Below are 144,179 nucleotides of genomic sequence, written 5' to 3' on the forward strand. Positions count from 1 at the left end.
GTGAGTTATAGAAAAACACACACAAAATAGATGCTCATTTCTCGCTCTGATTCAAGAAGTCTGGAGGCGGTCTGTCCAGAGTGGAACAGCACGCCGTGGTGTCAGGGGGCCACACTCAGCCACCAGTGGTTCCATTCCCAAGGCTTCCTCTTGATCTTAGGTGGCTGGAACATTCATATTCCAGCCAATGGGAAGGAAGAGAGGGAGACCATGTTCTCTCCTTTCATGGAGGTTTCCTGGAAGCAGCACCAACCATTTCCATTTCCATTCCACTAGTCAGAGCTTAATCACAAGGCCGGTCCAGGCTATAACAGGCTGGGAAATGTAGGTGCTATTCCAGGCAGCCACGTGCCTCCCAGGGTGACCAACTGTCCTGGTTTTCCCAGAAGTAAGGCCTTTCATAACACAGAGGATTTCAGTGCTAAACAGTTGCTTGTCACAGAATTATTACTGTGGAAGGAAAGAAGAGTGGATACTGGCCATCTCTGCCACCATCACCTGGGGCTCTTTTGTTGCAATGGACAGGAAATCAGACCTAAAATAGCTTAAGCTAAAAATACATACGTAATAATTTGTTGCTGATGTATATAAAACTGAGACCAAAATAAAGCCATTAGAATAAGGTCTCTCAGAGCTGCCTTTCCCTGCCTCTGGGTTGCTTCATTCTCAAACAGGCTGACCCAAGGGTGACAAAGGGCAGCTGGCACACTGGAACCCCAACCTCACACTTAGAAATCGTCAGAAAAGAAGAGCCTTTTCTTTTCTAACAACCAGAACCAAATCGAAGAGCCTGACCCTCCCTCCCTCACCTGAATTTGATCACATGCTTATCCCTGAGCCCATCACTGTCCCCAAGGCCAGGCTGAGGTCACCCACCACCCTTGGAGCAGGTGGGTCCATCCCACCCGAACTATTAGACTTGAAAGGAGGGGAAAAAAGGTTGCATTTTAGAAACTGTGGGTACCAGTAGGAGGTGTGCAGGAGGTAGCCGATCGATGTTTCACTCTCACACCCATGTTTCTCTCCCTCCCCCCCACTCCCTGTTTCTTCTGTCTCTAAATAATCAATTTAAAAAACTTAAAAAAAAAGAAACTGTGGGTACTATTGTCCAGAAAAAGGTGACTGGAAGCTGCTCAGTAGCAAAAACACAAATGTCCTCTACAGGTGGTATCTGTATGGTCCCTAATCCCTTTACCATGGCTACAGTGTCTGAAATACAGTTCAGTTCACTGCCTAAACCCTAGAGGAATATTCAACACACGCACAGGAAGTCTGGATGTTGCACAGTTCCAAGCAGCACCTCCTGCCTGGCTTTCCTCCCTCATTCCCCTCCCATCCGGTCTTCATGGTCTTTACTAATCTTCTACCTTTATTCCCACTCAGTTTTAACGAGTTTTTCTATGAGGATACAGAAGATCGGCACTTCAGATTCTTGAAGTCCCTCAGAGACAGTTATCCAAAAGGCCAACACACCCTAGTCTAGTTGACCTGGCCACATTTTATAATTTAACACTAGTGATATGATGCAGTCTCTGTTGCTTTTCTCAGTCTTACCAAAATATATCTCACACATATATCTATGAATATATATATGGTATATCTTCTATGTGTCTGTATGTATGTTAATGTAACATATGTATTTGACTTTTTCCTAATTCAAATTTTGGAGGGGAAAAATACATTCTGGTCCATAGAGCATGATTTATAGCTCACATAGTAAGTCAGAGTGCTTCTAGCAGGCTCAGCCAGTCTTGTCTGGGTAAACTGAGGGCAGCTAATGAGCATCCAGCCCTCATAGAAGAACTCTTTCAAATTTTCTGAACACCAAACCTTCCCCAACTCCTTAGAAAACCCTTTGTTCAGGCCATAAGTGCGCTATCATCTTCATGCCTCTATAATCTCTGTAATAAGCACTGACCTTCGTGACAAAATGGTACAAGCAGGGAGTTTACTCAGGAAAACCAAGAGAACAGTGCTTGAAACTTAACTTATGTTTACTCAGAATTAGTCGACAAATTTTTTATTTTATTTTATTTTTATTTTTAATATATCTTTATTGATTTCAGAGAGAGGAAAGGAGAGGGAGAGAGAGACAGAAACATCAATGATGAGAGAGTCATTGATCGAGCCCACAACCTGGGCATGTGCCCTGACCGGGAATCGAACCCTAATCGCCTGGATCCCAGGTGGACCCTCAACCGCTGAGCCACGCCCGGCAGGGCAATAGACAAATTTTTTAACAAAACTGAGGTCCTGGTAGTGCGTTGTAACACTGGCTCCAAAAGTAACATAAAATTTCATGGACTGTTTTCACTTAAAAAAAAAGTAAGCTTTGTGGTATTTTAACTTGTTCTATTCCCATTTTCCTCTCTCCAGCTCTGCAGTAGCCTTAACAATCAACAGCCTCATAACCATGTTAGCTGTGAAAACCAGCAGACTCCCAGCCACTGGAGAGGGCAGAATGGATTTAGAGCTCTCCAAAGCCCCATCCTAAACAACTTGTCTTTAGGGGCCTGAAGACAAAGTCCCCTATGTACAGACCAACTGCCTTTAAAGCATATTTACAGAAATTACATTTAGCTTGCAGAGCCTGTAACGACACTGGATTATATGAAAAATCCTGTTCCATACTACAAACAAAGCAGGACACTGAAGTGCTGAGAAAGATTTTGTTCAGCAGCTACGGACAGTAGGGGAAAGAGCTGAGCTCCTTTCCAATTTGTACGGAGGTTGCTGGCTGTTTTAGTGGAAGGAAGGAGTAGGGATGAGTGAGTGCGGCTCAAGTAGAGTCAGGGGAGTGGCACTGCAAAGGGTTGGGTAAAAATGGTTGCTAGCCGGCAATGAACTGAGTTAGGATTTTACCATCCCACTGAAACTGGGAGACAGTGGCCCCATCCTCTCTGATAAACTACACTTCAAAGGACTAGCTTTCAGGGCCTGTAGAAAGACACACCTGAGTAGTAGAAGATGCGTGAACATCTCAAAGGGTGGAAGGAAGGATTAGAAATTGTAGGCGAATGCTCTAAGAAACGGAGATCGGGGCCTAAGACCAGGTGTTGACTAGAACAGATTAATTCTTCTGACTGTCCTGGTTTTTCCCCGACAGGAACTGAAGAAGGGGCTGGGTCATCCCAGGGACTTGCCTTGGGGCAGGGGTTGGGTCTCATGAGTTCTCTGCAGTTCTCATCAGCACAAGTCACTGTGTGCAAAACTGACATTCATTTTACAGGATAACTTTAGTAAGTAATTTCCTAGTGCTTAAGTGACACTGTTTTCATAAGATATGTTCATTTTCTCACTACACAATTTTATGGTTTTTGCCATACACAAAAAAGATATCAGAACACAGGAGTAACCTACCGGGCCTTTCCTCCTCATGCGGTACTAAAAGCTGTAAAATTCCGTGACCCCCTTTCCTCTCAGCAGTTTCCTGACTGCATTCCAGGGAACAGCACTCAGTGCTTTCAGGGTGGCTGTGCTCCAGAACCAGCCAGCAGGGCAGCCAGCCCTGCGCCTTCCTGTCCTAACCCAGGAGTGTTTGCTCAGGCGCCCAGCGGCGGGCAGGGCGCGCCGAGCCAGGCGGGAGCCTGCGGCGGGGGCGCTGGACGGCGCGGGTTTCCATCGCAGGCCGCTGGCTCGTGTCCCTCAGCGTTACCAGCCGGGAGATAAGATGTTATCTTGATCGTTTTGTTTGCTGACTTAAGAGTTTTATTTCCCTGCAGGTGGCCAGCCGCCCTCATTCATCTAAGAAGCAGGTCCGGGATGATTACTGCTGTTATACCATGCCCGGCAACTGAAGGAAACATCAGTGTGGGGTGGGAAACTGCATCTACTCTTCTGGGGCACTCCCCTGGAGGCCCAGTGAGACTGGAGGGGGAGGGGGGTGGTGCTTCATATTTTACAAAAAAAAAAAAGAAAAACACATTTTCTATATAAAATATATATGTATATATATTTTGCGGTAAGAACAGTTAACATATGGCCTACACGAACACATTTTAACTGTACAATACACTATTGTTAACTATGGGCACAGCGTTGCACAGCAGATCCCTGGAACTTACTTATCTGGAACCGAAACTTTATACCTGTTGAAACCAATTCCTCACTTTCCCCTCCCCAAGCTCCTGGTAACCACCATTCTACTCCGTTTCTATAAGTCTGACTATTTTAGATACTCCTATAAGTGGAATCATGTGGTATTTGTCCTTCTGTGACTGGTTTATTTCACTTGGCATAATACCCTCAAGGTTCATTCGCGGTGCAGCATGTGACAGGATTTCCTTCTTTTCTAAGGTATGATTATACCACAGGTTCTTTATCCATCACCTGTGGACGGACATTCAGGCTGCCTCTACAGCTTGGCTGTTGGGAATAGTGCTACATGAACATGTGAGCGGAAATATCTCTGAGATCCCAAAATGCATGTTTTGAACTCACACAAAAACTATGTGATTGTGTTTTTAAAAGTTAATTAAAAGTTGTACAATACTTTAAACAATGAGAGAAAATATCCAAAGTCCTGCCCTCATCATATATTTATTCCTCAATGACTGAGTAGTCCTTTTCAGTTTTTAGTCTTATGTAAAAATATATAACACACAGCTGTGGTCACTATATAACACAATTTAAGTTTTGCCCTTTATAATTATCCTAAAATTTCCATACATGCTTACATTTTTACTTTTTTAGCAGGGGCATCATAACCTTTAAAGATCTATTTAGTAACTCAATCAGCCTGGGTTGTCTTTTATATCTATCCTGAGATATAAGGGTCTATTACTGTTTAAAAAAAATTTATAGCAAATTGTCCTAACCCAAATTTAGGGACTAGTTCACCTTTTTCTACAGATTATGAAGACCATCTTTGTCATGTATTATTCTGAGTTCTGCCTCCCAACTCCACCATCTGGTAGTGTTTAATGTGTTAAAATCAGAGCTGCACCACATTTGAGTGTACATGTTACTACTTTGTTAGAGTTGATAGAATAGTTGAAATATAATTTCAAAACATAGTATCTGTGGGACCCTGAAGTATTCTGCAGAGTCCTGAAGGTCAGATGGTTTGCTGAGCCTGGGTTGGAAAGCTCTTGGTTAGAATCGGATGCTGGACTTTGACTTGAAGCCTATGAGGATTTCTTGAAAAGTTTTAGGAAAGCATATGAGAAGACCAGATCTGGCCCTGGCTGGGTAGCTCAGTTGGTTTGAACATGGTCTGGATGCACCAAGGCTGTGGGTTCAATCCCTAGTCAGGGTACATACAAGAATCAACCAACGAATGCATAAATAAGTAGAACAACAAATCGATGTTTCTCTTTCTCCCCCCCCCTTCCTTTCTCTAAAATGAATAAATAAAAAATAAATCTAAAAAGGAAGACCAGATCTGTACTTGAAACGATAATTTAAAAAGTGGTTAGCTTTGAGGGAGAAAGGAAGTTGATTGAAGGAGCAACTGCAATAATCTTGATGAAAGAAACTGAAACTGAAGGCCTGCATTAGGGCAGAATGAGCGAAGCTGGGGCGTTGGGGCCAGATTCAAAGATATCTCAAAAAGAGGAAGGAGTCAAGGTAAAAGCAGTCTTTAACACCATGTAGGGCAGGTTTTGAAACCTGTCTGATGTCTTTCAGTTTATAAAAATATAGAAAGCATCTCAGAAATAGATGTGTTCACAAGGTATAATCTTTAAAAATTTTTTTCAGTTACAGTTGACATTCAATATTATGTTAGTTTCAGGTGTACAGCACAGTGGTTGAACATTAATATAACTTACAAAGTGATCCCCCGGATAAGTCTAGTGCCCACCTGGCACCACACATAGCTATTACAATACTGTTGAGTATATTCCCCATGCTGTGCTTTACATCCCATGACTATTTTGCAACTGCCAATTTGAACTTCTTAATCCCTTCACCTTTTTCACCCAGCCTCCAACCCCCATTCCATCTGGCAACCATCAGTTTGGTCTCTGTATCTATGAATCTGTTTCTGTTTGGACTGGATAAAGAAGATGTACATATATGCCACAGAGTATTACTCGGACATAAAATAAAAATGAAATCTTATCATTTGCAATAACATGCATGGACCTAGAGAATATTACGCCAAGTGAAATAAGTCAGTCAGAGAAAGACAAATACCATATGATTTCATTTATATGTATGTCGAATCTAAAAAGCAAAATAAATGAACACACAAGGTATAATCTTTGAACACCTGAGTAGTCCACATGGACAGTGAACCAGACGTGAACCTCACCACTTGCCAACCTGCAGCTCTCCTGAAGGGCTCCGCCGCAGGAGGCCACACAGCTAGGGAACCGCAGAGCTCAGATTTGAACCAGCAGCCTCGCTCCAGAGCCCAGGTACTTGTCTATTTTGCTGTTAACATTTGGTGCTGAGGTTGGATGAATTCAGCCTGTGAAAGTCAAGAGACAAATATGGTTTGGAATATAAAGGGGATGGGCGGAAAAGAGGAAACTAGAAGGGAGGATCCCCTTCTATGCCAAGTGAAGAGCATGGACTTGAGATCTTACAGGCAGTGGAGAAAACCACTGAGGGTTTTAAGCAGAAGTAACATGACCAGACTTGAATGCATACAAGACCATTATGGTGTGTTTGCTCCTTTAAGTTTCCTTACACCCTTAACACAACTTTTATTTTCATTCCAGGAGTTGAGCCTTCTCCAACTATCTCATGCATTTATTTTACTTTTTTTCTCAGAAAACTACATTTAAAATTCATTTTTATCCACTGAACAAATATTAAGAACACATTCACATTAGTTCATATAAGGCACTGCTTCAAAGAATCTATGAAAATAACAAGCTTACAAAATGGGTATATTAGGGGATGGTGATTTTCATTATAAAACAATACTTAAATTTACAGATACATGTAAAATGTAAATTTTTTGTCTTTCAAATCCACGAGAGAAAAATTATTTGCCTGAAGAAATTTCTTTCCCATATATTAAAGGAACATTATATGAGCGGAAGCATTCATACTTTTTTTTATGACCTAGTTAAAAACTCCTATTACTAGTTAAACCAGTCCAATGACAATTGAGAAACAAATCTTCAAATATCCTCCATAGCACCCTGGAGGAATACTCCAGACACTGTGAAGGCAGGAAGTCCTGTTTGGTTTTTTTTTTAATGTTCTATTTTTCAATAATGAGAGATGATGTTAATGCATCATATTTTAGGAGAATTTAAATAAATATCCTGCAAGTAGAGAATGACAATTTACAGTCTTACTAACTCTGACACATTATCTGTATTCATCTGACAGAAAGATATATATTTATATACATATAAATTTATGTACATATAAATATATATTATATATAGCATAATACATGTTATATATAAAATCATAAAAAAAAATAAACATTCCTCATTGTCTGCCTGGAAACACCTTTTGCTTAAAAGTTCTGAATTCAATTCTCCCAATTTTTAAAAATGTGGAAGTTAAGTTCTAAAAGATTACACAAAGAAGCCTTGGCCAGTGTGGCTCAGCATGGACTGAAGGGTCACAGTTTCAATTCCTGGACAAGGGGTCAGTCAAGGGCACATACCTGGGTTGCAGGTTTCATCCCCCACATTGGTGTTTGGGTAAGAATTAAAGAAAAAAATCACACAAAGAAAACTTTCCAGAATATGATATACTTGCCACAAATTACCCTTCAGAGCAAGGCGGAACTCTTCTCACCAGTTCAGAAAGTTTCAGGTATTTCTAAACAGCAGGTTTTCACACAGATTAAAATTGAACTGGCTTTCTGGAACCACAGGGAGATCTGTGAAGAAGAACTTTTAATTTTTCAAGTTGAAGACACTCATATTTTACTCAAAAAGTACAAAATGAACTCAGAAAGTCATAAAAAAAAAAAATAGTACAGCATGTTTTGACCATAAAAAGGCTGATCTTTTTCATGAGATTCAGAGTCACACAGAGTCCAGACTGCAAATGTGTCTTTTCCTCAGCTGGGAGCAGCCAAGGAGAGTAGGTCATATGACCACTGCAGACAGAGTTGCCAGTGCTATTTTCCACCCCGTGTGCCCTCTGGAAGGGCAAACCTGGAGGAGCAGCCCCAGCTGTGCATGCTAGCTTTGTCACATTCTGTCCCGCACCACGGCTATTACATGCCGTATCAGGTCTTGTGATGGGGCATTTGTTTGAATACCTGAATTTCCCCTCCATCCAGCTTCTTAAAATGTGTTGAAAACATGGGATATTACTAAATTAATTGCTCTCATGTAACTGGATAGTCTAACTTGGTATTCTGCTCCCTTAAATTATAATATTCATGGGGGGGGAGTTGAGAGTTAAAAGAATACCATGAAACGCTGCTTTTATGGACACTTTAAGTTGCACTGTGATTGGTCATGGCCTTGGTTTACTTGCTAAGGTCTCATTTAATTATCCTTGTCTGTTTTGCTTTGGTTCAAAACTAACAGCCATATCCCCAAGGCTTGGTCGGCCCTTAAATAAAACGTGTCTTGAGTTTGAACTTGGTCTTATTCTAAGCGCATCAATGGGCCTGAAGAAATCAGCCGAGGCTCATGTCCTCAGGAGTTGGTCAAAGGCCTGGAGAGAATGTGCGCGCCCTGCGAATCCACCACTGAAACCCAAATAAACTCAGGCCAATGCCTCCCACTTGTGCTGCGAGTACTTACAACGGGGCCAGGCGCTTTGCCTGCAGTGCTGTAGGTAAACCTAATGCCAGCCCTGAGTGTAATAATCCTAACTCGGTTTAGGGAAGTTATGAAACTAAGGTCAAAGGAATCCACCCGCGTGTGTCTGCATCTGCTGAGTGGTGCCTGGGGTTCCCGGGACTCCAGGATGCAAGCTGCTGACACGTGCAGACTTGGAAGATGGGGAAGAAGGGGAGGTGCGCTGAGGCCAGATCCCAGGGGCGCGGCCCTAGTGCCCCCCGCTTGACCGGGGACGGTCTGGGCCAGCTGCCCGGTCACACCGCGCAGCAGGTGGCTCCTGACAGGTTCCCAGAGCAAACGCACCCCAAAGACGGGTGTGGGGAGAGGTGGCTGGGAATGGAAGACGGGGGAAGGGGCCAGGCCGGGAGGGGAGCGCAGCCCGGCACGGACTTGGAGAAGCCACAGGAGACAGTGCTGAGCCGCCCGAGTGAGTGCCGGGCGCAGACGCACCCCTGACCTTGGGGAAGGCGGACACCACGCCCCTCGGGGCGACACCCCCGACCGAGGGACTAGGGCGGCGGGCGCTCGCCAGCGAAGCCGCGGGGCCGGAAAGGAGCGAGGGGGCCCCTCCCCGCCGCGGGGGGCGAGGCGCGGAGCGGGAGCCGCGGGGACGTCACAAGACGCGGCCGAGCCTCCTTCCCGCCCTCCTCCCCGCCTCCCCGCCTCCCCTCCTCCCGGGACGCGGCGGGGCCCGCCAGCCTCGCCGACTCTGCCTCCCGCCGGCCCAACATGGCACCGCTCGGGCTCCTCCGCTGCTGGCCGCGGCTCTGCGCCGCCGCGCGCGGCTCCTGCGGCCCCGGGCGCAAGGTAAAGCGCGCGCGAGGGCGCGTCCCCAGCGCCGCCGCCTTCGCTCCTCCGCGGGCCGGGCTGGCATCGTGGCGCCGTCCCCGGGGCGCCGAGATGCGCCGCCGCCTCCCTGGCCTCGCCGCCCCGACCGGCGCCGCGGGGGCTCGGGGTGCATCCGCTCCCCGCGGGGGCGAGACGAGGCCCAGGAGCGCGAGAGGCTGGAAGGGGCGGGCCGGCGGCGGGCGCGCATCTCCGCGCCGCCGGGTGGGGCTCCGCGGCCCGGACGGCGTGGGGCCCGGAGGGCAGGTCGGCGCCCTGCGCTGCGGGACTCGGGGCCCACCACCCGGGGCCGGCCTGCCACGGCTCCGCTCGGCTCGGCTCCCCCTCCGAGGGGCCGGGTGCCGGGCGCGGCGGGGGCGCAGCGCCGAACCCCTCTCTCCTCCCCCCACGGCCCGCGCTCGGGGAGCGGGACCCGGATTGGCGCTCCCGCGGGGCGCGTGCGCTGCGGAGCGGAGACGGCAGAAGTCGGTCGCGGGCCCGCGTGGCTCCCTCGCGCTCTCCGGCCGCGGGCGGCCCTTCCCCGGCGCGCAGAGGGGTCCGGCTTAGAGCGTCTCCGTCTCCAAAGCCCCGTGGCGTCCTCGCCCCGCCGTGGCCGCCGCCTCTCCGCCGAGGGGCGCCCCGGGGCGCTCTCGGCGCGGTTGCTGGTGGACGCGTGTTTTTGCGCCGAGCTGTGTCCCCGCCTGGAAACCCCTCGCTCAGGTGGCCCGTCTGTCCCGAGCCCTCCGAGGCGAGAACTGGGCCGGCGCGCGCTGGCTCCAGGGGGGCGGCTGACCTGCGCTGCCTTGGAACCGCGGGCGCCTTTCTCGGAGGGCAGGAGGAAAGTGAGGCTTCTCCTCCGTAGCTCCCCGAGTAGCAGGTCTGAGCTCGGGGGCGCGCCTTGCGCACGGAGCGTACCCACGGAGGACCCCTGGCCCGCCCCGTGGCTCTTCAGTTTTTCCCGGGTCCGGTATCTGAGAACAGTAATTGCAGAGGGCCCCTTAATTAGGTGCTGGGGGATGATTTAGAACTGGAACGTTTTACTCCTAAATGCTGCATTTTGATCATTGCAGACAGCTTGGGATGGTGGAGGCATTACTGAAAGGGAGCTTGACCTTCATTAATGCAAACCACTATAGGGAGATACCCTTGGGCCAAGGTCAGTAACATTCCCTCTTTTGGCAGTTAACTTATTTACCTAAGTGTAATTTACTCTTTTCTCACCTTTACCTATATTATGAAACCGTTCTCAAGCCCAGGAAATCTCCTCTTAGATGGCCAAACTACAAATTATGGGTTTTGCTCTATGTCATTGAAAGGTCCTATCAAGATTCAAACTCCCACCTTGGGGATTGATTTGTCATACTTTATATCTTGTTTTCCAGGGGGCACTTAGTGTAGTGCCCTTACTGCTTAAATCTTTGCCTCCTCCTTCAGTTAAATTGTTAACGCCTGCGTACTTGTTCAACTTCCAGTGTATACATCATCTTAACTAGATGCGAGTTTCTTTTTGGCAAGGACCATGTTATATGACTCATTCCCCATCTCTCTCAACATTGCACACCACCCTGCCTAGGCTAGATAGCAACACATGTTTGCTACATTGATGAGAGAACCCTGTGACCAAACTTAAGTAGCAACCTTGAGAATTTTTCTGCTAAACGTAAGCAACAGGTAAAACGAGATAGTGCTTTTTTTTTTTTTTTTTTAATGATAGGCAAGTCTCTCAAACTTTAACGTGCATCAGAATTACCTGGAGGCTTTATCAAATAGTCCACCCCCAGAGTTTCTGATTTAGTTGGTTCTGGATGGGGCCCCATAGTTTGCATTAAGTTCTCAGGTGATGTCAAGGCCGCTGGTCTGAGGTCTGCACTTTCAGAACCACTGGCAGGAACTCAGACTGGAATAGACTATTTGACAGTATCTTCCTTCCTCCGTTTTTGTTTCAAGGGGAACATTTAGTACTATTTTCTATTCATTATAGAAAGTTTATTACTGGAAAAAAAAAGTCACCATTAACACTTTAGCTGCCTCTCTTCCTTGCAACCCTCTTTTCCCAGACCTTTCTCCAACCACAGACTCCTGAGCTGCAGTCCTTCTAGTGTAGCTTACTGATCGACTCCACCTGGAGGTCACTCAGCACTTCAAGCTCTTTCTGACTCCAAAGGAACCAATCCTAACGGCGCTTTTCCTCCCTCGTTTTGTTTTGTTTTTTCTTTTCTTAATGGTTAACAGACCAGTATCCCTCCAGTGTGTAAGCTTGAAAACATTCTCTCCTCTCCTTTCTCTACCTCCAGTTGATCACTCGTGTCACCTGTAGTAATTTGTTAATTATTTAGTGACTACTAGCCTTGCTAGTTTGTAAGTTTCATCTGAGCATGGACTACGCTTGTATGTTGTTGTGTTTTTTAACACGATCCCCAGTATTCACTATATTTGATACAAAATAGATATTTCTGAACAAGGGGAATGGATGAATGACGCAGTGTGTCCGCTGCCACTTCCTGATAGAGGTTTTCCTGTGAGCCGTGACATATTTCAGAAGCTTCGATTTGCTGTCCCTTCCTCGTTGAGGGATAAAGTTGACACTCTTGAATGTCTTTAAGATCTTGTGTTGCCTGCCTCAGTCTCCCTCTCCCGCCGGGTCTCCCTAGCCTCTCTCCATGGGACCTGATCTCCCATGTCTCTAAATGCACAGAGACTTTCACCTCTTGGCACCTTTATTCACGCAGCGGCCTCTTCCTGGGTTCCCATCTTCGTTAATGATTTAGCCCCCGGAGAGCCCCTCAAGCTTTCTGATGCACCAGGCTGAAAGCATCACTGGTCTGTGCTCCTTTGGAGTGGCGTGCTTTGCACCTGCGTTGGAATAGTGCATGGATGTCCCCTGGAAAGCAAAGTATGCCACTGCTAGGGAGACTTGCCTGGTGTCAGTGACTTCCTGTGAGCGCCTTGTGATTTATTCATTCCTAAGTGCGTAATTGGTAATGTTTAGTTTAAGATGAACATTTCGCCTTGGGTACACTGGTTCCATGCTGGACAGCTGAGGGGAAGGAGGGTTTGCCACCCCAAATATGCCTGTTTGGGATATTGATTATTTTAAGCAGGTGATTTCCAAGAAAGGACTCAGGAACAACCTTTCACCTTCCCCTTAACTGCCTGAAAGACTTTAGATAGAGGACCTGCTCCAGGAAGGGAGATATCAACTATAATGTGCGTTAGCGTGTGATAGATGGGACCTGCCCAGGCCTGTTTGGTCAAATCCCTCTGTGGGTCTCAAGGTTTAAAGATGGCCCAGCAAACATTTATTTACCAAACACCTGCTTTTCCATCTCCATGTGAACTGCCTTCCTGCCCTTTAAAGTTCCAAACCACAACCCCCCATCTCTTTAGGTCAAGGTAGCATGTAAACCTCAACTCCCCATTTTTTCCTTGGGTCCCATATTCTAGGGAAACCCCCAAATGTACATGATAAATTTGGTCATTTTCTCCTATCATTCTGTCTCGTGAATTTTTAAAAATATGTTTTTATTGATTTTTTTTAGAGAAGGAAGAGGGAGAGAGAGAAACATTGATGAGAGAGAAACATCATCGATCGACTGCTTTCTGCACGCCCCCTACTGGGGATTGAGCCTGCAACCCAGGCATGTGCTTTGACGGAATCAAACCCGCGACCTCTTGGCTCCTGGGTGGACGCTCAACCACTGAGCCACACCGGCTGGGCAGTCTCATGTCAATTTGATTATTAGACCAGTTAGAAGAACATAAAAGGGTAGAAGGGAAATTACTTTTCCTCCCTTACATAGTTAAAGCATGTCAACACTCATCAGCACCTCCTCCTGGCACTAACCATATTTGTCCTTGCAGGTCTGTGAGTGTGTGTACCCACCGAGTGGCACTGCCTGTTCCTCCTAACAGGGCTCTCCTTACCTCTCTCCAGGTGGCCTCTCCTCCCCACGTCTGTTCATCAGACTTTGATACTGAAGTGGGCGGTATCACTCTTCCTCTGTCCTGACTTACTTAACTGTAAGGTGACAAGGTCAATACCAGCTGGGTGTACAGTTCCATATCATTAAGATAAAATTTATTTTAAAGTGAAAAAGCAGTATCCTTTTTTGGATTTTCCCTGAAAGATCTTCAAAATGAAGTACATTTTCATTAAGTTCTGGAGTATTGAATGGCAGGAAGAAGAGAAATTTAGGTGTAAGAAATGATGGTAGAAGTGGTTTAGAGAGGAAGGAGATTCTGGTTTGGGAAGTCATGTGATGAAATTTAGGCTCAACAGTGGAACCAAACCTCAAAGGTCAAGTGCAGGAATTTGAAGTAGCGGGCAAAGGGTGTCTAAAGACAAAGTTTAACTTATGGAGAGAATTTTAGAAGGAGAAATGGATTCAGTAGAAGAAATTTAGCACTGTAAGAATTTTGATGATTTCTTACACTTCAGTACTGAGTCGTCACTATTTTGCCCCTCCAATAGTAGTAATAGCAGAAACAGTGGTAATAATACAATAGAAGTTTGCCGAAGGTAGGAGAGTGGAAAACCAAAATGAAATACATTACATGAATGTAAAGGAAGACCTCAGAGGGAAAGTAAGTTATTTCAGAATAAATAGATGTTGAAGCCGAACAGCTCATTACTCTTCATTCTTTCAGGTAACTTCTGCAAACTTGGAGGTTATTTGTTTACTTAGCAGATGGTACTCGGGTCTTTTCATCTCATCATTTTAGTATTTAAAGTATATTAGAAAGTAGAGGTCAATTTGAGAGCAGCTTAGAGCTAAGGGGAAAGGTGGATAGATATTATTAGAGACACCCTCCCCACCTCCCTGCCTAATCTTAGAAGGTGTTGGCAGAACATGTCCCTTGACTCCGGAGGCAGGGAGTGTGGCCCTTTATGCCACACCATTGATTTCTCAATCAACAGATATCAAATGTCAACACATGGATGATAAATGTCAACAAATATGGTCAACTGAATGTATGAAAAGTGAGGAAACCAAATGTGAGTGCCTGTAAATCCCTCATTGTCCTGAGCTCTTCTCGAATTCCCTGGAAACATGAGTCACTTTTATTGCTTTTAAACATCTGATAATCTGGGTAAATGTGGAACTCTCAGGTCTTTCTGAGGTACTTCCTGGGGGCGGGGGGGGGGCAGCTCCTCGGTGATTTCTGACTGTAATGAAGACACTGGTCATCTTCTGGAAGAAGGGGATGGAATCCCTGGCCAGTCTGTGCTGCCGGCTTTGCTTGTCCTCCTAAATCTCAAGAGCTCTCTGGGTCTATACAAGGAATGAGTTTTCTTCTGACTTCCTCTCTATAGGACTCATGTTTCTCAGTCTGTGGATAAATAGTTCAGGACGACATCACCCCCCGTAGACGAATTCTTTCATTTCCTTCCTTCCCTCCTGTTAAGGCCCTGGCTCTTCCCCCTTTGCTGGGGATTGACGGCAGACTTCTTCATGAGAAAGTAGGACACTCATACAGATTGGTTGTGTATAAATAATGCAATAGAACTAGAAGAAGATCAGAGAGGCACGTGAAGGCCCACACCTGGGACCTGGTCTTGCCTTAGGAGTGTTGGGTGAATGGCAAGATCTTCCTAAGCTTCAGAAACCCGGCCTGTAAAATGCATTGCTTGGATTAGGTATCGGTGTGCTTTTCTCTTGTTTCTAGGAGATTCCTCAACTCCATTTTGTGCTCTGTTGACCTGTTTATTGAGGCTCCAAACTTTTAATTTCCGAGATTAAAAATATATTTGTGTGTATGTGTGTGTTTAAAACAGAATTAAAAATTCCTTGCTACTTGAAGGTAAGGAGCCTTTCCTTTCTATCTCTGCCGCCACTTCCCCGTGTTTGGGCAGCCTGCCAGGTCTACCTCCTTCCTTTCCTGACCTTGACCACGGGTGAAACGTAAAGGGACAAAAGTCACCTGTGTGACCTCTGCCTCTGCAAATCTCATTTGACTTTCAGTATAGTTCTCCTACATAGGCTTTTGTACTAATAGAGACTTTCTGAACAGAGTTGTTAGAGGAAGAAGGGAATGATTGAAATGCTCTTATGCTGTTACCTCGACCCCATCAGGATGTCTGTCTGGGAGGCCGATTGGCAGAGGACTTGTTAAGGTGGCAGTGTCTCCGCAGTCAGGTGTCATTCTCTCTACTCCCTTTTGTTAGGTTGAATATTTGACAAGAATAAAGGAGTGATTTTAAATATAATCTAAAAAGAGATATTGACTATGAGGGATTGCTTGCAACGTATCGACTTTCTGATTTTTTTCTGTCCATACTGTGGATGACATATAAAGGCCATAGCAGTTTAAAACTGAATGTGATCCTCTCTCCCGAATCATTAAAAACATATTTAAAAAAGAGAAACTGAAAGTTCACGAGGTAACTGTAATTCTAGCCATGCCTCCATCACAGGTAACAATTTGCTACTTTTCCACAGCATCTGTGAATGCCAAGCCCCACAGGGGGGTAGTTATTTTGTGTGCTGTTCTTTACTTGTTCCTTTAGGGGGCATTCTGTTGCCCAATGTTATTGGATCAGGGTAGTATTGGCCATGCTGTACTTAATTTCCCTGAGAGCAGAAATCATGTCTTAATACTTACTAGACTGCAATAAATAACACAGCAGATGGCATGTAGTAGGTTCTCAGTATTTGCTGACTGAATGCAAGGTTAGGTTACTATAAGAAATTGATGCTTGATGATGCCATTATTGGGAATTTGAGTGCTAGCCTAGTGGCCATCTACTTTTGGGTGGCCACAGATATCACAGAATTGTTCCTTATATAATAGAAAACATAGATCACGAAGGGATTCTGGTGATAATCCAGATAGAGTATGTTCATTCCACTCTTAAGATGAACTACTTACAGCCCCACTCTTTCAGAGAAGACATGGTGAAATTGTCCTTGTACATATAAAAATTGAATAAATTGCTATACATGTGAAGACATATTTCCAAATGATTATTCACTTATAAATGTTTTTCAATGTTTTAGGGCCGTGTTTGCTACTTTTCAACCAGCACGCCTCGCCATACCAAGTTTTACACAGATCCAGTGGAAGCTGTAAAAGATATCCCTGACGGGGCGAAGATCCTGGTTGGCGGTGAGTAATGTGTTGTTTTCCTTTCCACGGTAACAATAGCCTTATGTTTTTTAGCAAAGCAGGGAAAGCACAGTGGCAAAGTTATGTAGATTAGAAGTACCAGTTATTGTATTACTTAGCTATTATTTGTTCTTTATTTTACTAATTACATACTATGTTATCTATTATTTTATTAGTGTCTTCTTCCTGAAAGTTTAGCAAGGTTTAGGACTTTATGTTTTTACTTTTTCATTCCTTTTGTGTTTTATTTATTTAATTTATTTATTTTGAAAAGCTAAAACTTCAAATGGTGATGTCTTACCAGTAGCTTTAAAAAGATCCCTAGATTTTGGGGAATTCCATTTCCCTTAAAACATTTGCATCGATCCCATTCCCCCCACATCTGGCCACTCCCTTTGTCCTGTCCCATTTTATGGCCAAGAGAGCAATAAGCATCGAACTGCAGTTGAGCCTCCCGTGGTCTGTTGCTGCTTTTGTTTGGAATGTCTTTTAGAACCACTGTCCCACACTCATTCAGCCTGCTGCCTGATTCTTATAAATTTCTTTGGGTTTCTAGGCCTTGGCCACAGGAATCTAGGCTTATTTTTAGGGCTTGCCTCCCTCCCTCCCCCCCCCTCCCTCCCTCCCCTTTCCCTGATCAGTAATTCAGTGTCCATTTAAAACCCAATACTATTTGAGGAAGTGTGGAAAATGTAGAGAAAAGAAAGTCAGTGGCCTAGGCTTCCAATTCTGCAAAATAAGTGAGATGTAGAAACAAACATGCCTGACAAAGTGACTGTGTAAGGGTAGGTTATAAAGTGGGACGGTGATCGATACGCAGTTAGGTGCAGGAAGAACGGTGCGTAGCTGTATCCGCACAACTCGCTTGGCTTTATCCTCATGAATCAGGGACTGGACAGTGACGTCCGGTGCTGTGTGTTGGGGCCAAACCTTTGGATACGGCCTTATGTCCGTTTATTGAGCTGCTGAGGTACACCTGTGCATTTTGCTTAGCAGGGCTAATAATGATCTTCCACATTTTCTTTTCTGTTAAAAGAGAATAGCACACATTGCCTGCAGCTGCATTGCTCTCTTCATCAACCCATCTTTTCGGCTTCTTCCAGGCTTCGGGCTGTGTGGCATTCCCGAGAATCTCATCGGGGCCTTACTGAAGACGGGAGTCAAGGGGCTCACCGCGGTCAGCAACAACGCAGGGTGCGTGCGATTGTGAGGCAGCCGCTTCGAAAGGGGTGGCGCTTCCCCGTAATATTGAAACGGGGTCTATCAGTGAAATGAAGACTTTCCCCCTTCACGTGAGCAGTACCTCCCACATCAAAAGATAACGTTTAACAAGCTCAGGAGTGGTGGTTCCAGTTATGCAAATACTTTTGGTACCTACTTCATAATCATCAGTAAAGGAGACTTGCATAATTTTATGTCTTAACCTGATGTGCTTTTGCTTTAATTTCAAATATATTATTAAAGTTGAAACATACATACTTTAAATTGAAACCTGCATTTAAAAATTTAGAGATGTTCCTTTACGTTGTATGTTATTATAGATCATTATTTATAAAGAAAGGTGGGCATCAAGTTGAAATCTGTTTTAAGTCCTTTCTTTCTGTTAAGCCTTTACTCTAGATGATAGGTAAGGAACAGCATTAATCGTTAAAGAGGTCGCTGTTCTTGGTAGAAGAAGAATACGCAGCCGGCACTTAAGACAGTAGAAGCGCATCAAACGGTCAATAATAAGCAGTAACACTTTAATAATGAATGACATGTGCATTAAGATATGTTTAGTGATAAAGGAAAAACCTATTTTTATACAAAATGACAAATCATCAGCTCTCTGTCAGGGATGAAAGACGAAAGATCTGAAAACATTTTTTTAAGTTAGCTGAATTGGCTCTTTAGCCTATTATCATAAATGTGACTTAGAATAAATAGCACAGGTCGTTCAGGATAAAAACGGATCCTACACGCATGCTCGTTTTTCCTTGGCTGAGTTTATTTTTGTCACTATTTTCATCCGGAAGGTTCTCCCACCTCTTCTCTGTGTATCCACATTGTCTCCATTTCTCAGAATTCGACTCAAGCTACGTATCTTCAGAGAAGCCCTATCCAAGTATAGGACTTCTCTTGCCCCTTTCTGAGTTTCTTCGGAGAGTTTTAGCCTTTCCACGCGTCCCGAGTTGTATTTATTCTGTCTGACACCCCTTGCAGGCCGCTCCTGTTACAGTGGTTTTCTGTCCCCTACTTGTGCTCATGAGCCTGTGAGTCTCAGAGTCACTGAAGTTAGAGCTGGGCAGGACTGTAGAGATCAACTGTTCCAGTTCCCTCATTCAACAGAGGAAACTCATCTGTAAATAGAGAAGTAGCTTATTCACGGTCACTTGGTATTTCCTAAACACTTCCAGTGCCCTTTGAGCTGACTTTGTATTTATTAAACATACTTTTGGTAGTCAGGACTTTGTTGGGTTTTCCACATGGCTCAGTGCCTACAGGTGGTGTAATAGGTAGATCCGTGATGCAAAGCAGATACTGATCACCTGCTTGATTGAACAGGGAAGGCACGTTGCAGGCGCTCAGGGGCAGTCGATTCTCTTAATTAGGGAGTCTAGATCCTATACGTCTGCAGCAGTGAGGGCTTTGTTTGGACCATTTGAGTCGGATAAATGAGGAAAACTCAGCATTGCTTCGTCAGAGAACTAATGACATGGTTTGAGTGGTTGGGTATCTGGAGAAAACTTGGGATATTAGGAGTAATGATTATTTTCCTCCTTAGAAAACGCTCTTTCTATGAAAGTTCTGCCTGAATTGGAAGCTTCACAAAGCTCAGGCTCCTGATTGTTTCGTTTTGTTTGTTTGTTTTTAAATGATTGGGAAGACCTGTTGCCCTGAGGTACCACTTACCTGGGCGTGGAGTAGTGCCTGTTAGTCTAGAGAACATAAACCTTCCCTTAGGATCACTCAGATGGATCAGTACTTTGATGGGGATTGATTAGGAAAGTAGGAATGCACCTTTCATTGATTTTTTGGAAGACTTCAGCATGTGAATTCCAAGCCTGTGTGAACCAAAAGTTTCACAGCACACTACAGATCAACCAGTGAAATCACAGAGCCAAGGAAAGAAAGGGTGTGCTATAGCAGTCATGCTCTTCCTTCCTAGGACAGGTTTGTTTTTGGTTACCATTCTTGTGGGTACAAAGACCAGCGCTCCTTCCCTTTGCTTCCCCTTTGTTGAGGCAGCTGAGTCTCTGGAGGGCTCTGCTGGGCTCAGTGGGGAGATCTAGGCCATCTTCGCTGATTGTAAGCATCCCCCAAGATTTGGTGGTTTTGTCTGGGAGGGGCAACCACGTCCTGGGGCATGCACTTGAACTTGTCTGCTCAGTTTATAGAGGATTTCCCGGTTCCCATATAACTATGTCATAAATTAACCATATATCTGAATACAGCACTGTCTTGTCTTTTAATACTCTTGATATTATCAGAGTGAATATAAATTGCGTAATGAGATTTAAGTATGTCTAAAATGAGAGTGAACAAGAAATTCAGTTTGGTACATGGTTGCAACTTTATTCTTTTTTAAAATTTTTATTGATTTTAGAGAGAGAGAGAGAGAAACATCGATTTGTTGTTCTACTTATTCGTTGGTTGCTTCTTGTATGTGCCCTGACCGGGGATTGAACCCACAATCTGCACATATCAGGACAACACTCTAAGCAACTGAACTATGCAGCCCGGGTGCAACTTTATTCTTATTAGAGTTTCACTTTGATAAGAATAAGAATAGCCAGTTAGTGAGATTTCAGAAAACGAAAATCGGTTTCATAAATATTTGCAGAACATCGATATCTTCCATGAAATAGGTTTTGCTTTATATTAATGTATCTCTTTACTTGATTCTTGGATTTAGACTTCTTTAACCACTAAGATGTTTGGAACCTGAGTTTGTTGTGCGCAGGAAAAGGTGAACCCTCTCGTTAGTTGTCCTGTTGGTTACTAACGGCAGGCAAGGGTCGCTCTGAAAGGCCGTCATACTGCAAAGCTGCAAAATGCCTTAACATGTTTCTCTAGGAACATTAGTGTGTTCCTCATTTGCAGAAGATCATAAGTGCCTCTCTTCTCTTACACTGTGAGTAAGCGCCTTGCCTTTTTCATTTTTGTATGACCAGGGTAGTAGCCTGGGTAGTAGGCTCGGCTGGGCATCTTGGTTACCATGCCAGGTCCTAGTCCAGAAACAAAATAAAGAAAAAAGAAAAAAAAACAACAAACTAAACCAAAGAGCAAATACACTTGGTTTGCAGGGCCAAGATCAACAAATACAGAGCGGTCATCTCCAAACAGCACCAAGTTCAAGTGAGTTTGGGCTGAAAAGCCAAACAGAGACCCAAGAAAAAGTGATTAGAAAAATTCCTAGGTCGATATTCTGGTTTATGGTATGAAGTTGTGTGCTTAGAGGGAGTGTCAGGTATTTAATGCAACAGAAAGCAAATGGACTCTATCCACCTTCGTGGGTTATTTTATTGATAGGGTGTAATTTAAACAGGGCTCCAGAGGATAGCAGTGGTGCTCTCATATTGGGTAATTGAAGAAAGTTTACCAAAGGGACTGTTTTTTTTTTGTTTAAAATATTTTTTATTGATTTTAGAGAGAGGAAGGGGGAGAGAGAGATAGAAACATCGATGATGAGAGAGCCATTGATCAGCTGCCTCCTGCGTACACCTTTCTGGGGAATGAGCCCGAAGCCCAGGCATGTGCCCTGACTGGGAATTGAACCATGATCTACTGGATCCTAGGTTGATGCTCAACTGCTGAGCCACGCCGGCCGGGCAAAGGGACTGTTTGAAAGGAATGGTCAGGACTCGGACAGCAATATGAGGACTGACACAGCCTGGAGACTGGCAGAGGCTCAGCAGCCCAGGACCTGGTGGAAGGAGGGGAGGAGCGGTTAGGACCTGGACAAAACTCTAGAGAGAGGGCTCTCCTCTGCGCAGCAGCTTAGCCTGGGAGCAAGCCAGGGATACAAATCCTTATTCTCCTCTCACCCCAATCCTCCTGATGGTGCCTCCGTTGGCTGGACCCCATCAGAAGTGGCTGACCCCAGCCTGAAGCCAGGGGGCGAGGGGCCCAGGATTCAGTCCTGCAGGTTAGCTAGTCCAGGCTCAGGGCAGGCTGAATGGATGCAGGGGCTGGGGGTGGGGGGTGGGGAATAGAAAATATCTGGCATAAGGACTTGATGGTTCTCATTTTCATTAGAGAGGAGCCAGTGAGGAGGGGAAGTGAAACCGAGCAATACATTCACTCGACACGTGTTCAGCAGATGTTTGTCTAGTGTCCTCTGTGTATTGTATATGCCGCCAGGTGCTTGGGGTCAACAGTGAACAAACCAGGAGGAATTCTGTGCCTCTGTGGACCTTATGTGCAATGGGAGGCTTTGGTATAAGATGGGGTGATCAAGGCGGGACTCAGGGAGGGGCCGCTGACCAGAGACTCGAGGGAGTGAGGGGGTGAGCCATGCAGCTACCTGGCGAGGAGTTTGGAGCCACAGAAAGGCCAGCGTGCAGGACCCCAGGCAGGGTGCCTGGGCGTTTGAGTGGCTGTAAGGAGGCCGGCAGAGGTGGAGCACAAAGGAAATGGGGGCAGTTGAGGTCAGAGACATGACCAGGCATCCCATCCCAAGGGGCCTCGCGGGCCGCCCCAGAGACCTTTGCTTCTATCCTGAGTAAGTGAGTACCATTGCAGGGTTTGAGCAGAGCGTGACAGGGCCGGACATTTTATTTTATACCTACATTTTGGCTGTCATTTGGTGAATAAATCATAGGGGCCAGGAGTAGAAGCTGAGGTTACTGCAGCATCCAGTTAAGCGATGGTGTAGGTCACAGAGGAGAGAGAGCCTGGCCGGGCGTGGCTCAGCGGTTGAGCATCGACCTAGGATCCTGGCGATCGGGGTTCGATTCCCGGTCAGGGCACATGCCTGGGTTGTGGGCTCAATCAATGACTCTCTCATCATTGATGTTTCTATCTCTCTCTCCCTCTCCTTTCCCCTCTCTGAAATCAATAAAGATATATTAAAAAGCAAACAAAAACAAAACAAAAAACAGAAGAGAGAGAGAGAAAGGCTTAGAGTCAGGATGTCCCGATAGTATGTGAAAGTCAAAGATCACCCCCTTAGTTTTATACTGAAGATCTCTAAGGATGGGGCTGCTGCCATCAGGTGAGATGGAGTAGGCTGCGGGTGGAGCTGAATTTAAGGAAACAGTTTAGTCTCGAGAACTGAAGGCCTACTTAGGTGTTAATTAGCAGTAGGTTAAAAAACCAACCAAACACAGGCCTTATACGTATGAGAGCAGGGTAAGAACTGATTTTCCGGGGGACACCGAGACCCTCAGTGTTTGGAGCCCTCTAGTGGACGAGTGTATTATTAATCAGGGAATCCTCCCTGTGGCAGAAGTCCACTTGCAAATACTTGCTATTTAGGCTCTAGTTTTCTTCTGAAAGAAGTGGTAAGTCGTGTGGCTGTGTTTTGTACCCACAGGGGTGGGTGGGAGTGCTGCCAGGTTCGGAATTGGAAGCTAGGACTATGAAACAAGCTCAGAAGAAGGCTGGCGGTTACCTGTCCCCGGGATTACTTTGACGTACTCGGGTGTCAGGACTGCCTGGGGGGCGGGGGGGTCCCGGGCTTGGAAGTGATACAGGCTGAGAACCAGGAAGGGGCAGCTGAGTGGGACCAGCCGCTTGCGTGCGTGAGGATCGGAGTGGAGTGAAGGTGGGAGAAAAGGTCAGGAGGAACGTCTGGCTTGTTCGGGTACCTACTCCCTCCTTTCTGGTCAGACGAAGCGATGTCACTGTGATCATCAGACTTACACCCTCCCACTGTTTCCCACTCCAGGGCCAGAGTTCTGGGGTGGGCCTTCCTCTTCGCCAGGATGGCCAATGAGTCTTACGAATGGTTTTCCCCAAATATCACTTGGCTTGTCCCCTCCTTCCCCTTCCCATTGCTGCTGTTAGTTTGGACCCTTGTCGTTGCTGCTTAGGACTGTTTGAAGACTCCTAACCCATCCCCCTGCCTTTCCTCTCCACGTCTCCGGTGAATTATATGCCCCATTATTTTCTGCTTAAAACTATTCGCAGGGCCTCCCACACCCTTCAGGACGAGTCCTCGTTCCTTGCTGTGGCTTCAGGGTGGGCACAGCCCAGCCTGCCTGCGCCCTCCCCGCCCTTCCTGGCACGCTCAGCACGGGCCTCCCGATCCCATCAGCCAGCCTATACGGTTTCCAGCCTGCCCGTCTGCCTCTTTCCCTCGTCACCCCCGCACCTCTGCTCTGCTCTCAAGACCGGTTTTCCCCCTCCAAGGCAGTTGGTGTCACCCTCTGGTCGACTTTTTCTGCCCCTTTCTCCTGAATGTTGGGTTCTCATGCAGACCACTCTCAGCACATCTCTCCCTCTGTTGCAGTCATAGGTTTGCCTGTTTTTTCCTTGATAATCTCATTTATTCTCTACCTAGGATATAGGGAAAGTGCTCCTATTTATTCATAATTGGGTCCATGTTTTGAGAGTCTGCTGTTCTGTCTTTTAAATATGAGAATGCTCCTGATCCTGTTCTTGGACAGAAAGAATTTCTCCACCCAAGCCTTCCTTCGGGGCCAGTGTAGGTTAGGGACGGTGGCATTGCCACTGCATTTATGTATGTCCCTGAAGCGCAGGGCAAGGACCAGCCCATCTCTCTGCCAGTCGTCTGACCCAGGATCCGTTTGGAGCAGCGGAAAGAACCAAAGGGGGTGGGGGTCGAATTGTAGGATTGACGTGGGTTTGAGTACTGGCTGTGTCACTGCCCAAGATCTTGGGGAAAAAAATCACTTGGGAAAAAAAATCACTTAAATGTTTTGAGCTTCAGTTTCCTCAACTGTAAAATAAGAGAATGGCCACCTTGAAGGGCTCTTTAGGGGGTGGGGGACTGGGACAGAATGTGGGTTAAATGCCCAGTAGATAGGATTCCTTTAAATTAATACCATTTTGTGTTTTTGAATGTAAGTGAATTAGTGTTCTGTCAGATGTCCCTTTGGTTGTAAGCTGTGTGCCTTTTCCATCTAGGGTTGACAACTTTGGCTTGGGCCTTCTACTTCAAACCAAGCAGATAAAACGCATGATCGCCTCGTACGTGGGAGAAAATGCCGAATTTGAGCGACAGTACTTGTCTGGGGAATTAGAAGTAGAGCTGACACCACAGGTAAGAAAATTCTCTGCTTTTCTTCGGCAATACAAACTTATTTTAAAATGTATCTTTTTCTCCTTAGAAATGTCTTTGTGCGAGACAGGTGAGGCAGAGACAGTGCTGTTTTGTAGGTCGTACCAGCTGATTGCCGGAGTCTAATATTTTCTGTTGCTTTGCAACAGCAAAAGGAGGTATATTTTTAATAAAAACCTCTAGTCTACAGGATACATTTCAAAGTTTGGCGCCATAATATAAATTATGCCGGAAGCACGCAAAAGGATTTGCTGAAATGTTTGAGGGTTATCCTAAAAGTCAGCTCATGACTCATAGGATTAGTAATTTGTGTGGAATCCGTCTTGCTGAGACTTATCAGGAGAGAGCAGGCCTGAGAGGGTGAAGCTGACTGCATCAGAGTAAGTGCTGGGATCAGAGGTTTTCGGGGAAATGTTACCAGGAGAGAGCAGGCCTGAGAGGGTGAAGCTGACTGCATCAGAGTAAGTGCTGGGATCAGAGGTTTTCGGGGAAATGTCATCACAAAGCAAGCAATTTTTTGTTCTTTTGTTTATTTTTATTTGTTTGTTTGTTGTTTGTTTTGGGTTCCCTTCTAATCCTGCCCTGGCCGCTGTGGCTCAGGTGGTTGATATCATCTGGTGCACCGAGAGGTCACCGGTTGGATTCCCCGTCAGGGCTTGTGCCCGGGTTGTGGGCTCATCTCCAGTCGGGAGCATGCAGGAGGCAGCCGATCGATGTTTCTCCCTCTCATTAATGTTTCTCTCTCTCTCTCCCTTTCCCTAAAATCAATGAAAACATATTTTTAAAAAAAGAACACTAATCCTGTTTGATCAGGGCCCTACTGTTATGACCTCATTTAACCTTAATGACGTCCATGAAGGCCTTCTCTCCAATTTACAGTCACTCATTGGGGTTAGGACTTCCCTATATGAATTCAGGGGGACATCATTCAGTGCGCGGCATACGCTTTTCCTCTTCACATTGTAGCTTTCGGTACCTTGTCCTTTGTTTTTGGAGCTGCTGAAAATTAACCTTGTGTATCTTTGGCATTCCTCCTTATTTTGTCAGAGGGCATCTTAAGGGAGAGGGACTTCCTTAGTGTTTCTTTTATATTCTCTCTTTAAGCTGAAAGAAGTCAGGGTCTCCCTCCCCATTTCAGGGGCATGTAAATAAACCTGGGTTCTGGAAACTTGTTCTGTGGCCTGAGAGTCAGGAGGGAGCGTTGAAGCATCAGGGATCAGGACCCCCTTTGGGGCTGGAGGTGGGGCCTTGGTGGTACCTGCAGAAGTCCTGTCTGCAGAAACGTTCTGTTTTCAGGCCCTCGCCCAATGGGACACAGAGAAGGAGTGAAGTATTCAGGGTGGGTAGACATAAAAGACACTTTACACCAGGGCTGGAATTATGGTTGTTTGAGGATCGAATTTTTGTGAATGTTGTTAACTTAAAATACTCAGAACGCTGAGTAGAGTCACCTCTGTTCATTGGAAAGCGTAGAAAAGTGTTTATCTGTAAGGTTTTCAGTTAATCCACAAGGCCCTCCTTCCCCGGAATACCCCACGTGTTTGAATGAGTCAGTGTGTGAAATGCTAATCATTAGTCTGTTCTTTGAGTTTAAGCCCCAGTTAAAGTAGAAAATTGTTTTCATTTTGGGACAATATTAACACCCTGCCATTAATACCTAACCTAATTCTTACTACTGATTAGCCACTTAGCTACCCAGCGTGACCATGATGTTGCTGGACCGTAACCACAGCTTTTAGCGGTGGGGAGGGTGCCAAGGAATGTTCTGGGCCACAGTTTATTGCCCTCAGGGCAGCTGGAGGTGGGAGAGAGCTGGGAAATCAGGTTTGACATCACTGGTACCTAGGAGGGGGGTGACAGTGATCAATGGAAGAGACAAGGAAACTTTGCCTAGAGCTGTTTCTACTCTGAAACAAAATTTGAAGTACTCTGGGCTTTTAAAAACCAATTTACCTATATGTTGTACTTTGGATTTTCCCCTTAGATAGATAATATTGTAGGTAAAATACTTATGAGAATGGTTTAGAATAAATTCTAAATATGTTTGAATGTTATACATTATTATTCTGTTATAATCACTTATTGTGACTAATGATAACATTCAGTCCATGTAGCACATAGTAAAACACAACATTTAATTTCATGTTTTTTAATGTATGTAGTTGAAGTTACATGCTTCAGATTTGAAAACTCATTTAAAAATAGTACAAATAGCCCGACTGGGCGTGGCTCAGTGGCTGAGCATTGACCTAGGATCCAGGAGATCGGGGTTCGATTCCCGGTCAGGGCCTGTGCTTGTGGGCTTGTCCCCAGTAGGGGGCGTGCAGGAGGCAGCCGATCAGTGACTCTCTCTCATCATTGATGTTTCAACTCTCTTTCCCTCTCCCTTCCTCTCTCTGAAATCAATATATATATACACATATATATATAAAAAATAGTACTAATAGACTGATGTTGAACATGTTGTTAAGAAGCCAGCAGGAGACATGGAAGTTGAAAGTGTGATTATGTGTATGAGCAGTTACATGTTGTGGATTAAGAATAGAGAGGTTGCCCTGGCTGGTGTGGCTCAGTAGGTTGGGCATCGACCTGTGCACCGAAAGGTCACCAGTTCGATTCCCAGTCAAGGCACATGCCCAGTCCTGGGTTGGAGTGCATACAGGAGGCAACCCACTGATGTTTCTCTCTCTCCCTCCCCCTTCCTCTCTCTCTAAAAATCAATAATTAAAAAAAATTTAAAAAATGAAAAAAAATGGAATAGAGAAGTTGTTGTCCAGAGAGGCAGGGATTGTTTTAAATTAATCTCCTGGCACATATTGTTAGGGAAATACACCAGTTTACCATGCGAGGTCCCACTTGGAACAGTAAACCTCTAGAGAACAGGCACGTGTCTGTGAGCGCTCTGTGTCCACGTGCACAGGTGTGCATACTGACCTGTGGTGTGTTGTTTGCTCACCTGTAGGGCACACTTGCAGAGAGGATTCGTGCAGGCGGTGCTGGAGTTCCTGCCTTTTACACCAGCACAGGATACGGGACCCTGGTGCAAGAAGGAGGGGCACCAATCAAGTACAACAAGGATGGCAGTGTCGCCATTGCCAGTAAGCCAAGGGAGGTAAGGAGCCCTGCCATCCATCCAGGTGCCACTGACCCCCCTGTCAGCACAGGGTCTGGTGGCTCGTTGGGGAAATAAGTATAAAGCCACCCTGTGAGAGAACAGATCCTGTCATTCCTTAGTGTGAATATGTTAGGTGTGATTTCCAGCTGAAACGGAGCACCTGCTAGTAATTCGAATCACATAGAGAAACCAGAATAGGTAAATGAGAAGAAACTGTAACCTGCATTAGACGTGTGAGTTTAGATTCATTATCTGAACTAATGTTAGGGGTAGATTTTTACAAATGTGGGAGCCTATGTAATTGCTGTTTATGCTTATGTGGAAAATAGAGTAGCTGTCTGATAAACTTGATATTAATTCTTCATGCTCAGGCCTCTTCTGTGATTGAAGGAGGCGAACAAGCCAAGGAAATCTCAAGTTTGTTTACAATCTTAAAAAATATATAATTATATAGTGGAATGAATGGGGAGTTCATGTTAGTGCCTTCATTTTGTACATTGGCCACACTTGAGCTTTAAACTGGATTATTTTGTTTTGTCTAAAGTGCTGGGCCTTGATGCTGGTAATTCAGTCACATGTTAGAAAAGAATAGAACTCTAGATACTTGAGGCGACTCAGACTCGAGCATCACTTTTAAGGTTACGCAGGCCAATGTTTCATGACTGTTTTTAGAATCTCTCCCTTCTCCCTGCCCACATGGCTCAAGAAAGTTAGCACAGACTACAGAAATGCTCAGTGTATCTCCAGGGAAGTGAAAACTTAGAATCAAGGGATGATCCCTTCTCACCTTCCTGCTTGTGGAGGTGTGAGCTACGCATCCCCTTTCTGAGGGAAGATGCAAGGTCATCAGATGTGTGGCCTGCTGTCCAGTGTCGTCTCTGAGCAGTTCTTTCACCTGGAGCTTTCCCTGTCTGCTCAAGGTGACCTGTGTTGACTCAGCTTTTATTAACATTTTTAATATTCTATCTTGCTCCTTTCTTTCCTGCCTAATTAAGTTTTAAAAGTTCTTGACAAAGTAAAAGGCAGGCACCTAATTGTTAAAATGGATCTTAGTGGTATAGATAAAGACGCCCAGGAAAATTGGATTAGCGCACTGGGAGTTCGCTAACATTAACTCACCCTGCGAGGGCAAGGATACACCGGACTCTGTCCTGAATATCTGGGTTCATTTCTGCCTGGAGTCAGGTGCCTGAATCTAGTAGTGTTGTAATTTTGTTTGGATCTCCTAGGAATAGGACAGATAATTTCTTGAAACAACTGTTAGCTCTTTATTTCCCTTGCTTATTGCAGGAAGCAGAAGTGAGTGAAATCCTTAATTCAGTGACATTTACTGAGGTCCTCTTCTTTCCCAGGAACTGGTCTAAGTACAGTGGAAAAGGGGGGCCTAGACCAAGTCCCCCTGCAGTGGAGGAACTGACAGGGGGTTGAATAGACAAGCACACGTGTCAATTCTGAATATGCTGGGAAGTAAAATCAAGTAGGGGGTGATCAGTGGCCAGGGAGGTGGTGCTTTGGGTTGGGTCAGGGAAGTCCTTGCCGTGGAGTGACATTTGGTAGAGACCTGAATAAAATGGGAGAATGAACTAGGCAAAGATCATAGGGTTGTGCCCTCGTCAGAAGGAAGGAGTAGGACAGGGTTCTGAGGCAGGCTTGCCCTGTGTGTGGAACAGCAGGGCGGTGAGCGCGGAACAGAGTATGTGAGGCAGAGAGCAGTAAGATTGGAGGTTGAAGAGAGGCAGGAGCCAGATCACGTGAGTTTGGATTTTACTTATTGTGGTGAGCGGCCAACAGAAAGTTGGTGGGAGTGATGTGATCTGAGTTACATTTGGCAAGTTGTAGCTGTAGGGAGGTGAGTTTTTTTTGCAGGGGCCAAGAGCAGCAGCAGTGAAAGAGATTAGAGGCCGTTGTGTATTAATCCAGGTGGGAATGTAAAGTGGTACCAGTGGGATTTGTGAGAAGTGGTTGGAGTTGGGATATATATTGATAGCAAAGCCGACAGGATTCACTGATGGGTTGATGGTGGGTGTAAGAAAAGAGGGGAATCAAGTATGCTGCTTATTGAGATGGGCCGAGCATGGGGGTAAGTGAAGAGCTGTCAGGGACCCATCAGTCTCCAAGAGAAGGTGCTCAGGGGGCTCCAGCCTGGGGAGGGTTTAGAGCTGGGATGGAAACCCAGAGGCATCAGCATGTAGTGTTAAGTCTATGGGGCTAGATGAGTGGCGAGGGCTGGGGAGCAGAGCGAGAACACCTATTTTGCATTCAAAGGTAGAGAAGAAGCTCAGAGGAGCAGGAAAGAAGAACTGGGAAATGTCTAGTGAGTGAAGCGGGAACCCAGGGGAGTCTGGTGATTTGAAAGATGGAAAATTTTACAAAGTAGGGTGTGAGCAAATGGGACAGAGTGTGCAGAGGCTGGGTAAAGAGTACTGGGAAGTGACCTTTGGATTAGAAACAGAGGTCATTGGTGACTTTAAAGAGAGAGCTTTCTAGAGTAGAGGATTTTTCTGGAGTGGTAAAAATTTGATTAGAGTAGATGGAAGAAAGGACTGGAAGATGAAGCTGAGACCATGAAATGCACAACTCTTTCAAGGGAGTGTAATAATTAGCTAGTTGGACAAAACCAATTTCTTACCTTTAAAAAAATATTAGAGTAATAGTTAAAACTCACCAACTGCTGGTGTGTAGATCCATCAGGGAATTATATAATTAGAATTTTAAAAAGCCATTTAAAAAAATTTTTCCCCCCTGGGTTAGCATATATTTAGATCTATATGTACTTTTCTAAACCTGCATGTAAGGTACTCCATATGTAAGCATTATCGTTGAAAGTTTACGGTAATGACTCTCAAATAACATCCTTTAAAAAACTAGATATTGATGTGCAACTTATAAATATCTTTTATATAATTTGTCTAAGTTCATATTAAATAAGATCCTCATTCATCACTGATTCCGTAAATGCATTAATCTTTTCTAGCAGGCAGGTGTGATAATGTCTTTAAGGAAGCTGTTGTTTAAGAAAGAATTTCCGTTTTAAACCATGGTTAAAGTGAATGTACCCAAAGTTTCTATAAAACCCATGCAGTGTGTCCACTAGAGGGTGCAGAAGGAATAGGAATGGAGTTAGTTCTGCCTTTAAATGGCTCCAAACCTGTGTAGTGATGGATGGAGCACAGCTTTGACGTTTTCAATAACGCAGCATAGTTTTGCTTTAAGCTGCTTCTCTTCTCCACCCGTCGCTCCTCCATTCATAGTAGAATCAAAGGCAATAAACATACACAAATCAACAGCGTTCCATTAGACCAGCGATGACAGGAGAGAGGTGTAATAGGATAAAATACAACATTCATAGTAGCATCAGAAACTGTGAAGTACCTATGACTAAACCTCAAAAATATATACAAAGTATCTGGGATGAAAACTGTAAAACTATTGAAAGAGATAAAAGAGTACTTCAAAACATATGCATATAGGTAGGATGATATGGCATGTCATTTCTCTCCAAATTCATCTACAAATTCTAGGAATTCCAATTAAAATCTCAACAGGTGATTATAGATTAATTAGGAGAGATGAGTGGGCTTTTATAACTAATTCATATATAAAAGCAACACATCGGCCACTTCAGGAACATTGTATAGTTTTTTCTGGGGTACAGGGAAACAGGGACTGTTTTTCATGTTCAGTACATAACCTACACACAAGTAATAAAGTGAATATTGACATGCACAGTCTATACCCCCATCCCTCAGATTGACCAAGCTCTCGTGGTCGCTGAGCCTTTGCACATGCTGTTCCCTCAGTTCCCCCTTCCAGCCCTTTCACTAAGCCTCAGTCGCCTACCACGCTCAGCCTTGAAGTCTCCATTTAGATTACTTCTCTCTCTGAGAGACCTTTCCCGACTAGGCCTGGGCCCTCTTATCTGCCTTTATCAGAGCTCATCTCTGTGCAAATACCTAGTGGCACCTTCTTTGTTTCCTGCAGGTGAGAGAGTTCAAAGGTCAACATTTTATTTTGGAGGAAGCAATTACAGGGGATTTTGCCTTGGTGAAAGCCTGGAAGGCAGACCGAGCAGGAAACATAATTTTCAGGTAGTGTGATGGTTTTCAAAAAGATTAATGTGATGCGTTTCAACAGTTTTGTATTTCCTAAATTATGATTACAAAATGGATATCTTGACGTGTTTGGTATTTAAAAATTTCTTTAAAAATGGCTTAAAATCAAGCATACCAGCTTGTGTGTGTGTGTGTACAGTCGTCTCGCGGGTATGGAGTACTTAAGGGAGTCTGTTCTGATTGGTTGATGTCCATGTTGCCCAGCTTGTTAACTCTGAATCTATATACCCTTGCTTTTAGTCACACACAAATTATGTTTTCCTCTGTGTATTTTAGTTGCCAAGACCAGTTACAATATTGACATGCTTAGAAAACATGAGAAAAGCACACAATTATATTTACTTTTGATATTGTTCTTTACATGCATTGTCTTAAAATGCCCAAGTTCCTCTGATAATCTGGAAAGATATTGCTACTAATGACTTAAGTCAGGTCCTTTCCGGTGCTATTGCCGCTACTAGGAAATGCTTATGAAGGTCTTGTCTGAAGAGTTGTTTAACCTTAATAATGCTGAACTTTCATTCTCGTTAACTGGATGGCCAAAGATATGCTTAATAGGTTTTAGGATCTTCTGATTACCTTAAGCTTGCTGAATACCAAGTATTTAATATTTTGGATTTATAGATTACATACTTGTTTTTCAAAAATTATGTCACCTTTCAATATACACATAAAGTTTTCCAAAAAAGTTTTTCAAAATGTTTGGTATTAAAACCTCACCTATTAGCTTTACAGAAATCATTCATTTTCTCATAACATCATCATTTACCACTTTAGGTAGCAATTTTTTATCTTGACCAAATGCAGCTTTTGTGCAATCACAGTTAAATTCTCAGTGACCACTGTCATGTTGCTTTTGTTCACTTTTGAAGAACTTACAATATTAATACTGTGTTTGATTTCTTGAATTCAACCAGTTTTTGAAATCACAGCTAATTTTGGCCATTGCAGAAGACGTTTTGCATCATGCCTACCACACTTGACACTTTGGCATAATGTTTGCAAAGTCCAGTTGCTATTTAAAGAACGAGGAATGAAATTGTATAGTAGCAAAGGGAAATGAATTATTTAAAATATTTCCACGAATTTATCCCGTGCTTCATTGCCTGGCTCCGGCATCTGGAGACTGCCCAGGGACTCTTCTCGGCACAGACTTTATGCCTGTGGTTCACATAAACATTAAGCTTTGATGTGAGATGAGAGCGCGTATCACTAGTGGTCGAGTCACTTAGATTCTTAGGACCATGGGCAGCTGGTGCAGGGGTCTGTCCAGGCTGCTGTTGGAGTGGGAGGGCCCTGCAGGCCCCGCCTGCAGCCACCCTGCCTTGGAGCTTCTGACGCTGGAGCTCTAGAGTCCAACAGGACACCTGTGGAGGTACACAGGACGCCCCTGTGCTGGCACCTGCCCTTCAGTGCAAGGGAAATACACATTGGTGGCTGGAAACGCTGGTAGACAGGGCTGTGACTTATTTCCCTTTACCAAAGAAAATTTTCTATCAACTTAGATTCTGAGAAACAGACAGATATTTACATTTTTATGGTTAGAGGAAGTGCATTGATTTAGGAACTATCAGCAAAATTAGGACCTTTTTGAAATTTTCACACTCTGCTCTGATGTGGGTGTTGTAGTTTCAAAACTTTCATTAGAAATTGGTTTTTCAGGATGATCTTTACAGGTCACTCACAAATTACCAGTGAATGTTTCATTTAATTTCAGCAACAGGCTTCTCTTTAATCGAACCCGTAATGACTGTACCCTCTCATATGCAGTACTTACTGCAGTGTCCCAGTTAAAAGGTTCAGGGAAATTAGTTTTAAATAGATTTATTAATATCCATTTTATTTTTCTGTATAAAATCTGTATGTTGAGCATGAAAAATAGACCCTCTTTTCTCCAACCCTATAAGAAAATTATATAATTGAAGTGGGTATCATATTGTTTTCATTTGTAAAATAATTATAAAACTTTAATTGAAACAATAAGAAATGTTTAAAAAAACCAAAACTTTATTAACAGAAGATACGATGCCTTCTTTCCAAGCAGATTCACAGATTCTTAGTGTATAGAAATTCTTTTAGCCTGTAACTAAAGCTGAAGGAGACGCTTTCTGATTTTTGGTCTTGTTTCCTTATGTCCCATCCCCTGATACAGGAAAAGTGCACGGAATTTCAACCTGCCCATGTGCAAAGCCGCGGAAACCACAGTGGTCGAGGTAAGCGTGGAGGTGATCTCTGATTTTCTGGTGTTAATTTTCAACTCGACGCCTATTATTATTAGTTCAAGAAAAAGTACGACAGTTCGTTTGTTTTTTGGGGGACACACAATGACAGCTTTTCCACTTGGGGTATGGAAGGATTTGATTTAAATATATGAGAGTTGAAATTTTGCTGTGATAGTTAGTCGCCTTCTGGTTACTAGAGTCTCACCGGAATCCTTCCTGTGGGAAGCAGGCCCTGACGGGACCAGCTCATGAAAGTCCTTGAGAGATCTTCTCGGGTGAAACCCCAGTATGAATTTTTGTAGCCAGAGCCTCAGGAAAACAGTTATTTGTATCCGGAGAGGTTCCTGATCTTACTGGGTTAGATATTGTGAGTTCTTTAAGGAAGATGGTGGTGTTGTATGTGACATTCTTTGAGTCCTGCATAAAGTGGTATTTCATGGAGGCAGTACAGTGGTATTTCCGAAGCAATCGATGTTACAGCTCTGTTCCTCTCTTAGAAAGTGAAGTGTATTATTTGTAAAGTGCTGGGGGATGTGTACTTCCACCCCATGCACGGTTGTTTCCTTTGCAGTGGCTTTGGTCTATTTCCTTCATTTAAAATGGATAGTGTGGTTTACTCTCTCTGTGTAATGGTTCTTTTAATTATTTATTGAGTCATTTTAATGACCTGTCCATGGCACATCTGTAACATTACTGAAGAAAGGCCTGTAACAGAGCTTAAAATAACCTATAGTCTAACACTCTTGATTTTACGTAATTTTGTAAAATTGCCAAAAGTCAGTATTTCTCCTCAGAGGACCGAGGGGCATTAGGTATTATCCTGGATAAAGTTATTTTTCTTCTTCTTTCTTTTATAATCTGGTTCTTTTCAGCCAATCTTATTTTTTCCAAGAGCAGAAAATGCCCCTCAGGTATGTGAGAATCACTGTCGGCATTAGGAGGAGAGGTTCTCTTCTGGTGGAGGGGACAGGAGATCGGATCCTTTCGCCGGGCCTGCAGCTGGGATGAGGGCCTGTGCCTTGTCCTGAACACGCAGCTCTGGTCGGGCCAGCGCTCTTTCCTGGCAGGGCCAGGCTTCCTTTAGGGTCCCTGAAATACAGTGCTACTGACAGCCGTTCCCCCTTGACCAACCCGCACTGTCCGGCATGGTAGCCACTAGCCACATGCGACTTTTAAAATGTAAGTAAATGAAAATTAAATAAAGTAAACATTTGGTTTCTCTTCAGTAGCACGCGTGGCTCCTGACCACGGTGTTGTCAGCAGAGATGTAGAAGCTTTTGTCGGATGGAGCGTAACTAGAAGGGCCGGGGTGAACTCGAATTTGTCATTCTAACTTAGGAGCGTAAGCACAGCAGCTACCCAGGCAATAGATGGTTGCCAGCCTCGCCCTCCGCGAGCTCGTGGCAGAAGGTGCACATGCCCGTAGGTTGGACTTTAAGAACTGTGTGCTCAAAAGTAGGAGATCATTGGAAGCTGGGAATAATGGGTAGATTGGGTGTTTTCTGATATGAAAAGTCTGTTTTGACTTTGGGTTATTTTGAGTAAAGTGAAGATCCTGGACCCCCAGGTCCTCTTCTGTGCTATGTTCTGTGCTCTCCATGACCGGCACTGACCTCCAGGATCCCACACCCGTCCCTCCAGCCCTGCCCTGCTTTCTTTTACAGTGGCCCCGGCGCGATGGATGATTCTGAGCTGGTCTCTGAAGTGCACTATTTAAGAGGGATCTTCAGAGACCATAAATTACACACATAGTCTTCTACCTGTTAAATATTAACAATAATAATAGCTACCATTAAGCAAGTATTTATTACGTATTCATCACTGCTGTAGTTCTTGGTACATTATTATTATTTTAATCCTCACAATAATCCTGTGAGGTAGGAGCCATTAGTATCCTCATTTTACAGATGATGATTTTAAAACACAGAAAGGTTAGGTCACATATCTGATGTTCCACAGCTACGTGGAGCTTGGCTAGAACCATAGACACACTGATCCCAGCGTGTCTGCTTTTTCCCCCCATTATTTTATGAAATCCTCTTAAATCATCATAAAAATGGATGCTGTTTCAAACTTTTGAGAGATGTCGAAAATCCCGAGGTAGCCCATTTAAGGAGGTTAGAACTATAAATATCTAAAATGTTAATGATGGTTCCCTTAGACATCTCAACATTTTTTGGACGTAGAAGTAGGGTGGCAAAGGCGCGTACAATCTGTCTCTTGCTTTTTTATGTCAAGAAGTAAACCAGTAATTTTATCTTGAATTAAAGAAATACCAGATTTGCCCATGACATATATTATTTCTAGTTTCTGTAAAAGGGGAACATGTTTTGTTGGAAAAGCTTCCCTTTTGGAAAAGACTCCTTTTTGGAAAAGCTTCCCTTTCACGTGTTTGAAACAAACTCATGAGTTGTGTAAAACCAAGGAGGTGATTGGTTATGGCTGCTTTCCCCTTCGAAGAAACCAATACAAGCATTGCATTTGTATTTCTTAAAACCTGCAGCCATCCCCAGGCATCACCCAAGGTTGTGACACAGTGAATCCTGGCCGTCCTCCCGTCTTGAGGCACCGGGTGGCTGCTTGGGAAGGATAATTACGAGTGGGTGCACACACTGGCTTCCGTGCCGGAAAGATGCGCCTCTTTATAGACCAGACGGTGCTATTTCTGGACCTCCCTCTGCTGGAGTGGGTGAAGTCTTTCCTGATAGACTTCACAAGTTCAAGTACAAAAGCAGCCTTGGCGAGCGTTCTGGGTGTGTAATAAGGAGCAGCGGGACTGCTGAGTCTTCCCAGGGGATTCATTTGGCTTCTGGAGGGCTCCCGGTAACTAACCCTCAACCGTCTGTGAGTCCTGCCCGTCTCCTGGGTGCATGGTCCACCACCCTGGTGTTCTTTGAGAAGTGAGCTGATTTTTTTTAAAAAGCAGTTTATAATAGAAAGCCAGCGGGGAAGGACCCAGCGCTTCACTCATGGGACTGGTGACACCGTGCCTCTTGCAAGGAGCCCAGCACGCCTTCACTGTCGGCAAAGGGCGTCTGACTCAGCCCCGCGAGGCTGCCGAGGCTGCTGGCGACCAAAACCACACACGACCTCCTCCGGCTCGTGACTGGCTGGTGTTAGAGACAGCAGGGCTTACGGCCTTTTGAGTATGAGTATTCCTGCTAATTTCAGCTTTCCGTTAAAATAAGCATATTCACGATCATGTCAGTAAAGTCATTTATATTATGGCATATTTATATATTTGCTTGGGAAAGAATTGTTTATATTACGTATAATATGCATGTGTGAGCTATTTGATGCGCAGAAGCTGTGTGCATGTAGTCCGTGTGAGCTGTTTGATGCGCAGAAGCTGTGTGCATGTAGTCCGTGTGAGCTATTTGATGCGCAGAAGCTGTGTGCATGTAGTCCGTGTGAGCTATTTGATGCACAGGAGCTATGTGCATGTAGTCCGTGTGAGCTATTTGATGCGCAGAAGCTGTGTGCATGTAGTCCGTGTGAGCTATTTGATGCACAGGAGCTATGTGCATGTAGTCCGTGTGAGCTGTTTGATGCGCAGGAGCTGTGTGCATGTAGTCCGTGTGAGCTGTTTGATGCGCAGAAGCTGTGTGCATGTAGTCCGTGTGAGCTGTTTGATGCGCAGAAGCTGTGTGCATGCAGTCCGTGTGAGCTAGGAGGCATGGCGATAGACTGAACCCTGTGACCCCCCCCCCCGAGAACGAGCGGCTTGTGCATGCGCTCTCATACGCTGCCTCCCGGCAGAGGCAGCCACCCTGAGGACTGCTGTGTTTATCGATCCCCTGCTTCAAAAAAAATCCCGAGTCATTAGGTAGGGACGTATGGAAAATGGTGTTCCAAACTGATATCTTAAGATGCTTTCTGATATGAGAGCCAAGCTGCGGGGACTGTGACTTCTGTGTTCTGTACTCACGCCCGCCACCCGCCACCTCTCCGGACCTCTCTGTACTTGATTAACTAGAGGGAAAGGTTAGGGGCCATCTGCCGTCCTGCAGAGCGGAGACGTGTTGTTTCTGATCGGTGGGTGGGGAAAGCGGTGGAAGTGATAGTAAAAGTTTTTCTTTTTAATGTTTTTTCGAAGGGTGATGATGACCCACAGTGGTAACGGGAGCGTGATGAGCCCCGAGCTCATCCGCTCCAGCGCTGCGCAGCCCCGCCTCACTCTCTCCCCTCCTCCGCAGTTGCAACAGGCACGGATGTTACAACTCAGTGACGGTTTAAGGGAAGCTCAGTGAAGCTCAGAGGTTGCCGTGTGCCCGGCACCGGTCTAGGTTTGCAGGTTGAGCAGTCGTCCAACAGAAAGCCCCCTGCCCTCGGAGGTTGCGTTCCGTGGTCAGGACAGCCCGAGACGCAGTGCGTAAGTGACAGACAGCGTGTTCTCTGTCGAAGCAGGAAAGGGCACGGGAGCTGGCAGGGGAGGAAACCGAACCCTTAGGTAGGTGGTGGGCCACAGGTCTCGCCGGGACGACTGAGGAGGGGCCTCCGGAAACGAGGAGGCCTGCCCGGCTGCTGTGACAGGCGGCGATCTGGGCGCAGGAGGGGCGGCCCTGCAGAGACCCTGGCGGGCTTGAAGAATGGGACCGACACACCCTCCTTTCTTCAGTGCCAGGCGGTGGGCCGCGGGTTCCTGCCTGAGGGTAACTTTCTGGAGAGCAATGGCAGTGCCTTCTTCCGAGGCTACGTGAAAGATGATTTATGTCCTTAGTGCATTTTGCAGGAGTTCCCAAGAGATGATTAGGCTTCGATCTGACTTCAAGCCTGGGCGAAAGGAGAACGTGCTCTTGAGATTGGGGCTCCCTGGCCTTTGTGCCTCTCTGGCCCTGTTTGGAGAACTTGGCGTGGGTAACTCCTCATGAGTTTATTTCAGTAGAAGTGATGGAACGGGTGCCCTGGCCAGTGTGGCGCAGTGGTTAGAGCGTCAGCCGGAGAACCGAAGGGTCACAGGATTGATTCCCGGTCAAGGGCACGTACCTGGGTTGCAGGTTCAATCCCTGGCCCCATTCGGGGTGCGTGCGGGAGGCAACCAATCAAAGTCTCTCTCACATCGATGCTTCTCTCTCTCCCTCTCTACCCGCCTCCCCTCCACCCCCCAAGGGGTTGTCATTTCACTTTACAGTGGAAGGTGGGACACACTGGATTTTCACCACACGACTGAACCCCTTCATGGATCCTGTGAACATTAACCTTCACCAAGCAGGCCAGTTACTGTCTCAGTGTTTTAGAGACTTCAGCATCTTCCTTCCTGCTTTAGAGAAAATAAAAGTGCCTGAAGGGTAAACATAATTTCTTCCCTCTTAAATTTCTTCTATTCCTAATCTTCAGATTGCTAGTGTCTTATGAAATTACAGTTTCAAAAGGGTGAAACTCATAATTTTTCCAAGAGATGGTAAAAGGGAAAAAAAAAAGGTATAAACAGGAAAAAAATTTAAGCCTCTATGCACTTCAAATAAATACTTCTAACCACGTTGAGAAACTTGAGTAGATTGAGTTTGAAGCACACACGTCCGTGGACGGGCGACAACTCCTCGTACTTGTGTGGAATTTGTTCACACATCATTCTCGATGGACGCGTGGAGACGTTAGGTACAAGAACTTGGCTGAAATGTCAAGTTTGACATTCACGGGGTGAGCACAGCATGTTAAATGCCCTTCCCTGCGCTTTCACACTGACCTGGCACAGCCCCCTGCTTCAGTTGGGGAGTTAGAAGGTCGGGGAAGACAACAGAGAACGGAGATTTACCCCAGTCCTCTGTACTTCATCCACGAGGGGGTGAGAGCTGCTTGATACAATACACAACACACAGCACGCAACACAGAAAGAAGAAGCACCCTCCTCCCACCAACCTCCCGTGAACCTCGGGGGTCCTTGATCCTAAGGCAGACGCCTTCCCGAATGTGAAATTTCGGGCGGAGGTAGTGAGCCGTGGGTATCATTTATATGGACTGATTTTCAGATCTGTTAGTTTCGGTAACATCTTTACCTTACATTTCTTTCTTTTCCAGGTTTCCAGTTATAAGATTTTATTTTTACTTTTGGATTTCATTTTTTAATTAATTACTGAGTCATGAGCTATCTGTACTTTCTTATGCTATAGATGCAGCCGGTATGGAATGCTTTGACAGATACGACCACAGTGTCCTTATACAACTAAACTAAGGGAAGCCATTGATTCTACGTGCTTCAAAGTATGGAAGTATTTAAAGACAGTTTATCCCCTGGACTGTCCATCAAATGCAACATTGATGGAAAAATATTTGAATGCTAATGAAGATGTATTTAATGAAGGCACAGCGTAGCTGAGTATTTTGGCAAAATGACCGAATCAGTCATAACATTACTATTGTCTTGATATCTGCTGCTTCTTCCAAAGATGCAGTAAATATAAAAAACGTGGACTTGGTGAATGTCCAGTGTTAATTTTACTACATTTTTGGTATATTCTTGTAGATTACTCAATATAATTCTTCGCCCAATGACCATTTGCACCCCGAATAATAGCAGAATAGAAATATGGTTTATTGGCAATGAAAGGATATTAAATCAAGTACTGATCCTGACATTTTATCCCTTGTTGCTTGGTAACAATGCAGCAGCTGTGAGCGAGCGTTCCATTCTCTCAGGTACCACGGACTCCTTGCATTTCAAGCCCAAATGCCGATTACAGCAAGTCATTTGTATGCCATTGTTCTTACGGAATTTGGGTGCTGTCTTTCATTGTTAGTGCAGAGATCCTGAAAGAAAGCCTTTTTAATATACACACCCCCCCTTTTTTTTGACGGATTGGTGCATTTGATTCTAACTATTTTTGGCTTTTTATCTTTGTATCTATAAGTGTTGAGTCTTCACAAATTTGTGTTTTATCAACCTGCATTGTGTTAATCTAGGCTTCTAAATTTCCTCATAAATATGAACATTATAAGGGATGCTTCATTAGTTCTTAGTGAACATCTTTTACCCTTGACCCCCCAGGGTTGGGGGAGAAGAAATATCTGGGAAGAATTTCTAAAGGATTGTTAAAATACATATATGTGTGTGTATATATATATATATATATATATGAGACAAAGACAGCATGTAGCCAGAGAGCCTGAGATGTCCCTGGCCCTTTACAGGAGGAGTTTGCAGCTGTGCCCTTGCACCCTGGGGAGAGGGAGGGAGAGGAGTAGAGGGACGTGGGGCCTGACGAGGCTGATTTCTCAGCCTTCCGGACCATGGCTTTTGGCGCCCTGTTTTCTTTCTGTCAGAGACTCATTTGTAAGATTTATCTGGTCATTTCTTATTTGTTGTGACAGTAAAGCTGAAATCAGAAAGCTAATCGGGGTCCCTGGCCACGCGCTTTCCTGCCCAGCCTCCGTCCTAAGGCCCCTTGTGAACAAAGGCTCCGAACACTCCGCGCTTTAGCCCCGACTCTGCAGTGGCGCATTCCTGCTGTTTGCATAATGGGCCTGAAAGCGTCTTTGCCTTATGTTACCTCCTTTGATCTTCCTAATCCTAAGGTGGGAGAGGAGGATAAGAAGCAGTTTTGTGACAATAGGACTGATGAGAAAACTGAGACCCGGATAAGTTTCTGGGACTAGATCACTAGGAAGCTGAGTGGCTTAATGACAAGGACACCTGGAAGGCTTGCTTAGGTTCTGATTCCGTGTGCCGCTGACATGCCCGGACAGCACCCAGGGGTTTGTTTCTGTGACGCTCATCAATCAGAAGAACTGGGGCACTGAGCATGTAGGTAGGTAGGGAGGTAGCTGGGGCCTTTTATAGAAGCTTGGACTCTTTTTAGTGCAAATGAAAGGGTCATGATTTTAGTTTAGGTGTTTGGTGTGGAATGGATTTCATGGCGGTCCAGGAGGTAAAGGCGGCTCCGACTCGGGTGGAGTGGGGGTGGGGACGGAATTCGGTATTTGGGGAGAGGGCTCTGTCAGACTTGCCGGTGCCTTGGATGTGGAGTGTGGGGGTGGAAAGGCAGAGATTGAACCGACTCCCAGGCCTGGCTTGAGCACCGACGAGGAGACCTGGAGGAAGAGCACGTGGAGGAGGAGGGGCGGCGGGAGCTCATGTGTAGCGCTTGGAAGAGAGGCCTGGAAGGGAGTTCCAGAACTGAATAATCCACACGTGTGGGCTACGTTAGAGTCATGGGATGGAGAAGAGCACTGTAATGCCGGCGACTGTGCCAATCGTGGTGGCCACTCAGGGCCTGGGAACTTCGCTCTAGATCAGGACAATCCGCAGAAACACGTGCAGCCGAAGGAGGATGGGACATGTCCTTTATTATTCGGCTGTGGCAGGCCCAGCGTGCAAGATGGACAAACCCACACTCTCTCCCGGTGGCAGCCAGCCGGTCATACACGGGGGACACACTGCACCCCAGGGAACAACCCACAAACCCGCACCCCGGGGGAACAACCCGCAAACCGGCACCCCAGGGGAACAACCCGCACACCCGCACCTCTGAAAGCCCTGGGCCAGTCTTATGGGACCCAAGACACTAGTGGCTCTCAGCCAACCGTGGGTCAGACGTTAGCCAGCTAGCAGGGCACCTGCTATGACTATGCTGTATCCTGTTTGCATCACTGCAGCCTTCTGCCGTGAGAAGGGGCGAGAGAGCCTAAGTGTTCTCGCTTTCCCTACGCCACTTAGGGAAGGAGGTCCCGGGAATGAGCCCTGAGGTCTCAGTGTATTCTCTGTCTTTTTTTTTTTAAATCTTTTTTTGTGAACAGAATCTGAGATTAATAATCACATTTTTGCCTCTCACTAGAATTGTGACCTTTTTAAATTACTTTACTTTAGAATCTGGGCTTCTTTATAGCATCTCCTATTTGCCTATTTCACGGGTCTATCTTGAGCACCAGTGGGACAGGGCCTTTGAATGCATTTTCTAAAGCTCTGGAGTGCTGTGTTCTCACCTTGATCCCTCCTGCTGCTTTGGCTAATAAACCCCAGACCACTGCTGCTGTTCTCACTGATCCAGTAACGATGCCTGTAGAACTATGTAGTGGATGGCAGCTAGCAAGGCATGTCCTGCCCTCCCTGTCCTGTCCGTCTCCAAAGTTCTCCGGATCCAAGGGAATGAAAATTCCACAACACCCTCAATTTCTAAAATCTTAGCACATTCTGTAAAAACTAACCTAGATTGTGTTTAAATATATTGTCAGCTTTGCCAGTAAATTACTTAATATTTAAAATTCATCAGAATCAACCTAAATATGTTGAGCCCTTACATTATGCAGAAACTATAATGACTTTTAAGGGAGCATTATGACATCTTAAAGAAAGGAAGCTTCTTCTAGATCTGTCATTTTATTAGCTCAAGGTGCATGGAGTTGGTCCCTCTTATATACTATCTATTTTCTTATACTATATACATACCTATGATAAAGTTTAATTTATAAGTTAGGCACAGTACGAAATTAACAGCAATAATAAAATAGAACAATTATGACAATACACTAAAACAATATAATGTGAATGCGTCATTGTTAAGTAAAATAAGGGTGACTTATACTAGCACTGCGATACTGTGACCATTGAACTGACCACCAAGACTAAGTGACTAACAGGCAGGGAGCGTGTATGTGTGGAGGCGCTCGTGTCCCGAGCAGGATGAAGCCCCACAGTGTGAGATTTCATCATGCTACTCAGAACGACACGTAATTTAAAACTATGAGTTGTTTATTTCTGGAACTTTCCATTTAATATTTTCAGACCACAGTTGACTGCAGGTAACTGAAATCACAGAAAGGGAGACCACACCTAAGGAGGGACTACTGCACCCTCAAAAATTGATGACCTCTCTCTGCTGTCATATTTTAAATGGAGCATTAGTCAATTACCTATTTAACCTTTTTTTTTTTGTATTTTGGTTGGAAAGATTCAGAGATTCTGGTTTGGGATGAAAACCAAAGTTTGTTCCCTCATGAAATCCTCTCCTGGTGAATATCCACCTTGACTTCTTTTGAATGAAAATAACATTTGTTGTTCCTTTGGGAACAAGAGAAACGAAATGAATAAAGAAGGCCTCAGATATTCATTGCCGATTTATGTTTAACCATGGGCACACCACTGCCTGCAAACATCAGAGGGTCCAAAGGGTCCAAAAAGAGACATTTTCCACATCGCCTCGGGATGAAACACACTGTTGTGTATAAACGTGACCAGTCTGCAGGTGTGTTTCCACTGCTTCCTTGTAAAAGTTTTGCCCTGTTGCATTTTAAGACTCATGAAAAAGTATGTTTTGCTTTGTTTTTAGATGAAATGGTTTGAAACATTTGGTTAATTTGGGAAAAACAGTGAAAGATTAGAAACCAAGAATGACTTAACTGTTAGAAACTCGTAGTCTTTTACTCTGTGGTTCATTCCAGGAAGAAACCAAGACCATATAGGTCACCTCTCCAATCGGGCTTCTGAAATTTAACATTAATGCACAGAGTTTGTGTCACTGAATGACCAAGATCACATTCAGTTACTTTGAAGAGAATTTTAAATCCAAGTCTCATAGAAGGAAGTTAAACAGAAACGTGAAGAAATCTTGTACCTCTTGTGTGCTTTATGTGAAAAGGAGCTGGGTCTTTCATTTAAGAAGCTATTTAGTTTCCTTAATAATTGGTGAGAGGGATGCAAGTTTTGCCTTGCATTGTGAAAAAGTTCTTTTCTGTTTATAATTTCATTTTAAATTTTGGAGAAGCTTTGCTGGCACAGATGAAACTCAGGGAAGAAAAAGTCATCATTACCAAACTCAGGTGACTACAGGTTGATCATAAAAAGCTACAGGATTAAGGCTGTTGGGTTTGAAAGTTTTCGTGTAATTTAAATTCCTCTCAGTCTGAGGAGTTTATAAAGCTCATTCATTTTGAGAATTGGTAAAAAAGTGTTTTAGCTGCTGTTTTATTTGTAGAGTTTTCCTTAATGCTTTGGCAATATGTTTGCACCCAAAAAGTTTTCATTTATTTTTCCTCTTTGTTGGTGCATATTTTTAATTTTATATGTGGGTTCATGAGGACTAGGTTTTATAAGGAGATAGGAAAGCTTTTCATGAAATTAATTCCCAGGAAATAGGGGCAGTAAAATGCTCTAAGAATAATAGATACAACTCAAGTATACTCTACGCAGAGTGCGGGAGACTCTACAATTGAAATATTGGCGAGATGAAAGAGTTATAGCCAGTCATAATGAAAATAACAACAGTAGTGACAAGTACTATTTATACTATGCATTTATGTGCAAAGCATTTTAAGTTAACAATTATAATAACCCAGGGAGGTAGGTTTTATTATCTTTTTTTTTTAAGATTTTTAAAAATTGACTTTTAGAGATAGAGGAAGGGAGAGGAAGAGAGAGAAACATGGTTCAGCTGCCTCCTGCATGCCTCCTACCGGGGATCGAACCCACAACCCAGGCCTCTGCCCTGACCGGGAATCGAACCGGCCACCTTTCTGTGCACTGGATGAAGCCCAGCCAGCCGAGCCACGCCGGCCAGAGGTTTCATCACCTTTACAAGGGAGGGAAGAAGCGTGAGGGGGCACGCTGTAAATCGAGCCAGCAGGCGGAGAGTTAAGATCTAAACCCTTTTTTTTCTGCCTCCGAAGCCCAAGTTCTTAAGCGCAAGGGAACGGTGGTGGGTGGCCTTTTGCTTTACACTTTTCAGTATTAACATGTTTAATATAATTTACTGTCTCTTTCCTGGCAGGGTCAAGACATTTAGCTAACTGAATTTTTCAGTCAACTAAACGTAGCTCCAAGACAATGGTAATACTTCCATAAATGCAAAATTAAAAATCATTCAGTAATGTTAACCTCTTAAAACCTATAAAATAAAATAATCCTAAAAGCTATAAAATTAGAGGCTTCCTGCATGGAACCAAGAGCCTTGAGCGGGAAGAAAAAAAAAGGAATTGTATGCCTCTTGTCTTGGTTTCCTTATTTGTGTTCACATATATGTTTGATTTTTATAAAATTTAGGACCATATTGTATATATATCTTCATTAAGCAGAACATTCAGGACGTTTTTAAGATCACTATTTCCCCCAAAAGGACATTTTGGTAGTTATGCTCAAATTTATATCAACAGGTCTCTACTGCTGGACTTTTATGTCCTTTCATCTTTCACTGTTATTAATAATGCTTTAGTGAGACTCCTTATTTCTGTGCTTGTCTATTTTCTTTGACAAAATGTCTAGAAGTGGATTTTTGGGTGTGTACATCAACATTTGACAAACTTTTAATAAATACTGCTGAACTGTTCTCTAGGAAGGTAATTTCAATTATAACCCTGTAGCAATATGAGTATCATTTGGGACCATCCTCGACAAGGTGGATAGCATACTTAACATATTTTTGATAATTTGCCAGGTGAAAAATGGTGTCCTGTGGTTTAAATTTGTGAATCTCTGCTGCCTGGGGAAGTGCAATACTTATCGGCTGTTTGTATTTCTCTTGGGATTTTATCTGCTGCTGTAAGTGTCACTGTGGTTACTCTTGTGGGACCGAATGTCCCTAGTATCTCCCTCCCAGTGTCTTGCGCCCCCACTCAGACGGGGCGCTGCCCGCGAGGGGACAGGGCGGTGGTGCCGCCCACTCTGGAGCGAGGTCCCTGGCTTCCTGGGCATCTCCACCCTGGGCATGAACTTGATCGGCTGGAGCTCGCGGCCTAGGAGAGGAAGAGCACCCTGGCCCGCGGCACAGCCGACGGACATGGGCCGAGGGGCCGCTCTGAGCAGTCACCTCAGTGCGCAGAGGGACAGGCCCCTGCCCCACTCCCTTTCCTCCTCCAGCATCCCCGCCAGCCTTCGCCCTCCTTACGGCTTCATTCCCTGCTCCTGTTAACTTAGCTCGCGATTGTAAAGTCGCTCCCATTGGAATAATAGTGGCTTGCCTCACTCCCTCCAGAGACCTTGTCAAACAGTGTTATTTTTCCCCACCTCAAGTATAGATCTAGTCTACAAATGCTGAAATGATAATTAAGGCTTATGTAAGATTGTTTCGTTTTAAAAATTAGCTGCTATTTTTTTTCCTTTTTAGGAGTTACTCTCTAAATCTTTCTGGTTCAAGAATGTAACTAAAAAAAAAAAAAAAGGCATTTTTTTCAAGTCCTGGCTTACATAAATGATTTAAGGAAGAAATGTGTGAGAGGAAAAATCATAAACATGACTCACTGACCCCTTTTATGTTACTGGTTATATTTCTTATAAACACATTTCTGTAGTTTGTTCCTATAGTATATGGCAGCCTCCTAAAATTAGAATATATTCAAATTTCCCAGTGGTTTTTTACTAGGCTGCTAGAAAATCCAGGTGCATAGCCAAAAATTAATAGAAGTGAGGGGCTGCAATTGCCTAGGTGATAAAAGTTTTCTTTCTGGAGAGAAGCCACAGTAATCAAAAGAAACTGCCCTGCTTGGCCTGCCTAGCTCAGTGGTTGAGCATCGATCTAGGATCCAGAAGATCAAGGTTTGATCCCTGTCAGAGCACATGCCCGGGTTGCAGTCTTGATCCCCAGTGGGAGGTGTGCAGGAGGCAGCCGATCAATGACTCTCATCATGGATGTTTCTATCTCTCTCTCCCTCTCTCCCTTTCTCTCTCTGAAATCAATAAAGACATATTAAAAAAAAACAACACCTGCTCTAATAGCATTAGTTAAGGTGACCTCTCGTGTGAGTTTTTTGGAAGAATGAAGGAAATCACATTTCTGTTCAGGATAGCTGTTGCTACTTCTGATAGCTTTTACAATATTAGGTTCTTCATTCCATAAAATAAAAATTTTGAACTTCTTTCTGCCACCCTGTTCCTTGCACCCCACACCCCCTCATGGGTACCATCTCCTCACACTCCCCCGTAGACCCCACCCTCCCCCTGACCCCCGGCCTTTGCACTTGCCATTGCTGCTGCCTGGGATTCCCTCCCCACCCTTCTTTTCTTGCCTCATTTTCTGCTCCGAGGAAGCATTTGTTCCCATGTTATATTGTGATTAGCTATTTGCCTCTCCTCTCCATTCGGCTGAGCACCTCGTGGGACCTTGTTCTGTTTATCTTTGTTTTCCCAGCCCCTGGTACAATGCCTGGGATGTAACAGACGCTCATCGAATGATGTGGAAGTCATCGCAAGGAGGCGATTTTAAAATATAAGCATCACTTTGCAGGCTTAGAAATGTCCTGCCCATTCCCATTGATTGACACCATTCTCCCGCCGTGGTCTAAGAAAGCAAAAAGTGCCTTTTGCTCTGTGGGTGTTCCAGGCGGCTTTATATTCGAGGCCTTTGTCGGGCTCTGCATGGAGAGCTGCAGTAATCTGCCGCCAGCTGCTGGGTAATTCCCTTCCTCATTACGGCGACTGGCTCCCTCTGACTTCTCCAGGACCCTTTTATCCCAAGGTGCGCCTGTGAATGCCGGCTGAAATGGTGCGTCTGGCTCAGGAGGCTCTTCTTACTCAGCTGAAGCGGAGCAAGCCATGGGGTGGTTAACTAGACGTGCAGAGGATTATGAATTGGTGGCAAATACACTGGCCCAGTAAATGCAATAGCCTGGTTAGTCAAGAGAGACTCAGCATAGCAAACACCCAAGGACAGAGGGGTAGTGAAGATACCAAGTGGCCTGGAGTTTCATTTACCAAAGTACACTCAGCAAGAGGGAATGGACCTAGCGTTCAACAGCCCAGAGTAATTAGAAAGATGCATTAATGTCCGGACTGCAAGGTCTTGTTATAACACATGCTTGTGTTACCAAACCCAAGTCCCAGTGTCTGATGCTACAAAAGACCAAGAATCAAGATGGCAGGGTTTGGGGTAAGGAAAGGTTTATTGATCGAGAAGGTGCCAACCAAGAAGATGGGACACCTAATGGTCCCTCAGGTTCACCTTGCTTCCTGGACCAGGCCAAGGGTTTTTTTAAAGGGCTGGGGGAACAGGTATGTGGAAGTGCTGGTGGGACAAGTTTTAATTGGAGGACCTTAGAACTTGGCCACTTATGGTAAAGGGATGTCAACACCAGATCTTCCTGGACAGCAGACCCTTGGCTTCTGAAAGGGCTCAGGTGTTCCACTTTCGATTATGTCCCAGTTCTTTGTTCCGTTGGGGGGGGGGGGGGCACGAGATTTTGTTTTCTGGTGCAGCTAGAGGTCAAAGTTCTCTCCTCTGCATGTGCTTTGGCTGCATGACTTGTGGTTTTGGTCTGTTGTCTCTGAAAAGCAACTCAGTATATTATTCAACAGGATAGGACCATTTGGGGCTGTTATTCAGGGGCTGGAAAGAATATTAGGCATCATTTAAAGTTAAATTTGCACATTTTAGAGATGAGGTGACCAGTATCTACATCTTTGGAGACCAAATCCAGTTCTCTGAAGCATGCTCTGTTGTCTCATTTTTTAAGTATGGGAGAAATCAATGGAATACATGACATTAGAATCATAAGGACAAAATTCCTCCCACAAAGTACTGTCATCAATAAATCACTCTTTTCTCTCAACCCTAGCTACTTTTCTTTAATGGGTAAATTCTGTCTAAAAGATCAGGGTGCTTCTTTTAATTGTCATTCTTGATTTTTTAAAATGTGATGCTGAGTTTGGGGGATGTATGGCAAGAATACATTTTAGATTTGGGACCTCAATCCACTTTCCTGTAGGTTTCTGTCATTGCTGTGAATGATGGCCTCCAAGTTAGGACTGGCCCTGCTTTCCTACTGACGACTAGAGGCTGAAATTCAGTGTGTTGGAAAAAATGGGAACCAAGTGATTCCAGCCTAACTGTGTGTCTGCTGTTTGTACGAAGGGAAGGGTCATTTTATCTCAATGCTGAGGTCACAGCCGAGAATGTGATGTTAGGTTTGAATTTCTTTAGACTTCAAGGGCTAGTTTGGGAAATTGAAGCACAGAGAGAGGAAAGAGGGTATTTTGCTTCAAAGTTTATTTTTGTGTTTTATGCCTACCTTTCTTAGACTAAATCAGGGAATAGTAACATGGCATTTTAATTTTTTTAATGATATAGATAGGATTAGGATTCTGCTTTGCTTACTGCTTCATATAAATGAAAACATAGGGAAAACATTTAAAAGATGAAATGAAAAGGGAAGTTCTTATTCTGTTCCACAGAATAAGTGATTTTAAATTTAGGAATTATTGAGTCATTCATAAGCTGGATCTGAGTCAATTCCTGTTAGATTAGGCAGCCATTAGCTGTGTCCTGGAGATGTTAGAGCCTAACCCAATTCTCCTTTGCAGTTTATGTGTTAAATACTGTGTTCTTGCAAAATAAAGAGCTCTGAGGATGACTAACAGCCCATAACGGAAGGAAACGGGTCTTAAGGAGTAGTTGTAACCAAACCCAGGTTTGTTTGGCTGTCTTCTCTGACAGAAATGCATCTGTTCGGGATTGCCTGTTGCACCCCGATCTTTGCTCCTCAACAAGTCAGAATGTGTACCCTGCCTTCAGCCAAGGCCTTGATAAAGATGTGAACTGGATGGGACCAAAGAGCGCAAACCGTTAGAACAGGGCTTCTCTTCTCACTGGGGTCTAACTGAGGCTGGTGGGTGGAAGTGGGGGATGTTTATGCACCAATCCCTTGAAATTTTCATGAAGGATTTTATAGGGAAAGAATTTTGTGTGTGCACTTGAATAGTCTTTGTAGTTTTCATCATATTTTTTAAATTAAAAAAAATTTTCAACTAGTTGACATTCACTATTATTTTGTATTAGTTTCAGGTGTATAGCACAGGGGTTAGACAGTCACAGACTTTACAAAGTGTTCCCCCTGATATTCACAGTACCCACCTGGCACCACCCATAGTCAGTATTATTGACTATTTTCCTTATGCCCATTCTTGTGATGCTATTTGTTCTTGGTCAGGTGTGTGTCTCTTTCATAGGAGCCCTTTTAAAACACGAGGAAACACACGTAACTATGTAATACTTTACTCGTTTGTTCATATATCATTCCCTTCATCATCAGGATGGTCTGTTTTCACATGGTCGGAGTGGGGGTTTTGAGAGCCCGCCCAGCCCACGTGTCATTTAGAGTTTCTGACCACTGGAGCGTGCCTGTTTTTCCTCTCAACTTTTCGAAATCTGCTTTTCTTCCAAGATCAGGATCCCTTCCTATGTATGTCCAGGATTCAGTTCCCGGTCCGTTACAAATTTCAGTGTTACCTTGTCACTTTCTCTCAGGGTTTCCGTCATTTCTGCTTTAGCAAGCAGTTTATATCCTTATTGGTTGGAAGTCCAGAATCATGGTTTCTCTCACTGTTTCATTCTGAAAGATAGAACTTGTCAGACGACAACAGGATTTACCTGCAGAATATGATAGCTCTTTCTTATTTCTGAGCCAGTTTTGTCATTTCTGTAAAAATATGTCATCTACGTCTTCAGTTTGGTGAGCACTCTGATGACATGGCCATTAGTGTGATATTCTTTCTTCTTGGAATTCACTTTGAATATTCTTTCACACGTTTCAGCACTAGGTCCTGGCTCCCCAGACACGTGCATATTTCCTTAACCCAGCAACTTCTGTTGGCAGCTTGTTTTCGCTGGACGTGGCGAAATGTCTGTGGGCACCAGAGCCAGCCAACCAGGTTTCAGTAATGACTGTGCCGTCATAATTACCACCGTATTTCATTTTTTTTAGATATGTTTTTATTGATTTCAGAGAGAGAGAGAAGCATCAGTGATGAGAGATCATCGATCGGCCTCCTGCATGCCCCCTACTGGGGACTGAACCCACAACCTGGGCACGTGCCCTGCCTGGGAATCGCTCTGTGACCTCCTGGTTCCTAGGTTGATGCTCAAGCGCTGAGCTACACTGGCTGGGCAGCTGCCGCTTTTTCTTCTTTGGATTTGGGGAAGGATGCCCTGCATGCGTCTGACCTCCTTTGTCTCCACATTTTGTTCACCTTACCCGTTCTCTGGCTTAGATTAGCATCCAGAGCACCTTTGCATTCGTGTGCCTTTTTCTGTTATTGCTCATTGCCTCCCTCTTCCATTTTCCTAGTTTCCAGCTTTTGCTAATTTGGGTTACTTAGTGTTTCTTATGATTCCAGACATTATTGCTGGTTGCTGTCTGCTGTTTTAGTTCTTGGCAAAAAGACAAATGTTCATTCTAAACCTTTTTTTTTAAATCCCCACTTGAGGATATGTTTATTGATTTTAGAGAGAGACAGAGAGACAGAAACATCCATGTGAGAGAGAAACATCAATCGGTGGTCTCCCCTACTCACCCCGACTGGGGATTGAATCCCCATAACCTAGGTATGTGCCCTGACGGGGAATCGAACCTGCAGCCTTTTTGGTGTATGGCACGACGCCCCAACCAACGGAGCCACCCTGCCAGGGCCATTCTAAACCTCTGTGAAAGTTAAGGTGACTCGGAGGAAGTCTGCCATGTGACTCCTCCCTGCGTCCCCCACGGCCCTCACTTGGCGTCACGCAGCGAGGTCTGCAGGTGCGCACCTTCCCCACTGACGGCCCCCGGGGTCGGGCCCATTTCTGTGGCTGTAACGGATTGAGGCTGTCACTAAAATAATAAGGAACTCAGTGCCTGGCAGCTCCTCCGTTCCTTTACCTGAGATATAAATAGTGTTTGCCGAGTAAAAACAAAAACATTGTCACCCAAGGATGAATTCTTCTCTTCGAGTGTCATCATAGAACTTTTCAGAATTATAAAGTAGGACGGGTGCAGGGCAGAGAAAGCAGCCTTTGAAAACAAAGTTCAAGTCAATAATAATTAACATTTCCTCGCCTCTATTTTCCTGCTAATGACTGAAGACGAGCACTAATTAGAGGAGCCTCGAGTGGCTGGCTTTTCCACACGCAGCAGATGGTGCGCGGGGCTGCAGGGAGGAGCCTGGGCTGCTGCTCCCTTCTCCCAGCCTGACCCTGTCTGGGGACGCGGCGGGGCTTTGCGCCGGGCCACTTGTTCCTTAGTGTCACTTGTTCCTTAGTGTCCCACCCGCTGGTGCTTCAGGAGGCGGCTCTGCGGTGGCTGCTGAGCGCCCTGAGCGCTTTTACTGTTCCGTTTTCCTTAACGGGCGCGTTTTATTCACTTTCTCTTTGCGCGTTTCCTTGGCGCTTATGTCATTGCTGGGTCTCACTCGACGCCCCCACGCTGGTGCCTCCTTAGTGTCCTTTCTCCTGATCACACAAAACAGCCCGGAAGCCCCGGTCCCTTCAGTAGCTACTGGCCTTGACATGGTTCTGCCGCTTCAGATTTTTAAAACCGCTTTTCACAGATCGTCTGGAAACATGTTTTCTCCTCTTGGCCTGTGCTTCAGTCTTTCTCCTTCCTTTGCTGCGAAGCCAGCTCACCAGCTCTGAGAAAGCGATGATTTTTGTAGAGAAGGTTCCCATCCTGCCGAGGTTGATGGCGCCTGGGCACGTGCTGAGCGTGCGTTTTGGACGGCGTGGAAGTCGTCGCGGCAGGACGGAGCGCGGCCTTGATGGTGCCTGCCCCATCCCTGCTCTGCGTCAGCGTCGCCTTGCCAGGACGTGTCCTTTCGCTCTGCTTGCTGTGAGAGTCACGCTGTGGTTGCCCTCGGCAAAGAAACTTTGTCTTCACCTGCTGGTTTTTTGTCCAAACTTTCTTTTCGTGGAACCAGAAGAAAACAGTGACTGGTTGCCGTCAACATTTCTGGTTTAAGTGAGAAATATTCCTTTTTGTTCCATTTCCTTTGTGTTTCTGGCCCTGCTGAAGCGTAAAGGCAGGGAGACCAGTTAGGGAGCTGCTGCAGTAATTCAGGCAAGAGATAGAAGGCCCTCAGCTTTGGGGCAGCGTTAGACGTGGAGAGTAATTCACATTATTGTCTTAAAAGATGGAGGCAGAAGGGTTTTCTTCATTTATCTCACAGTAAGTGCTTTTGGAGTTTAGATACCGCCGGTTTTCTTCGAGTCTCTCTTCTCTTTTTCACACGTTCTTGTTGGTAACTGTCTGACTAATTAAGGAATTTATCACATTCATCACTTATATAGTTTCTAGTTTTGGAAATTACTTACTTGATGTCTATTGCATCTTTAAAAAGGATAACATTGTAGGTTTCCTTGATTATAAAAGTAGAAGGGAAACAAAAATAACTTGCCCTATCACCCGGAGATAATAATTATTAGTATTTCCTTTCAGTTTTTGGTAGGTATACAAATAATTTGCATATAGGACCAAAGAGCCTATGTGTAAATATTTATACGAAACCTTGCATTTTAATGAAATATTAAATTATGAGAATGTAATATTCATTCATTCTGTGGATGTCTCTCCAGATGTATTTTACATTTATCCTATCATTAACCATTTAGGTTGTTTCCAACTCTAATATTTTAACAGATGCCTTGGTAAATATTTTCACGAATAGGAAGTCTTCATATTTATCCCCAGGATGATGGATTAATGTATAAATGAATTTTAAAGTCAAGAATGTCTTCAGAGGGTTGGATTGAATAAGTGTGAAGATGGGAATGAGCCCTAACGGCTGAAAGCTCCATCGGTTGAGGAGGTGGTGGGAGTGCTCAGCCGCTCTGTGCCCCTCACCTCCACCTGCTCTCAGCTGGACACCAGCTGGGGGAGGGAATGCCAGAGAGCAGTGAGGTTCAGAGCACAGTGATGGGGGTCCCTCACCCCTCCCTGACTCATTCTCAGATGAAAATTGGTGTACGTCTCACCCACTCTTTCAGTTTCGATGCCCCCATGTTTCCTGACTCTTCCTTGGAGTCTCTGTTTGATTTAGGTCAAGATCCTTCTGTTGATCAAAGATGATGGCTTTCATCCACCATGTGCTGTTCCTTCTCAGCTGTTGGCAGCAGGTGCACCGTAACTCACGTGACTCTTGGGATCCTTGGTTTTCTTTCGTTGTCGGAGGAGTGTGAGCATAAGAAAGGCTACTTCACCTTAGAAACTTCTGGAGAGTTCAGTTATTAGTTTAGGAGACCAGCTTAATACAACTCGCCCTATTCAAGTCAGTTCCTTTACGCACACAGATATTTGCTTTGGATATGGATGGTTCTGTTAGGATAAGCACTCACAGCCTTCAAGATATTTTTTCTTGGCACCAGAAAGATAATTCTTTAACCAGAACAACATTGACCTTCGTTTTTCTTGGTCCTTGTTGTTCTGAGTTTTTATGTTGATGTTAAAACCCCCCCTATTTTTTCTGTTTTCTTTTTTTGGTTTGCTTTTTAATTCTAAAATAGCTAGCTTACGTGGGGCATTTCATACTGTTATAAAATGTCCCTTTACTCTGTGAATGACTTTAATTGCATTGACTATTTCTAGTTATTAGTTAATATTTGCTTTTTGAAATTTCCATACCGAAATCAATAATCTGTCTTTGAGTAAGGTTATTTCTGCAGTTGCGTTTCGATCACAGTCCTAGGAAGCTGTCAGACATAATTCCAAGCTGTTGCGAACAGCATCTGTGTCTGTATGTAAAAAGCTCTTCAATGGACCGAGCAGGTGTTGTTGCAGATTCTTGTCTTCGATATGATACATTTCCCATTAATTTGGAAAATCTGGTCTGAAGGGATGTGCTTCGAGTGTGTGGAGCTGAACCGCAGTTTGTGGAAGTTCAGGGAGCTGTACCGACAGACCACTGGACAGATTTGCAGCTGGGCCTGTTTCAGGCAGAGACTAAGTTCTGGAGCTTAATGCTCTGTATTTTATGCTCAGACACATGTATTTGAAGTTCTTTTTTGGGCATCTAGAAGGTACGATATAAATTACACATGCACACGCTCTTTTATATGCAGGCTGGGCAAAAGGAGGTTTGCAGTTGTTCGTATGGAAAATAATACAATGATTAATAAGTAATAATACACGAATAAACTCTGAGTTTTGCGTACTCACAGCTGTAAGCCTCCTTTTGCCCACCCACCTGTGTGCGTGTGCGTGTGTTGTTACATTGCGTATGCAACCTAAGTTGGACGTGAAGATGTGTATACTTCACCTTTTAAATAAGAAGTGTTCAATTTAGGCTTTCACTCTTTAATGAAAAATCCTTTTTCCCTTTGTGTAGGTTGAAGAAATTGTGGATGTTGGGTCGTTTGCCGCAGAAGACATCCACATTCCTAAGATCTATGTGCATCGCCTCATAAAAGGAGAGAAATACGAGAAGAGAATCGAGGTGGTTACTTAGCTTTGTCGTGACTACTTACGGATCTGATTATAGAGATGTGTCCCTGGGGCCCTTCCAGATAGGGAAGTAGAGCCGAGCAGGAACCCCTGCTCTGGATCTCAGTGGGAGCTTCTCACATGGCCACTGGGAAGGGACATGGGCATGTGTGCTGTTCTCCAGCCCGACGGTGCCTGGGGGTGCTGTGGGCTGTTTTCCAGGCTTCCACAACTGTCCCGATTCAGGGGGCATAGTTCTGCATCTATCCCATCCCTTAGGGTGTAGGAGAATAGTTGGGCCTCTGGTGGCTTTACCCCTGTTAGACTCCCAATGTTTGATTTTCAGAAATGTCTGTCTATCCTGACGTTGCTTTTGCTTTGCATTTTAGAGAGTCTGGAAAGAACACTGCTTCCCATTAGTGTTAGGCATTAGGCTCTAGGCAGCTGGTGGGGGAGAGACTGTGGCAAGGAGTGGCTTCCGGGAGCATTGGAGGTATTTTTTTTTCAATCGTCACCCAAGGATATGTTTGATTTTAGAGAGAGAAGAAGGGGGAGAGAGAGAGAAAAATATAGATGTGAGAGAGAAACATCAATTGATTGCCTCCCATACGTGCCCCGACTGGGGATCGAATCTGCAACCTGGGTATGTGCTCTGACTGGGAACTGAACCCATCACCTTTTGGTACAACCAGCTGAGCCACCTGGTCAGGGAGTGTTGGAGGTGTTTCAGGTACACTCAGAGCTTGAAGAATGACCCTTTGGGCCAGAATCGATACCAAGGTTCAGAAGTGTCTAAGGCTCAGCAACGGAATAGACATGGCTCAGGGGTGTCAGGAAATCAGGTAGCTGTGCCCTGTGGACGTTGAACAGAAAGGCATTCTGCAGTCCAGAACTAACGTCAGCCAGCTCGGAGAAACGATGGGACATCTGCAGACAGGAAACAGCCTGTGTTAGGAGATTTGGCACGGGAAATACTTCCCTGGCGGTTTCTGGATACGTCTGTGATCCCTGTGATGCGCTTGTAGCAAAACCAGTCTAGACGCTGCAGGTGGACACAGGCAGTTAGAGCAGCAGCACCTGGTCAGCACCATCTGACAGCCCTGCACAAGCAGAGTCCCGAGGTCTGTTCCTTTCCCTTGTTCCAGCTCAGCCTCCGAGCACCGAGGAGGAGTTGCAGGAGTCTTGGGAGGTGGCAGGAGTAGCTGTCAGTGTGACAGTAACAGAGGGATTGTTCGCTTTAAAGAGACAGCGAGTGTGCCTTCCTCTTCAGATAAATCTGAGCTCTTTCACTTCCTTTCTAAAGAATTATCTCTGCCCTGGCCAAGTGGCTCGGTTTGTTGGAGTGTCGTCCCCTGTACAATGAAAGGTTGTGGGTTCAATTCCCTGTCCGGGCATATACCCAGGTTGCTGGTTCAACCTGGGTTGGGGTGCAAATAGGAGGCAGCCAACCGACCGATGTTTCTCTCTCATATCGATGTTTCTCTCGATCTCTCGCTCCCTTCCTCCCTCTCTAAAAAAGGTCAGTAAGGGGTGAAGGTTAAAAAAAAAGAATTCTTTCTGGTTGTTCTTTTATTCATATTATTCTTTTTGTTATCTTTTAACTCCGTTATATTGCAGATTTGCCTCATAGTAGTGGGAGACAGTTAAATTTTTCCTAATAAAACTTTGTACTTTAACAGTGATAAAATCCAAGATGTACCTCAACCACAAATAATTTATTTGTTCGTTTTAAAGCGTTTATCAACCCGGAAACAGGGAGATGCGAAAGCCAAATCTGGAAAATCTGGGGATAATGTGAGGGAACGCATCATCAAGCGGGCAGCCCTTGAATTCGAGGACGGCATGTATGGTATCCTTTATCTTTCTGGGGCTGGGCGAAGACATGGCCCTTGCTTTTCCCACAGCCACCAGGCTACCGGGCCTGCTGCATGGTGATTCTTCTATAAGTTTTGTAACTTTTAAAGCAGTTGATTGGCTTTTACAAAATGTGGCACATAACCTACAGATATCAAGATATATGACATTGGCCTGGCCAGTCACTCAGTTGGTCAGAGCATCGTCCTGATACGCCAAGGAGTTGAAACACTCTTTATGCAGACATTTTGGTATCATCAGAAAATTTTTTAAAATTTGAAAATGGTAGCCTTTTAAAGAATGTTAAATCATCCTTATTTTTAGGTGGAGTTTTGAAAAATCAAAATTGCTTTTAAACAGAGGTCAAGCCATGTTTAATAAAGATCAGTCACAAGTCATAACACATCAGTCCAAATTTGCCAAGCACGTTAATGAAAATGAAATGTCTTACAATGAAAATGACCTCTTGGCCAGACTCCTGAAGCCACCACTTTGATATATTTATGGGAAAGCATGTGAGTGTTATTGAAAAAGCTATGATTAATTAGTGATTTTCTTTTTAAAAAAAAATCTACAAAATAGTGCCTAGCGGGTGATTGGCGAATGTGTTCAGTAATTACATTCAGAGCACGTGCCTTGAAAGAAGGCTTCTCTCGGTTTATGTATGTGGAAGATTCATGGTGTAATCTACCTTTCCTGCGTTCTGCCTTAACATCATCTTTTCCAGCGAATTTGGGCATAGGAATCCCACTTCTGGCCAGCAACTTCATCAGCCCAAACATGACTATCCATCTGCAAAGTGAAAATGGAATCCTGGGCTTGGTAAGATGGAAGTTAAAGTTTTATTTATGCGGCCTTGATGGAGCACGAGATGTTCCATATCGTGAGATCTACTGACTGAGACTGTTAGCTTCAAGTTCCCAGCCTTACTTTTCTGTTTATCATTAACTTTCCCATACAGTGGTGGTAACTGTGAGTACACAGTGTTCTATTTTCTGTGGTAGTTGTAGTTTCCTGACTATGTGAGCTTTCTGACTGCTCCATCTGACTGCTCCTGGTACCTGCTTCCGAGAGAGCTCTCAGTTTCCTGTTCAGTTATTTTTGACTCCTGTGTGGCTGGACAGGAATGAAGGTCCTTAACAGTTCTCTGGGAAATAAAATTCAGTAAGGCTCTGAATGAAACCTGAAGATTAAGGCTTCTACGTAGGGCAGGGACATGTTTTGACAGTTGGCTAATGCAAAAAGTCTTAGCAATTCTTCTTATCTAATTATTGTTTCAAGGCCCTGTTGTCCAAAAGGGTAGAATTTTCTCTTCCTCAAAATTAACCTTCCAGATGAGCTCAGTAGTCTCACAGAATTTGGCCACAGTTTTTATTCAGTATTATAATGAAAGTAAGAAGCGCTTTTGCTTCCTGGATGACATTTTTAATTTAATTGTTAACTATGTCAGAGGTTATTTATAACTGGCCAATTTATAATATTCCCAGTCTTTATCGTTCCTCAGTGGATCGTAACTGTTAATGCAATAAAAGTTGTACATATAGAAAACGTATAGCTGGTATTTATAATGTAAATAATGATCATAGGAATAGTCGATGGTGATTGATCGAGTCAATGATCATGACCATTTTCAAAGACTGAAATGATATGTGTCTGGGTGAAAGCAGATTGTTATTGAAGTTAAAGACTTAATATTGTTCAGGTACCTTAGGGATTGATTATCTAGAATAACCAGTTTCCTCACTTTGAAGATAAGGGAAGTAAGTTTATGTAAATCACCCATGGTCAATGTTTAAAGGAATATTTGCATAAGTCTAAACATTAGTTACCACTTCAGTTTACTTAAGGAATAAAATTTTGGTCCCTGAGAAAGTCTGTTAAAATCTTACAGCCAATATATCTTCATTCTTGGCTCTATGTTATGCCTTTTTCTTCCCTTTTGATTAATATATGTTATGAAACTCCTTGCTCCTTTAAGTAATTAAAGATGGCTTATAAAAATACATACAAAGATTTTAAAAACCTTACTGAGAATAAGTGGGCAAAGGGACAAGTAAGGTAGCAAAACTTAGATGTTGTGAGTGATAAGGTTAGAACCCCAAAGTCAGGCCTTTGGCGTCTGCATACCAGCTGAAACTTGGCCTCGCCTGGTCCTTCTAGCCAAATTCTGCAGCCCTTTAGTTTGTATTTGATACTAAGAGGAAGGTTTTTGTAAAACATTGCTGCCTAATAGTGAGTAGTAACTTTTCATTTTATTGATGTATATTTCTAATATCATTACTTTCAAACTTTGATCATGTTTAGAAACTATTTTTCAATGACCCAGTTACAATTATTAGTGTAAAAAGACTAATCAGCATGAGAAACAGGGTCATGAAGACACCAGAATTATTTTCTAAAGGTTCACCTCAAGTCTTCTGACGATAATTTCCTAGTTTTTGGAGAAGTCGTTTATATTACAGTGTTCGCGTGTGGTTCATTGAGAAACTTGTGACTGACGCTGACTCATTTGCTTATCTCACAGGGTCCGTATCCATTCGAAAATGAAGTTGACGCAGATCTAATCAATGCAGGTAAACTCACTCATTCTGTGTTTTAACGGCATTTTCCTTGCTATTGATCTAGTTCTATGCCAAATGCTAGTGAGGAGTTGGACTCACTTCTTTGTCTTTTCTTAGAGAGTGTTCCCTGAGGAGGGGAGATGAGCCTTCCGAGTCCCATCTTTGCCTGGCTTCTTGTCAGAGGTCTCTGATTAGGGGGGACTAAGATACAGGCAAAACTGCTGTTGGAGCTACTTGTCACTGTGAGACTGTCGGTGACTCAATCGGTCAGGGTACTGGCTATAAATGGGGTAATGAGGAGCCTGAAGGGAGGGACAGTTGACAGGGGTGTGGACAGGATTAGGGAAACCAAGAAAGGAAACACAGGTAGACCTTATGGGGCAGCTGTCGGAGAGGGTCCGTCACCTAACGGGAACTTTGGCCTTCGGTAGAGGGACACAGCCACGTGGCTGCAGCCTGGGCGAGGGTGAGCGTAGGGTCTCCTTGGCTGGGCCTTCTGCTTGAGCCTGCCCTTGGACAATCTCACATCCCACATTGAAATAGGTCTGCTGCCGGAGCCCGCTGGCAGAGTCGAACGGTCCTGCGGAAGGGGTGAGGATGGAGAAAAGACAGACACAAAAAAGATGGGATCGGGAGGACTGCAGCTTGTGACTGCTGCAGCCCCGAGTTTATTTTCCAAGTTCAATTTATACCGACAGCTGTTGTTTTTGCTGAATAGCACCCCGCCCCGCATTCCTTCCCCTTGCCCGATACAAAGTAGTTCTCTCCAGTCTGCACAAACACACCTTCAGCGTAAACATCCTGCCTCCTGCAGGAGCTCAGACCTTGGTAACTACCTCTGTCTCGGCTTCTAATGGGAGCTTTTTGGGAAGGATTGAGTCCTTGGCTTGGTATGTGGCTTGACTGTCCCTTAACCCTTCAGGCCAGGGCCAGCTTCCTAATAAGCCTTTCTAGAATTTAAGGCCGCAAACTAAATTAGTATCGCCTTGGTGCCTCAAGGTCTGGGTCAGGGAGCAGGAGAGCACTTCTGCAGCTCACCCAGGCAGCTCCTCTGTGCCTGGGGCCACAGGAGCTCACCCACATCTCCCTGGGAGCAGGGGAGCACATCCGCAGCTCACCCAGGCACTGTGCCTGGGGCCACAGCAGCTCACCCACATCTCCCTGGGAGCAGGGGAGCACATCCGCAGCTCACCCAGGCACTGTGCCTGGGGCCACAGCAGCTCACCCACATCTTCCAGGGAGCAGGGGAGCACATCCGCAGCTCACCCACATCTCCCAGGAAGCAGGGGAGCACATCCGCAGCTCACCCAGGCAGCTCCTCTGTGCCTGGGGCCACAGTAGCTCACCCACATCTCCCTGGGAGCAGGGGAGCACATCCGCAGCTCACCCAGGCACTGTGCCTGGGGCCACAGCAGCTCACCCACATCTTCCAGGGAGCAGGGGAGCACATCCGCAGCTCACCCAGGCACTGTGCCTGGGGCCACAGCAGCTCACCCACATCTCCCTGGGAGCAGGGGAGCACATCCGCAGCTCACCCAGGCAGCTCCTCTGTGCCTGGGGCCACAGTAGCTCACCCACATCTCCCTGGGAGCAGGGGAGCACATCCGCAGCTCACCCAGGCACTGTGCCTGGGGCCACAGCAGCTCACCCACATCTTCCAGGGAGCAGGGGAGCACATCCGCAGCTCACCCAGGCACTGTGCCTGGGGCCACAGCAGCTCACCCACATCTTCCAGGGAGCAGGGGAGCACATCCGCAGCTCACCCAGGCAGCTCCTCTGTGCCTGGGGCCACAGTAGCTCACCCACATCTCCCTGGGAGCAGGGGAGCACATCTGCAGCTCACCCAGGCAGCTCCTCTGTGCCTGGGACCACAATGGCTCCCGACAGTCTGCGTTCTCATGATGAAAAGGATGTGGGTGTGGACCATAGTGGCAAAAAGAAAAGATCTGGTGCACTGGGGTTCCTGTTGTAGGAGCTACTTACTGTCCACTAGTCCTCATCAGAGTCGGAGAGCATCCTTCAAAGGTTCAAGGGTGTGAAGGGAATGTCTGCCACTAAGGATGACCAGTGATATGAGCCACAGATAGAGTTACGTTGAATTGGGGACTCTAGTCTTGCCACGTCTTTGTTCCCACACTCAGATGCTTTCTCTCTTATTATTAGCTTTTTATTCAACTAGAACATAGAGTCGCATGTATTAGCAGCCTGGAGGAGGGAGACAGGTTAGACGTTCTGGCCATTGTCACTGCCCATGCCTGAGGTGCCACCGCCACTGTGTTGGGGCTGAAGATGATCCTTAGGATGGGGCTTCCCACCAGAAGCTAATTTTTATACTATTCTTTGCCTGATTATCTTTACCCTTCTTTTATGCCTCTTCACTCTGCCCCTGAAAACGTATTATTATTACCCCACATTCAAAAATAGTATGTGCCACCAGGCCGGCGTGGCTCAGCGGTTGAGCATCAACCTAGGATCCAGGAGATCGAGGTTCGATTCCCGGTCAGGGCACATGCCCGAGTTGCAGGCTCGATCCCTAGTTGGGGACGTGCAGGAGGCAGCCGATCAATGACTCTCTCATCACTGATATTTCTCTCTCTCTCTCCCTCTTCCTTCCTCTCTTTGAAATCAATAAAGACATATTTAAAAAAAAAAAAAAGTATGTGCCAATCTCAGAAGAGAAGGAATATGAGCTGAGCTTAAAGGCCAGCTGCCAAGTAGAATTGACGTTTGGCACTTAGAGTTTGGGGAAGTAAAACAACTTCTGGTTGAATAGTTGAATTAGTTAACATGAGTCAACTCTGAAAGGCCCACTATGATGAAGCAGTGACATTTTGCCACGGCTGTAATTTAATTGTGCTGTACCCTTTCGCAGCAGTTCATTGATCTGTGAAAATATTTGCTGCTTGGTTTAATTAATGTATGATGTTAGTTATTTGCAAAATGAATAACTCTATTTTCTAAATTTCAGGCTTGAGTTCATGGAACCTGCTTTCCTTGGGAAAGTAATCTTTTCAATGACATTGTTAGATGGTGGGCGTTTCTGATTGAGTTTAAAAGTAGCTCCATCCTAATGAAGCCACCAGTTTGATATTTCAGCTTCTGGAATGTCACATATAATCTCAAAGCACTTTGTAAAGCAGCAATTCAGTGCTTTTGGGAAGCCAGGCTGCAAATCAGTCTAATAATATTCATACTCTTTCATCGAAGTCCTCTTTGGGATCTATGATACTTTTGATTTTGGAGCTGTCCAAATTAGGGAGGAAATGCTTTGAGGTAGAGAATTCAGAATATTATTCGGGGGTTTCCTCAACTCGAATTTGGAAATTACCTGAGGGATCAGGCCATTGTTTGTGTTAATTTGAAAGGATTTTTTATACAAGTCCCTTGAAATGAATACAGAATCATTTTTCTGGGTAAAATCTGTGTATTAAATTTTAAAATAATAGAACTATTTCTAAGGCTCCTATTTTTCTAAATAATAATTTCATATCACTATGTAAAAATGAATCACCACCTTTACAGCACTATGTAGTTTACAGTGTATTTTTTTACATGTATGATACCTTTTGAGCCTCAAGTGAAACCTTGTTATACAGATTGGGAAACGGATCCCAGAAAAGTGAAGTGAGGTGCTCAAGGTCACATTGCCAGGGACTAGACACAAACAGTCTTGTACTCCTGGCTGAGTTTTGCAAAGGCGCCAAAGTCAGTGCATGGAACATTTCAGAGGTCAGGTGAAGGTCTGCAGTATCCCAATGTAATTAACTCATTTCTCATGTCTCATGTATGTTTTAGCTTTCATACTCATATGCACTTTACATTCTTTTCTATTGCTTAATATTTTTTTATTTTAACATATAAAGAATATATAAATTACTTACGTTTGATTAAACCTGCTTTAAAAAACCCACCCTGTAAATCTGGCTATAAATATTACTGGCCCCTGCCTTGTGCCTCTAGAGCAGTGGTTCTCAGTGGGCAAAAAGAGGGGACACTGGGGACATTTGAAAATGACTGGGGACATTTTTGATTGTCATGCTTGGGGAGTGTTATTGGTGTCCAGTGAGGAGAGGGCAGGGATACTGCATAATATCCTACAATACCCAGAGCAGCCCCTATAGTGAGTTGTCCTGTCCAAAATGTCAGTAGCACCGAGGAGGAGAAACCCTGTTCTGTAGGTGCATGTGCCACCTCTGAAGTGTCACAGGCCTATGGACTAAAGGACAAAAGCCCAGCATTTGCGAGCTATCTGATGGTGGCAGCTGACCCTCCCAGAGGGATCTTCCACTGCGCTCTACCAGGGTGCCTGAGTCCCCAGCCTGGACTCCCGGGTCCCCTCAAATCATGACTGTCGTGACTCATGCCTTCCTCCCTCCACCCTTGGGCTCTTCCCGTGCCCTTCCCCAGTCGTTTTCCTCTTTCTCCCCCATTTCCCCAACTCCTTATTGGCAATTTCCTGCTGGAATGCACCATCCCTGTCCTTCAGGTCCCAGTTCATTTCCTCTCCGCATCCTTCTGCAGCGTCTTCATGTACTTGTGTCTCCTGCTGGGCGGTCTGCTCCTGCTGCTGAGGGTGGTGGTTCTCGAGATGTGCTCCCTGGGCCCTCATCAGCAATACCACCGTCCCCCGGGCCTTGTTCGAGGTGGAAATTCTGAGGCCCTGCCACATGCCTCCAGAATGGCAGACTCTGGGAGGGCAGCTCAGCAGTTTGCATTTTCATTAGCCCTCCATGGGATTTAGTGGGTGTTGAAGTTGAGGACCACTGGTTTAGGGCATCTGTGTTTTGTTTGTAACGCTTTTCAAGGCATATAGTAGACACTTGCTTGGTGTTGAGTGAACGACATGTTAAATCATGAGCCTAGAGGACTTGTGTAACTCGATGAGACTGAGAAACTCTATTGCCCAAATATCATGAAAGGATCTAGACTTTTATACACAGAAAAAATGGGGGAGGCAGGAATCAATCAGAAATAGTCAAATAAGAAGGCCCTTTTTCTTGAAGGTGTTGGTTGTATTATTGGTTGTAGTTATTTCTTGACCCTGTTTGGACATTGTACTTGAGAAGTATGGACTCACCTTTAGGATATCTATTTGTGTTTAGATATTGGATGTTGAAAATGCTGAAAATTAACTTAGCTCCTGAAGAACGTAAATTTGTAGGATACCAGAATGTGGTAGCAGGAGCCTGACAACTCTTTTCGTGAGAGTTGTTTTCTGGGCTCTAATAAAATTGTGCTTCATAAATCACATGGGGAGAGCTGAACTCTGCAGTGATCTCAAAGTTTCCTGTAATGTGGTAAATAACACCTTCCATGTACTGTCAGCCAGTGGAGATTGCCATTCGGAAGTCATGATGATGTAACACACAGAGAACAAAGGCATTGAGATTTCATGTTTCCCTGCTTTATTGTCCTGCAGAATATTCCTCTTCGTCCCTCCTCCTACAGGATTGATGAGGAACGGAATTTGCTGGGCATGGGATTTGTGTTAGGATGAGGTTTGGTTGTGCCATGCCTGTCCTGAAACCTGGAGTCCACAGGCTCTCTCTGTAACCCACCGTAAAAGTCACGCTTGGTCCTGTGGCATTTATTCCTTGGGAGGCGACAGCAGTGTTTGGAGCAAGGGGTAATAAAAGCTAATGTTTAGGGAGTCCTTTCTCTGTGCCGGGCACTACACGAAGGACTTTACAGGCATTATCTCATCTCATCCTTCAACTCATGTGCCGTCTAAAAGCTCCTACTAACCGCACCAGAAAGTATTTTCTACAGCTTTTCAGCTTCATGGTCCTTTGAAAGATGTGAAGATGTTTCCGATGTTTGGAGTCCAGCTCCTTTGGGGGATAAATATTTCAGCGCGAGATTAATATTCTCTTTCTCCGTATTTGAGCCCAAGTGGAGAGGGACAGAGATGGAGAAGTTAGCTGTCAGGCAAGACTCGAGGAGCTGAGTACAGCTGTGCTGCACAGCTGGCCATGGCCTCACTCTGGTCCTGTTGTGTCCCGGAGGCTTTCTCTCTTCCAGTCTTGGAATCACAGTTTTCCTTCCCTTTCTTTTTCTGTTTTATTACATTGGGGTGATGCATGGGGTGTTCTCCAACAGTTGACCTACCTGTGGCAGAGTGGCCTATGAATACTATTCTGGTTGAGACCAGAAGCTTCTCCAGGCACCTGAAGCCCTGGAACAGACAGGAAATAGGTCACAGGAGGAAGGAGCTTAGATATGAGTCAGGTGACAGTATTAGTTGTATGAGGACTGGACGGCCTTGAAGACCTTTCCCAGCCTGAACTTTTTTTATGAGATCTAAGTTTTGAGAGAGGTCCTCCTGAGAGTTACCATTAAGTACGTTGGCCGTAGATGTCATTCGGATGTCATTCCTCAGATTCATTAAAGTCCTAGGATTTTAAGAGAAACAGGTGCAAGAGAGGAAAGATGAGGGGGATAAGGGCAGAGAGAGAGAGAGAGAAATTGAGATTGAGAGAGTCAGACGGTAAGGAATTAGGTGGGCCCTCTCTTTCTAGACTATTCATTGGTCTTTAGGAAACGCCTGAGGCGCATCTGCTGTGGCATTCCCCTCAGGAGTGCGCTTCTTCATGGTTATCCCACAGTCCCTCTGCGCCAGTGACCCCAGCAGCTTCGGACTGTGGCAGGGGCCTCCCAGGAACCCCTCTCCTCCTCGGGCCTCTTAGCATTTCGCAGAGGCCCGGGAGGGTGCAGGCAACGGTGGGTTGCATTGTCTGTAGAGAATTTCAAAACAGTAATAAAATGAAAAGTTGGTCTGCCTTTTTTTTTTTAATATCACCGTGCAAGGGCACACCTGAACAGTGTTAGTGACAAAAGGCTCCCCTCCACAGGGCGGACAGTTCCCACTTTGTCCCTCACGCCCCACATGGCCACTGCATTTTACCTTGGTCCCTCAGGGAGCAGAGAAGGATAGTCCTCTTGGAAATCTAATAGCTTTTTCTTTTTTTTCTTTCCTGTGCGTGTGTGTGCGCGTGTGTGCATGTGTGTGCACTTGTGTGTGTGTGTGCATGTGTGTGCGCTTGTGTGTCTAGGCAAGGAAACAGTTACTGTTCTTCCCGGAGCCTCTTACTTCTCCAGCGACGAGTCGTTCGCGATGATTAGAGGGTAGGTAATAAGGGGCCGCTCGCGGGTCGCGGGGTGGAAGGAGCTGAGTCATCGGCTGAGTGTGACGGCAGGGCTCTGAACATAGACACGTCCCCCAGCCAGAAAACCATCTTGGGCTTGCTGAGCTGCACCGAGATGTGAAATTATTCACACTGAACATTGGGAATTGGAGCCTCCAGCCTGCTGTTATTAAAAGAGCCCCCCAGATGGAATTTATATCTGTGTGCCAACTATCGTGAAATAAACATTTTTAAAAAGTTCTTGCTGAGGATCCTGACATTTCCCACAAACTCTGTGTTCGTTTTCTAGCTAGTGTTTGCCTTCAAATCCAGCCGCAGCCTCCCTCCCTGAAGGAAACAGGCTCACTGTGTACACCTGTTTTAATTTGGTTTTTGGAAGCAGTATAAGCTATAATTTTTTAAAAGAACTCTTAATGGCTGTTTCTCTACATCAGCTTGAGCTGATGTATTTGGAAGTCAGATGTTGGGTGGGGGAGAGCAAATGTATTTTGGGGAATACAGAATTGTTTATTTTTTTAATTGCTGGCAATTTCCAGCGAAGGGGACATAAAGCTGTGAAGTTTGCCTTTTAATTCCTCTTTCTCTTTCTCAGAGGACATGTGAATCTGACCATGCTGGGAGCCATGCAGGTTTCCAAGTACGGTGACCTGGCTAACTGGATGATACCTGTGAGTAGACCTTTCTCTTCTGAATTATGCTTGGGTCAGAATAATTGTATTTTTGAAACATCAAGAAAAATCTTGTCAACTGATGAACCAAAAAGACCCAGAGACATTGAAGCATGCAACATAATGACATTTCAGAGGGAAGACGGTGTGGCTGGAAGAGATTAACCAATGAGTTTATATGCATGTATATATAGCCCATGGACAGACAATAGTGTGGGGAAAGCCCGCGGAGGGGATCAATGGAAAAAGGGGACATCTCTAATACTTTCAACAATAAAGATAAATTAAAAAAAAATCTCATCAAATTGCTATGAGAATATAATATGGGGAAAAAAGGGGACATCTCTAATACTTTCAACAATAAAGATAAATTTAAAAAAAAATCTCATCAAATTGCTATGAGAATACAATATAATTATTTTAAAAATGAAGTATTTTAATGTGTTTTCTTATTTGAATCAAATTTTATCTAAGCAAACACTGAGAAATATTCAGCTTTGCCAGTTTAGTATGTAACTGGGACTAAAAATAGGCAAGATCAGAATTTGCCATAAAGAAACAGAGTGAAAGAAGATATTAAAAAATGGTGTAATTATATTCTGATAAAAGTAAGAAGTACAAATGTTTATCATAACTAAGTTTTTATAACTAGAAAGAACAGTGAACAAGCTTATGAATTTTATGTTAATTCTTTTATTTTCATATTTACAGTGAGTGATTAAAAGCCTCTCTTGATCGGTCTTGTGACCCCATAAGTAATTAATCACATTGTCTTTTATTATGGAAAACAAAACCTGTGATGCTCAAACACGCTTGTGAAATGCAAATGGTTTTCATTTACTAATGACCGAAATGAGAGGAGAAACCTATTGGAATTAGCTTTGGAGAAAGGACTGTGATGAGCTGATGTAGGAGTGTGGTTCCTTAGGCTCCGGTGGTCGCTTGCTGATACGCAAGTATGGAAACCACAGTGAGTGCAGGTTTGTGGTTCTGAGCTCCTTTTGGTTGGTAGCTCAGGTTCCTCTTGTGATGTGTAAGTTTAAGGACTCCTGTGTGTTTCTCTGTAGCACCAGCTAAAAATTTGGGTTAGTAACTGAGGTTTGTGTTCTATGATTTGAGAGATTTTTTTTGGGAAATCTCTTAGATTTTAGCGATTACAATATGTAACCAGGTTTGAGAACCAGTGTATTCAAGAATGATCATAATCCACATTTACAATGTAAGGGAAAATATGATTGACCCATTAATAGTAGGGACCCTTAGCAAATTATTGATAAATTATTGTTTTAGTTCTGTATCAGCTATGGTCATAAAAGGCTTTTGGAGGCTTCAAAGAGGTTCTCTTGAGCATCGGACAATGATTATGGACAGTTTATGGAAATACTTGTTTAGGAAATCAGAATGTATTTCCATTTTTAAATTTAGAAAAAGACCATATGGGTAGTAGAAGGAGCATAGAAAAGTATCCCCTGGGTTCTAGCCCTGACTCTACCAGTAATCAAGGTGTGACTTTGAACATATCACTTAAGTTCTTTGGGTTGAATCTTTATCTATAAACCGAGAGTCTGAGACTAGATCATTTCAGGGATCCTGTCCGGCTCTCATCTCTCCTCGCTTAGTGGTTAAAAGCAAAGGCTGGTATTGAGACCAACGTGGGTTAAAATCCTATTTTTGTCACTTGTTAACTGTGTAACTCGAAGCAGTTGCCTCTGTTTCCTCATCTATAAAATGAAAATGATATAATAGCACCTACTTTATAAGACTGTATACAGGAATAAATGATATAATGTATGCAAAGTACATATCATAGAGCTTGAACAAAGCACATGCTAAATAAGTGAGTTGTTATTTTTTGATAAATTTAGAGGAAGCATTGGGGATCCCTGGCAGAGAAGGGAATAGCATTGGTTAAATACATTTTTGCCTTCAGGGAACTTGGGCATCTTCAAAAAGTCAGTATAGGATTTGTTTATATTGTGGTTTAGCAGGCAGGAGGCTGGAGGCTCTCATAGCGACAGGACGCATATGTAGTTGTCATTTGTATAAGAGTTTACAACATGTATCACAGTTTTACATATCTTGCTGAGATTCCTGTGAATGATTAAACCATCAGTGATATTCCTTTATAATTTCCTTAATACATTCTTCCACGAATGAGTTTCCAAAGAACTGGACCTCTTCGGGTGGCAATTGGGGACTCTGGAGTTCTGAAGGAACATTGAGAAAAATTAAGCATAAAAAGTGTCCTTGTGTCTGGCTCCACTCTTTTGGTAATGGATGTTGATAGTGTCATTTCTTTTATTTTCTTTTTTCCCCCTGAAACTTTTATGAGTTTGTTTAAACCAAACTGATGATATGCCAGGAAGCAAGATCTCAAATGCTCCCTGTAGTGTCGCTTCTGACGAGCATTTCTTTTGTTCTCTTAGTAGCTGATAATTACTTCTTGGTTTCTTTATATGAGATACACAGTGTGTATATTTAATTCTTTTGGATGCAAGATAGTTTGAGAATCCAAGACCATAACCTTTAGTTTGGAAGAAATCTGATTTGAATTTCGGCTCTACCCCTTACAAATGATACAATCTGGAGTATATGTTATTGTTAGGGTTTAGTGAGGAAAAAATGCAAAGTGAACACTAAAAGCGTTCCATAAATAACGGCTATTAATTTCATCTTCAGTGCTCTATTGCTTAACGTTAAAGAGGGAATATTTACCTTAAAATACATTGATGTAACAAGACTATATTTTACAGTAACTAGTACAACTCACTTAGACTAAGTTCATGTTCAAGTACCCAAAATTAAACTCTGAGGACAGACTTCCTGCTCTGAATGGGTTATGGGTAAGGTACAGTTTAGCCTCCTTGCATAGATTCAGTGAGCAGTCTGTTTGTCCCAAAGATTTATGTTGATTTATAAAATGTAGATATATTTTTATTGCAAGATCTGGCAGTCAAGAAGCCGAAAGTTCAGCTCGATTATATCATTTTTCATTTCCTTCTATCTTCTACTGGGTTTAATAATCTTCCAGTGGTTGTAAAGCCTTGAGTCTTTTGCATTGTGGCATCCCCATTAATCACTGCGATAGCAGATGCGTGATGTTTTAAGGCACGCAAATGGTGTGGATGCCCTGTCTTCTTCTTTAATAGCTCCTTAGTATGCAGCATAGGTCCCTTGCATGCAGATTTTAAAAAATCCTGCCCTGAGCATCCGATGAGAGAAAATTTAACAAAACAGCACTTGGCTCCTTCGGGTTCCCTGATTATCATGTTGATGGTAAAACCCAGGCAAGTTAGGAAAATGTAAAAAATGTGCAGACATAGGATCTACATTCAGAGCTGCTCTGGCTTTCCTAATCCCTGTTTTTGAAAAACAGCTGCCACGGATTATTGACTCGTAAAGGGAAGCAGATGTGTGTGATCAGGTGTGGGAGCTGGTTATTGAAGGAATGCAGCTGTGGCCCACGGGACAGGGCTGCTGTCCATGAGCCACACACAGTGACGGGCGTGCTCCTTCCATGCGGGGAGAACTGAAATGAAGGATTCTTAAGGCAAAGGAGAAAGGATGTTTTGGTGTTTGTTTTTCCCTTACATTTTTTATTTCTTTGTGCATTTCTAAAAAATTTTTTATTGATTTTTAGCGAGAGAGGAAGGGAGAGGGAGAGAGAGAGAAACATTGATGTGAAAGTAAAACATTGATTGTCTGCCTCCTGCACTTCCCCCATCGGGGATTAAGTCCGCAGCTGGACCGTGCGCCCTGACTGGGAATTGAACCAGCAACCTTTCGGTGCACGGCATGATGCCCAACCCACTGAGCCACACTGGCCAGGGCCCTATGTGCATTTTAAAAGAATAAATACAAATGAATGTCATACTCATGTATGCTACATGTATGAGTGCATAAGATTGATTTGGATTCTAGATATGAAGTCTTTTTTGTCTTCTTACTTGTATAATTAAGAAGGTTTGTGTCCAAGATTCAGTCTAGGAGTTTTATTGCATCAATTATAGTCTAAATATTAAGTTTGCAGATACAGATATAGAAATATAAAGATTATGGGATAAAGATATAAACATACAGATATATATATGGTTTTAACATTATTGGTGCCTGTTCATTTGGTCCTAATTCTGATGACACTACAAACCATAGGTAAGGAAAAATGACAGGTAGAAAATACGTATTTGATGGTCTGATCCTGTTACAGTTATTCCTTGATGCTTTTGCCATATCAGTGTAATGTAGGGAAAAACTTTGGAATTAGACCTGTGCTTAAATGCTGACTCTGTCACTTACTGGTGGTGTGGCAAGTTATTTCATCTCAGTATACTCATTTGTAAAATGATAATATTTAACTCATATGCTTTTTCTGTGAATTAAATTAGTTTTTTCATTCAACAAATGTTTATTAGGCACACATTAAAGGCCATGCACTGTTCTAGCCTTTGAAGATACAGCAGTTAACAAAACATTAAATTCTCCACATTTATGAAGCTAATATTCTAGCAGGGGTCAGCAGATATGGCCCATGTGTGAAATCTGGCCCACTGTCTATTTTTGTAAATAAAGTTTTATTGGAACACAGCCACATTTACGTATTACCCATAGCTGTTTTTGTGCCACAATAGTAATTGCAACAGAGACTATATGACCTGCAAAACCTAAAATATTTACCATTCAGCTCTTTACAAAAAAGTTTGCCAACTTTTGCCATAGATCATTGATTTGAAACCTTTCTTATTTTCTAATATAAGCTTGTAATGCTTTAAATTTCTCTGTAAGCATGTATTAGTGACATCCCACCAATTTTTATATGCCGTGTTTTCATTTTCATTCTCTTAAAAAATGTTTTCTAATTTCCCTTGTGAGTTTTTTATGACCTATTTGTTTTAGAAGTATGCCATTTAATTTCCAAATATTTGGTGGTTTTTCTACAAAACTCTGTGTTAATTTTTAGTTTAATTCTCTTGAGGTTGGAGGGCATACTTTATATGGTTTTCATTCTTTTAAATTTGAGATTTATTTATGTATTGTAATATAGCCTATCTTAGTGACTGTTTCATCTGCACTGTAAGGAATGTGTATTCCATTCTTGTTGGGTGGGAGTGGTCTGTAACTGTTAATCTGGTCAAGTAGGTAGATTGTGTTGTTCATGTCTACTTTGTCCTATGAATTGCTAAAAGAGGAGTATTGAAATCTTCAGCTATAGTTGTGCATTTGTCTATTTCTCCTTCCAGTTGTATCACTTTTTGCTTCATGTATTTTTGAGCTACATTACTAGTTTCATTAGTACACATTTAAGATGGTTATGTCCTCTTAACAAATTGATCTCTTTTTCATTATATCCCTCTTTATCTCTGGTTCTTTCTTTTTTAAGAGAAATTTTATTTAGAAAGTCAGAGGTGGAAGAAGTGAGCTGTAGAATAAATTGGCTCAGGAAACTAGTTACAGAGGCAAAAGAAGGACCCTTGGAGCTTAGGAGAAATAGAGAAGCAAGGAAATCATGCCTGGGGGAAGGGGATTAGGAAAGGCATGGGCATATTGCATAGACAGGGCCACAAATATTTCTTATTCTGAGTATATTATCTGATATTAATATAGTCACCCTGCATGGTATACCGTTTTCTATTATTCCATCTGCAGCCTATCCACATCTTTATATTTAAGTCAGTTTTTGTAATTAACATATTTTATCCAGTTTTATAATCTCTGACCTTTAATTGCTGGCTTAGGCCATTTACATTTAATGTAATTATCAACATGGTTGGGGCTAATTCTATCAGCATATGATTTTTTTCTCCCAGTTGCCCGTCTGTTCTTTTTCTTTCATTCTTTCTCAACATTATTTTGGATCAGTTAACTTTTTTATGATTCCATTTTATCCTCACTGTTAACTTCTTTTCTTATTTTTTTTAGTGATTCCTCCAGGGTTTACAGTACACAGGTTTTATTTATTACAGTCTACTTCAAGTAAGATTATATCACTTTACATATAATGTAAGAAACATACAAGTGTAAACTTCTGTTCCCTGTTCTTATCCTATTTGCTATTATTGGTCATACGTTTTATTTTGCATGTTATAAACCCCATGATGCTTCATTATTTTTGTTCTATACAGTCAATTCTCTTTTAAAGATATTAAGAATGGGAAAAATTATATATTTTTATTATATACTAGAATATATATATAGTATGTTTTGTATAGTTTCCCAACAAATTTGCTCTTTCCTGTGCTTCTCCTTTACATCCATCCAGATTGCCATCTGATGCGATTTTCCTTCTGCTTGGAGGACATCCTTTGATGTTTCTTGTAGTGCAAGTCCATAGATGTCACTCAGGTTTGATTCTTTCAGTCTTTTCCTTTAAACTTTGTTAAGGTTAGCTGAGGGCAACCTTTAGTTTCAAACTAATTAGCCCCACTACTAAGATGATTTACTTCTGAGGCCTCTCCCCTCGGACTAGTAGGAATGTGAGTTGTTCTTAGACCTGTGTGCGTTCTAGATATTTTTTTAAATTGAATTTATTGGGGGTGACATTGGTTAATAAAATTATATCAGTTTCAGGTATACAATTCTTTAACACATCATCTGTATAGCGTATTGTGTTTACCACCCCAAGTTGAGTCTCCTTCCATCACCATTTATCCCTCCATTACCCTCTTCCACCTCCCTTCAGCCCCCTTTCCCTGTGCCAGTCACCATACTGTTATCTTTGTCCATGTGAGGTTTGGATATTTTTTGCGTAGTACTTCATACTGGTTCTTTTCCAGGCCTTGGATAATTTCATAGTCACACATCAGTACTCTGCCAAAGTCTTGAGGTGAACCCTTTGCAAATCTTCTGAGTGGTCGCTCCCCCAACCCCTTTCTCTGTAGCACTCTCCTTTCTGATATTTTGCTTTTATTTTGCTGAACCCAACAGGACTGCTGGGTTCCACCTGGGTCCCCTTCCTGCACTCAGCCTGCAGACTCTATAGGAAGTAGGCTGGGGCAATTGTAGGCCCACCTTATTGGCTTTCCTTCTCTCAGAGATCACAGTCCTGTACTGCCTGTTGGGCAGTGTCTGAAAGCTACTTTTTCTTATGTTTTGTCTGATTTTCTAATCGTTTAATACCATTAATAATATTTTTGAACTTATGTCATTATATATTTCTTGGATGATGTTTTTAGTGCATAAATCCCTAGAAGTAGACTATCTTGGTCAGTTTTTTAGGGTTTTTTGATACATACTGAATTACTATCCAGAAAAATTATCTAAATTCACACACTGTTTCTGCTCTACTACCAACACTAGTATCAGCTTTCTTTCTGTTTTATCAGAGCAGGCTCTTGAATAGTGTTGTTTTGTTATAATGTTAATGAGATGCTTTAGGAACTTAACTTTTGTTTATATCAATTATCTTATGGTAAAATTGGTTTCATTGTATGTTATTTTGATTAAAATCGCAAAACTGACAATACTAAGCGAAGATTTACTGAATTCTATTCTACTGTTTAGCATTTCTTGAAAAACTCCCATCTGGGCTGTTGAAAGAGCAGGCAGGCAGTGCCTTCCTTGTGGAGGGATGCTTAATCTTCTCTTTTGATCTGGAGACACTTCCTTTTGGCTCTTAGCTGTTATTATCTCTTATCAAACACCATCAGAGGTCACTAAAAGATAGCATCGGTGGTGACTTTTCTTTGCGTTAGTGGATGTGTCTTAGGAGACCAGCTGTAACAAGTGTGTGTGATTGTGTTTTCCGGATCCAACATGTTGAACAAGCTCCACATGTGGGATGAAATAAAAAACATCTGTTTTTATCTCGCATGGAGCCTTTCACTTTATGCAGTTAGGGAAGCTTTCCCTCTGTGGGCGTTTCAGCCTATTGTTAGATAATTAACATCACTGGGTCACTTTAATACACACACTCGGTCCAAGGTAGTGAACATGCTTTAATACGCGTGCAGAGCAATGCTTCTCCTCTCTCTTACACTCCCCAGCTACGGTCAGGGCAGCCGCCCGCATTAGCGTTAGAGAAAGGCTGTGTGGACTTCTTTCACTCTTCCTCAGTCACTGCCTCCCCCAGCTCACTGTGTAGCACCCACCAGGGACAGAATTTAGGAGAATGGGAGGCGAGGAAAGAGGGCAGGAAAGTTCCTGCGTGGCTGGTGACTGGTCATGGCTCTGTGCTCCCTGGTCTTTGAGGTGATGCTGGTGAAGCTGGGGGTTTGAAAGGTACTGGGTTGACCATGTGCATGTTCTTCTGCATTTTATTATTTTTTTAAAATCCATAAATAATGTTTTATTGCGACACAGCCATTTCCATCATTTTCATAATTGAGTAGTTACCCCATAGACCTCATGGCTCACATGGCTACAACTTGTACTATCTGGCCCTTCGCACAGAATTTTGCTGACCCCTGATTTAGTTCACAGACATCGTTTCTCAGTGATCCAGATGAAATTACACCAACAGGGACAGTCCTGCTTTCTACTTGACAACATGTCCTTTAAACATTCTTTGACTGTGTCTGGTTATTGAACCAAGAAAAAATGGGAGATTTCTCCAGTTCATCATCAGAGTTTGTTCGTATGGAGTCCCATTGCCGTAACGCGTTGGCCGTAAAAACTTTCAACACTTTGTTTCAGGACAGGTTTGGAACTGCCCAAGGTCACTTGAGAGTCAGATGTCATTTTGCCTCTTTTTGACATTTGAATACACCTGTCAGCCAAGGGACTGACACGGTGGACATGAACACTGATGCTAAGTCTATGGCCAGACAAAGCATGTGCTTTAGGGTATTCTGTGAACATACCGTAATTTATTTATCTGTTCTATTGTGCACTTGAATTACTTCCAGGTTTTGCTCTAAAAACAATGCTGCTGGGAACATTCTTATAGATGCCTCTAGAACACACGTGCAAACATTTTATCACTTTGTAAGCTCTCGCTCAGATTCTAAGGTCTCCACTGCCTCATCAGGTAAATTAACACAATCTTGCGTGTGCAGAATTTAAACATTTTATTTATCCCTTTTTTTGGGTAATCAACCAGTAGAAGAATTCTTTAATAAACACAGGGCGTTCCTTACACTTAGTAGGTACCCCCAAAATATCCACAGAAATAGGTTAAAACTGCCTACACATTGCCCCAGTGCTCAGGAGACTCAGGAGGAAAACATTTTATGAACATCTGCAGCTATTTCAGAGACTGAAAACCTGAAGGAAGAAAAACCCTCCAGGAAATCCGTGGATTTCTGGATCAGTGTAGGACATCAATGAGAGTCCCCTGCGCTGGGCCTCAGAAACCGTCATTAGCTTCAAGAGAGACAGGTCTTTCAGCAGCAATCTGGTAGTTTGCTGAGGTCTGTACAGTTAAATTGATCTAGGTGAGCCAAGCCACACAATGTCTACGTTAGAACTGGCACCAATCAACCCCCCAAATCAAAGCCAACACACTTTCTTCCGCACCTCAAATGTTTTGCACCCCTTCCCTTCCCTAGTGTTGGGATTTGGTCTCAGAGGCTCTGACTCCCAGGCAATTGCTCACAACTAATTCGCTCTTTTTCCAATTAGAAGGTAGTAGCCTGGGCGGCTCCAGAGTAGCTGGAAGATTTCAGTCTATTGGCCGATCAAACAGAAGGGCAGTGCCAGGTCCCCGAGGGAGTGGATGCTCACCTAATAAAAGACTAAGGTGTTACCACTTCTCTCTTTGGGAGAGTTCGGGTCCTCTATTGGGTTTTTATGTAATTACCTTTCAATGCTTCTTAAATGGAAAACAGTGAAACAAAACTGTAGAAATGTGGGGTTCATTGCAACGGGCATGCTGAACAGAAGTTAAAAGGATTAAAATTGAGATCAGAAAGGAACAATAGCACATTCATTAGCAAGTCAACCCACTCAGCCTCAGTTCCCACAAACGTTAATCTTGTAGGTAGCAAAGGGACAAGAGAGGGAAACAGACTTTTCTTTCTGGAAGCTCTCAGCGATCTGGAAGAGACTTTTGTCTTTTGATTGCTGTCTGAGTCTGTGATGGCGCTGGAGGAAAGGAAATGTTTTTCTCCTCGCTGTGTTTCATATGTGTTTGCGAACAACTGCTTAGTTCTACGAACTTTATTCCCTGGAACTCAGATGTACCCAGACCAGGACTGAAAGGAAGGTGACCTCGACCCTGAGTGATTCCCAGCCATGGTGCTGCGTGGCCTCCCAGCACACGCTTCCCGTCTCCGGTGTCAGAATAGACTTCTATGCACAGAATGGGGGTTTGGTCTTGTTTTTTAAAAAAAAATCAATCTCTTTATTTTCTCTTCCCTTCCTTTCCCACCATCCCTTCTTTTCTTTCCCGCTTTACAGAGAGAAAAATCACTGACTGTGTTTGGTGTTTTCAGTAAATATCCCTTTGGCTAATGATGTGTTTGTATGACTACAGCCACCCCTTCTCATTAAACGGCCCACTTAAAAGGAGGGGAGGAAACATTAAAAATGATAGATGAGGTCTCCTAGAAATCCATTATTAGTAATTTCATACATAATGGTGCTGCTGATACAACTTAGCAGGGAATGAAGCCACAGCACTGAAGGCGGTGTGACCCTGCAGCTACAGGCTGGTGAATCTCTGAGACCCCACGTTACTAAGTGACGGAATTTGGCTTTTCCAGTTGATGAATTCTTTACTTCTTACTTTACTCCTTTGGTTCAGAGATAATTAAAAATATATATTTTTAATTGATTTGAGTGGTAAAAGTTTTAAAATTTTGTACCCAGTTCAAGATTCCAACAGTTGAGACCTAGAAATCATCTACATTAAATCTCTGAGCCTCTGGTAATCCAAAGGTTTTGAAATGCAAAGAGTTATTTTATTGAGGGTAACCTTCTAAAAGCCAACCCAACGTGAAAATCACATTATTGAAATTACACTTAAGAGTGTGTTTTACTTCTTTATTAGAGGTTTGGAAACCCATAAAATCTGTCACATTCTTTCCTCATAGGACACTGGATCAAAAAAAGAAACCAAACCTGAAATTACAAATTACCTAGGAGTTAATGAAAATAAGAACTTTATATCAGAGCTTGTGGCATACAAGTGAATTGATACTCAGAAAAAGTGGAGAGCCCTAAGTGCTGTCAGTGTTTGCAGAGTCCATGCATGCATTGGTACTCTGGCTTACTTGCATTCCTTACCGGTGTAATGCATTTGGGGGGCGGGTTGAAGGCCCTCCAGCACTTGGTCACATTAGCACTGGGGCGTGTATTGGTAAGACCCTGAGGAACAGTGCTAGATCAGGTCACCGTTCTTATCGAGAACCCAGTGGAGCATGTGGCTTCCATTTGGGATCATATGATATGGCAACCTCTATCTTTAGACCTCAGAAGGTAAGTTCACCTTCTGAGAGGCGTATGGAGTTGAGCTGAGCGATCATCAGTTTCCCATCTCCCATGTCACCCTTTTTTCCAGACCATCGCTGTCTAAGTAGAATGCCAGGAAAAATCACCAGCATTTTCCATGGACCTTTCTTTCCCCTCCTCAGCCGGTATAGCAGAATTTTTCTAAGTAAAAGGCAGATAGAATTTTTGGCCTTGATTGTACCCAATAGATTCACCAATGTCCATATTATCACTTGGTAACTCAAGCAGATGATTGGAGTATTTGAAATACTACTTCATTTATAGAGAATTTTTAGAGATTAAGATATTATATGTGATTATTTTCAGATTATCCAAATTTAGCTAAGTTCCGATTTCTAAATATAATTTTGGATGGAAAACCAGACCTTGCACCTTGTTACAAATTGTGAATAAAAACAGTAAATATGTTTTGCGCAAGGGTCTGATACAGATTCCTCTGAGGGAGGCTCAGAAGCTTTGATTCAAGTACAAGAGATTTGATATGATTTAGCCACTCTTCTGTTTCGCATATTTTTGGATTATAGTTATAGCCTAAAACATTTACAGTACAGGATGAGGGAATTTCTGATTGGGCAGTTGTTACTGTGGTCTGGGTATTATCTCCTGTTTTTGGAGCCACCACCTTCTGGTAGACATCATGTACTTATTATAAAATAATAATGGGCCCCAAAATGTATATCAGAATGAAGACAAATAAGCATATCATCTAAATAATCAGACCCTGAAAACCTAATCTACAAATAATATAGAAATAGCTCCCTTTCAAAATGCAACATTTTTCTTACTGCCAGAATTTCATGAGCAATAAACTTATTACTCTGGCACTTAGAAGCTTTATCAGCTAACATATTTCTATCCTGAATGTAACTTCTGCTCATGATCATATAGTTTTTAGGAAATTTAATTTTCTTACATCAGGGCTTTCAGGTTGGTGAAAGATGCATGGTTTGCTTATAAGCACATTTGGAAAATTCTGTAATTTTAGTCCCAAAGGATCGAGAGCATTTTTAGAAGTTGTCTAGACTGAAGCTACAGAAGATATCTGTAGGCTTACTGTTTGCTCCCAACTAAATTAACACCATCCAGCAGATCAGGAGCAATAATAAAGAAAAATGATGCAATAAGTTCAACATCATGGACGCTTGAAAATAGGAAACATCTTCTATGGGGATTCAATTACCTCTTTCTGGATACTAGGGAGAGACTTCTTCCAATTCTTTTTCTGATTTGTTATGTAACTTTAGGTAATGTATTTCACTTTTCCTTGTTGTATTTTCATTTTTTTTTTTTTTGTAAAGGAAAGCTTATTATATCTACTAACTCTCTGCAAGTACTGTTTAGGTAATGAGGAATTTTCTTCATAAAATTGAGTTTATTAAAAGATGTAGTATGGACAAAGTAACTATAATAAGAGAAATAAAATAGCAGTAGTAAAAAATAGAAATGGCACGTTATATGTCATAGAACAAAGGTCTAGTCTGTATTCCTTTTTTTTAAAAAAAATATATCTTTATTGATTTCAGAGAGAGGAAAGGAGAGAGAGAGAGAGAGAGAGAGAGAGACAGAAACATCAATGATGAGAGAGTCATTGATCAAGCCCACAACTGGGCATGTGCCCTGACCGGGAATCGAACCCTGATTGCCTGGATCCTAGGTCGACGCTCAACCGCTGAGCCACGCCTGGCTGGGCTGTATTCCTAATCTTTTCAAACTTGTGATAATTTGGTTGCAGAACAGTGTTTCAAAAGGTTCTCATTGCCATCTTTGATTTTTTTTTCTTAAAGCGCTCTATCAGAAACCTAAGCTGTCTCGTATCATGGCAGGCTTATGAAAATAATGATTTGGATGGTAGAGTTTACTTATTGGTCAAAATAAAACAAACAAACAAAACAAAAACCAACACTTGCAGTTTTCAGAATGATCTTTCTTATTTTTTTATCCAGGAACTAACTTGTGACTTTCCTGTTATGCTCATGTGCTCTCTGTATTGGTAAATGTCCAGCTCTGCAAAGGATTAATGTTCACTTACTATCTGAAAACAAATTTATTTTCTTTGAACATATGATTTTGCAGATTCATTTAACTGTCATTAATGCACTTGTTTTTGGAGAGTCAGATTCTGCAAAGCCTAATAAGCAACAGCCTTAAAGTGTTATTAGGAGATACCCACGCAGAGGGAAATCGGAACCAGTCTGTTTTGTTTTTGTTTTGATGAGAAAACAAAAACCACATACTAGATTTACAAAAATACCCCAAACTCTGTATTTTGGAATAATTCTAGATTTATGGAAGATTTACAGAGATCGTTTAAAGGGTTTTCAAAAACCCCTCCCTGAACTTCCCTGATCGTGATGCTCCTATATCCCTGTGCTGCATCTGTTTGTAATATAGATAAAGATACTGAAAACGTGAAGTTCAGAAACTTAAAAGGTCACTTGTGAAGTTTAGGGAGTTAAAACCCTGGCATATCAAGAAATGGATTAAAGTTTATACGTTTCTGTATATTTCTACCTCTTCTGATCTTTGTCTTTTGCTTCAAAGGAATATCTTTCATGCTTTTCATTCTATTGTTCCTATTTTCATTTCTACATGACCAAGACCTCGCCAAAAGGAATTTTTAAGCTTGTTTTCCTCTGAAGACAATTCGCTTTTCCTTTATATTCCCAGCATCACTTTTGTTTTCTTTCTTTTTGCCTTTTTCTTTCTCTTTTTGACTTGAACAGACAAGAAGATAGAAATTAATACTCTCTCAGTTTTCCTTGTTATGCATCTTTCAAAAATGTCAACTTTAACTTTTTTAAATTCTCCAAAATAATTCTTTTAACCGGTTTCAGTATTGGGAAAGGTTTGTTGCTCCTACCTCAGTCTCCCCGGTCGGAGGAAGAGTTGTTTTACCTTCGATGCACTTTCAGTGTCAGGGTCTTGAGAGCAGAAACTGTGTTTTGGTTTCTAAAACCATCGCCGCCTGTGCCCGTAGGCCCCCCAGTGACCTTGCCCCTTGGCGCTCAGCGCTCCCAGCGGTGGGCCACTGGCAGGAAGGCCGCCTGCCTCTCCATGCTGGGCCCAGGCCCCAGAGTGGCCCGGGACTGGAGCTCCGGGGCAAGGATGCTGCTCACGGTTTTCTTAGTCCCCAAAGTGGGCTGCGCTCTCTTAGGAATCGGAGCTGAGGCTGGCTTCACATGGAGAGGCGCTGGGTCCCCCTTTTACAGATTAGGACGAGCACAGGAGGAAACAAGTTAAAACTCTCAAACAGGGACTGGAGGGTTATCAGTTTGCCAGTGAGGCTCGTAGCTGTTAACTCCAGGTGGGTACTTGGCGGTCGTTAAACTGGGCCATCAGTTAAGCCTAGAGGATGTCTTGGGCGCCAGCAGAGTTCTTGCTGACTTAGTGCAGAGTCAGAATGGTCTTGCCCTGGCCACTCTGGCTCAGCGGGTAGAGCGCTGGCCCTGACTGCAGGGTCCAGGCTCGGTTCCGGCCCAGGGCACGCACCACAGTTGCAGGTCCATCCCTGGTCCTGGTCAGCGCACATGGGAGGCGACCAGTCAGTGTCTCTCTCACTCTCTCTGAAAACCACTGGGGGGGAAAATACCCTTGGGTGAGGATTATTAAAAAAAAAAATGGTTTTACATCCTTCCCCTAAGCCTCTAATAGTTGCTCGAGAGGGCACCTACGTTTGGTAGGCCTAGTATTCTTACACGGTTGTCTTTAAGTGGGGCTTTTTTGTTTGTCTTTTTTTACTTTTAAACTTTCTGCTACATTTTTTTGATCTTTCCTACTGTGGATAAAACACTGGCGATGACTTCAGTGCATTCCTTAATAATGTTCTTTCGGTCCCCGTGCCTCTGCGATGACTCGATCGGCTGTCAGAGATGGCAGAGTAATTGCAATCATTCTGTAGCCTGCTCTTCAGAGCTCTGCAGGCCGCGGGAGGCGGGGAAGGGCGGGCGTGCTCCTGCCCGGGTTCCCGTTCCCGCATCTCCCTCATGCCAGCCCACCCCTCCCTCTCTGAGGAGAGGAAAATTTCTGAGAACAACTATTTTCTGTTTCAAACAAAAATAGTAATAATTTCCTCTTCCATGTAAGTGAGTTGTTGAGGGGATTGATATATTTTAGTACATGGAGACACATAAAAATAATTGTTACCTTTCCATTTGTAGCTTAGCTGTCATTTTTGATGTGATTATCTAAGGATCTCCTAAAAATAACATAAGCCTTAAATTCTTTGTGATAATAAATGAGATCTGTTTTCTCACCGTTAGAACCGTGGTTCGAACCAACCATGTGAAATCCCCGCGCTTGCAGGTCGTGCATGGTCCCATGTGGGCGATTTCATACAATTCTTGCTCATGTCTCTCAGCGACCGATGGAAGGGAGAGCTTATTAATAAAGAAAATAACTTACCCTTGGATTTTAAAATATTGTACTTACTCTGTTTCTGCATAATGGCTGGACCAGAAGCTCTTAGTTGGATTTAATAAATTCAATGAAATAACTTATTTATTGTGTCATAAAACTTAATCATTCTAAGTTGTGTCCCTGGCTCGCTGTCTTTGCGCCGATTTCTGTGGGAGCCTGATACAGCCAGGTGAGCTCGCTGGGCCAGGTTGCTTCATCTGTTTCCTCTCTGCAGGATTATGAATAGACTCTATGAAAACTGAAACCATAGCTTCAGAACAGAGCTAAGAATAGCACAGGTTTTCTCCTGCTGTCCATTTTATTAACCCAGCAAATAGAAAGCTCGGGGCGTTAGCGTGTTTGACCCTGTACGAAGAGGGTAACCTCTCCAAAGCGCCTCATTTATAAACACAAACTTAGTCACACATTGATTCTAACTTAGGGAAGAAAAACCCCTGAACATTTCATACTTCTACTAACTTAATAGATGCTCATTAATTTCCCATACAAAGTGGAGTTAATGACCTATAATCAATGCATGTACATTGAGACTTTTTCTTTACTTGGAGTGATGAGATTTCGTAAGTGAACTAGGAAGACATTTATACTCTTACAAATGAGAGAGTCAGTGTTAATAGCTAGGGACAGAACTCATTTTTCCTATTTGAAGTGAACTGGTTTCTTTAGGGCACAGGTACTGATGAGTCAGGACAGATGTGATCAGTCAGTGCAGATGTTAGTCACCCGGATGGGGACTGGGAGGCTCTCTGTGTCATTTTCAGTTTCCAGATGATGGCAGTGTGTGTGGGGGGGGTGTTGATTAGAAAAGGGATGGGGCCTCTCATGAGGAGGAATTTCAGTTATAACTACCTGTGTCGCCTTGCTTCTACCTGCCAGTGGCCATCAGCCCTGATCTCAATGCAAGTCACGCGGTAAATTCTAAAATGGTGCTAAGCAAAGATGCTGTGAGAGTGGCCAAGAGGCCCCTAATCTAATCTTGATGATGAGATGGTACAGGAGCACATGAACTTTTCCTGGAGAAAGTGGTCGTGATTTGATCCATAAAAGATAAGCTGGAGGACACTTGAGAGAACGAAGGCAGGCGGGACTTCATGACTCAGTGTGAAGCCAAATGCCGTCTACAAGCAACTCACTGTTCCCGGCTCAGAAATGGGAACTGGGGTGTGAGGACATGCGCAGGGTTGAGGCCAGGTTCCCGCAGGTCTGTGAGCCAGGCTGAGGTGCTTGGACTTGACCCTGAAACACTGGGGAACTAGTGAAAGGCTTTAACAGAGGGACGATGTAAGATGCTCATTTTACAGAGATTATTCTCATGGCTGTGGATTTGAGGATAAGGCCAGACAGAAGTTTCCTAGTAGGGATATTGTTACAACGCTCTAGGGAGAAATCATAGGATCTTAGCGAGGGTGAGAAAAGGTCAAGTTCAAGAAATACTGGGAAAATCGGAGTTCTTTGTGATTGAATGACTGACTGATTGTGCATAGATAGCAACAGAGAAGCAAGAGACAAGGAAGCTTCTGGTTGGGAACCTGAGGTGGATAGATGGCCACTAACTGAGACAGGAGATTAGTGACCAGATGAGATTTGCCTTGAAAAGGTGCTTAACTTGGTTCAGACCCCACTGAGCTGAGCCATGTAATAATTAACATAATGTACCAGAAGTTTTTCTTTCTCACTGACATGGCACCGAAGCGAGTATCCCTGCCTGGGGCGGTCCTCTCGGAGCAGTGACTGAGGTTCCTTTCATCCCGTGGCTCTCCCATCGGCAGCGTGTGGTTTGCAGAAGGGGAGGAGCACGGAGCATTGTTCTTGGAAAGTTTTCCCGTCCAGCTCTGCTCTGTCACCTTCACCCACTTCCCACCAAAAGTTACTCATATGACTAACCGCAACTTCAAGGAAGGCTGGAAAGTGTAACCTCACTGTGTGCCTACAGACAAGAGGGTGCGATTTTGGGAAGCAGATAACAGACTGTGCTGCAGGGTAACTGGGAAGCTTTTGGATGTTGATATTTGAAACTCGGAGCAGAGGTCTGAGCTCGAAATGCAGCTTTAGGCACCGTCAGAGACAGGGTAAGTTTATATCCTGAGAGTAATTACTTTAAATATATATATATATGTCTATTGATTTCAGAGAGAGGAAGGGAGAGGGAGAGAGAGAGAGAAACATCAATGGTGAGTCATTGATGAGCTGCCTCCTGCACGCCCCCTACTGGGGTGGAGCCCGCAACCCGGGCATGTGCCCTGACCGGGAATCGAACCGGGATCTCCTAGATCCTAGGTTGTTGCTCAGCTGCTGAGCCATGCCAGCCAGGCAGTAATTACTTTTCGAGAACAAGTAGAGACAAGAGCAGGAGGCCAAGGGGAGCTTTAAGTTTCCAGCACACAAAGGTGGTGTGGAAAGCAGATGCTCGGAGGCCCTAGAGTCTCAAAGTGGGGGGTATTGCACCATGGAAGTCCAGGAGGGGACAGTTTGAAGGAGTTGGTGGGAAACTGCAGGGTGAAGAGAAAGACTCACAAAGTGTCTCTGGAATGAAATGATTAAATAGGAGAGACCTGATTGAGCAGTCCTCCCGTCAAGGGCCCAGTCAAGGCAGAGGGCTACAGGGAAGGGGGGGAGGACCTGGAGGGAGGGGACCACTTTTGAAACAAAGTCCCCCAGAGAACTTAAGAAAATAAAATTCTGAGTTTATCCAAGTACTGCTTTTTTGACTCCTTTTTAGCCCACATTATGATCGATGACATTTGTTATGAGCAATTTTGTTAACTTATCTAGTAGTAGACTGTAATTACATTTCCGGTCCCGTATTAGTTTACGTGATCAGTTCACATCTCCTGAGAAATGCAATTACTCTTTGTAAGGAAGTTGCATTTTTCTTGGTTTTTGAATGCAAAGCATAACACAGAAAAAGAAATAGCCTGCTGTAACTTTGTCATAACTTTGCTAAATAAACTAAGGCAAATTGTACATCTTTTATTTTCCCTACTAAGGGGAGTTATAACCTGTCTCTCTGTGTTTAAATAAATGTTATATTTCTTAGTTTCCCTCTTTCCTGTACTGTGGCTAGGAACATGTTTAGAGGCCTTTTTCTTTCCTAGGGCATTTTTTAATAATGAGGAGGTGAGATAGAAATCATGAGGCTTACATTTGGATTGTAAGGCTTACATTTATATCTGCTGTGTAATATTGATCAATCCCTAGTTATATTAATAGATCACTGCATAGTTATCTTTCCATTTCATTTACAGTTGAGCCATGTTTTCCAGTGAGGCACGTAACATTCATTTAAAATGCTTTAAAAATTGTTTCTATATATTTTAAGTTGTTTTTCACTTAAGACCAGAATATTTAGAAGTAAAAAAAAATCTTCATATAAGCCATTATTATTTATATACCAATGATAAAGGTGATGGCAAGAATGATTTGTCACTATGCTTATTTTATTTTAAACAGCACTTCACAGAACTGTTCAATTGTATTAAAACCTTAAAATAACACCAAAGGTCATAGTTAGAACTTAAATGGCTATTTCTTTGGGAATGTAATTTAATATTTGTACTCTGGTGCTTTGAGGTTTTTCAGTGTTATCGCTTTATTACCAGAGTTTCTTTTCTTTAAAATTCTGATAGTAGGAAACAGAATCAAATTAAGTAGAATATATTTAAAATAATGATTTTTTGTTTCTATTTTCTAGAAAAAGGTAGACAATTATATTCTCCTATCTTGGTTCCTGATTTATAATAAACCCTTAATATTTATGAGTTAAGGATAATACTTGAGTTAGTATTTTTTTTTAATTTTTTTTTTTAGAAAGGACGTGTATCTGTTATAATAGAGCGTGATGCAGCATTTCTAGCTCTTCCCCACCCCCATCCTCAGTATTCTTTCCACCTTTCTATACTTGATGTCAAGGTCAGTCCTTAACTGCAAAAAGATGACTTGGTTATGAAATGAATATCCAGCAATCATGTCTGCATTATTCTAGGCAGAATGCATTTTAGAACAAAAGCTGCACCACTCAAGAAATGTCTGAAGATGAGATTTAGGGAAAACCACATTGTCTCACTCTGGTCCAGGGCTCCAGTCAGGCCCGAATCTCTGCCTTATAGGCCTGTTTTTCTCCAAGCATCACTTTCCCTCTTATGATTTGTTCTAAGGTATGTTTTACCTTCTTAACCCCTCTGTTTTTGCAGCTTCTTGGTTTGTACGTTGAATAGGAAGTAGGATTTGGGGAAGGGAGATGAAGATGGGGGTGAGGTCAGTATCTCTTCTGTGTGCAATGCCAGGCAGTGTGTTGGGCATTTGGATAGAGGTCAGTTACGGTGCCTGGCTCGTAAATTACCTGGCATGTGTTCACCTCCACAGGTCTACCTTGTAGGCCTGCTCAGGACCGTGCTCTGTTGTATAGATGTAGCATTTGGCTTGAATTCGACTGAGTTCTCAGCCTCCGTAGAACTCATCTGGGCACCACATTACCATGTCAGCCGCGCTGGCTGCTGTAACAAATGAGCCTCTCAGTTTCAGTGGCTTAGCTCCCTATACATTTTTGACCCCCCCCCCCAATATTGAATGGTTCTGAGTAAGAGGGCTCTGTTACATGTGGTCTTTTAAGGACTGAGACTGAAGGAAGCTCAGTTATTTTCCAAGGTCACCTTGGATGTCAGTGTCCAGAAAAAACTTGAGAATGCACGTGAGAGGATTTTATAGGCCAGAGCCTGGAAATCCCCGTGAGCACGGTATATACTCCCATTTATTTGTCTCTTCAATTGCTTTCTTCAGCGTCTTATAATTTTTTGAGTACAGGCCTTTGACTCCGTGGTTAAATTTATTCCTAGGATTGTGTTTTGTTTTGTTTTGCAGTTGTAAATGGGATTGTTATTTTAGTTTCCCTTTCTAATGGTTCATTATTGGTCTATAAAAATGCAACAGATTCCTGGGTATGTATTTTGTACCCTGCTACTTTACTGAATTTATTGATCAATTCCAGTAGCTTTTTGGTGGAATCATTAGGGTTCTTTATGTAGAGTATCCTGTCATCTGCAAGTAATGACAGTTTTACTTCCTCCTTTCCAGTTCGGATGCCTTTTATTTCTTCTTGTCTGGTCGCTGTGGCTGGGACCTCCAGTGCTGTGTTCAATAAGAGTCGCGGGGGTGGGCACCCCTGTCTTGTTCCTGATCTTGCTTTTAGCTCTTCCCCACTGAGTGTGATGTTGGCTGTGGGTTTGTCATATATGGCCTTTATTATGTTGAGATACATTCCCTCTATGTCCACTTTTCTGAGAGTTATTATAAATGGGTGCTAGGTTTTGTTAAAAGCGTTTTCTGCCTCTATTGATTTTTGTCATTCATTTTGTGTATGTGATGTATCATGTTAATTGATTTCCGTATATTGTGCCAACCTTGTATCCCAGGAATAAACCCCACTTGATCATAGTGTATAATCTTTTTAATGTGGTGCTGGATCCAGTTTGCTAATGTTTTGTTGAGGATTTTAGCATCTATGTTCATCCGGAATATTGGCCTGTAATTTTATTTTTTTGAAGTGTTTTTATCTGGTTTTGGAATCAGGATACTGCTGGCTTCATAAAATGATCCTGGGAGTCTTCTTTCCTCCTTGTGAATACTTTGGAATAGTTTGAGAAGGGTAGGTGTTAGTTCATCTTTGAATGTCTGGTAAAATTCACCTGTGAAGCCATCCAGTGTTTGCTGGGAGTTTTTTGGTTATTGCTTCAGTTTCATTAGTTGTAATTGTTCTGTTCAGGTTTTCTGTTTCTTTTTGATTCAGTATTGGAAGATTGTATGTTTCTAGGAATTTATCCATTTTAAAACCAGGCAGGAGAGCATTCCTGAACCTCCTTATAGCTACAAAACTATGGGAATAGAGCCGAGAGCCCCTGTGAGTGTTCACTGTCAAATCAGCAAGAAGACTTGGATTAAAAAATAAATAAAATTTTAAGGAGGTTTCAATGTTAGAAGACATTGTCCTCTATATACTTGAGTGAGAATTTATTTTACCTTCTCTGGAAACACTTGCTTATTCCAAAACTGCAACCAAGAGACAGAATAGACAATGGGAATTATTCAGAGTGTGGCACATAGAAGGTGGTTGCTAAATGTTTAATGAATGACAACATGGACGGTGAGCAAAAGTAGAATGGTAGTGGCAAAAGGATCCTGAGCTCTGCTCCTGGTTTCTGTTTTTGCTGAACAGGAATATATTTTTCATTTTGCTTTGGTTTGTTTTTCTAAGAGCAAGATAAATGTCAAGTTTTAGAGAGACAGACCCACCTTTAATATTAATCATTACTAGGGAAACACCACGAGTGCCTCAGGCTACCACCAAATGGCATTTTATTCTGCAGAAAATACAAGGGAGTGCTTTAGAAAGGGTCGGTAATCGAAGAGTCAGGGTGATGATCATGTGTTTAGAATGGAAGAAATGGATTTCAGGGGCATATGGATTTTAACCTCATATTATAAAAATACTAGCGTGCCAGAATTCTGTAAAGGTACATAAGATTTTTTTATCTGCTGATTGTCTTATTGCTAATGTTAGCCACACTTAATAAAAGTGACATCCTAGTATTTATCCTGAGCTTTTCCTTTAAACGTAGAATAATATGATAACAATATTAAGGTTGTAAACCTTCAAGTACTAAGCAATGAACGTTAGTGATTTTTCTCTCTCTCATTATTCCAGTGGCTTATTCTTGCAAGTTAATTGTGTTCTGCCACATACTAAGGAAGTGAAAGATAGGGAATTACTTCTGATTTTCTGTTTCCATTTTGCAGGGGAAGATGGTGAAAGGAATGGGAGGTGCTATGGATCTAGTGTCCAGTGCCAAAACCAAGGTGGTGGTCACCATGGAGCATTCTGCAAAGGTAATGTGTGCTGCTCTTGGAAATTCATAATACGCCAAAAATCCTGTACACCAGGTCACACAACCATGGTTTTTCTTTGGCTTATTCAAGTTCATAGCATTTATACTTTTAGAGAAAGATTACAAATAAAGGCAGTTATTTATCATTTAGCTACATGGTGGATTAACTTTGAGTAAAGCACAAACATCAGGGCTGCCTTTGATTGTTTACCTCGCAGACATATCAAAAGTAAAAGCTGTACTGTCTTTAAAAGCAGTGAAAAGATGCCAAGGCAGATGTGTTGATTGCATTTTAAGGATGATTATAGTGGTTGCTATCTGTGTGAAAAATGAAAAACACAACAGAATGGAGGGTTTTTTAAACGATAGTTATCTTCAAATGGACAATATGGCCCCTTACCAAGGCTGTGAGGTTCCATTCTAAGAAGGTGTTAGAAAATTGTGGACTTGGTACATCAAGCATCCTGATTCTGAAAAGTATTATACTTTTATTTTAACAAACTATCAAATATTTATTGAGTGCATATTAAGTGCTTGGGTTTGGCAGTGACCACAAGTAGACAAAAATTGACCTCATGGGGCTTACATTTGATGATGATGACGAAAATTGTTGACCTCGTGGAGCTTACATTTGATGATGATGACGAAAATTGTTGACCTTGTAGAGCTTACATTTGATGATGATGATGAAAATTGTTGACCTTGTGGAGCTTACATTTGATGATGATGACGAAAATTGTTGACCTTGTGGAGCTTACATTTGATGATGATGATGAAAATTGTTGACCTTGTGGAGCTTACATTTGATGATGATGATGAAAATTGTTGACCTTGTGGAGCTTACATTTGATGATGATGATGATGGTGATGGTGATGGTGATGATGGTGGGTGGTGGTGATGGTGGTGATGGTGATAGTGATGATGGTGGTGGTGATGGTGATGATGATGGTGGTGGTGATGATGATGATGGTGATAATGATTATTGAGATGGTGGTGATGATGATGGTGGGTGGTGTGATGGTGGTGGTGATGATGATGGTGATGATGATGATTATTGAGATGGTAGTGATGATGATAGCTACCATTTATTGAGCTCACTGAGTGCCAGTAGCACACTAAGCATTTGCGTTTGTGTGTACAAGCACATGACCTTGATCATCAGTATTTTTCATGGTTCCCAAGCTTCAGACAAGTTAAGTAACTTGCTGAGGTCACATAACTAGTGGGCCCGAGATTACACCTGGGGGTCTCTGACTCTGAAGCCCGGTCTTCTAACTGCAGGGTGATCTGCATAACTTTCTTCCTTGTTCCCAGCTCAGTGTCTTTGGACCAGCTGGACTTACCCACCTTCCTGAGCTGAATCCATGGGCTTTGCATGATTTGAAAAGTTGCTCTTTGGTGCTCCCTCTATCCTCTTTGTCAGTTGCTTCCCATGGGCAGCTGGGTTACAGAGGAATGTGCACTGTGAACCGGCTCTGTTGTAAAAACTGAAATAAGTGTGGAATCATCTTAAACTGTTTAGTAAACAGTGGGAAGTGAGCAGTGGAGCATAAATATGAAACATTGGAAATGAAACCAGCGCAGGTTACTTCTATGAGATGCCTTGCAAAGCATCCAAGTACTTCATTTCAGAGGCAGAAGGATGCCAGGCATGCAAATGAAATCCAATTTTCTGGAACAGTATGTCTATTTGGACAACAAACATTCTCTCTGACTTTCCTTTTGTTGTTACTTAAGTCGGACTCATCTCAGGTTATTTTTGTGCGTTTGTTTTCAAAACATTAGGCCTGTATTTAGCAGATTCTCTTCTCTCTTTTTGTTTCAAATGGTCTTTTTCTCCTCAGCTGGAATTTTTGATAGAGGAAAAGAAATGGTGCCTCAATTTTCTGATTAGAAATCCCTGAGTAAAGCTTTGCACAGAAGCAAGGTAGTTTTTCTTACCACGTCGTCTTTTTCTCCTCTCTGGGTGCAAATGGCGTTGAGTTTTAGACCCGAACTGAAGTTAGTGATTTTTCCCTGGATATTTTCACCTGAATAAACTAACAAAAAATATGTTTGTGATTAAAATAGTAATAGTGATTTGTTCACACTTAAGACCTTGAAAATTAACCAGGAGAGGTTTCTCTTCTTGCCAGCTTCACTTTCTCTCCATGGCCCCGGGATGTGTGGTTCTACCGTATATCATTCACCTGGACTCACTGTGACTGGCCCAGCTCACAGCAGCATGGAGACCTCCCTGCTGCTTTTCTGCATCTTTGACTCTGGTCACAGTTGGTAGAGACAGGAAAGGAGATGGAGAGGAGACAGGTGTTTCACTCCCGGTAGCCTCTCCAGGTGTCGATCTGTTCTGTTGGACATGCCAGGTAACTTCTGCCTGATGATTAAGTGGACAGCCTCGGGGACAGGTCCCTTGAATTTTGTAAGACACAAGCATGAAAAATTTGCAGCAAAGGATTAAAACCTGCGAAAAGACATATCATCTTGTATTCTGAGGCTGCTAATTTCTTTTGGTGAGTGGGTGGAGCCCCAGGTGGTTTTCAGGTCCAGCGTGGTCATGGGGAACAGGTGCAGGCTGCTTATAAATACGGCATCGCCTGACCTTTGAAAGCATGTCTTTGTTGTTTCTTTCTAATGAACAAAGGACACTTTCCTTGCCAGCCTCTGCGAGCAGACAGCAGCTGCTGGTGCTGGAGCCGGGCTGCCTGCCAGGGCTGCTCTGGAGGAACCTTCTCAACGCTTCCCTGCCTTAAAGCTGCCTCCAGAGACCATACAGCAGGCACTGGCGTCCACCTGGCACTGTGGCATGGTTTCCCTTTAAGCTTAGACATCAGAATTGCAAAGTAGGCCAAGTTTTGTGGCATCCACCACCTTCTTTCTTATGCAGCTTTTCATCTCTTGGCATGTCCTTCTTTTGCCCTCTAAAAATGGGAAGAAAACACAAAATGGTTACCAGTTTGAGTCCTTACCAGCTGCAGGGCCCTCTGCTTGGCATTGTAAATACTGAACCTCATTAGCCTCTCAGCGACCCCGCGAAGGAAGTAAGAGCTGGATGGAGGCAGGTGGGAAACTTGCCTGGGGAAGCGGTGGAGGCAGGAATCTCCCTCTGTGTGGTCTAGCCTGTGCTAGTCATATTGTACCTACGGCATCCTCACCAAAGCTCTCTCTGCACCAGCATCCCACCCATACCTGCCCTTTACTGAAGCTTTAGGCATCAGAATTACCTTTTTTTCTTTTTCCATGTTCCCTGCTCAAAGCTCTCCTTGCCTTGGTGAGATCGGTGTCAGCAAAGTACTTAGCACCATCGGAAAATCTAATTAGTATCCCTTACATTAGTGTCCCTTAGTATCTGCCTCCCCTTCCTTCCCTTCTCTACTGGAAGCCTCCCAGGTTTACCTGGGCACATGCGTACCAGCCCAGTGACAGACTGTGTTTCCCAGACTCCCTTCCACGTAGATGCATCCATGTGACCAAGATTGGGTCAATGGCTTTTAACTATTTGCAGTGTGTGTAATTTTTGAGCCATGTCCTTAAAGATAAAGCTGATTTCATTGGACTTTCTCTTTTTTTGTTAATCTTAATCCGAGGACACTTTTTCCAATGATTTCCAGAGAGTGGAAGGGAGGGGTAGGGGGAGAGAGAGAGAAACATCGATGTGAGAGAGACATGGATTGATTGCCTCCCACACACAGCACGACTGAGGCCGGGGATCGAACCTACAACCCAGGTATGTGCCCGTGACCAGGAACCAAACCCATGACCCTTTGGTCTGCAGACTGACGCTCCAACTGCTGAGCCGCACTGGCCAGGGCTCACTGGACTTTCTTTTCACCCCTCTGGTTGTCTGCAGCAGTGGCATTGGACCAAGGTTGTAAACCATATTCCTAGGCTCACAGAGCTGCCCCACCACCTGGACCCCTAGGTGCCCTGTCCCCTTCTTTATGGGATTCTGTCAGGATTCCTCAGACCTCCTGCCTCACCTCTCTGCTTCTCTCATCCTCTGCACCTCTCTTGGCTGCTATCTAAATTTTTGGCACCAGCTATTATTTTTCACTGTGGACTACTTACGTTCACACTGAGATTCCTCACCGGAACTCTGATGAGCTCTGGAACTGTGTTTCTTTCTCAGTAGACAGCTCCACCTGGTTGCTCCACACCCACCTCAACAGCAGCACCCACACAGATGAAATCATTGCCATTCCCCTGAAACTCTGCTTCCTTCTGCTTGGCCTCACAAGAGCAGTGATGGTCCCCCAGCCCCCATCAGGAAAGGCCCCCTTGGTACTTTGTGTCCCTACCCTGCACCCAGCACTGTCAATATTGTGTCCACCACACCCCTGTAGTCTGGTCCCTCCTGCCTGTTTCTACTCTCCTTGTCAAGGTTCTTGTCACATCTGCACGGATCACTGTTGCAACGTCCCACAGGTCCCCATGCTGTCAGACTGACTGACCCTCCTTGCAGGTAATCAAGGACACCACAGCCAGAGTGACTGGTCTGACACTAAGCTGCGTTGAGCGCACCCTGCTCAGTGCGCTGTAGCCCACCGCCTCCTGCCCTCAGCTCCCAGCAGCCTGCCTCAGCCCTGATTCCAGCGCTTAGCTCTGCTCTGATCTCCGCACACATCACGTTGTGTCCTGTTCTCAGGTGTCCCACATTCCCTTCCCTTTTCCTTGTTGTCTGGCTCACTCCGACCTCTACACAATCGTATGTAAGTGAGCCGGTGTTTTATGAACTTATTGGCTTGGTGCTTTCCATCTCTAGATATTATGAATGACCAAAAGCATATTCTTTGGTGCTTTGTCTTGGAAATTGGTAGAATCACCTTATATGAGTATGTTATTTACTTTCTTATGCAGACATCAAATATTCATCGAGGACCAGGCACCTTGTGCCAGGCACCAAAATTGGGTTGGAGGAAATAAAAAATGGAAAGATGTGGTCTCTCCTTTAGGCAGCTCGGAGTCTCATGGGGAGAGAGAGTCATCGAAACCAGTACTTAAAATAGAAAAGTGTATAAATTAGAGTATGCAGAGTTGAGCACCGAGTTCCTTTATAAGGGAGCTGTCCATGGGATGTAGCATTTGCCTGGAGATCTGAAGGATGGGCCAGGGTTTGGTCCTAGAGTGTTGCACGTCGAGGGAATGGGCGCTGGGGTGCATGAAGACAGCGCATGTTGGGGGATTTACAATTAGGTCCCTGTTATCAAAGAGCAAACAGAAGAGTTGGGGGAACACACACACACACACACACACACGCGCGCGCGCACACTCACGTGGCCTATTTTCCATACATTAGTCAGAGTGATTTTTTTAAAACTGTAAATCACATCACTTCTTTCTCATCTTAGAAACCCTCCCTGGCTTTCCAGCTCACCTAAATTCAAGTTCAGAGTCCTTACCATTGACTCTACGGTCCTCCGTGGCCTGTGGACTCCGGGCCCACTCTCTCTCTGACTCTGTCTGTACCATTCTCCCTCTCATCCTCTGAGCTCCAGGCATACGCTCTTGCTGTAGGTTTCTGGGACATTCCAAACACCCTCCTACCTTAGGGCTTTTGCACTTGTTATCCTCTGTGCCTGGAACGCTCCTCCGCGGGTACCTGCGTGGCTCACTCTCTCGGTTCACTCAGGTCTCTGCTTTTCCTGACCGCTCTGTTATATAAAACAGACGCCCCCCCATCTCCTTTCTTCACTGCAAAGTGAGCTCCATGAGGTCGGGGGCTCTGTCTCTCCTAGCAGCCAAGGAGAATCATGCCTGGTGCACATTAGGACTCAATAAATACTTGTCAAACTCACTGATTCCTCAAATCATAATGGTACTTTGAACACATAGGCACTTTGCACTTTTCCCAAGCAATTATATGTTTACTGCCTTTATGTTATCATTGCTCTTGTGAGGTAGGTCTTATTGTTTCCCTTCCAAAGACCAACACGACGAATTTCATGGATGCTGAATATTCTGATAAAAGTCAGGTGGAAACTGAAGAGCAAAAACAAGCCTTCCTCTGGGCCTCCACTTTCTTTAACTCAACTTTTCTGACTGGAAAGCACCGTCACCCCTAACGATGTGAAGGAAAGGGTTTTGCTCTCAGCACCGTGAACTGGAGGTGTATTTCTAAGGGTATCACTTTCAGAGCACAAAGCAAAGACATTCAGTCATAGTTGTCGTTTACTGGAAACAAGCAAGGCTTGGGTACCTGTTTCAAAGAACAAAAATGAGAGCTCTGTTTCTAACTCAGGTTTAGATTTTATTTTTATTATAGTAGGAGGTCTGGATTCTGACGGGATCAAGAGAATCGTAATTATATTGTCATGAAAAGTTGAGAACAAATCTTTGTGAATAACATTTTTATTAAGCTCGATCTGTGTTGGGTAGTGAAGGGGTTGTATGGAGCTCTTGAATGCTGTTTTGCTTGTCTTTACTTTTTGGGGACAGGAATTATAAAAAGTCAGTGAGCTTTATTGATCCGATTTATTTTGGACCAAATGTGTTACGAAAAGCCAAGCTATAGGAAAGATTTTTTTTTTTTTTTTTTTTAAACCCTCTTTTCTAGGAAACATTTTTGAGATAATTTGCAGCAACATTGAAAAGGATCCCCAGATAAATAAAGCACTCCTTTGTTAGGGTAATTGATGCTTAACATAGTTTCAGCTGGTTTAATTTTTTTTCCATTCACGGACGCTTGTCAATATTTTATAATTTGTTAATAATTCATAGCTGAATCTGTTTGGAAAAAAATATTCACCTTTAAAAAATACAAATGCCTTTTAAATTCTCCCCGATGATGGAAATGCCAGCAAAACCATGTTAGAATGTGGGGGGGAAACACCCAGAACACAGCCCAACGACCAGTAAGCCCCTTTAAAGTGCCTAATGGAATTTAATTAAACTAATAACTTAAATGATATGACTGCGTGGGCACAGTTCTTAACAGGAAAGCTGATGCTAAGAGGCTTTCTGGGTTATCACAGCGCTTCGTGAATGGAGAGAAAGGCGATTCCCGTTCATCCGGGCCCTGCCGCCTCAGGCTGGCGACCGTCGGTGCGGGTTAGGCAGCGGAAGGCCCTGATGGAGGTTTTTGTGGCGCACAGACGGAAAATGGCCTGTCCTACGCGCTCCCAGCCCTGAAGACTGTTTTGGGGGCAGTGGCTCGCTGTGTGTGTCATCTCGTTTGGAGAGTCCTCCCCTTGGGAACGTGCCTGTGACCACAAGCTGTCACATCCCCATGACACCCATGTGTGACAGCAACCGTCCACCTCGAGCTCGCCGAGGCTTTCCCGCGAGGCCCTGTGTGGGTCATTGGGGCCCCCGTCGAAAGGGGTGAAGGCCGAACACCCCACGAGGTAAACTCCGTGTGAGCAGCAGCCCGTCCGTGTCCTCTGTTCCGCGCGCCTCGGTTTCCCTGACTTGGAAATCCACCTGTCTGCGCCACGTCAGTCGTGCGAGCCACGCGCTCTGTCTACCTGCGGGTGTGTACAGAAGCCGTTTCACGCGTCTTAAGCACTGAGACCGCGAGGCGGGAGGGGGACTCGAGGGGCGGTGACGCTCAGGCTCCTCTCAGGGTGTCTGGCCAGCCCGTAGAGACCTGCCATAGGTTTGGTTGCCCCCACGTCTGTTCCCTTTGCCCTGCAGTCTTGAGATGTCTCTGCTTCTCCCCTTGGCCAGGCCTTTGTCTGTCTCCCCGGGGTCTTTAGGCCCCTCCACCCGCACGCTTCCTCCAGCCCTGCCGTCCTGGCGAGCTCAGATGATGGAGGGACCCGTGGTCTCTACCCCTGGGCTGCCTGGTATTTTACAGCCCGACTCTGCGGGAGCTCCTCGAATCACAATTACAATATTCAGGCAGCATTGTTGATCCCTGTGGCTTGCCTAGCGCTCCACTAATTACTGTAGATGGGGACAGAAGTCATCTCAGCATTCGGGGAGCTCGGAGTCTAGTGGAGGGGGGGGCGTGAAGGGAGGTCAACAGTCACAGCGTGTGTGGCGAGGGAAGGACGCACTGGGCTGTGCCTAGACACTGGAGCGGGGACCCTGGAGAGGGGATGCTGGGGACGGTTTCTCCAGGGAAGATGACACCTGAGCCAAGTCCTAAAGCGCAGGCAGGTGTGGCCACTTGAATGTGGGCTGATGAGGTACATGGGGACGTGTGTTTCAGGGAGCGTGAGCAGAGGCTTGAAGACCTGGTCTCTTAAGGGGCAGCCAACTTCCAGAATTTGGCTCCCCATTGGTTTATCACTAAAGAAGATGCCTCCAAGAAGAGACATGCTGCAGCCACATTTAAGAAGCACTTAACAGAAAAGATGGGCATCGCCCGGCCGGTGTGACTCAATGGTTGGGCACCTAGCCATGAACCAAGAGGTCCCCAGCTTGATTCTTGGTCAGCTCACATGCCTGGGTTGTGGGCTCGATCCCCAGTAGGGGCCGTGCAGGAGACAGCCGATTGGTGTTTCTCTCATTGATGTTTCTGTCTCCTTAACCCTCTCCCTTCCTCTCTCTCTAAAATCAATAAAAACATATATATATTATTATACATATATACACACACACATATACACACATATATACGTATAAGAAAAGATGGGCATAAAATGGGGTGTGATGCGGGGAATGGGAGTGCACTGTGGCCTCCGGTGAATGCAGTGTTGACATCAAGTGCAAACATCTTCACGCTGCGCAAGGGAGCTTGTTATTCGGGACTGAGTTTACTGTGATCGCATGAAGCTTACTGCAGTGACAACGCGGGGATTTATTATCATTTAACCAGAGTCGTCGACTACTGAAGAATGAGGCCCAGGACTTCATGCAGATATCTGAGGAATTAAATTGAGATCCCCATGAAGCAAGTCATAGAAAGTACGAAGGCCCCGAGTCATTTAAAATCGGGAGGGTGAATTCCTAGGCCTTGCGTGAGGCCTGCCAGCGCCGAAGCGGGAGAAAGAGAAGCTGGAGAGGCAGGTGGGGGAGACTCGGCCCTTGGCTAAGGCTGCAATGAAGCTGGCCCGTGGCGCCCCCTGAGATGGCGCCCTCCGTGGTTGACGGTGTGCTTCCCATCCCCCTCGCCTCTTCTGATATCCGTGGGGAAAGCGGCAGAATGGTAGGGACGAGCGAGCCCCCACTAACCCGAGATGCTCGTGTGTAGCTTGACCCCTCCTGGTCCACTGCGCCCCATCACCCCATCAGTTCATTCATTTCCTTCCTGACCAAGCCAGGAAGACAAGGCAGCCGAAGACAAGGCTACAGCATAGGAATTTAAGGGGCCAAATGACTGAAATGGCAGAAGAAAGACTGGCTCTTTGGACTTCTCACCTATAGTGCTCTTTGCTACCACACTACAGTGCATCTCTTTTTTAGGATTTTCTTTTAAATGCTTAAAATCTCAGCAATTATTCCTCCTTTGGCAATCAATCTGTGTAGCTGCCCCACCCATGGTGTGGGCCCAGCCTGGCGTGGTGGGGATAGAGCTCCAGAGTGGAAGTGGGTCACACTCTGGCTTCCTAGCTGACCTGTTGTTGAGTATTGAAATTGCGACGCCCCGCAATCTTTCTGCGTTTCATTTTCTGTTTTCCCTTGGTCTGTGTATGCCTTGGAGCTGAATGTGATGGAGTCACCTAACTACCTGTTCTCACTGCAGGATCACACTTGGTGCAGTTTTCTAGGCCAGCCAGATGGTCTACCCTGACTACGCGTCGTGGTTTCATTAGTTTTGTGGGTCTCAGGATTGTGTTTACGCGATTTCCTGTGTAATTATATTCCAACTTTGTATAGCAACTTAAGACCTGGTAGATTATAGATATATTAAATGTAAGTTGTGCAAGCAGTAGTAGCAAACATTTAAAAAAAATATTTGCATTGATTTTTAGAGATGGCGGGGGGAAGAGAGAGAGAGAAACGTTGATGAGACAGAAAAACATTGATCGGCTGCCTCCTGCACACCCCCTACCTGGGATTGAGGCTGCAACCTGGGCATGTGCTCTGACCAGGAATCAAACAGACAGCTTTTCAGTGCATGGGACAATGCCCAACCAGTTGAGCCACACTGGCCAGGGTAGTGCTAGCTGGCATTTATTGAGCACTTGCTAAGTGCTGGGCACTTGCATCTGTTTCATCAAGCCTTACAGTGACCCTGTGAGGTCAGGCCAGTGGGGCAGAGTTGGGCTATAAAAGGTCTCTCTTTGTGCGGCGCGGTTAATTCTGCCAGTTGAAATTTGTGATTCCTCCTGAAACAAAGTTGGTCGTTCGTTAGCATCTAAGCTGCTGCTTTCACACCGGATGTGGATCTTGCTCAAATAGTGAGCACAGACTAAGAGCTCCCTGCAGAGAACCTTCCGCAGAGGCCCAAGGATTATTCACTTCTCTCGAGGACAAACAGCAATTCACTGTGACGTGCCTTATTTCAGTTACATTAAATGTAAGGAGGCCTGACAACTGTAGAAGTTCAAATACTCATCAACTTCAGCTTTTTAATTCAGCTTCTGTGACACGTGCATCCTTCCATTGAAATCTGGAAGGGGAAATAGGTAATTAAGAATGAAGTGAAGGTGAGATTTTATTTCTATAGCTATAAATTTTCTTTTACAGTAAGATCCAGAAGCATATAATTTGTTATTAAAGGTATAACGTCTAACCACTTTATATGGATTTTGCACTAGTTTTAACCAAATTAAAGTAATAAGGCTTGTCTTTTTTTGAAATCCACCCAAGATTCCCAGTAGACTTCCTTTTTCTATCTCATTTATTCATTCTAAAATACTGAATACGTTTTGTGCCCTGCACTGGGATTATACACTGAAACCTGTTAATTGCTGGTGTGTTGGCAACATCTCAGGTTATCACAAGGAGTAAAATCTTCTTAATTAAGCCCAGTTACCTGAAATTCCTTGCCTCCGAACAACACACACTTGGCCTGAGCAGTGTTGGGAGAGATGGAAACCAGGTAGCAGGTGCACGTTGTGGTAGGTAAATACCGAGATGGCTAGGATGATGACATCATCTGTGGTGCTTTAGACCCAAAAAAGAAGCAATAGAAGCAATTTGCCATTTTTCATGGGAGATCGAGAATGTGTTAGGTTAGCCTCCAGCCTCGAGGGAAAGATTAATTTGGGCTCCTGGTGCTTGCTACTTAGAAAGGAGCTTAATATAATCAGAAGAAAGTGATCTGAAGATCAGCTCGTCAGAGCTAATGTCTCGGCTGCGCTCCGTAGATGGGCCTCAGAGGCTGCCTGGCGGTGGGGATTGGCGGCAGGGGGGCCAATGGGTGAAGACCTGCTTTCCACACTGCATCCCTCTTGTATTTTATGTTTGAAAAAAGGGTACTGTGGCTAAAAGAAGTTTTGAAAAAAATGTGGATTTGGCCAGTTCACACATTTTACCAGTGAACAAAATGAGGCTCAGACCAGTTCCAGGAAAAGCAAATAGCTGTATAAGAAAGTGAATATAATTGTGGTTTTCTGACTGCCTGGCCCAGCAAGGAACAGTTTTACGTGGTCATTTTGTCAGTATGATATACCTACGAGCTGTGACAGCTGTCCTGGGAAGGATGATGGAGGTTGTGGGGTTGTGGGCGGGTTAGGTCTTCATGTGCCCCAAGAAGAAGTGAGTAGATAATATCTAACATTGATTAATCAAGAAGAAGTTGCATGGCCAACATAATATTTTAAAGTACAGAGGGAAGAAAAAATGCCTAGAAGTAGAAAAGAAAATGCTGAAAAAATGGAAACTGATTCCTGTTGAGAACAGGTCTCAGGGCACTGAAGGGATGTAAGGATGGCTGTTCCCTGTGAATGTATTAATTTTTTTAATAAATAAAATGTTTTTATAAGGGATATTATGCATCTGCGTTCCATGTATGCCTCCTCCCTGCCCTTGGTAAATGACAGCTCATGCTTGTTGAGGAGACCATTCGCCGGAGGAGAAAAATAAGAATTCTAAAGGTGAACTTTCTCACTCCGTGACCTAAGGACTGAGGCCTGAGTCAAGTTCACGGCAGGGTGTCTCCCGAGAAGTCGTTTGGGCCTTTGGCTATTCATTTGGTGTTCTCCCTAAATTATTTTAGGGACGGAAGCTGCCTCCAGGAAGCAAGTGAAAGCAGGTGTGTGCGGAGATTTGGAACCAGCCTGCCCTTGGAGACAGTTTCTCTGACAGTCCCTGTTTGTCTTGTAGTCATATCAATTCTAGGTAAGCTCTGGTCCCTAACTTCTCTTTTTGACGTTTCTTTTTTAAAACAGGGAAATAAACATAAAATCATGGAGAAGTGTACGTTGCCCTTAACCGGGAAGCAGTGTGTCAACCGCATCATCACTGAAAAGGTAAAATGTCTTTCTCTCTTTCTGTTCCCTCTAATGTTTGCCACTGACTTTTATTTATAAGCATTTTTATCATTTTCTTGTTACCTTCTGAAAGTGTTTTACATTGATAGTCACAGGATTAGTTTAATAGTATAATCTGTGGGCAAACTGAATAGGAAAATCCATCAATTTTATGTTTCAAAATGTAGAATTCTTAATGTGCAACTCTCTGGAAATGTCCATAGGCACGTAGAATTCAACTACTGTCCTTGGTAATTCTGACTGTGATATAGCCAAAGAAAAGTTTTATGGATCATTACGGTTGGACTTTTAAGATGGATGATATATACAAAGTTAAGAATATATTTATTATTTCTACCTTTTTTCTTTGCTTTCGCAAATCATATGTACAGATTGTCGGGTTTTATTCTAGGAAACTCAGAAAAAATTAGGTTTTGGTCATTTGAGTGCACATTACAGACCCCACAGTGAGCCCAGGAGTCTCGTCTGTGGCCCTGCACGTCTCCGGCAGGTCTCAGGGTGTTGAGGGGACGTAAGGCCGGCTGTTCTCTTCCGTGGAGTGCGCCTCGGAGCCCACCAGCCGTTCAGGGCCTCCTAGGTCCATTTCTTCTTAGGGCCTGGGCCAGTGGTGCAGCTGGAAGCTGCTGGATCGGAGAGCAGCCTCCTGCACAGTTGTCTGCCCCCCTCTTTCTGACCCAGAGTTGAACCTAGGGCGTGGGAAAGGCGTCGTTCTCACAAGTGAGCGAGGAGGGTGTCATCTCGAGTCTGTGTCTTGATGAAACCGCCTTCTCTGAACCAGATGGTTCCCAACCTTGGCTACAGAAAGGCGGAGGGTGGTCTCTGCCCCCAGGAGCACACCCGGGAAGGGTGGACACCGAGCATCCAGCAGCAGTGAGAGTAATAAACACGATTAGGGCACGAGAGATGCAGGGAGACGGGGGGGGGGGGGGGGGGGGGGGGAGGCGTGGAGGAAGGCTGCCTAACAGCCTGCGGAAGGGGTCAGGGAAGGCTTCTAGGTGGTATCACATGGAAGCTTTTGGTGTGGTTTGCAAGGCCTTTTACAGTTTGTACCTTTCCCCCTCCAGTTTCAGTTTCTCGCTTTGTGCCTTAACATCCCCCCTTCGGCCGTGTAAATGGTGTGAGCTGTCGCATCCCCCACCATGTTCTTCTGGCACCTGGCACACCCTGTCTCTCCTTGCAATGCTCTCTCCACCCCATCCGTCTGGTTCTTTGCTGCTCATCTTTAAATCTCAACTATATATTTCTTTCTCCGGCAAGTCTTCCCTGTCCCTCCCCAGGCCTTCTGGATGCTTCTCCGAATCCCAGTACTTCGTCTAACTCAGCACTGACCCCTGTATTGAAATGAGAAAGTAATTTAACAGAACTTAGTTGATAAATCATGCATACAGTTCATGCATTTCTTCGTTGGATGCTACGTGCTTGGCTGGTACCTATCGGCACATAACAAATTTCCCTAAAAACAATTTTGCTGCATAATTAATTATTCACGTATAACTGCTTCTGGTACCATAGGAAGGTCTTTGTCTATTAACCTTTTCTGAATTTCTCTCGGGAGAAAAAAGGTCTGCCGGCAATACCTTACACAAAGAGCTCATTTCTAAGCTCTGTTAATTCAACACCCGGCGTGGTGCTTGCCCGACATGGCCACTGCTTGTCGGATAACTGGCACCGCCCTCGCCTTGTGCTACCAGCCAGATGTGGTCACACAATGTCCGAGTGAGGCTGGCCTTCCTGGCCCTGAGCATCAGCATCTTCATTTGCTTTGCATTCTGCAGGGAGATTCTCATGCTATCTTGGACCTTTTTGTTTTTACAGGGCTCACAGGGAAAGTTTTAATATTTACCTGGGGGACGGGGAGCTTTCGGGGCCAGGACAGACCTTTGCTTGAATTACCCTCAGCCACGTCAAGCACCATCTTTTCTTTCCCGTAACTCTCCCCAGAAGCATCGATCGGCTTCCCCCCATCATCCCTGTGCTTCCACCTTTCAGCTTATCTTCATCTGTCCTTTCTTCAAATCATTATTGATCATCGAACTGAAATTTTGACCACAGCTGTTAGACCTAACCAAAGTAAAGTAATTTCAAAAAACTGGTTATAATAGTAGCAGATGCCATCGATGGCTCACACTCCTTTGTTTTCTGGCATGGACGGTGCTCCACTGCTAATTGCCAATTACGCAGTTGGCATTCTTGCCAAAATGTAAGTTATGGTTGACATTTTGTCCTGGCTGGTTTTCAGAGTCCCTCGTCCTGGGTCTTGTCTCTCCTTTAAGAACTTGAGAGCTTGTTTCTGTTTTGTGCTATAAAATAATGACTGTGATAGCCATTGTCATTGTCATGTCCTTGGCTCCCACAGGCTGTGTTTGACGTGGACAGCAAGAAAGGGCTGACTCTGATCGAACTCTGGGAAGGCCTGACCGTGGATGACATCAAAAACAGCACCGGCTGTGATTTCTCAGTAAGTGTTTCTGTGAACAGATCCAGCCACTTACCCTGTATCACCAGCTGATAAATGGGTGTTTGCAGCACATGAACCATTAATTTGTGATCCTTTTTGGAGTTGACCTTTGCAGAGAACAGGAGTGGGGGAAGGGAGACTCCAGAGGAGAGCAGGTGGGTACAGGAACAGGCTCTGACTCATGGTCCAGGGTTTGGCTCAGGAGTCAGCAGCAGGGAGGGGAGGACCCACCAGGAGCTGCTGGAAACAGAAGGTCGGGCAAGCTCGAGCTCTGAGCTGCTCTCTGTAAAGTCCCCCGCAGTCCTCCGTTCTTGGGGTACATGTCAGCCATAGTTAAACTTGATTAACTGAAAAATGCGAGGTGCACACAGAGAATGATACTTTCTTATTTTTAAACCCTTTCTCATTTTCAAATCTGTGGCTTATGAATTTCTCTTTGATTAGCTTCTATGCCCAATTATGCCATCTGTTGAAGTTATTAGAATGTTGGGCTTCTGACACCAGATTGTAGTCACAAAATAGGTGTAGCCTGCATTTGATGAAAAGCTTAGGGCATAAAACTGACTTACAAAGTAGATGAGTGCATCAGGGAGTATCCGTTTAGGAAATCTCCAAGTCCCTTTTTGAAACAAAGAGAATAATAGTGTAATAGAAATAATTCCCTTTTAATATAAGTGCTTATTTATAAATCACAGGGTCCCGTACCTAATGGGGGTTGAGAGGATGGCTCAGGCCTTTTGAAGTTAATAAAAGTAAAACTGAAATGGCTCTGAACAAAAATGAAGGAAAGAATTTGCTTCTCACATCCCTTTTTGAGATCAGATCTACTAGTTAAAATGAAATATATTTATAATGAGGGGAAACGTCACAGCTGCGCATCCTGGAGAAAGTAATTTAACAAAACTTAGTTGATAAATCATGCATACAGTTCATGCATTTCTTTGTTGAATGCTACATGCTTGGCTGGTACCTATCGGCACATAACAAATTTCCCTAAAAACAATTCTGCCACATAATTAATTATTCACATATAACTGCTTCTGGTACTGTAGGAAGGTCTTTGTCTATTAACCTTTTCTGAATTTCTCTCGGGAGAAAAAAGGTCTGCTGGCAATACCTTACACAAAAAGCACGTTTAATTACTTTTCAGTAGCCTCGGGATGAAAATGGGATTTGTCTATACTTTAACTCTCTAGAATTCCTCACTCCACTGATAAAAGCAAACAATTCTTACTTAATCAGCTTTTCTTCATTTTTTCCCTTCTGTGGATGAGTCTTCAGTAGGTAGCGTATTTGAGCTCCACACAATGTTCAATTCTCTGCTCAGGAGTCAGCAGCAGGGAGGGGAGGAGTCTCTGCTCCTAAAGAGAATATACAAAGGAAGAGCCTCATTGTGATCTGCTTTATTTTTAGTCATGTCCGTAAACAGGAATGAAAAGGGTGGATTTTTACTTTTTTGCTTTGTGTTTTTTTTTTTTTTTAAGTGCCAGTTTCCATATCTTCAGACATTGAGAAATATCTCGAGGCTTCCTCTGTTATTACAGTGTCCCCCTCCTTCTCTTTCGACATTGACATGTGATGTGGTTTCCTCCAGGTTAGGCCTCTGAGTTGAAATGCTGATTTGTATGTCAGCGTTGTCCTGAAAGTGAAAAGGTGTAATGTCGCTGAACCACCTGGACAAAAGCACTAGCTTCTGAAGGTCTGGTGATGAATGGCCTGGCTTTAGACTTGGCAGACGAGATCACATGTAGCGGGTACCTGCCTGTAAGATGAGGGACCGGAGCGCTCTGATTAATAGAGCATTCTGCTCAACAGCTGGGCTATCAACAAGATACATTTAATAATAACAGTACTCAGAGCATAACGTTCCTTTGTCTCAACATTCAGAAGGCATTCTGTGTTGTAATCCACGAGCTACTCCATGTGCTCATGACAGCACATGTAGCATTTTCCTCGATACATGATTGTATGCAGGTTACTCAAGGTTCCTGCTTGAGAAGGAGCCCACTCAGCCTTCACTGTAGAACTGAAAGCAAATATCCTAGAAGGGAGTAGCCAGGTTGTTGTGTAATAAAGAAGAAAGGTAAAAACCCAGGTCAAAGTAATTGTGAAAATGTGTTGGTGAAAGTCCCTTACGCCTAAGAATATGGGCAAATGAATGGCCAGGTATACAGAACGTGGCTATAAGCTGATTGAGAAAATACTGAGAATTTCAAAGAAAAAGATAAAATATGACAGCATCAGATAACAGGCATGACAAAATTGTAGTTTCTGGGTATCAAAAAGTCATTATAATGAAATGATTAATAAAAAAGGAATTACTAAGGCTTTGTGTAGACCACAGTGCAGTTAGCAGCACCAGAAAATGTGGAAGGAAATCATGTTCTTTCCATGTTACCTGAAACAGCTTCTTAAAAAATTTGTTAAGGAGAAAAAAGAGAAAAAAAAAATGTATGCTGAGTTATATTCATGATACTGTGTCAGCTGAAAGGAGGAATAAGCTTTTCAATTGGTAGGAAAGCCTCTTAAGGGTCATGTATATCTGAAACTCCAGAGGAGGCTGTGGAAATTTTGTCATAGAAATGCAAATAATTAGCTCTATTTCTGGAACCTTCATCACACTCCAAAAATAATATTCTGGTCAAGAGTAGTTCACAGCGAGAGAAGCCAATTTATAATGGACAGAGACCTTGTTCCATATGATCCCGCTCCTTCCAAATGCAGTTGTTGCAAAGACAGGGACTCTCTCCTCTGTTTCTTGGGGGTTGAGTTCTGTATCCATTGAGAGAGAGAAAGGAGCCAGGCAGGCGGAGGGAAGAATATCACTGTTACGGTAAAGGCTGGGGTGGGGCATGTGGCTTAGGCGACAGCCACACAGGCTTTTCAGATAGGACCTAGAGGTGGGAGAGACTTCGGCTCCCAGTGATCGGCTAGGCAGCCTTGGAGAACCGTAGGCTTGCTGCACAGAGATGAACCTTTACTTCTGGGCTCTCCACATGGCTGAGCAAAACCATACATGCTCCCTACAGGCCATGAAATGTGGATAAATTAGAACAAATTGGTACAGTTCCAACTCCCAAGGTCTTGGTCTTACTCTCTAGGCAGCGGTGCACCTAAACCGCCAGTGGCAAAACATTAAAAACGCATACTGCTTATTTCTTTGTTTGCAATGGAACCTGGAAGAAGCCAGCTACAGACATTCTCTGCCCAGTGGAGTAAATTTTTACTCTCAATATCTATTACGAACCGGCATTATACCAGAATTAAACAGTGTACTCTTGGGATTTCAGTGGGCTGGGAAGATAAATCACTGGCTTATCCTCTACACTTAAATCATACAGCCGTGTACAGCCTGCTGCTTAGCCCGTAGATCTCCTTGGCAGGATAATCTGCTTCAGCTTGCGTGAGTTTTCAGTGTTGATGAGACTGTGTGAGAACAGAATGAGAAATGGTGGCTTAGTATATGTTTTTCATTGAGAAATAGGCCAACTCAGTGTATATAAAGCTTCATATTTTTATTTATTGATATGTCTTTATTGATTTCAGAGAGAGGAAGGGAGAGGGAGAGAGAGAGAGAAACATCAATGATGAGAGAGTCATTGATTGGTCATTGATTGGCTGCCTCCTGCGTGTCCCCTAATGGGCATCGAGCCAGCAACCCGGGCCTGTGCCTTGACCGGGAATCGAACCCTGATCGCCTGGATCCTAAGTCGACGCTCAATCGCTGAGCTGCGCCCGGCAGGGCTAAAGCTTCATCTTCTGATAAAAGTCAGTGTCCACATGGAGGGTGTAAATGAAATTAAGAATTCAAAATAGTGCCAACATGACAAGAAAAAGGATCAGATGTTTAGTTTAACAAATTAAGGTGTTGTTTCCTTTTAAAGGAAATTCTGTAAAGACCCTATTAGAAATTATGTTTTCCAGAAAAAGCAGTTTTATTTCATTAAATTATTTCCACAGATGCTCTATTGTTTAAAAAAAAAAAATGGATTGTTTGTGAGACACTCATTGTAGATACTCAGAGTCCATATGTCTTCTATTCTTCTCAGGAGAGGTGAAGTTCTGTGCAAATGTGAGCTGTGGCTTTTGTCTGTTGGGTGTCTACTATTTAGTCTATTGTTATGCGTCTATTCTTGGAACTGGCAAGTCTGAATGAGCTCCCAGTTATTCTTAGCTCTATACCAAGGCACACTGATGCTTTTTATGTCCTTCTTTTAGTAAAAAAATAGAAAAGGGGATAACTCTTGACATGTGAAGAGTTAGTACAGAAAAAATTTATAAATGCACTAAAAATATTTAACCTCATCAAGCCCAAATAATTGTCTACTCTTATTTTTAATACTGACTTAACCGGTTAGAAACCCTTCTTCCAGTTCTTTGCAGCTTGTCTAATCTACTCGTTCATTCATTTTTGCATTCATTAATTTAACAAAATATTGACTATTTATTCTGGAAGGCAAAATGCTGTCATTGGCCCCAATTGAACGCCAACAGGAATCCCCAATTTGGGGTGCAGTGAAGAAGGAAACTTTATTCAGTTCAAAATGGCTTAACTGTGATATAGCAGGGCCGTGAGGCAGCCCTAGGCCCAGTGGCTCTGGGGCCAGTTCCCTCTCCATCTAGACATCCTGCTCTGCTCCTTTCTGGCCAGGCTGCTGGGGCTGCACTGGCCTGGCCTCCCCCGCTCTGGGGAGACAGCCTGGGTGTTTCAGCTCAGCCGGGGGGCACAGCCTCTGGTGGAAAAGGGAAAGGGGGCTCCTGGAGCCAGAGGGGAGCTGGCTTATGTGGCCAGAAGTCCCCACCCTGGTCTTGATTGGTCTGTCCTCATGTAAGTGAGGACTCCAGATCCTTGCAGTTGGTCCAAAAGGCACTGTCCTGATTGGTGAGAACAGAGCCACTCCGGTTGGTTGGAGCTTGCAGCTGATTGGCTGGGGAAAGCCTCGATCCGATTGGCTGAGGGAGCACTCCAGGGGATCCCCTTCAGGGGCTGCCCGGGTGGCAGAAGCAGTGCTCGGCTGTGCAGGCAGAGGCTCCCTGCACTGGGTGGGCGGCCCCGTGTGAAAATAGCTGCCAGGCTCTCTTTTGTTCTGTTTTGTTCTGTTCTCTTTATTTATTTGAGCCCACTTAGCCATCAGGGGCCCGCCTCAGTAGGCATCTTCTTCTCAAGGTCACACTAGTTGGGCCCACTTTGAGTGCCACATCCTTGAGGGGCCCAAAAAATCACCTAAATTTTAATATTTCCTACTGTTCATTCCATGGGGACGGTTACTTACTAGGCCTTGGTGGGTATTTGCCAGATTGAATGAAGACGTCTGTACCTGGCATTACACCTGGAAAGATCTGTGAAGATGAAACCGGATCACTTACCTTTAGGTTTCTTCTTCCACCGTTAAATGTAGACCTGTGCAGATGTTCCTCTGCTTCAAGACTCCTGGGAATGTACTTGCTGTTCCATACATTGAGCATAAATATAGTCAACATTTCATATTTTTAATGCTGTTACCTCTTTTTTGTAATAATTTGGAATCTTTTTACTGCCTTTATATCATTCCCATTCTGATTATGAAGTTTCTGATAAAACTTTGTCATTGACTGTACATCCGTCATTAACACAGGGTGGGGCAAAAATAGGTTTACAGCTGTGAGTATGCGAGACACAGAGATTATTCTTATATTATTATTTATTAATTATTGTATTATTTTCCATATAAAGAACTGCAAACCTATTTTGCCCCATCTTGTATGTATCCAGTTAATCCAAAGACTATATTAAGTGTCTCTTAACAAATCTGTGGATTGACTGGATCTGTTCCAAGGATTTTAAGACATTTGCTTTAATGTCAGTGTTGAGTGAGGTCTCAAAGATGTTAATCTCAGAATGTAGGGATCAATTCAGTAGAGAGCTTGGTTATCTGGACTCTGTTCCCCCTTCACCCGCTTGTTTCTGTTGTAATGATCCTTAATTTAGGAGCTACTGTGGTTAAAAACTACTAGATGCATACAGTGTAAGCAGGAAGGGAGTTCTCCATCTCGGTTCAGAATAGAAAAAATGAGGAAATTCCAGGTGATGTTCATGGAAAGGTTGCTTGTTGCCTGTATCCTTAGGAAATTGAAAGGAAAGATGTTTATGTCATGAGGTTATTTTATAATTTGGTTATTTTTCTCTCTCTTTCACCAGGTGTCACCAAAACTCATGCCAATGCAGCAGATCGCAATTTGAAATATGGAATAAACATTTGTCCAGGGCTGTGTGTTTTCATTTTAACCACGTAGGATTTCATTGAAAGGTCATCAGTAATCATAATTGTATATCGAACAAGCAGTTTTTTACGAGATTTTTAAGCATTTTCCGCTTTATGCAGCCTGTTTTCTCAAGTGTGCTATGACATTTTAATGAAAAACAAAAGGAAAAAATATGATTATCGTATTTGTTTTGTAAGTGCTTAGAAGGATGTCTTTACAATTGGTGCTCACGTTGGATCTTTCTCCATCTGCTGTGGTACGTACACTGAGTTGGGTGCAGTTTGTATCAAGATGGAAAGAGTTTCATTGATATACAGAATTGTGGGAAGAAAGAGTGAGGGGAAAAAGTGACCCCCCCCCACCTCCCAGAGTATACGCGGGCGGCACTGTACTACTTCCTGAAAGATAACATATGTGAATCTTGATTAGGAGGGATGCTGTCTTAATGATTGGCTTTCCTTCGGCCTCCTCTGACTTTTCTTTCAGAGCCTCTGATTGTGTGGTTCCATCTTGCTTTCCTAGAGCACCTCTTCCTCCCATGCTTCCTGTGACTAAATAGATGCCCAAGAAGGGAAGCAGGTGCATCTCTGTGTGGGAGGAATAGCTGGTTCTTGGGAAAGACTCATGGTGTAGGGCCTGTGGGTGCTGACATCCTACCAAAGGTAGTCTTTTCAAACCAACCAACCAACCAACCAACCAACCAACCAACCAACCAACCAACCGTCTGTGCTTTACCGAAACCTCACTCACCTGGTTAGTTTCCTCATTTGGAAACAGTGCAGTATCTGTATAGATCCAGAAGGTCCTTAAGAGTCTTTCTCTATGTGATTGAGGACCAGTGGGCTACTTGAACAATACCTGCTCTTAAGCCAAGAAGGGCTGTGGGGTAATTTATTATGAATCCATAGTCACCATGAACGCACAGGTTTTTGTTGTTGTTTTCTTTAAATTCCTTTCAGGTGCTCTTATTTCTGGTCAGGAAAGTTTCTAAATATTGAATGCCTTTTTCTACAGAACGTTTTCTTCTGACCAGGCTACTTCCTTGAACAAAGTGCTTTTAATTCAACTCTATGCAAATAGGGGAGGTATGGATGAGCAAATCCAGGATTTGAAGAGTGGTGGGTGAGTGAATTTGTATTGTTAGAAAATAGACGTAGTGTATTTGGTTTCGTAAGGAACTTCTTCTAGAGGTATTCTCAGTTCCAAACAGCTGCCCCAGGGCTAACTATGCATCCTGGGTATAAAACGGGCGAGAAGTCCAGGCTCCCTGAAGACAGGCTGCTGTCTGGCAGAGGCGGGCATAGCAGAGTGCACTGTGTTGTTCCTGACACCAGGGGTGGGGATTTATGCGTGTTTTTTGGTGATGGTTGTCATTGAAACTCACATTTTCTTCATATACAGCTACTGTTGTGTCATGCATGGTATTAGAGGGAAGAGAGGGGCTTGTGTTTTTTTTTGAGAAGTGCACTCCTTGTATAAAATAGTCTTTTCTGCGGGCTTCATGGTTGAAAGCGTACTCTCCCAGTACTGGTAGAATGGACTCTAGAATTTGTGAGGTCTAGAGAATAATATATATCTGTTAGAATTAGGATTTGGAAAAAATGTATGTTACTGATGATTGCTATATTTGTAAACTCGCTTATCATTCCAGTCTGTTACGTTAAGATAATATGTTTCTAAGAATGTCCCAGCTTTGAATGGCAAAACCTAAGCAGGTCACTTTATATTCTTGAGTAAAGAGTGCCATGGACATTAAGAAATGCAATAAGAAGTACAATAAATATTTCAAATTGACATAAATTGGTGTGATTGTCCTTTTTCTCATTTGGGGATAGTGTGACTACACATGGGAACACTACAACAGAAATCGGTAGAATGGCCAACAATAAAAGTTAATGCACTTTTCTGCTTCTAATCTAGTTGTCAGTTTTCTTCAAAAAAAAAAAAAAAAAGATGTTGTCCCTCACAAAAGAACAAATGAAATGTTTACCTAAATGAATTCTGCACTTTGCTTCATATCAGACCCAATCATTTGCCTATAAAATTGATTATCCGAAGCTTCATGTGTTAATAATACATGTTTTTTGCTTTTACCTATCATTTCTCTAGGATACACATACATCAGTTAGTTTCCCAGGAGTGTGTTGAATTTGCTTGCATTTTGCATGGGCTCTAGTGCTAGTCTGTCCGGCATCTGTGTTACCCCTCTGGTAAGAGGCTCTCCCCTTGGCCAAGGATTAGGTATGTGCCCAGGACATGCCATTTGGAGTAGCTCTCCTCCATGCACAGTGGTTATACCCAGGGGTATATGACCCAGGATGTACCAGTCATGCTGTTTCTCCCATGTTTAAAAACTGAAAATGAGAGCGAAGCCAATTCTCTTGTTCCTTTCTGGTCACTAAGCCATGAGAATGGGAATCTGATCAACATCCCCCCCCCCCCCCCCCCCCCCATCCCAACACATACTCTACGGGCTGAGCTCCAGCTGGAGAGAAAGAAGCTGAAACACAAAGACATTGAGCTGTAGGGAGGGAGCATCCTGGTGGTACTTGGGCTCCTGGTTCTGGATGTGCCTGAGACCAGCTTCCCTCCAGCTATACTTGTACATGAGCCCGCACATTTCTCTGATGTGCAACCAGAGCGTGAACTCAAACAACTCTTGTAATTCCCAAGTGCTAGGAAGGATCTGGTCCCTATAGAAGTCAGGCAGAAGATGAACGAAACTGCTTATACCTGGGCCCAGAGAACACATTTATAGGTGGGTAGGAAGGTTGCGGGCAGAGGTTTTCTTTCTCTTACAATTTCAGTGCTGTGAGCATGACTTTGAAAATTATTCCAATGGAAGTAGAAGCAGAGATGTATTCAGTGGATGGGTCCCTCTGCACCAACCTTCTCCCTTTCCTCACAGGTGTGGTCTTGAGTTTCCTAAGCTTATTTTCAGGGTCTCTATCTTTAAAATGGGGAGAGTACAGTGTCTTCCACCATGATTCTCTAAGAGGTAATTAACACATCTGGTTGCAAAATACTGATAGATCTTTTAAAAATGCTGTATCATGTTACCTTGGGCCAGAATTGTCCATTTCTCCTCCTTTCATTTTTCAATGTCTGTACTGCCCACCTAAGACCTTAAGCATACGTATCGGTAAATGTGATATGTTCTGAATGCACATCTGTGTGAATATACCTGACGGCTCCTGCTTTCGTAATGTTACTTGTGTCTGAGTAAAATCATCTAAAGACACCACGTTTTGCGGACCACACAGCAAGTCCTACCTACACTGATCCGGGTAAGTAATTGATAAGACAGTTCCTTTCCTCAGAGTCCCAAACAAAAGCTGCTTGGTTGTGGAGGTTAAGTATGTTTGCTTGTCATGGTCATTACTGCCTTTTATGGGTTCCACACTGTGCCATCTTTGTGTACGAGCACCTTTCTGAAATTTGCCTCTTCTCACTTTTGTTGCCTGTAGTCTTGGTGTCACATCCAAGAAGTTATTGTCAAGACCAATGTTCAGAAGTTTTTCTCCTTGTTTTCTTCTAGGAGTTTTATAGATTCAGGTTGTATGTTTAAATCGTAGATCTATTTTGAGTTATTTTTATGTGTGGTGTAAGGTAAGGGTCTAATTTCATTCTTTTGCACGCGGATATCCAGTTTTCCCAGCATCATTTGTTGAAGAGACTTTTCTTTCTATATTGTGTGTTCTTGGCAGCCTTGTTGAAGATCAGTTGACCATATATATGTGGGTTTATTTCTGAGCTCTCTGTTCTATTTCATTGGTCTATATGTCTAAAGACATCATCAATTTTATTTTATTTTTTAAAATTTTTTATTTTTGTTCAAAATACAGATGTCCCTTTTTCTCCCTATTGACCCATTCCACCCCTCCCCACCCCTGTCCCTAGTCCCTCACCACACCATTGTCTGTGTCCTTGGGTTGCGCATATGTGCATATAAATTCTTTGGTTAATCTCTCCCCCTCCACCCACCCGCCCCCCTCGATCCCTCTGAGATTCGTCAGTCTGATCCATGCTTCCATGTCATTGAATCATTTCTGTCCATCAGTTTATTAAGTTTTGTAGATTCCACATAAAAGTGAGATCATATGATGAAGACATCATCACTTTTAAAATGCACTATGATTTTATTCGCTTTTTTATCATATACAATTTATTGTATACATATTAAGACATTTCAGACTTTCCCTTGGTCTCAGACGAGTTTGGGTAGTATGCCCTTTTTGTATTTAAAACAAAAAGGGTCAATAATAGATGCTTTATTCAGCTGATAGACATCAAAAGCAGTTATGGCCTAAGGAAATCTACCTGTCTTAAAGTTGGTGCATTTACAATTCCCGGAAATCTCATTGACTAGAGGATTCAAGTTGTCCAAGGGAGAGGTTAGGGTGGGAACCAGGTCAGGAGGGGGTTGGGAACCAGGTCAGGAGGTGGGTGAGAGGGAACAAAGGTGCGTGCTTCTCAGAGCAGTAGGGCTGCCAGAAGTAGAAGGAAGAAGCCAAGGCAATCATGTGAAATGTGCTTCAATTTCAGAGATGATTAAATGTGGGAAATCGTTCATCTTAGAATCAGTGAATTGGAGGAGGTCCTCTGAGGCCTTCCTGAATTAGCATAATGTCTGATTTAAGAATATTTTAAAGAAATATTGTTATAACTTTCAGAACAGAAATGATTGCATAGGAACAGACCCTTAGGAACCTGCTTTATGGATGGGGAAGAGCTGGTAAATATTAGTGTGTATGTAAATAGTGCTTCAAAACTTCTCTTCCAGGCAGGCCCAGTGCTTATTATGTAGTCTTCCATCATGGTTTGCCTTCCAGGTATGTCTCTCTGTCCTGTCTTCCCCTCTAATTCCCATCTTTTGCATATACACAATTTCTATCTTTGGTATACACAAGTTTACTTTAAAGGTAAAAATTTACATAAAATTTTAGAAGATCAAAGCATTTGAGAAGGCATTTCCATTATGTTAGTAGCATCAAACTCAATATGAGACTGTCAAAGAGAGAACAGTACAACAAGATGAATGCTGCTGTGGAATAAACGTTTGTGCCCCCCACCATTTGTTTAAACCCTAATCCCTGTTGTGATGGAATTTAGGGGTGGGGCTTTGGGGAGGTAATTAGGTTTAGATGAGGTCATGAGGGTGAAGCCTCCATGGTGAGATTAGTACCTATATAAGAAGGGGAAGAGACCGGGCCCCCTCTCTCTCTGCCATGTGAGGATATAACAAGAAGGCAGCCATCTACAAACCAAGAAAAGGGCCCTCACCAGACACCTAATCTGCCTGCACCTTGATCTTGGACTTCCCAGCCTCCAGAACTGTGAGAGAAAAATGTTTCATGTTTAAGCTACCCAATCTATGGTGTTTATTACAGAAGCTTGAACTAAGGTAAATGTGACCAACTCAGAGAAAGCTCAAGAAGACCAAACAAATAAAAATAAAACTATGGGGAAGGAATAAAATACATGGCATATTTTACTTGCAGGAGAGATACTAAAGGAGTGATTTAATAAGAACTTAAAGAACTTTATCTAATGAAGAGTGCCCTAGGTCTAAAAGCAAAGAAGAAAAGGAGGGTGAGGAATTATAATTCAGACAGCGTTTACCAACAATGAGCTTTTAAAGAACAGGAATTGACCTCATTCATTCATACATTCGTTCATTCAGACACGTAGGAGTTGAGGGAAGGAGAGGGACAGAAGCATTGTATAGTTGATTTAAAGGCAGTCTTGAAATCTAGTATTACTGAAATCTGATATTCAAGGAGATTGCTACTGGCTTGATCATCTGGATTCTTTGCAGATTTATCAACTCATTCATTATTCCAAGAAATCTATTAGTGTATGCTTGGCAAACTAGTTGCTCAATAACTTTTTAGTAAGGGAGTGAATAAATTAAAGAGTGGATGAATTAATGAAATATAATTCAGTGGTACAGGATTATATGTATACAAAATTCAATTTTTTCTTTTAAATTTATAACTCCAAATAATAACAGCAAATAAACACAAAACTGGTTTGGTGATATGCCAATAATCATTTAGGTTCTCTCTCTGTCTGTCTGTCTCTCTCCAGTCATGGTCCAACCAGGAGACAGGAACTACTAACAAGTCAAACAGGAAAAATTTGAAATAAAGAATTATTAACTCAGGCTGGGTAGCTCAGTTGGTTAGAGTTTGTCCAGATACACCAAGGTTGCAAGTTAGATTTGCAGTCAGGGCACACACAAGAATCAACCAATGAATGCATAAATAAGTGGGCCAACAAGTTGATATTTCTCCCTTCATATCTCTCTAAAATCAGTAAATAAAATAAATTATTAATTATAACGGGTTGGAGTGATGAGGAATTGGAAAGGAAAGTAAGAAAACAGAACTTGAAAGAACATGAATAGTGGACGTAAGGGCCAGCCATGCCCTTAGTGTTGAGGTGGCGCATCCAGGGAAGGGGCCTCCGGGACTGAGACCCAGCCCTGTGGGGAGGCGCACGGCTGTGGCTGCTGGGTCGCCGAGAAGCCCCGTGGTCCAGGCCAGCAAAACTTGCTGAAAACCTGCCCTCGAGGTGCCAGAGGAAGCTGTCCTTGGGGAAGAGCCACACTTGAGTAGCTGCCACAAAGCCACCTAGAGAGATGCCGGGGAAGCTGTTGGCAGGGAGATGCCTCGAGGGTCACTGCAAAGCCATCCCGGGGAGCGCTGGGGAAGCTCGGGCGCTGGGCCGCATCGGCCACCACACAGGGCTGGAGCCAAGACCCGGAGAAGCCAGTGGCTGCACTTTCCAGATGCTGGAGGAGCCGTGGGTGCTGCTGGGTGGGGCTGGGCCCTGGAGAAACCGGGAGCTGCAGCACCCTTGCCAGGGAGCATCGGTGCCAGGAGGAGAGAACTGTCCCTCGGCACCATCTCCAGTGCCTTCCACTGACAGCACCCTCCGGGTGGCCGAGGCCCGCTGGCGGGGCGTCTCCATGGCAGTGGGGCAGGACGAAGGGCGGGTTTGGAGCGGGTTTGGAGCCGAGAGGCGACGCCCCGACAGCTGGCATGAGCGCCTGCTGGGAGCCCCCGTGAGCAGGGTGCTTGCGATAAATAATCACCCTGCAGAGTAAACTCACAATTGTCGTGTTTTCTGTTATGTGAAGGGAAGTATGTACCATGAGAGATTGTTCAGAGGGCCTTGAAATTAGATTTCATATTCGCCTTTGTTCAGCACAGTTTTAAACACCCACAGGTTCAGTAAAGTGTGTAGCCACGTTTAGAAAGAAGCGGCTTAAGTGAATCAACAATAATAAACAAAGTGAAACACAAAACATTGACGAGGTCCAGAAATTTATGATTATTATGATCTGTGCAAAATCCAAAGGAGTTCTGCCACGAGCAGTGCCACTCTCCTGGTGAGGACTGGTTGGGGGACAGAACTCGGCCATCTCTTCTGCTTGGTTTGAGAAACTGCAGTTCCAGTGAGACAGAGTCATTGAGAGGACATGAAATAGGACAGCCCTGGTCCAGAGCAAGGGGCATGCCACTCACTGGCTATTGTCATTTGATTGTAGACGCCTCACTGTGGAAGGACATCACACGGGTGCCATCTGTTCTGAAAGGGTTGATTGAAGTACTGTGGCCACTCAGGAAATGCAGCAATGAGACTTGCCGACCAAACTGAGCCAGCTGTGTTTTTCAGAAAGGAAGCAATTGGGAAGTGACCTCATTGTCATCTCTAGGATCATCGAGAAGCAGAGCTGCTTCAAGGACATCCAAGCTGGGGGTGGAACTGGACATGTTTGCAAAAGTTAACTCGGGCATACACTGAAAAGTCATTGCTTATGGTGGAAGGGAAGAAAATTGAGGACTTAAAGCCAGAAAAACAACGGTCCTATATACACAGAGTAGATCCATGGGTTTATCTCATGTGACTTGTTAAAAAGTAATGAAACATCTTTCTTATCTTATTAAGGCCATTGCGCAAAAGTCACTCTGTCTATATGTATAGTGGCATCTAGACCAGAAAAAGAGTAATTATGTTAAAAATAATTCAATGGAACATTCTAAGAAGTACACCTGCTGAATAGATCATATTCTGCAAGCACTGCTTTTTCCCAAATATACAAAAAGGAAGCATCTTTGAACCTTTGCTGCACGATCAGCTTGTGTCTTCCAGCACAGACAGTTCCCTGACTTGACCTTTTCAGGAAAGGTGGTGAATCATGGGCAAAGTTCCGTGACACGGGGATTCGCTTAAAAATACTCTGGTAAATAATCACAAACACTGAGAAAGATAAATGAAATAATATTGCCAAAATTTTGGTCATTACTGAAGCTGGGGGTGGTGATGGGTACATAAGAATTCACTCTACTATTCACTCTATTGTGTGTTTGAATTTTTCACATTAAAAAGTTTTCAGAGCATGTTTCTAAATGCAGTCTCCATTTCGGCATCTCTGTAATGACCACAGTTCTGAATGAGATTTAGTGATGGTCTGTTGGGTTTTGGATAAAAATTTCAGTAAAGAGGAACTGGAGTCTCGAAGGAGGAGAGACTGTGAGGGTGGATTTTAAAAATCATGGTCTCAAAATTTTTTATTCTTCCAGTCACCAGCAATGTAAATCGCAGTGCTGTAGAGGGGAGTGAAAATAAGGGCAGAAAGTATGAAAGGATAATCAGCGTCACCAGCCATCAGGGAAATGCAAATGAAGGCCACAGTGAGTTATCACCACACACCTATAAGATTACCTACCATACAATACAGTGACAACGCCAAATGCTGGCTGTGGCGACTAAATACGCCCAATATTGCTGTTGGGAATGGAAAATGGTGCAGCCACTCTGGAGGACAGTTGGGCAGGGTTGTTTCATTTTTTAAAACTAAACATGCAGTTTACCATATGGCCTAGCAAATACACTAGTGGGTATTTATCCCAGAAACATTAAAACTTATATTTATGCAAAAACCGCTACACAGATTCTGTAGTAGTTATAGTCATAAAAGCCAACATCTGGAAGCTGGCCTAGATGCTCTTCAGTGGGTACGTGGGAAACCCAGCCGCGGTGAACCCGAGACGTGGAGCACTACTCGGCAATAGAAAGGGGCGAGTGGCAGCCAAGGTGAAGCTCCACGAAACTACGCTGAGTGGAAAAAGCACATGGCAGAAGATTGTGTACTGTGTGATTTCACCTGTGTCGTTTTTGAGATGACAAAATTTGGGGAACGGAGAACAGATTAGTGGTTAGCAGGGGTCAGGGATCTCTGGTTTAAAAAAATAATTCAGAGAGAAAGCGTAAAGCTAATGGCCAAAAGAGAGATACTGGATTGTCTGTGGTTTTAATGATCTAACCTCTTCCTGGCCAAGTGTATGTAGCCTATGAGAGCAAGAATTCCTGGCATTGAAATTAATGGCAGTTTAAAAATGCTGAACAGTTAGGCCATTAAAGATGAATATAAATTCTCCTGGTGGCCTCTCATCACTCCTCATTCATCACCAAGGACACCTGTTGATTTGAAACGTGAAAGTACTCGGCGAGAGCTTGTTCATGCCCTGTGATGAGAAGTTATGAAAAATCAGCATTGCACCATCAGTAATTATGTGCGTTTCCAGATCCGTCCACTTCTAGGAAACAGACAATGAGCATTTTTCAGGTAAAAGGAGAAAAGTGACTTTTGAGAAGCAAGCAGGGAATTTTTTACTTCTAGTAACGGCGGTGTAGATTGCTAACGATAAAACTGGCCACAGGAACCCACCAGGAAAGCTGGACAGAACCCCCCCCCCCACCTCCACCACCATCACCCAAAAGATGTTTGAGGGGGTCAAAGAGAGTGCAGGGCAGCTGCAACTTTCAGAGGCACAAAAGCAGCACAGGAGGTGAATCTTGCATCCTTAGGCTGACATTCCACGGCATTTCCCCCCTTGCGGTATTTGCTAATTTGTAATATTTGTGCAGGCAAAACACTGGGAAAGTAAATCTAAAGTGACAGCTAGGAGCCTGAAAAGCTTAGAGGAGCTTAAACAGCCATATGAATTTGGAGAGACACAGATTAGAAACCAGGGCTCGCTGAAGAGGGAGGGTCCTAGTCAACACCCTGGAAATCCAGTTCATTCCCCAGAAGGGCTGTGCTGGGAAGGAAGGGGGCCCAGAAGTAGACACGCTCTTGTAAAAATGAAAACCCATCTCCAGTACACGTCAGTCCCTGAGTGGAGCAAGGTGATCTGTCTAAAATCCGACTGCTCCCAGGAAGAAAACAGTAACTCCTTTCAAGAGGACCTCAAATGATGGCCACGATGTTTCACAGGCAGGTGATCCAGGTGTGGAATCTTCAGACAGACTTGAAAAGAGACTAATATCTTCAAGGAAATAGATGATGACAGAATTTAACCCGAGAAATCCTAACATGTTGAAATTAAGAACTCGATGGATGAATGTAAGAGCAGATGAGACCATGAAGGAAGATCAGTAAACTGGAAGGTAAGACTATAAAATAGCCAGGCGAAAGCACAGAAAGGATGCAAAGTCCCGAGAAGTATGTGAGATGCATGGGACATAGTAAAAAGGCCTAACATCTGTATAAAAATGTTGGAAGGGGCCCAAAGATTTAACAGGCCAAATACTGGCCAAGAAATTTTCCAAGACTGTCAAAAGAACGTATGCCACAAATTTAAATAGGCTCCACCAAACCGAAACAGGATTGAAAACAAAAACCCAAGCCGAGGGATAGCAGCAGCCGATAGCTAGAAGGCACTTACAAAGAGAAACCGTAAAAGAAACAAAATTACTTTTACTGTTTTGTTTTTGTTTTAGTTTTTTTTAGTTAATCCTCACCAGAGGGAGAGAGAGAGAAACACTGATGTGAGAGAGACAGACACATCGATCGGTTGCCTCCCGTACATGCCCCGACTGGGGCAGGGGATAGAACCTGCACCCCAGGTATGTGCTCTTGACCTGGAATCGAACCCACAACCCTTTGGTGTGTGGGCCAATGCTCTAACCACTGAACACACTGGCCAAGGAGATATTACTTTTAAAGGAGGAAAAATAACCTGGAAAGTGACTGCTTTTAAAAAAGTGGAGAGACTAGAATGATATTTTTAATTGCTGAAGGAGAGCAACCACCAACCCAGAATTCTCCATCCACTTTTTAAAAAAGGCAATAGAAATAATCTCAGATAAACAAAAATAATAGAGAATCTGTCACTATCAGATCTATATTTGAATAGTAAAAGAGAGTTTTTAAGACAGATGGAAAATACAAAAATACTGATAGAAATTAAAAACAATAGAAAGGGTAAATATATGGCGTAATTTAAATGGATAATAATGTTTTGTGAGATTTAAAATGTGCATGGAAATATACATGACAACAATAACATAAAGGACGGGACCATGGTGCGTGTGGAAGATTCTTGAATTGTTTGGGAGATTTATTTATATGATACTCTAATAAGCCATGTATGCATGTTGTGCTCTTTAGGGTACAAAAGGAGAGTAAAACAGAGAATAACAAGCTAAGAGAGGGGAAAACAGAGTAAGAAAAAAATTGATTAAATGAAAATATTGAAGGAAAAAAGTTACATAAAACATTGGAACAAATGAAAATTAAATAATAAATTGTCTTATCTATACCCAAATACGTCAATAACCACAGGAAATGTGAATATATTTATTTCACTAAACTGAAGTAAAGGAAAGATTGATGAGTGTAACCACTCAAAGATAGGACCAGAGTCATATGAAAAAACTGACCTCACTGTCAGGGTAGATCTCTGACACCTGCCCCATAGGAGGACATCAGTGACTTGGATTGCAGATGTCTCTGTCTCCCGTTCTACCTTCTTGGAAGAGGAGTTTCTATTGCAAATATTCTAGATACTTGTCTTTTAGTTCTTAGGTCATGTTGACTTTAAAGAACTGCATCCAAATTTGATGGAGAGTACTGCATACCACCCAGGAATGCTTTCGCTATGAGTAAAAGATAAATTCCTTTTACGTTCAACTACTGAAATATTTGGCTTTAAAAGAAACCACAGCCTATCCCCCCTGAACACAATCCTCAGGGATGAAGTTTGCCACATGTCCCTGATTTCACTGAAAGGCTGTCCCCGCACGTCACCCTGCCCTCTCAAATGGAAGCTGTTGGTTTGGACACGTCCGGTGAGCCTAAGTTAGGTGGTAGGCTCAGTATCCTTTTGCTTCTAGGTGTTTTTAAATCATTATTCCACCTCGCTCTTGTAAAAATCTAGTAGGTTCTAAACAAAGAGAGCTAATTTGGTATTAGGTCCTCCTCTAGATGAGCAGGATATTTGGGTGAAAGTGAGAGCACATTGCCTTGCCATACCTGCCCATTTCACAATATTCCAACCCCTTTGCAATAGCAGCGCAAGCATTATGTGATGAAAGCACAAAACCTAGAGCATGTGGGGAAGGGGATGTTGGAAGAAGCTGTTGGAAGAGCACACGAAGTTGTAGGACATACCATCAGCTGTATGAATTGTGAAACATAACTCATTGTTCTGTTTCTCCTAGAAAAATTAAATTTTTGAAAAATTGAGACAAAACTATAAACAAGGAAAAATTATGAACACAGTCTTGCAGAGAGAAGTACTATTACCATGAGCAATCATGCCCCATCCTGTTCATTTCTTTATAAGGTTGTATTAGTGCTGGGGATAAATTGATACAAGGGAGTAGAGGCCCAGCATCAGTATGTAACGTCACAGGTGTGTGAGGGAACAAAGGACTAACCCAAGACCAAAAATGAAGAACTTCTAGTAGCTGAGAGAAGTATGGCCTCAGGAACCTCCCTTGGGGAGACTTTTGGGGTCCCCTAGGAAACTGAAGCCATGAAGTGCTGTTGAAGTCAGAAAGACATCTAGGCTTAAAGACAGGGCCAAAGAAGCCTTCATGGCGCCATGGGGGATCTCTCAGTTCCCAGGTACCAGATATAGCTGCAGGTTGGGACTGAGATAAGACACAATTCATTTCTTCAAGAGGCTCTAGAACACAGCTAGGTTTCCTCAGAGACACTGAGCCTTATTTGAAATACTGTTGGCCTGACAGTCCCTTGAGAACCTCACATTCCTCTCTTAGCTTCTGTGTGCCCATGATCACAGATGAATCACTGTCACCGCCAAAGACTGACTAATGATCTAATCCTACATACATTTTGGAGAACGCATTTATAGTAAGAAATGGATTCTGTTCTTCCTTCTAGACGACTCTTCTTACCCCCATTCTCATATTCTCCCCCTCTGGATCAGCCAACTGTACTCTGGTATACTAATTATTTCCATGTAGTAAATATTCTGTATCAGATCCTGGAGAGAGGTGTCATACCTGTCTTATTTCGTATCTTTTCATGTACCCTATAGAAAGAGAGGCTCAGAGAAGTTAATGACATTGCTTCAGGCTATCCAGTTAGTAGGTGGAAAGGTAGGCTCTGACTGTAGGCGTATTTTGTTCCAAAGTCTGTCGTGAGCTTGAGGGAAAACTGGGAGTTAAATACAACCTAAACAATGAAAACTATCACCTCAGTTGGCTAATCCTCAACTGTACCAATAACAGGCCACTGTAGTGGGCAGGGAGCTGGCGTCTAACAGCTGCATGGAATTTTCCTTTGAAATACAGTTGTTACGCAGATCGCCTAGTTAAGGAGCAAAGAGCAGAACAAAGTCCCAAGCGTTAGCTGGGACTTTGAAGATAGAGCGCTTTTCAAAGACTAAGAAATTATTGTTTAAAAATGCTATTGAATGAGTTTCCAGGAATGGCTATTGTTAGTTTTTAAAAGAAGACCTTTGTGTTCTTTTAAAAGCATAGGACTGCTAGCAATTTCGAGAGGGATGGTAGAAGTCTCGTTCAATTCACTTTCCCAAAACGTGAGCAGAAATATTACGTGGAGCCCAAGGTGAGAGCCCTCCTGGAAAAGGCAATTACCAATCAACAGCCATTGTTCATCTGCTTTTCATTCGTTCTGTACTTTGCATTTTTAGTGTTGAGATACGCAGAGGTGTGCACACAGCATACGCAATGACTTTAAAAAGTGGTTATGAATCAATCACTCTAGTGCCATAAGGAACGTAACAATACCAGGTCACCGTTATAAGATGCCCTCCTCGGGGCCTTTTCCCATCAGGTCTCCTTGAAAAGGTGCCTTTTGAGTAATGACTGAAGGAGGTGAGGGACAGTCATGTATTTCTGGGGGGAGAACATTCTAGACGGAGAGAGCAGAGCTTTTAGAGGCTCCGAGGCAGCAGCCACTCTGGTGTGTTCAAGGACCGTGGGAGCCGAGTTTGGAATAAAGATAATGAAGAGTGTTATGAAACGGGGCCAGACACCAAAGGGGACCTGAGCCTGAGGCCTAGGTCTTAAGGACTCTGTTCTGTATTCGGACGGAGATGAGAGCTGTGGGTGAGTTCCGAGCAGAGGAGCCTCGTGCGCTGATTGACAAGCTTAAAGGGTCAGCCCGGCCGAGGGCAGAAGGGGACACAGCCGAGAAGGCCACGGCGGCAGCCCAAGCAAACGCCGCTGCTGGCCCAGGGGAAGGTGGTGGCAGCGGAAGTGGTGAGAAGAGGCCAGGTTATCTGTGCGACCTGGACAGGGCTGGCGCGGTCCCTGTGACAGCTCACACGTGCTCACTCACCACTTTCCAGGCCTCTTGCCTCGGCCATCCCAGATCCATCGGTGATCACGTTCCCTTTCCTTTCGAATTCCCTTTCGAGAGGGTCTGCTGATGGCCAACTTTCCTTTTTTTCCAAGAATGAGCTTCCTCTCCCCTTACCTTGGTTGGCAAGTGTTTTCTGCCAGCAACCCAGAGCGACCGTCCCCCTCTTCCATGGCCTCCGTGGTGGCTGTTGGTCCAAATGTCGCTCCTTTGAGGTCACTCACCATCCTTCCCTCTCCGACTGCCTTAAATTTCCCACCGGTCTTGGTGTCGGGCGCTTTCTCTGTGAAATCTCTGCACAGGAATGTCCTCAGCTCACCCCGCTTGGCACCCTTTAGGACTCTAGGCCTGTACCCAGCGCCGGTGTGGGGGGCACCCGCGGCGCCTGCGCTCTCCTCTTTCCAGGCCTCACCTTCGTTCCCCATCTTCGCTGCTTCTTGGCTCTTCGTTCAGGCTTTTCATCGCTTTCGTCGGTGCTGCATTTTGAAGCGTTTCCTTTGGCCTATTTTTCAGTTTACGATGTCTTTGCTGAGAGGTATCTAATCGGCCGATAAATCCATTTATTGAGTGTTCTGTTGCGGGTGTTATATTTATCGTTTCTGAAAGTACTTTCTCATTGTCATCCAGTTCTCTTACACCGGTAGTTTATATTTCATATTTCCTGCAAATATTACCAGGTTTGTATTTATTTTAAATTGTGGGTCTTATTATTTCAACATTTGAAAATTGAAGAGCTCTATTCATGCTCAATTTTACTCATGAAGACTTGTTTCCTTGGATATTTTTGGTTTTTGACTATACAGTCTTCTTACAAAAGTATTTTTTAATCAATAGACTTTATATTTTAGAGCAGTTCTAGGTTCGCAACAAAATTGAATGAAAGCATAGAGTTGTCAACATACCCCCCTCTTCCCCCCATGCACAGTATCCCCCACCATCAATATCCTGTACCAGTGTGGTGCATTTATTACAGTTCCTTAATAGATTTAAATTATGTTTGCAAATCCGCATAATGACCAGCTTTTGTTTATCACTTGCCAGGGACATTTATCGCTTTTTTGTTCAGCACCAAAGCAACTTTCCTTGAAGTGGCCTCTTGCTGAGAGAAGTAGCTTACATCTGGCTCAGGCTCACCCTGAAAATGAAGCTTGGAGGGGAAGGTCTCCTATTAAACTCCCCACTTGACAAGTTTGTGTTCCAGTACCAGTGAGGCCATGGAAACCGAAATTCAAATCTGCAAGGGTTAGCAAGTGTCCTCAGGGCAAAAGCGGTTGCGAGAAAATAAATTTGTCTGTGTTTTCCACCACAGGTAGAATTTGGCCTGAAAATTCCCACAATCCTGCAATGTCTTCAGTGCAATTAATATGGCTTAAAATATATTTTCCTCAGTCTTTCCAGCTTTCAGTTGGACACCTGACCAAACATTTTAAAAAAATATGTTTAGAGAGAGGAAGGGAGAAGGGCAGAGAGACAGAAACATCGATGAGAGAAAGAGAGAAACATCCATCGGCTGCCTCCTGCACGCCCCTACTGGGGATCTGGACCCCAACCTGGGCGTGTGTCCTGACGGAACTGAACTGGGACCTCTCGGTTCCTGGGTTGATGCTCAACCTCTGAGCCACACCGGCTGGGCCTGACCAAACACTTTATTAGAAACCGAAGTCCATTCATTTGTTTCAACATCCACCATGGGGGGGGGGTCTGGGGAGGCACTTCTGCATTGGTATTATTCCTGCCCTTGAAGAGCTTACAATCAAGCACAGGAGGAAGCGCATAAAGACTATACAATACAAAGTGTTGCCGAAATGTTGAGAAGTTTAACATTATTTATAATGCAGTGTCCCTGTATATTTCTCAAATGCAACTGGAGTAATGAATTCAGCTCTGTGGCAAAGGACGCATGAACCATTACCCTGCACGAGCACCCCAGTTTTCCTGGCTTCTAAGAGATGACAAAGCTCCAATAGAAAGGGACTGAGGAACAGAATGGGGCGGAGACGGGGGTTCCCAGGGTGTTGTCGCCAGCATAAACCCTGTTCTCTGGGGCCACTGGAATGCTAATACTAGAGTCTGCTTTCTCCTGTTACCTGAACCTGCTCCACTCATGTGAACCATGAGTATGACCTTTCTGGGGAGCCTGCTCTCACCAGTATCTTCAAGGAGACCTTATAGGTGTCACTTCCAGTGCTAATCATAACAATGGATGTCACTTTATTGGGTCAACTATTTTAAATGTGATCATAGAGTAGTTCTATGGACATTGAAAAATCTGAATAGGACCTGTATCTGCCATAAGTTTTAGGGTTCATTTGACACTTAAGGGTATACTTTTTTAATCCCAAGAAAATTCCTAATATATTTTTTATGATTAGGACATTCGATTTTATTTATATAGCAGAAAAAAAAAATCTAACAAACCGCCTTTAAATAGTAAGATATTTAATACCATATCCATTTACACACCATCCTGGGAAGAGCAGATCTGAAAGACAAACCAAGGTTAATGTTCTGGCAGTCAGCTAAAGTTAATTAATGGAGATATTTCAGAGTAAAATAAAATTATTTTGACAGTTTTCATTAGTATAACAACCTGACAGTCAAAGGACTAACTAATTTTCCCCCAATCACGACAAGTTATTATTAATCCCAGCTACACATCTGGAGAAACAATCCCTGCAGCCTTTAAAACACAGATTGGAGAAATAGCCTCCTCCCCAGTAGCTAGACCTTGGCACTCCTAAAATACTGATACAACAGTAGTTTACTTCAAATAAAGTGCAAGGGAATGCTTGATGTCTTAAATTTAGACCATAAAGCAAAGATCTAAAAATATAAGGAGTGCTAAAAAGTAATGTTCCAGAAACTTTCACCAACTAATTGTAGCCCACATGAGTAATTTTTCCTTTCCTTTCCTTTTTCTTTTTCTTTTTTTTTGGAGAATGACTCACTGCTCAGAAAATTTTGACTTGCTCACAGAATATGCATTGCATACTTAATGCAAATAAATCTTTTATAGCTTTAGAATGGGTCCTAAAGGCATAAGATGAAGGGCAAGAAGGAACCTCTTTTCATTTGCACACATGTCCCAGGATAGAGTTGGGAGCGTTTGCCCAGCATTCTGGTACGGGTTTGATAGCTTTCACTGCCCTAAGCCTTGACCTCATGTGTTTGTGCATTTGTGAGTGCCAGAAAAAAGAAGAAAACATGAGAGATAAAGTCCTGGGTGGAGGCCCGAGAAGCTGTATAACTTTAGTTCATTTTTATGCCCTTCTGAGAATCCAAGAAAACTCTATAAAAGTAGTAGGGAGAGAAGAGCTAGGTGAGCCTGGGGAGAGGCCATCCAAGTAAGATAGAGCTGAACACAAACTTGGGAAATCTTTTTTGCTGTTCTTTCTTTATTTTTTTGACTTTAAAAGAATTACTTCTCAATTACAGTTTACATTCAATATTATTTTGTATTAGTTTCAGGTGTACAGCATAGTGGTTAGATATTTGTATACTTTGCAAAGTTTTCAGTACCCACCTGGCACCATACATAGTTATTACAACATTATTGACTGTATTTCCTATGCTGGACTTTACAGCCCTGTGATTATTTTTTAACGACCAATTGTACTTCTTGTACTTCTTAACCCTGTTACCTTTTTCACTGAGTCCCCAAGTCCTTCTGGCAACCATCAGTCCATTCTGTGTGTCTATAAGTCTTTTTCAATTTTATTTGTTCACTAATTTTGTTCTTTAGATTCCACATATAAGTGAAATTACATGGGTTTTGTCTTTCTCTGACTGATTTATTTCACTTAGTATAATACCCTCTAGGTCCATCTATGCTGTAGCAATTGGTAGGATTTCATTCTTTTTTATGGCTGAGTAATAGTCCATTGTATATATGCACCACCACTTCTTTATCAGCTCCTCCATTGATGGGCACTTGGGCTGCTTCCATAGCTTTGCTATTGCAAATAATGCTGCAGTGAACATAGGGTGCACTTATTCTTTCAAATTAGTGTTTGGGGTTTCTTTGAATATATACCCAAATGTGGAATTGCTGGGTCATAAGGCAAAATTAGGAATTCTTGACTAAAGGCAAAAAAAACCCCTCCTAACATTTGTGTACCCTGGGCATTGATAAGTTATAAGTCAGTTGTCAAACTGTTGAATAAAATATGTTCTATCTTCCTATCTTGAAATTTTACCTTCATAAATGACAAATTGAAAATTTTGTGTAAAGCTAGTATTCTTATATAGTTTTATAAAACTTCATATTTATATTTATCAATTAAATTTAAAGGCAAAAATATAAACTGTAATTAATGAATATCACATTTTAAATAAAAATAAATGAAATGAACTGATATTTAAACATACTGTTAAACATTATTCAATGTTTCTAAATATCCTTATAGAAGTGTCTGTACCTCCTCATCAAACTAGTTGCCAATGTACAGGAATGGTATCGTGCCTCTCGGGGTGATGCCTGGATGCACACATTTAAGGGAAGAATGAAGTGTTTAATATGCAAAATATCCCTCTGCCCGGCCCAGCCCTTACAAACATTGCACCAACCCATGAGTATCTCCAGAATCATGAATTGGAACCCAAAGAGCAAGGAAAAAGATGTTCAGCACTCCTAGGAGATGACCTTTTATTTTGCATGATGCTATTGCATCCATGCTGAGTGGAAAGACTTGATAAATTAATTTGTCTTAAATATTTTCTTAACTTCAATCCATCTGCTGCCTAAGTCTTCCTTTGACTCAAGCGGGGTCCATATTCAGCGTCAGCAGGGACGTAATCCAACCCTTCATGATGCTCGGATATAGTGGCTTTTGTTTCTAGGCTGTAGGGAAGCAGATGGGAAGAAGCCGTTCCCTGGGGCCTGTATGGTGTCGTTAGGAGCATGGACATTTAAAGGTATGATTTGCATGTCACCACAGTGGAGAACCAGGTTCCAAGTGACAGAGGCGCCTATGCGTTTCTTATCACGTTTATTTATGCGTTTGCTTGTAATTTGTGGGAGTCTCTTCAGCATGAAGCCCTGGCAGGAAACCTTCCTGCTCAGGTCTGGGAGAGGTATTGGCAAGAGAGGTTTATGAATTCCAGACTCATTGTATCTGTTTTTTAGAAGCCCCTGGGAACCCCACCCCTGGTGCATAAAGAGCTTCCACAGATGCCCTGGGGGGCAGGCACAGGTGTAACGCAGGGCACCCAGGGAGCCGGCTTCAGCGGGGCTTGCTCTCTGATGGTTTGGGTGGAGGAAGGGCCAGGGATGTTGGCATGAGTGGGGGAGGGGGGAGGGAAAGGAGTCATTTGGAGGTGACTCTTGTGAGAAGGTTTCCATAAGAATAGACTTGGGCCTAGAATAGTAATTGTTCACATAGATTCAAAGAGTTTGGGATGTTTCGTGGAGTGTTTTTCCTTCATCGGTATCTGTCAAGGATCCTTCAGATAACCCGGTTACTCTCTCAGCATCTATTAAGAATCAGTTTCGGGAACAGAAAGCTCTCCAGAGCCCCATTTCAGCTGCTGCAATAAGGTAAGATGAAAGGAATGGAAACTAGCCACCTCCATGATAGGCTCGGCTTTGAAAGTGTTTGTTATTTCTGGCTCCCTTTTTTTTTTTTTTTGGCAAGGATGCAGAGGTTAAAGCTGTGACATAGAATAGCACAAAGCTACATGATCGTGAAAAACTGGGCTTTTATTGAACATTCTTTCCTTTCTAGAAACCTCAGACCACGTTGTTATGCACATTTTAAATCAATTCCATTTTGGGGGGCCTGTTATTTATGCAACCAAACAACCAGATGCTTTGCATTTTAGAGTGACAACACTAAAAACTAAAAGGAAGGAGGGTTGCTATGGAAATTATTCCCCATATTTATGATAGGTGAGTGTCTGCATTTGAAACGTGAGGGGGTCTCAGAAGAAATACAAGTTTCCACTCCGTTAACAGTGTAAAAAAGTCCACTAACCTACGTAAGAAGAACATTGTTTGTGTCGGAGAACCTCCCTGATATCCTTTGTTTATCCAGCAATGGGAGTGTAATCCTTGATCGTAACAGTGTGGTGAGAAACCAAACTGAAACCCGAACATTCCCATCCTGCTAGTTGTGTTTCATCAGCTGCATATCAGCATCAAGTCTGGGAGAGGAGCACGCGGGCCCCTTCAGGGTCCGAGGGGGCTGGCTCCCTGATAAACACGCAAGCCCTGTGGCGATGGGTGTATGTGCCAGGATGTCAGGGCCCCAAACAAAATCACAATCATGAGCAAATGCATCTTCTCTAAAGGGCTTTTCTGAACAAATTGAAAAGCCATCTGCTGCGTTTAAAGGATGGAGCGTAACGAAAACCACTTTGAACACAAACGCCCGTGACACGGGCTGGGTTCACGCTGATGCTGCGGTTGTCACAGCGCCGAGAGAAGGGCTGGCTGGAAAGGGCCAGAGACCCTGCTGGCGGCACAGGCGCGGGGCGGGCCTTTGTTCAGTGACTTGTCCCCGAGGAGAAGCTGCTCCTAGCCCGTAGTAGGGCGTCTGGCTATAGGGTTTCCGTAGTCTGCGAAGTCTGAAGAAGTTACTTCTCCCGGCAGGCTGTGGAAGGCATTGGAGTTCTTCAGTATGTAAACTGTAATTCATAAATATCACATTTTAAATAGAAATAAATGAAATGAACTGATATTTAAATGTATGGTTAAGTGTTATTCAGTGTTTCTAAATATTCTTATAGAAGTATTTGTGCCTCACCTTCCAGCTAGTTGCCAATGTAAGGAAATGGTATCGTGGCTCTTGGGGTTAAGCCTGGATGCACACATTCAAGGGGAGAATGAATTGTTTAATAAGCAAAATATCCCTCTGCCAAGCCCAGCAGGTGTGGCTCAGCAGTTGAGCATCACCTAGGATCCAGGAGATCGGGGTTCGATTCCCGGTCTGGGCACATGCCCGGGTTGCAAGCTCGGTCCCCAGTAGGGGCGTGCAGGAGGCAGCCGATCAATGACTCTCTCATCATTGAAGTTTCTGTCTCTCTCCCTTCCTCTCCCTTCCTCTCTCTGAAATCAATAAAGACATATTAAAAAAATAGTAATATTTAAAAATGCATTTGCTCCAGTTATCAGAGTTAAGAGACTCTGATTTATAATAAGGCCCACGACTATTACGTAGCAAGAACTATGGACTTAAGAACAAAAATCAAGTTTTAGCTTGAATATGACTCTGCTGAAAAAAGTCTTCAGGAAAAATTAAAATCTTCTTGGCTGCTGCCAAGGGCGGGTCCACAAACACCAGGACTATTGTTCCCTGTAACCCAATGGACAGGTTAGGATCTCCATTTATGTCACTGTTTTATAGGACAGGGTTGCTATGTTGGTACTTGCACTGAACTCATGGTTTTGTGCCAAACACTAAAAGATTAATTATTTCCAGACACTTAGGTGTCATTTACAATACTACTGCTGCTGTGCCCTAGAGACAAAAACGTGTTCATGTTTCCCCCTTAGCATCAGGAAGTAACTAAAGGCTCCACCAAAATTTAGAGTCTCATTGTTACAGTTGGAGATGATGAAGATAAATGTGCAGGGACCACTGGTGCAAGTGGCTGCGAAAGGGCTGCGAGCATGGCCAGCACTCCCGGGCAGGCCTCCACGCCCACACCGGGAGCAGCCCACAAGCTCCGATGCTCTCGCTGCTAATCTGGTTCTCTCAGGGTTGCACGGTGCCCATCACCTAGCCTTCGGGCTGTCTGCCCAACACTGGCCGGGTCAGAACTGCTTTGTTATGAGCTATTCACGTCCCCTTAGGGAGGCTGGCAGGTACTACGACCCTCAATTTCCCTCTAAGCCACTGAACATGAAACTATGTCAGAGTCAACTAATTCCCAAGAGGAGAGCGTGAAACCCTGGTGCTCATTCCTCCCTAAATGCTGAGTGAAGCTGTTTTTAATTTTTTACTCCCACTGTCCATACTGTCCCAAGGTAAGGACACTTGTCATGGGTCCCCAGTTGGGAGGGGAGAGGGCTGACATGATAAGTGTGCGGGCCTACCTGCTCTTGTTGTTAAAAAGACAATGAATTGAAAGGTAGTTGGCTGGAGAGCAAAAAAGGAAGTAGCTCTGTGAGCTGGAGCTAAAATAAAGACCTAGAGATGACCTGGGACCAACTGCCCACCAGCCCTCTTATCATCACCCAGATACAATAAGGGGAATGGCTTCCTTCTCCAGCCACCTAACATATCTTCTCTTATCTTTTCATGATTGTCTTTTAACTGTAGGGCCACCCTAGGTGTTCACATTACTTTGATTTAACTTGAGTACATTTGAGGAAGATGGAAGAGGAACACATATGTGATGTGCCAGAAGCCTGCATCTCCTTGCGAGTGGCCTGGCCACTGGCACCATGATACTCAAGAATATGACCCACCAAGGTCTTCCCTTCTCAAAGAGCCAGTCTGGAATGTCAAATCACAGTGTGCTACCTTTAAATATTTCATTGTCCACCATTCAGATGCAGAAATCTAAATTTACAGCATTGAGTAATTTCAGCAACAAGTATGTATCTTTCATATGCAAGAAGTTAAAGCAAAGTTTTAAGTTTTTCTTTTTAAAAAAATTGACTTTAGAGAGAGGAAGAGGGGGGAGAGAAAAAACACATACATTGATGTGATAGAGAAACATTGATTGGTTGCCTCCTGTACCCACCCCGACCAGGGATTGAATCTGCAACTTAGGTATGTGCCCTGACTAGGAATTGAACCCCAAACCTTTTGGTGTATGGGATGGTGCTCCAACCAACTGAGCCATCCAGCCAGAGCAAGCAATTTTCTGATGAAAACCAGAGGAGCAGTGTTTAATCTTCTGCACGCTTTCTCTTCCCAGATCTTGAAAATAAAAGTTCAGTTTCAGTTTCCTCAGTTGTCAAAGGAGGACAGTTGTAAGGATTACTTGAGATGAGACATGGGAAAGGGCAAAGTGCTATATGCAGCAGTGATATAAAAACATATGACCTTGCTAGTATTAGCAGGCAATATTATCCTTCGGTGTTAGGAGAATTAAGACCTGAGGAGCATCCAGCAAATGTGTCAGAAGGAGACCCCTTTCCATTGGAGAAATAGATTTTGAGCTCCATATAGAATGAAGTAGAATTTTAGAAAAGGGCTTTTTTGGAGCCTTTAAAGTGTTTTTAACCACTTTTCTGAATAATGGTGAAAGGAAAACATCTAGATAATGTAAAAGGAACACCAGTGATTCAGGGCCCAGGGCTATATTTTTTATTGAATAAAGTAGAATCCAAACCTTAGATTAAAATATGCCATAAGCAACTTTGTGTGATTGTGTGTGATGTGAATGTATGTGAGTGTATGTGAATGTGAGTGTGTGTGTATGTGTATGAAAGAGTACAAAATCAATGTCAATTTTTTAAACTAACATTCATTTCTTGATTTAAAGCAGGAAGGGTTTCTCACATGTCAATTTACAATATGATTTGGCCACGTGAACTTACTACCCTCAGTGTCACAATGTTTATAGGCCACATTTCTCATGGGCTGTGGGAAGCCCATCTCACTGTCTCTGACACACTCATACAGGAGACATAACTAGTCTGAACTCCTATGACATGTCATCTGGCTGAACAGCGTTTTGCTTTTGTAGGGTTGACTAGACCATGAGGAATGAAGGGTATGAGTTCTTGATCTGCCCTGCCTTAGGTTTGCTGGGAAGACCACAAGATTCATACCTCATGACCTTGGACAGTCTAATCAGCTCGAAAACTGGCATTTCTATCTCTGTCATGACTGCTAGGAACAGGATTTTAGTAATGGTATCTCTACAAATTTCTTATGTCAAAGAATTTGGTCTCATTGGTAGTTCTATTACTAGCATGAAAAAACAATGGATACTCCTCCTTAGTAATTGAGACAGCTATTATTGGTCATGCCAACAAGTTGCAATTGGTTGAAAATTGACATATGACTTACCATGGGGATCTCTTGTCACCAAAACTATTAATGAAGTGGTTCTCAATCAGGGAAGATTTACCCTTCCTGCCCCAGGGGACACTGAAAATGCCTGGAGACTTTTTTTCTTTCTTAATTTTTTAAAAAAAATTATCTTTATTTTTGAAAGCACTACAGGTGTCCCATTTTCCCCCCCCCAATTGACCCCCTCCACCTCACTCCCACCCTCTCCTCAGGCCTTCACCGCGTCATTGTCCGTGTCCATGGGCTATGAATATATGCATATAACTTCTTTGGTTAATCTCCTCCCATCCTCCACCCCCTTCCCTCTTTCCTCTGAAATATGATCGTCTGTTGCATGTGTCAATGTCTCTGGATCCATTTAGTTTGTCAGATTCTTTTGTTCATTAACTTCTTCTTAAAGAAGACCCTTCAACATTTTGTGTAGTGCTGGTCTGGTGGTAATGAACTCCTTTAGCTTTTTCTTATCTGTGAAGCTCTTTATTTGACCTTCAATTCTAAATGATAGCTTTGCTGGGTAGAGCAATCTTGGTTGTAGTTCCATGTTTTTCATCACTTTGAATATTTCTTGCCACTCCCTTTTGGCCTGCAAGGTTTCTGTTGAGAAATCAGCTGACAGTCGTATGGGGCTCCCTTGTAGGTAACTAATTGCTTTTCTCTTGCTGCTTTTAAGATTCTCTCTGTCTTTAACCTTTCGCATTTTAATGATGATGTGTCTTGGTGTGGGCCTCTTTGGGTTCTTCTTGTTTGGGACCCTCTGTGCTTCCTCGACTTGTAAGTCTATTTATTTCCCCAGGTAAGGAAGTTTTCTGTAATTATTTTTTCAAATAGGTTTTCAATTTCTTGGTCTCTTTCTTCCCCTTCTGGCACCCCAATAATACAAATGTTGGGCCTCTAAAAGTTATCCCAGAGGCTCCTTATACTATCTTCATATTTCTGGATTCTTTTTTCTTTTTGTTCTTCTGGTTGGGTGTTTTTTGTTTCCTCATGTCCCAAATTGCTGATTTGATTCTCAGCATCCTCTACTCTACTGTTGATTCCCTGTAAATTATTCTTCATTTCAGTTCGTGTAGCCTTCATTTCAAATTGGTACTTTATTATGTTAGCAATTTTCTGTTATTTACATAATAGTATCCTTAAACATCCTTATAAACAAAATTCTAAACTCTGTATCTCTTAGCTTACTTGGATCTATTTCATTTAGTTCCTCTTCTAGAGATGTCTTCTGTTCTTTCCTTTGTGACATGTTTCTTTGCCTCCACATTTTGGCTGCTTCCAAGTGTTTGTTTCTATGTATTAGGCAGAGCTGCTATGTCTCCTGGAATTGGTAGAGTGGCTTTGTGTAGTGGGTGTCCTGTAGGGTCCAGTGGCTCAGCCTCCCCAGTCCCCTGAGCTGGGCCTTCCAGGTGCTCCCCTGTGTGGGCTGTGTGCACTGTCCTGTTGCAGCTGAGCCTTGGTTGCTGTTGGCGTCCCTGGGAGGAATTGACCCCCAGACCAATCAGCTCTGAGGACCAGCTGCAGCTACAGCCAAAGGGCTGCTGTGCTGGAGACACCCCTGTGGAGCAGGATTTACTTCAGTGGGGCTTTGGTGCTCACCAAGTGCACCCCTTGAGTGTGTCCCTCGTGGCTGTGGTAGGGTTGTAATCCAGCGTGGTCTGACCACCAGGTGCACTGTCTCTGGGGCCTCCGGGGAGGTGCAAAGTCAGCCTGTGCCAGTGCCTTGCCCAGGGCCACCCAGCATGAGCTACACAGCAAACCGTAGTTGGCTGCTCCTTGTGCTGGGCTTGGAGGTGCCCAGGAGAGGCCAAGCTATGAGCCAGTGCAGCTGCCGCTAGTGCCAGGCCGGGGCCGCTTATCAAGCCGTATGGGGCAGCTGCTGCTTGTTTGAGAGGTTTCAGGAAAGTCCTAAGCATGAGGCTCGAGAGGCCACTTGCACAGAAAGGCCCCTGGAAATGGCCTGGATGAGCTGCAGGTGGGAGGGGCGGGGCCTCCGGGAATCACGGGGCGGGGCCAAAGGTGAGAGTCAGGTGCTGGCGATTCAAACATGGCGCCTGCCTGCCGGCTGTGCGGGGCGGACTCGCCACAGGAGCCATGGCCTCCGCCAGCCCTTCTGCCCGGGAGGAAGCCGCCCTCCGCCTCTCGCCCGGATCTCAGGCAGGTTAGTTCCTCCCCGAGTGTCCCGGGTCCTCTCAGGCTGCTCCCGGCGCTGGGCTCAGAGGGAGCGTCCGAGTGAGTCCGCGCCGGGCCCTTTAGAGGAGCTGCTGGGGCTCCCGCAGCCTCCGGGACTCTAAGGGACAGTCCCCTCTGGTTTCACAGCCTGGAGTTGTGGGGACATCTCTTTCCGGCCCTGGAGCTCTGGGCTGGGGCCTGCTGTGGTGCTGGGACCTCACACTCCTCCGGGAAACCTCTGCCGCCAAGATGTCCTCCCGGGTTTACCCCATGGCACTGGGTGTGGGCCCGCGATCCCCTGCGTCTCCGCCCCTCCTCCCGGTCTCGGTGCTGCTTCAGCTCCCTGGCTGTGGGGCTTCTATTCAGCCGGATCTCAGGAGGCTCTGAGTGCTGGTGGTTCTGTATTTTAGTTGTAATTTTGATGTGGTTGCTGTTACCTGCGCTGCCACCTTGTTTCCAGATCTCTGGAGACACTTTTGATCATCATGGCTGGGGAGATACTGCAGACATCCAGCAGGCAGAGACCAGGGATTCTGCTGAACAGGAACTCCCACCCCTCAACAGAGAATTACCAGGTAGCAGGTGTCAACAGTGCTGAGACTGAGAAACGCTGTCTGGAGTTTCAGAGTGAAGGGGTTCAAAGACCGCTGGCAGGGGGCGGGAGAATGAACCACCAGCCTGGGTCAGGTCCACTCCCCACTGGCTGTGAGAAAGAACCCAGTTTGGTGGTGATAAGGTTTGGGTCGGAGCATTCTTGTGAGAAGGACAGAAGGCCCCACTCTCCTCTTAGAACCATATTAATATTGATCTCACCTCACCGCTGCTTCTCTAACACAGAGCATTCAGTGTTTACTTGCCCACCTCCTGGTGATCCTGCCAGGACGGAAGAAATCCAGAGCACTTGATGGCATGCCATGTTCCTGTTCACCTCCAGTCCAAATATGCCAGGGCTTGTAGACTGTACACATGTGGCAATATGTGTGCCAGTCTTTAATGAGGAGGCTTTTAGGAACCGCACGTCACCTGCACACAAAATATGCCGGTGGTGTGGCGGAGCAGCTGCAGAATAACTCGTCAGGTTTCCAAGTTCCAAGGATTATGTCAAGATCCATTCATGTTAAGCCAGCCTGAGACCTGCAATCTACTGTAGACTGAGCTAATTTAATAAGGGCATCTGCTGTGCTCCCTTGCACACTGCCTTCATCAGGTGTTCCCTTCTTCTCATCATGGGTGAGCTGTTTGTTTTTGTGTCTCCTGACAGCCACTCTTCCTCCACGAAGCCCTGAGGCTTCGCCAACTTTCCAGCCACCTTCTGAATAAATCAGCTCTGCCCCATCAGGTGGCAGAGAGGGCATTTTGAATTTTCTGTGGCAGGTGGTTTGACACACCTAATTGAAGTAATCTATCTTTCAGGCAGTCTTGATATGCTATAAGGAAATGTACAGCATGTCACCTGGTGACAAATCTCTGCTGGCTGAAATACGAAATTTGGAGTAAATGTGTGGCACTAAACATAGACATGGCATTTTTCAAGGGAAAAATAAACCCATCTCTACTGCCATAGTAGCAATAACGAGCAGCTCTGTAACATCACATAGCTATCCTTCCTTTTTTGTGGTTGGAACAACTAAGTTCTAGTCTGTTCTGCACATCTAGGCCAGCACTTGGTGGCCATTCTGGCAGGTGTGGGGTGGTGTCTTCTTGTGGTTTTTATTTGCATTTCCCTGATGATTGGTGATGTTGAGCTTCTTGTCAAGTACCTATTGGCCAAAAAACAAACACAAAAAACCCAACATCTCCAAACATTCAGCTTTATTGAGCAGACGTTTGTGCCGGTCACATCTGAGAAGGGCATCACAGGCTCTACGAGCCAATTTGGTACTAGTATTATAATGCGCTGAATAAAAAAGGCCACCTGCTCAAAATTAGGCATAATGTAGAAAAGGGCGGTTTTCAAAAGCCCAGATAGAGGCACATAATTTAGAAAATCAAACTCCCTTACTGGCTTCAAGGTCCACAAAATGGGAATCCATTTTCTTCTAATAGTCTCACTGCAGCATGACCGGGAGGGCACAATTGGCTTGGGAGCTAACTTCTTCCAGGGTTTTCAGCTATGGTCGGAATTAAGTGGCAAAGACATGTCCATGAAGAAAATTCAGCTTCCACTCCAGACACTACTTAGTGGTCCTAATGAACCTGGTTAATTAACCTCCTGAAACTTCTGTTCCTGCAGCTGTAAACTGTGCACGGCGCAGGCTGGTCCTCAGCCAGCTTAGCCCATTGCTGAGCACACAGCGAGCACACTGCCTGCTGTGGATATGCGAGCGCTCTTCTCTGAAATGAGACATCGGCTTTGGGAAGGGCAAGGAACTTGCTACTGGTGGATCATTAGGCTCTGCCCACGACTTAGCCTTTGCACTGTCTTCTCACCCAGACAATTCCCACTTCACAGTTACTGGGCAGTCACCCTGGGTCAGGGGATATCCACCCTCTCCCGCTCAGTCCCTAGTAGGAACTAGGTGGCAAACTCAATCAGAATAAATCACAGAGGGTCTACTAAGGGGACAGTCACAAAGGTGTGGGCAGGGTCTAGGGAATCCACAAGGAACAGGACAGTGCCCCTGGGCTAGTAAGAGTGGGGCCATTACCACCTAGAGTGGCAGTGGGAGGAGCTGTTATCCAAACCCTGAGTCAGTTCTCAGGAGAGGCGGCCTTGAAGGAGCCGAACCTTACTTAGCTAGAGGGGATGCGGCAGCCCTGCTGGGTGCCCTGGAAGGGAGGGGCTCGGGAAATGCACTCCATGCTCTCACTCCCCTCTCCATGCCCTGTGCTGGGACTCTGCAGTGACCAATCCAACCTGAAGCCAGAGGACGAGAGCCCCTTGCTGTAATCTGTACGGGTCAAAGTAGAGACAGATGGGTATGTGCAGACAGATAAACAGAGCCCTTTGCATGGGTTCCCTAGGTAACCCTTACAAAATCCTGGTAAGATAATTATTATCCCAGTTCTCCAGAAGAAGAAACTGACTTGTAAGCAGTTAACAATTATATGTATGTATATGGGTGTACACACACACACATCACATGTTAATTAATATATTTATTCCTGTTTTTGCTTCAAAAATATATATTTATTATAGAAAAATTGGAAATACAGACTCCTCCCTCCCCAAAGAAAGTATTAATCCAATAGCCTCATCATCAGATGTCACTTCTATAAAAATATTTGCATATCTATTCCTGGTCTTTTATGTAACACATTTGTATTTTATTTTGTTTCGCTTTATTTCACTTTATTTCACGTCATTTTATGGATGAAAGCATGTGTGAAGATTCCAATGTGTCATGCACTGTTTTACGTGCTTTATAAAGATGAACTCAGCAATTCCCACAACATTCTTATACACGTACTATTATTACGCCCATCATATAAATGAAAGGGATTAATTTGTCAAGAGTCACATATCTAGTGAATGGCGGAGCTCAAATTCAAGTGCAGGCAATCTGGTCTGAGTCCCATTTTTAATTATTCTGCCCAGCTGACGCTCATATATACACAGATTGCAAAACTGGAATCATGTTATCTTCAACGTCCATTAATATAGCAGTTGTTTCTTTTAAAATTCTAACTATTAATGAAAATAAATATTTCTGCAAGAAATCAAACATGCCAGTAACAAGCAACTGAAAAATCAGGTAGGAAAAAATGTATTTCCCCCCCCCCCCCCACGCACACACACGAAACTGAAGAAAAAAGGTTTGTGTTTCTAGTCAAATATTGAATCAGTTGATCTGTACAGCTGCCCTCACCTGGGGCGCCCAAATAAGACTGAATGTGTTTAATTGGCTCTGTGTGTTTGATTAACTGCAGAGGGGGAGAAATGATTCACGGGCAATCAGTTAGCTGCTAGGGGCATTTGATAAGGACCAGATGCTTTGGGGATTTAGGGACATGTAGGACAAGGCCACAGAACTCCCTTGCTGACAGTCTAGCTATGGAGGCAGGATGCATTGCACAGAGGAATGTTACAGGCTGAATGCTTATGTGCCCCTCCCAAGTTCTCAAGTTGAAGTCTCTAACCCCCAGGGATGATGGTTTGAGAGGGGGCCTTAAGGAGCTCATTAGGTTTGGATGAGGTCCTGAAGGTGTGACCCTCATGGTGGGATTAGTGCCCTTATAAAAAGAGACACCAGAGAGCCCCCCCCTCCCCCCCCCGTTTCTCCTGCAGCCTCTGAGAAGAGGTCCAGTGAGCACACGGAGAGATGGAGAGATGGTGGCCGCCTACAGGCCAGGGGAGGAGACCTCTGAATGAAACCTACCTGGCCGGCACCTTGATCTTGGACTTTCCAGGCTCCAGAACCGTGAGAGATAACTTTCTGTTGTTCAGGCCACCCAGTCTACGGCCTGAGCAGACCAATACAAAGGGAGGTGTAATAAATATTTCAGGGGAGGGGAACGGAGGGGCCTGAGCAGCTGTGGTGTCCTGACAAGGCTCCCAGGACTTGGCAGGTCTGGGGAGGGAGAGGATTTAAAGACCCTGCAGTTCTAAATGTGCTTATGATTCACGTGACCGACCTGGGCAAACAGAGCTCCTCCCCGGGGCTCTGCATTTGCCCTTCTCTCTGACTCCAATGTCCTCCCCCTCATCCCCTGGTCACCATGCCCCCTGCTCAATCTCAGGACTCAGCTGAAGGCCTCATCCCCGGGAAGTTCTTGGCTGACCCCAGGCTTGGCTGTGGTCCCCAGCTGCAGAATTCCCTGACGTTCTCCTTCAGAGCACTTTCCATAGTGCTATTTAAATTCTCAACTTGTGTGATTTTTTGGTTAATGCTTGTCTGCCCCACTGGACTGCACACTCTGTAAGCACCCAGTTTGGGCTTGTCTTGCTTCCCATTATATTCCCAGATCCTGGATAGTCTTCACAGGCATCAGGTGCTCAACAAACATTTGTTGATTGACTAAGCGAATGAATGGCTGTTACCCTCCAAAGAGAGGGCCCTTCCTTGCTGTAGCAGTGATATATTTGAAAGGCTGCATCTCTTTTTTAAGTCTCAGGGAAGG

General features: G+C 43.9%; 1 protein-coding gene across 3 annotated transcripts; it reads left to right on the forward strand.

Moving 5' to 3' along the window:
* Positions 1-9,393: 9,393 nt before the first annotated feature.
* Positions 9,394-114,134, forward strand: OXCT1 (3-oxoacid CoA-transferase 1). Of its 3 annotated transcripts, XM_087815279.1 has the most exons (17): positions 9,419-9,521; positions 16,538-16,646; positions 17,750-17,840; positions 24,720-24,855; positions 27,836-27,985; positions 31,970-32,076; positions 34,253-34,313; positions 56,311-56,418; positions 58,140-58,254; positions 58,987-59,081; positions 60,784-60,832; positions 67,873-67,945; positions 68,558-68,633; positions 91,224-91,313; positions 103,532-103,612; positions 105,990-106,091; positions 112,270-114,134. In XM_087815279.1, the coding sequence occupies exons 1-17, from the start codon at positions 9,444-9,446 to the stop codon at positions 112,309-112,311; spliced, it is 1,563 nt and encodes a 520-aa protein (XP_087671405.1). In that variant the 5' UTR covers positions 9,419-9,443; the 3' UTR covers positions 112,312-114,134. The 3 variants fall into 3 exon arrangements, 2 of the variants coding, with proteins under 2 accessions (XP_087671406.1, XP_087671405.1); XR_015714240.1 differs by lacking the exons at positions 91,224-91,313; positions 103,532-103,612; positions 105,990-106,091; positions 112,270-114,134 and adding exons at positions 74,550-74,603; positions 74,890-76,753 and having other exon boundaries at positions 9,394-9,521; XM_087815280.1 differs by lacking the exons at positions 91,224-91,313; positions 103,532-103,612; positions 105,990-106,091; positions 112,270-114,134 and adding an exon at positions 74,550-76,753 and having other exon boundaries at positions 9,394-9,521.
* The last annotated feature ends 30,045 nt before the right edge of the window (positions 114,135-144,179 follow it).

This window comes from Miniopterus natalensis, chromosome 3, assembly GCF_054644295.1.
Source record: "Miniopterus natalensis isolate mMinNat1 chromosome 3, mMinNat1.hap1, whole genome shotgun sequence".
Lineage (NCBI taxonomy): Eukaryota > Metazoa > Chordata > Mammalia > Chiroptera > Miniopteridae > Miniopterus > Miniopterus natalensis.

Coding starts and splice junctions, on each gene's coding strand:
- OXCT1 (XM_087815279.1), top strand. CDS start 9,444: ATGGCACCGCTCGGGCTCCTCCGCTGCTGGCCGCGGCTCTGCGCCGCC. Junction 32,077..34,252: donor GCAGGAAACATAATTTTCAG/GTAGTGTGATGG, acceptor CCCCTGATACAG/GAAAAGTGCACGGAATTTCA. Junction 68,634..91,223: donor TGGCTAACTGGATGATACCT/GTGAGTAGACCT, acceptor TCCATTTTGCAG/GGGAAGATGGTGAAAGGAAT.